The 106,646-nt window shown below is 39.1% G+C and overlaps 3 protein-coding genes across 8 annotated transcripts; all 3 read left to right on the forward strand.

Moving 5' to 3' along the window:
• The first annotated feature begins 13,024 nt into the window (after nucleotides 1-13,024).
• LOC147233451 (histone deacetylase 4-like) lies at nucleotides 13,025-80,852 on the forward strand. 6 transcript variants are annotated; one of them, XM_086148288.1, is made up of 27 exons: nucleotides 13,025-13,145; nucleotides 13,388-13,445; nucleotides 31,400-31,468; nucleotides 44,622-44,938; nucleotides 49,401-49,551; nucleotides 52,053-52,176; nucleotides 53,566-53,684; nucleotides 59,558-59,686; nucleotides 59,839-59,948; nucleotides 60,539-60,673; nucleotides 60,765-60,957; nucleotides 64,966-65,189; nucleotides 69,337-69,555; nucleotides 70,595-70,793; nucleotides 72,950-73,083; nucleotides 73,225-73,327; nucleotides 73,411-73,457; nucleotides 74,042-74,149; nucleotides 74,984-75,039; nucleotides 75,305-75,392; nucleotides 75,528-75,647; nucleotides 76,197-76,294; nucleotides 77,735-77,853; nucleotides 78,092-78,225; nucleotides 78,355-78,439; nucleotides 78,699-78,843; nucleotides 79,664-80,852. In XM_086148288.1, the coding sequence occupies exons 2-27, from the start codon at nucleotides 13,424-13,426 to the stop codon at nucleotides 79,701-79,703; spliced, it is 3,288 nt and encodes a 1,095-aa protein (XP_086004414.1). In that variant the 5' UTR covers nucleotides 13,025-13,145; nucleotides 13,388-13,423; the 3' UTR covers nucleotides 79,704-80,852. The 6 variants fall into 6 exon arrangements, with proteins under 6 accessions (XP_086004414.1, XP_086004416.1, XP_086004413.1 ...); XM_086148290.1 differs by lacking the exon at nucleotides 13,388-13,445 and having other exon boundaries at nucleotides 13,081-13,145; XM_086148287.1 differs by lacking the exon at nucleotides 13,025-13,145 and having other exon boundaries at nucleotides 13,190-13,445.
• A 4,047-nt stretch (nucleotides 80,853-84,899) lies between these two features.
• On the forward strand, nucleotides 84,900-95,579 carry LOC147233452 (ribose-phosphate pyrophosphokinase 2-like). Its single transcript, XM_086148292.1, has 7 exons — nucleotides 84,900-85,161; nucleotides 89,435-89,618; nucleotides 90,836-90,934; nucleotides 91,473-91,597; nucleotides 92,861-93,034; nucleotides 94,001-94,160; nucleotides 94,485-95,579. The coding sequence occupies exons 1-7, from the start codon at nucleotides 85,040-85,042 to the stop codon at nucleotides 94,575-94,577; spliced, it is 957 nt and encodes a 318-aa protein (XP_086004418.1). The 5' UTR covers nucleotides 84,900-85,039; the 3' UTR covers nucleotides 94,578-95,579.
• Nucleotides 95,580-97,078: 1,499 nt separating this feature from the next.
• On the forward strand, nucleotides 97,079-99,458 carry LOC147233453 (thymosin beta-12-like). Its single transcript, XM_086148293.1, has 3 exons — nucleotides 97,079-97,234; nucleotides 98,250-98,360; nucleotides 98,532-99,458. Exons 1-3 carry the CDS (start codon nucleotides 97,123-97,125, stop codon nucleotides 98,558-98,560), a joined length of 252 nt encoding a protein of 83 aa, XP_086004419.1. The 5' UTR covers nucleotides 97,079-97,122; the 3' UTR covers nucleotides 98,561-99,458.
• The last annotated feature ends 7,188 nt before the right edge of the window (nucleotides 99,459-106,646 follow it).

Below are 106,646 nucleotides of genomic sequence, written 5' to 3' on the forward strand. Positions count from 1 at the left end.
GCGCCATATATACACACATTGTGTGTGTGTATATACACATATATATCTATGTCTGGTAGTATCGCTGTGCTGTACCCCTGGTTTGTTGCTTTCAGTTGTATCCCTAGTTTCTGTTGCATTCTTTGTTGTGCCATGGCATGTAAAAGTCAGGTCTGTAGATGTTTGATTCCAATGTATTGTGACTATTTCCTTGTTGAGAGATTTCCTTTGGCCTTTTATTTAATCCTCTTGAGATATACAGCAGCCCTGAAATGTGTGTGTGGGTTCTATTCTTCCTGTTTACATTGTGACACATTTGTCAATGCCTGGATTTTATTCATTTATTCATTACATATAATTTGCCTTAATATGGGAAAATACCACAAATAAAGAGGTTTGAAATATAAATGAACTAAAACTGTGGAATAAAACTACTCTTGTATACACTAATTTCATATGTTAACTCTACCAAATTGTTTTCTATGCCTATAAATTTATCTAAATGCCATCTTTTGAAGTCAGAAACATCCTTCAAGATATCAGTTTTTGTCTAAGTTGTCAACTCTGGCTTTGATATAATTTGATATGGCAAAATCTGACTAAACTGTGATTGTCTTCAAATTTTTCTGAAATGTCATTGTTCCTACAGCAATATTCCTGCTGTATTTTTATGTCACTGTCAAAAGCAGCTTCCCACGTATCTGCCTGCTCATGTGTATTTTAATCTTTCTCGAGAAGCAACAGGAAGCAAAAGTCTTTGCGTATGCACATTTTTACTGAAATGTCACTGTAACAATGACCATATGTGTTCCTTACTGTGTGAATGTAATGCTGTCTCAATCCAAGCTCTCTCCTCCCTCACGACATGAAATTTGTTCTCATTTTAACAGAACTTGTCGAGGCATCCGTTATTCACTTATTCAGCCTTTGGTGTAAATCCTCAATGTTTGCTGAAAAAGGTAAATGAGAGGCAGATACATATAAATCTGCATCATTCAACTTCATCCCTGACTCATGAACAGTCTGAAAACAGTATACTCTTTAACATACTCAAGCATTCAATGGTAGCATAAATAAGTCAGAGAATAGCAGCCATTTTCAGTTTCTGTCTCTCATCAGAACAGGTTATTAAGCGATCCGTTCGGCCCTTGACCTTTTTTGAAAAAGTCTTTTAATAATATAAAATTATGCTTAGACTCTTACTTTTAATTTATGGAGAAAATCAGGTTTGTAAATTCACAGTGATTCTAACCTACAACCTTAAATCACAAAATACTTTTTTTGATCCCTGTGCCAGATTATAGGAAATTCCATGTATATATTCTGGAGCTAACAGGTTCCCACAATGCATAGACAGGCTTATATTGCAAACACCGTGCTTCTAGCTCCAGAGGCAAAAAGAAGATAAACAGGTGGCGTTCTGATCAAGATGACCTTTTTTCCAATGTCTTTTATCTAACCTTTGTGGCTACATATTTCCCAACCAGAGGCAACTAAAATAAGCCACAAACCAGGAAATCAGAGCAGAGTCTGTCAAAAATTACAGTTTTTTGTTGTTGTTGTTGCTTCTATAATAGAATGCCAGAATGATGCATGTGAGGAGTTTGATGTTCAATTAATATTTCATCATGTCATTGACTCATTTTATTAGCGAGGCGTATTAGAAGTATTCGCAATAACACAAATACTTGAATATTAGCTTGAAATGGGCTGGAACACATCAGCATTTCTGACAGACTTTTGTGACTGAACAAAGTGGTGAACACATCGGAACTCAACTTTGACTTTAACACTTTGACTCATGACTTCAAATGGTTGACTTATTTACAATAAATCCATTGACTGCTGGTTTATGAGGATAAGATCTTACGTAATTTTTTTTTAAATTCTCCAAGGAGCTGTGTCTACTTCCTTTGATCCCTCTTAACTATTAAGGATCAGGGAGCAGCAACGCCGCAAGGCACCTCATGGCAGTAGCAAGAATGTACAGTCAACATGTTTTTTTCTGTTTTTCAATAAGCAACGTTCGATATGACATTTGTAAAACAAAGTCTCTTTGAGGACTCAAAACTGATCATTTGGCAGTTTTTCAATTTCATTTGGCTTACAACTTTATTAGATGTACTTAGATGTGTAAATTTAGACTCAACTCAGGACTTGTTGAGACGCATTTTGTAATAACGGTGCATTTTGTTATAAACATTCAAAATGTTATAACTTTTTCATTGCATTTTGTAATAAATTTTGTCGCATTATGTTATACGTTATTACATATTAAGAAGATTATTACAAAATGCACTGGCAACTTTTTTATTCTCTAGGAAATGTAATAACATGGTGCATTATGTAATAACAATTCAAAAGCATAGCTTATTTGTTTGTTTATTGTATTTTATTTTACTTTAAAGTATTTGTAAAAGCTACGCCTATTATTAGTATCACTGTATTACCCTAGTAGCAGTACTTAGCAATTATTATCATTACACTATTCAAAGGTTGCATTAACAGAGAATATTCTATAAATTCCATGTTATTACATTTCCTAGAGAATAAAAAAGTTGCAAGTGCATGTGCATCTTCTCAATATGCAATAACTTATTACATAATGCGGCAAAATTTATTAAAAAATACGCTAGGGCAGTTTATGGCAAAATGCGGCTTTATTACAAAATTAAATGAAAAAGTTATTACATTTTGGACGTTTATAGCAAAATGCACTGTTATTACAAAATGCGGCTCAACAGGACTGCAATGTAAAAACTTGATTTTGGTTTATACTTTGCAATCTTGATTATGCCAATTTTTAATGATAATGTTATAGATATGTTACAAGGCCTGAATAAAACCCCATCAGATCTAATCAGCATTTATTGTAAAATCCCAAGACTGCATTATTGTAGTTGTTATCCCAACAGTGAAATCCCTTCAAATGGGGTTCATTTGTCAACAAAGAAATAAATCTAATAACAAATACATGAAATGAATGTCTGTCACTCAAATCCTGATCTCTGACTTCCCTGCGTAAGAGGTGTAAGTTGATAATCCTCTGCTTCTTTGCTGCAAACAGGAGCCGAAACAGTTGGATATCCAGACCTAACCATAGAGGTAGAGTCCCTGTTTCTTCCTGGATCTCTCCATCGAAAGTTCCCCAGCTTGAGGTATTTTATGAACACTTAACACAGTTTGTCTACTTCGGGTCTTTTGGTGGGTTTTTATGTCTCTAGCTATATGCTGCTGGCAGGGCTCACAGACTGCATGCCCAAGTAGGTTTTACTGGCTGCAGTGGCCCTCCATTTCAAACCTTCCCTGGAAAAATACAACCATCTCATGATGTGGTGAGATGTGGAAACTTCAGGGTGCATGTTATTTAGACGTTTTAAATCTGCAGTGAGTGAGAGATTTATAAACTCCCTGTACAGTTATGAGCAATGCTGGAAGAGGCTGTTGAACCTACACGCTGGAAAGTTAGATGACATTAGTGATGACGCTGCTTACAGCCACTTTATTCCATCAATCTGTTTCTGCTGGTCATCATTTTTCTTGCCGCCTGTCAGGACAGCCAGCGACTCTTGCTGCCGTTGTTCACATAACATTCAAGCCTTAAACAACGATGAATTAACTGGGGAATATTTTTCATGCTTGAAGGCATTTTAGTACAGCTGGTCACTCTTGCTTTTGAAGGATGATGCGAAGAGCTAATGTTTTGCCTTGTAATTAGATTTTCATACCAAAACATTGTACAGAGTCACTGTTTCCCAGAAAATCCCTTGAAACAGCAGTTAGAACATCATGAGACACTCAGACTCTGCTGAATCCCAGACTTAAGGAATTCTTTAGGGCTTAGCAGCTCCTTAAGGCAGCGTTGTTAAAAAATAAATGTCTGAAAATACCCAAAAGAATGAGACTATCAATTAACCAGTCACATCAAAGATTGAAACATGATGGATTGAAATAGGTTTAATCCTTGTCAGGAGTAACAGGAAAAGTCATAAATGCAGCAGAGATCATGAGCTGACCCCAGAAAACATGTGATTTTGTTGCCGGAGCACCAGGAACATCCCATAAAAACATCAATCAAGAGATGAAAGGAAGTTATTCTACTAATTTTGCTTCTTTATTTATCTTTGCTGAGAAGTACATTCTAATAAATGCGATGAATTCAGCGGTAATTGGTAAGTGACGGTTTGCAAGTCTGAATGATAGGATAAAATGAGTGGGTGTACTGGACATGTTTTATTCCGTCACACACACAGTACATACATTTTTCCTTGCCCAGATAGTCTCTCCCACACATTCATACATTTCAAAAAAACAAATTCATGGATTTCATTTCTGTTTTACTTCATTTCAGTGTATTGTTAAACAAAATGACCAGTTTTGGCCATGTACTTATGGATAGTGATTAGAACTTAACATACATAAATGTCATTGTCAAAAAAAGTTCTACTTGTATGTTTTGTGAGTTATTAGAGAATTCAAATTCAGACCTACATGCATGAATTTTTCAACAACTTAAATATCAGAGGCTCGAAAAAATTTGTCCATTTGTTCACAAAAAAAGCAAAGATATGTTTTTGTAAAGACTGCACACACCAAGGATAAATGTCATACTTCTGCAAAGATGTCCTATAGAAACTGTTCTTATTGGAGATTAAACAACTAAATGTATTAATAATATAGTCAATGAAAAAGACCCATGAATTAAAAAATATAAATAATCATACAATAGAACAACAAATATAAAAATATGTCAAGCTGTGTGTGAATCTTTTGTCTGGCGGCCTTTTTATGAGTTTTGACCTTGGGAATTCTGCTGTATATAAATGTTTTCAGACTATTCACAGTTTAATCACCCCCACCATAAAACACATCATTAGGATCAATGTAATGATGCAAAGAGAACCACTCACTAGGTCACTTCCCTCAAGTCAAGTATTATTTCATTTGTTATTCAAAGTAAGTGTAAATTCGAGGGAGGGCTGTTCCATCTCGCTGCTCTGCAATTGTTAAGGATGAGGTTTGCGGGCTCAGGAAATGTTTTTTATCTACTTTTAATGTTGACAGGAATAATGCCTTAAGGTGCTCCAAGAGGGTGAGGATTGTGGAGCTCTCACTGAGGTTTTGTCCTTTTGGTTGTGTTTCCTAAATTTGGCCTATTTTTACCCAGACACTCTGGAGCGACGCATTGGGTGGGCTTCTCTCTGCCGTCATCAGGACAGCAGAGACCAGGAGCAACCCGTCATAACATTTCTTGGTTAATTGCACCAGCAAGCTGTTTTATGTCTGAAAAGCAGGACACTTGGCTGTGCTGTTACGTTTAAGGCACGAAAACACGCACCCTGCCTGACCTGAAGCGCGTACGTGTGTGTGTGTGTGTGTGTGTGTGTGTGTGTGTGTGTGTGTGTGTGTGTGTGTGTGTGTGTGTGTGTGTGTGTGTGTGTGTGTGTGTGTGTTTTAACATGCACCTATGCATTTGCAGGCCTCCACAAACACAATATCAGTAATAAGGCCTGGAAGCTGCTGCTGTGTTCGAAGTAATTACTCCATGCAGCTCTCAGATGCTTTGATGGAAAGTTTTAGACTCACTGTCTCGACTGTAAGAAGCATTGACTCTGCTTTTTTTCTTTTCTCTTTTTTAACAAGAACTCTTTATGGCTCCTTTTTCTCCAGTTTCATGGTATCCTGGAAAGATTTTATGTCTCATTTGGCACTGCTACATCCACAATGAAAGCACAATTCTTTTAATATCATCATCGTATATTAAAAGTGGCCATTACAGAGTCCCATCACATGATGTCAAAAAATATTTTCTTTTTTGCTGGCCAAGCAAAGTTTCTGTTTGACAGTGAGGCTGACCTGCTTTGTCTGCACACTACTTCTGACTCATGTGGTATCGTGTTGGGTGAGACGGCAGCTTCCCTTCTCAAACCACTAACAGTCAGTTGTGTGTGTATGGCAAGTGGTCTGGTCCACAGCCTGTGTGTGATGTGTCTACTGTGGTAGCAGAGAGGTAGTTTGCACGCGCTTGTTGACTTTCTAGCCTGATTGCTGCTCTTCTTCCAGCCGCTGGCCAAAAACATGGTGTATTTTTGGAACGTCATTACTCACAAGGATCTGTGTTATGTTTTGAGCCAGAGCCATGTAAGGTACTTTGGTGCAGATGCTTAGAAAGGCATCATGTTCTAAAGAACAGAACTTGAAATGACCCACACTTGGTATAAACATCAAGTGAAAGGAGTTGGTGGGTTTTTCTCCTGGACACATAAAAGTCAAATGAACATAATCAGTGATTTGGCAATGCGAATGGGATGTTCAGTGAATTGCAAATGTGCTGCTCTGGGCAAAATAAGCCAATCTAATCCCTGCTTTGACATCAGTGCTGTGGGCACACACACAGAGACACACTAGTGTGGTTTTATGTGTTTGCATCATTAAAAGTTCATTGGAAATACAATACCGATGTACCTGTCTAAAACTCTGAAAAGATGTTTAAGCCACGACTTTTACAGAGATGAAGAGTCCGGATGAATTACATTTAAATATGATCTCTCCTATTTCTATCACCTCAGTTAGCTTGAATATAACAAACATTGGAAATAATGTGCTTGTCCCCTATTTTGATGACTTTTAGGCAAACAGTCACAAAATTACTTCCAGAACGACTTATAAATAAATTGAATAATTGATGATTTATCACCTTCTTGTTTGGCATGTTCAGCAAAGGAAAAATTCCATTTGTTAGAGTCTTTCCTGTCCCGGAGCCCTGGCACTCCTCTACATGCTAAATCTTGTTTTGAAACACTGAATAAAGAACATCCATAGGAAATTATTATTATTATTACAAACAAATATAGTACACTCACAATACACTATGTAAGTTGAGATGAGTGAATGCTGTCAAATGAAGCTGCATTAGATCTGTTGACTTTTACTTTGAAGACTTACTGGGATTAATGCATCGGTGTTACTCATATTTTATTCTTTATGTCTTAATTTGTCCTTTTCGTTTGTTTTCAGCTTAGGTTTTGTAGTTTACAGATCATGTCTAGTTTGAGAGGCCTTGTGTTTTCAGGGATAGAGTATGTGATGTAGTAAACAGTTTTAAAATCTGGAAACAAGTTGCAGATGAAGATTTGCAGCTTTGAGGTTTTAAAAACACAACAACATTATAGATGTCTCCAAGACTGACAGCCTTACATAACTGATCCTCCGTAACTCATCCACAGAAATTATAATCTTCTGTTGCCATGGTTATAGCTGTCCCAACAGACCTCTCTTGTACTCCAAAAGAGGAACGTCCTTGATTAATAAAAGCAAGCAGTAGCAGAGCAGCAAAAAGCCAGGACTAAGCTAAAAATAATAGGGGTGTTTGATAGCAACAATGGGGGAGATAGTGGAGGGAAGGTGCAACTTCATTGGAGTGGCCTTGAGCAAGATGATGAACTACCTATGGCTGCACTTAGTTGCGTCCTGACCTCCCTGTGGAGGAAGCAGGTGGACTAAAACTACATTAATATTTGAATGATGTTATATTGATAATAGTATATGAAAAAGAGACACTATTTGTACTTACTTTTTGATTTATAAATTCAGCATGATCCCTCATGCACTTCAATAAAAACTGGTGAGATTTTTATATTTCAAAGCTATATCGGTCAAAATATGTTGCTGGCAAAGAATACCTAATTTCTTCTTTTTGTCAGAAACAACTGAGGTTTAAAGTATTCAAGGGATAGAAGATATAGCATTTGCATGTAACACTAGAGAAGGAGGGCTCCCAGCGTGCTCTCCCTTTGGTACTGGGCTGCTAATACAGGCCTGTTTGCGGTGTATATTGTGTATCTCTATACTAATTTCCATCTTCTCCTACCACCTTCTTTGCTTGAACGCAGTTGCTTGAACGCAGACAACACTGGAATAGACTGCAGGCCTTTGCTATTTACTTTAATTTTTGTCAGAATAAATTGGAAATGGCCTGCAAAAATATCCTAGCCAAGGCTTTTCCATTAAAACACAAGGCAAGACTGAACAAGTCAGACTCCGTTGTGTTTGTACACCTCAAATATTGAATTGCCTCGTTGTTTTCCAAAACTTTTCACATTGATCATAAGCAAAATTGTTAAGTTTATGTCGTTTGAATTTCTTGAAATATAATTTCAGTGTCACAAGTTTTCTCAAGTCATCGTCATGATAATAATCTCTGATTGATTATAATGTTGATGGGTTTAAAACCTTTGCATTATTTTGTGTTACTTTGCAATGTTGTCAGTCATTATTATCTTTTTTCATATTTCATATTGCTCTATCTATCTATCACTCTATCTTAACTTATAATTTGCCTAAATCAAAAGGATGATGGTGCCAAGATGGCGAGGTGGTTAGCGCTTTTGCTGCCTTAAGCACGAAGGACCCTGGTTCAATTACGAAAAGACGACCTTTCTGTGTGGAGTTTGCATGTTCTCCCCATGTCTCTGTGAGTTTCCTCCAGGTTCTCCAGTTTCCTCCCACTGTTGACAACATGCAGTTTAGTTGGAAAAAAAATTGAGAAAATTAACCCGAATGAGTGAGTGACTGACTGACTGTTAGTATTTGTGGCCCTGTGATTGACTGGCGACCAGTGCAGGGTGTACCGTGCCTCTCACCCAATGGCAGCTGGGATAGGCTCCAGCATCCCCCACGTCCTTGAATGCAGGATAAGCGGCAGACGATGGATGGATGGATGAACAGATTATTTATCCTTGTCAACAGGCTTTGGTCAGTTAAAATGTTCTTTTAAAGTTTACCATGAACAGTTTTATTATAAACGCTCAAACATAGTTGTGTTTTTAGGGGGAGAGATGACCTGCTTCTATTTCATGGGCCTGCTGTGATTTCCTGTTGAAATGTACCTTAAGAGAGCTAAGGAGGGAGTGTGGGGCCAGAAAAAGGAGGGCCTTCTAATCCTCCTGCCTGGTGAGTGATAACACTACCTCCGCACGTATCCTGGTCCATGTAGAAACTGGTTAGCATATTAAGGCAATCATGCCAGCTCAACCAGACAGCATTGCTGCATTTGTGCCTGTGGGTGGCTGTTGAGATGCAAAATCAAATAGAAAGTAATGGAAATGAAAGCATATTCGATTAGAGCAGGGTGTGGGGAAGGCTTTTCATGTTGCAATGAGTGAGAATTCAATAAAAACTCTTGTTTCATTTTGCCACTGCTGGTTACATGAAGTGCTGAATGGTCTATTGAAGGCAAGGGATCTTGCAAAAGTACTGTGTGAAAACACTCTTATTATTAGAAATCAGGGTACTATTTTGGATGTGCATTATTACAGTAATTCTATGCAATTAGTCTTATTTACGCTTGTGAATTTCTACATATGCAGAATATGGTCATTTGTCAAAAATTAACATTATGTAATAAGAGAATTTAATAAAAATGTCTCTGAGTGGATGCTATCCAATCCTTCATATGCATAAGCTGAAGAAATGTTTTGCTTGTCTAGGACGCTGCAGATAAAACCGAAGATTAGAAAATGTAGTCCTGCATTTGCCTCAGAGGTGAAAAAAATGCGTATTCAATATTCAGATTACTTATCTGCTAACTGAACTGCTAAACAGGATGAACATGTTATACTTTTCTCATAGGTTATTCTGATAATAAATTAGGATTAAGAGGTGACATATCTGAGATGCATTGTTCAATTAATCAGTAAAACATTTGCTCTGATATTTAACACTGACATTTATGCTTTGAAAATGTAAAAAGGCTTGTCATTTTCAAATTAAGCACTGACTTCAAGTTAATACACATATCTAACCACAACAAAGATTTTTTGTAAGAGCTTTGGTGTTTCCAGAGAATCCTTCCATTCTTGATAAAAGCTCTATGCGCTAACCATAACAAATAAGCACACATTAACATAAAACACGTGATTTTTTTTATTTTTTTTGCCACAGAGACACAATATGACTGCTCAACAATTTAATATGAAACAAACAATTAGGATACAAACAATAAAAACAGCATATCTTTGAAAAGGCCATTACAAACTCATTGCAACAGGCACCTTGGCACCTTTATGCATATCATAAAGCTGCAGTGAGAGATATTAAATCATCGCAAAGTGGGATAAAGTTAATAAAACTCCGAGTGCAGGAGACACTCGGAGACTCCATTATTGCACCGGTCGGCCTCAGAATGCGGGGCGCTCCCAGACACTTATTACTTATTGATGGCACGCGCACGCGCACGCGCGCGCACACAGAGGCCGTTCAGATTGCGCTCCTCCGGCGGGCTGACCCCGCCTCTGCTCCGCGCAGGGGCGCTCCATGTGACGCTTGGGCTGGAACAAAAATCCAGTATGGCGGAATCTGTCAGGAGATAAATTTCTCACTCCCCCCTCCCCTCCCCTCCGCCTTCTCCTCCTCCTCCTCCTTCTGAGTTGGGAGAAGAAAAAAAAAATACCCGAGTGGTAACATGGGCGAGAAATAAAAGCCGTGGCGGGACGCAAGCCGGGACGCCTGGCCGCCTGTGGGCCCGCGGAGCAGAGCCGTCGGGGTGAGTCGGGGGTCCGGTCGGGATGGACGAGCCGCGCCGCGCCGCTTTGATGCTGATAGGGATGCGATGCACCGACGGGTCTTCACCAAAACAGTGTGCGGAGGGAAGTTCCCGCTCTCTGTTTTCGCGGAAGCTGGTACTACAACCCCGGACTGTCTCCCCGCTTCTGCCCCGGAGTGTTTTCGCATCTCCGGCGGCAGTTAGCTCAACATTTCCATGCGCTTTATTGCACTGTAGCGAGCGGGAAGTGTGTAGGCAGTGAGGAGGAGGTGGGAGTCGGAGGGAGGCAGGCAGGGAGGGAGGGAGGGAGGGAGGGAGGCAGGGGAGGGGAGTCCGACTGGCGATGTTTATTATGCCGATTGTTGCTGAGCTATTTTTAGTGCACGACCGAGCCCCGGGCTTTGCTGCAATCTACGCGGCTCTAGTGCGTCTCTTTCGGGTTGGACCAGCGACCGCGGCTAGGGAGACATGCCGTGAACGAAGGTACGGGCCTGCGGGAGTGTGTGTGTGTGTGTGTGTGTCTGTGTGTGTGTGTGTTTGTCTGAATGGTTTGGGATGGGCGGTGGTAATTCTCTGCATGCGTCAATCTTTTTTTTTGTGAATGGGGGCGTTGAAGCTGTTTAAGCACTATCAGAGCTGCATCTTATGTTTTAAACTCTCTAAGCGGAGGAAAATAGACCCCCCCGACCCCCAGCTCGGAGTTTGCAGTGTGAAATGCAGGTTCGGTGTGTTGGTACAGTTTGGGTGCATGGCTGAGCAACCCAGACCCTCTGACAGCAACTAGTGTTGTTATTGATGCAACTTCTTGCTACGATGAGTTTGTGATGCCCCCCTCCGGATTCCACTAAATCTTTTTTTTTTTCCAAGTTTTACTATTTTAAATAATCCCACCATGCTGTAACCCATTTCCAACCCTGTTTATCATTTCACTGTGGGCTTCAGGGCTCGTCTCCCTAGATCTGTCACCCTGCATCAAGCTAGCTCTTTTTAGGGGACAATGGCCGAGGAAACGCACACACACACACACACACACACACACACACACACACACACACACACACACACACACACACACACACACACACACACACACACACATACATACATGAATAACCCTCACGAGACGGATGAGTTGCCCCAGGAGAATGGTGTTATACGAAGCCCCCCTGGAGTGGCCATTGCTGCCCCGACACACACGTTTGCTCCTCCTTCCCCCTTTGCTTTCTTTTCACAAAGCACAAGTGCACTGTGCAGTGACCGATTTTTTTTTTAGGGGGCAATTTGTCCTGTGGCTGTACTGGCTGTCTAGCCCTCTTGTCTTGAGACCCCCCCCCACACACACACTCACAAGCGTCTATCCAGCTTCAGACAACCATTGGCAACACACACAAGGGCGTGGACATGCATGCCACCCCCATGCCGCCACTGCCCTTGGGCAGTTTTACCCCTTTCTATTTGTGGTGGGAAAGTTGACCCTGTGATTTGGGCCTGAGCCTTGATTACATTTGACACTCCTGCTCCAGGCGCTAAGATTTCAGGCAACTCTTAAGAAAGAAAGAAAAGAACAATCATTTATTTCCACAAACAGCAAAAAGGCCAATCGATAATTTGCTGAAATAAAGAAATTATGTTTTGTTTTCCCCCGAAATGAGCCTTTTCCCCAAATTGAATGAAAGATCGTAGTTTCTGCCAAAGTGACACATTCATGAGACTGAATCATTCAGCCCTGGTTAAGAGAAATTGGACCAGCAGTTTATTGGCTGATTGGTTTACCTCCTCTTGAGTAAGAGCGCTCAGTCGGCTATGAGGTTGCCCTGAGCTTTCAGCATTAAGATCTTTTTAGAAGCATTTGACTTTGAAACCGGTTGTGAATTCCAAGAAGATAAATTTCATTCAACTTTTCAGGTTGCTAAAACAGGTGCATCCGACAACTGATGTATTTGGTCCCATTTCATACTGTTACTAAAAAGTACTTTGCTGCTTCAAAGTTTTGAGACTTCCATTACTCTGTACTTCAAGGGATCCTGAAAGTAAAACAAAGCATTGCACGGATGCCTTCTTTATCTATTTGATTAGGACCTGGGAAGTATGGAGCCCCCCCCAGATCAGTATTTTATATGTAATAAATCTGATCTTCTCTTTTTTACAGTAGACACTCTGCTGTACATTATTATTATTTTCAAGGTTGTGCCCATTTCTCTACTAATTTGTTCACCTGACTTTTGAAAATTATTTACCCCTGTGACGTTTACCTAATATGATAATATAGTATATTGTGATAAATTGTAAACACCGTCAACAAATAAAATCAGTGTTTTTTACATAGTATTTCTTTGTCTTGTCTTGAAGTGTCAGTTAGATTTTTGCAGTGCATTCAGGATAAAGATAAGACTTTCTTTTTACAAAACCTTTGAATTTGCTTTTGTAGAGGTGCAATGGTGACATGTTTGTTTTTCATCCTCTTTGATAGGCTGGGACCAGTGCTTAACAGCGAGCTGTTGCTCTGATTGGACTTGCTGAACACAAAAGGCTGATGAGGATTGGCTGCTGATGCTGCGGGACATCTGCTCCCTTTTTCCAGCTTTGAGAGATTCTTAAGGGGCCGTCCAGGACTGCGTGCTGGGTCAGCCTGAACACACATTTAAACACACACACACACACACACACACACACACACACACACACACACACACACACACACACACACACACACACACCACACTCCCAGACTTTCCCCATTTTGGCAGGATAGAGGTCTCCTGATTTGCCACTCTGTAAATCACATCTGTTCACACACACATTTATCTTTTCTGCACATACACACGGACACACACACACCAAACCAATCTGGGTGCTTACCTACAGTGCTGCGTGGACACCCACCTGATAAACATATCAGCGATGACATCACATAGTCACCAAGGTAAGATCTTCGTCATTAGTTTTTTTGGTGTCCTTGTCAGCATTTACCGTTGTTAAAAGAGAAATAATTACACTTCTAGAACTAATGCTAAGAAACAAAACATACCAGCAAAGGCGACAAATTGTATCCAGATATCTTTTGAACTATCAGACACAATTGTTTCACATTTATTTTACTGGCTTTAGTTCTTATTTTGTATGTTTACACATATACTTACGCATACCCACATATATACATGCATGCATATACTGTATACAGTACATAGATGATTAATCAGGTACATTGTAAATATTAATATACATGTTAATATACATAATATACATGTTAATATTACTGAATATTTTATATATGGTCAGTACAATATATGAACCAATATTATCTAGAAATTGTATGTTAAAAATGAATGTTAAATCACATGTTATATAATCATGTCAGTGTTCATTACATTGGTAATCCAGCAAGATGATAACATTTGAAAAAAATCCAATTACAATATTTCAACATTATTAAGTCAATAAATTGCCTCATTATTCGTCTTCCTAAAATTACCATCTACAACGGGCGTGTCAAACATGCGGCCCTAATGGGTTTAATCCAGCCAGTGAGACTATTTTGCAAAACATAAAAATGAGCTGCAATTTTTTGATGAACGAAACCAGCGTTATTATACCATGTTTTTACCTATTTGGTCCACTTGATACTAAATTTTCCTCCTTTTGGCCCCTGAGCTAAAATGAATTTGACACCTCAGGTCTACTCTTTCAATGTATTTGAAGAGAATAACTACTGTACAGGAAGGGCAGACACAAATACACAGTAAACAAAAATGAAGCCATTAGATAAAGTTCTCTTAACAAATGCAATATTTAGGTTAGCCAGAGATGTTGAAATTTTTAGGCGCCTGTTTCAATGCTTACCTTTTACATATCGACAGTGTGTGAAGTTTTATGACACTGGAACTTCAAAAATTACTTATGAGGCAAGCCAAACATAGCAATTTAACATGATATTATTAGAAAATTTTCAAAATCTAAATTAAGTCAAAATCTAATAAAACCACACAACTGTGTTTTTTATTTTATTTTTTATAGTAGTCAACATTTAAAAGCCAGTCTTAATTTGCTCCCATACTAAAACATTTTGTTATAAATTCTGTAAATGCTTTGTTTGCTTTTTATCCCCAAAGGGCAATTGGGGGGCACATGGGATAGCAGCATCAAAGTTGTAAACATGTGAACATCAAGAGTAAAGTTAAAAAATATTGAAAAGAAAAAAAGAGAGAAAAAAAGAGAATTTTATCTATTTATATATATATGTATATGGCTTGGCGATGAGGGGTTTTCAGGGTTGCTGGGCATTGACGAGGACAGCTCTGGGGACGAGGGTTTTGCAGGCGGGCAGTGAAGTCTGCGATCAGAGGGGAGCCAGATAGAGAGATTTTTTTTTTTTTTGACAGCAGATATTTTTAGTGATAAGCATTTTGGTTGTGGAATCTGCTTTTATATTGACACCAGTTTGCTCCATTAATTTGCACATCAATTAAATAATTATAATAATTACAATAATAATAATAATAATTATAATAATAATGAACCTTATTGAATCAGGAAAATTGAGATCCATCTCTCATCTATGATCACTTCTAGGGCCAGAAGCAACAATGAAAACATACATGTATACAAATATGGCTATCAAATATGCATGTATAAAGTGTAAAATTGCAATATGCACAGTGTACAGAGTGCGATTCATATGGGTCTGGCCATTTACCTTGTGGTTAATAAAATGCCACTTGCATAGGATCGGTTGCTTTTCCCCATGATGTTCTGTGCGTCCTTGGCAATTTGGTCACGGACCCTTTTTGCAGGTACTTCAATATTATTTAATTACTAATTTAATTGATATCTTTATTCGAGTCTTGATGATTTTCAGTAACTAAGAATGTGTTTCACATATTAGTTGCTATATATAGTTGGCATTTTTTGAAAACTATGGCTCAATATGTAACTATGCAGCAATTGTATTTTGATTCTCAGAAGGCTCCCAGTTGGACACTAAATTTTGATGTTCGTTGTGACGCCAGAGTTAGGATGTCTAATGCAACTTTTTAAATTAAGATAGTGATGACAGCTGAGTTGTTGTCTTGAGTGAAGACTCGTTGATTAACTGCAATCAAACATCTCTCAATTGACCAAATTCCATCACTTGGCATGGCATTTCATGATTTTTTTTTCATTCTTCATTTTATTGGTCAACAAATAAGGTTTTGTGTTTGCCACATCATGTGATGAAAGTCTCTGTTCTGGAAAAAAGACTTATCAATGTTGAAATATTTTTGTGTTTCAATTTTGCCATTGGACTTAAAAAGACTGGCTCTAATAAACAGGAAAAAAGGACGGAGAATGACATCTAGAAAGTTCCATGGATGGAATGACATGTTAGTTACATTGTTGATGTGTCTCGACTATCACATCACGGTGCGTATAAACATTAACTCTTGGATACTTGGGTTTATTGTTGTTTGGTCCATGATAATGGAGTTACCTAATTCAGTACTTCATCAGGCTGTGTTGTCAGGATGAATGCGGACTTTGATTGTACATTTGGAAAATCAAAGCAACTCAAGATCATAAGCATCTTTATTGTCAGCATGTTGGGAATGTGCACTGAATGTTCTGTCACGTCACTGAAAATACATTTGGAGTGAAAGTGGCACGTGGAATAATGAGATACCATGCACAATGAAGAGAAAAACCCTTCTTGGCCGCACCTACCACACTGATATGTCAAACAGATTGATGCACATTAGAACATGATAAAACATTTTCATCTGGTGTTATGAGTGTTAATTGGCTTTATTGAAAATGAAAGTGACTTATATGGAGACTTTCCACTTTGATGGAGAAAAATCTCAGTTAAGTTAACTCTAGCTTTTGTTTTTGTGAGCTGATAAATAATTTGGGTACCAACTCGTAGATGAAATGTTAATTTTCTGACCCAGTTGATGCGATACCTGACGGTGTCAACTGTGTTTATTTTGTACACTTGGGAGTGTGTGCACTATAAATACCTCAGCGGTGGTAGGCACGGAGCCCCCAAGGACTATGAACGAACTGCAGCTTCAGCGGGCTGACACCTCTGTTACATGCCCATCACACAGGACATTGCTGGCGAACGTGCGTGTTTGCCTGTGCAGTCTGATTCACCAAGGCTGCACACATCCACTGCCCACAGAGTGCTGCAGACGTCGCACTCGTAAGTTTGTGCCAAGCGTGTTATATCGTTAGATCGACCTCAGATTAGTGTGGCTCAACAGTTATCATTAGACAGTGCATTCTAATTCCTCAACAGTTTCACTTGTCTCATTTGAAACCAGTCGTGATTAATGCAGTGCTAATCTGAAGAGCTATGTCTGACACTTACTGAAATATTAAACCATCTGAGGTGCATTCATTACCTTCAAGTGGATGGTTATACATAATTAAGTACAAGGAAATATTCAAATAGTCTTTATCTGAGTGTATTCCAACTACTTTATTTGAATTTATATTATCAGTGGCCAAAAAAGCTCTAAAACTTACAAAACCTAAAACATTTTTTAAACAATGATTCAAATTGAATGCCATCCTTTTTTGACGCTACTGATATTTAATGCAATATTCCTCAGAATCTCTTGCTTTTGCTTGTTTTCAAAGCAAAGAAACAATTTAGATGCAAAATTCTGTACTTCTTTGTCAGAGAAGCTAAAAATGTGGTATGAAGTGACAAGTGTAATTACTGCGTCAATAGTTTTGATTAATTTGAAGAATTCTGAGTTTTACTAAACAAATCTGATCTTGAAATTTTTACACCTTATTAAAAACACTCTAATTTCAACATTTTTTAACTGCTTCTGTGAAAATATCTCATGCAAACAAGCTATATTATAGAAAAAGTCCAATACGCCTATGCCGTTTTGTATATTTCCAATTGTAACATAAGTATTTATCGTGTATTCTCAATTTTGGTAGAATAAATAAAACTTTTTTCTTATGATTTATGAAAAGAAAGCTATCCTGTATTGCGGAAAAGACAAAATTGAGTTCTACACACTTGCTTCCATAGAGGAGCAAGCGATAGAAATGAGCCTATTGTGAATAAAAGTACGACAGGTGCGCAGAACCACTTACATTTGAAAAATCTTTTAAGTAAAACTACCATATCTGATTGAAAGACTGCACATGTCTTCTACAAAATACAGTGCTGATAAAATGTTATGATCCTTTAATGCCGTAAATGTGCAGATACTACTGTGAAAATACTGCAAAAGTTAAAATACTTAGTGAGTGAGGTGAAAGGGTCACTTCAGTTTTTTATGGCTTTTTTGGATAAGTTTATTCCATTTGTGTATGTGTTAAAGGCTGGGGTATACTTTGTATAGCATACACTATGCATACACCCTGTAGGACTATGATGACATAGTGAGATCTTGTTCTTACGTCTGACAATTTGTTTTGCACCCTAATCCATTTTCAAGTAGTCACTTTATTCAAGAAGTGAAAAAAATATCAACCCTGTGAAGGAACAGTTCGTTATAAACATTTAAATTCAAAACACTTGGGGGTCAGTGGTTTTCTGTGGGCATGGAGGGAAGGAAAACTGTAATCTGAAAAGCACAGCTGCCAGACAAATGTAGTGGAGTAGAAATGACATTTTTCCCTCCTGGAATGTAGTGCATTCGAAGTTTAATTTAAAATCAAATAAGCCTGCATCACTAGACCAAGTCACCCAAGACCGAGCAGACCAAACACTGCTGCAGATGCGAAAGACCGATACCAACAGTAAATCAGAGATGGCATAACAACCAATGAAAATACTTAGGCACTGAGCTATGACTGTAAAACGAAGACCTGCTGATGCTAAAGTCTTTTGCAAGTTAGGAAAACAAAGCAAAAGATTTAAGTGTGATTTTGCCCATCATTTAAATTGAATAAACAGTTCAGGTCCAAGAATTCGCTTTGGTTGTGTCAGCCATCCTGTGTTTACAGAAATACCACCTTTGGTATTTGCAAGTTTTCTCCCATAAAACATGCCCTTAAATAAGTGATTTTTATAGGCTGGGTCTTGCATGTACCATGGGGAAATCACAGTCATGGGAGGTCCTGCAGATTACTCTGCCTGACAGTCCTGCATAGTGGAAATCCACATATAAGCTACAACCACCTACCTTTGTTATTTAGTGCAGTACTTAAGAAAATATACTGTCCAGGTGACTTGATTGACACCCCCCCCAATTCTTTTTTGCATGTCAGTGCATCCGATAAAATAAAAACAAGAATACACTTGAAAACACGCCTGCATACAAAGTGACTTCTGAAAGAAATGATTTGACATTTTCTGAAACGATGCCTCCGTTGTCATTTCATTACAAAAAAATTCTTGTGGAAGAAGACAAACAGCAGTGTTGAATGTATGCCCAGCTCTGAACACAGCCAAAGAAACTTCACTCTGTCCTGGCCACAGGCTACAGCAGCTGATAGAGCAGATAAACTAACCAGCTCCTGTCAAAATATAATAAGATTTAGCCCTTTTTAATTCCTCACCCAAGCTCCCATCTCTGCACAGTTCGGTAGCCAAGCGGGGCTACCCACAATCCCCCTGTCACCTGGTGTTCTATCAACCTTCAAAACGAAAAAAAAAAAAGCTAGATTTTTGTGTCTCTTTCCAAGAGAGCAAACTTCTCCCCTGCAGCTGCCGTTTCTCACTGTCTTGTTTAGCACTAAAAATCCCTCAGAAAAGACGATCTGGGTCCTTGGAGTGAAGCCGAGTTTGGGCCTGCAACAATCTCAAATGTTGTCTTTCTGATTTGAATGGCAGCTCGTAGACACACTTGTTGGATTTCGGCTCCAAGAGAGTGTAGACTACCAAGTTACAATGAGGCATCTGAAGACATGAGGAGAATCCATCCGGTCTCACTTTTTAGTGCATGCCATGTTTTTTTTTTTGATTAACAAAGATAGCGTTGGGCTATGCATTGAGATAGTTCACAGTGATATCATGAAATCGGTTGATGTGCAGTTTATGGTTTAAAATTTTTTCTTTAATTTAAAAATATCCTAAAGCCATCAAAGAAAGATTTTAATATTACAAAAATATCGTAGAAACATCACCTCAAACATACAATATTTTTTGAAAAAGTATTTACTAAAAATGCTATAAAAAAAACAATTCCTCATTCTTTTTCTTTTGGCTGCTCCTTTTAGTGGTCACCACAGCGAATCAACTTCCTCCATCTATCAAATAGTTCCTCATTATGCCCTTTGATAAACTCTGGATTGGAATTCCTTTTTGAAGATCTTGGTTTTTGATTAAGATCTGTTAAAGGTGATTGAACTTTCCTTTATCATGATCAATCTCAGTAAATAAACTTTGATGTTTTTTTTTAATTATGGGGCAAAACATGGCATTGGTACATTGCTAATTTGTCCCCTTAAAAATATTTCCCAAAATGTTTCAAGAAAATGACCAAAGAAAGTGGCAAATCTTCATTAATCTGACATAAAGCCCAATATTATTTTTTTTGTATTTTAGATTTTAAATCTACTTTACTGCCTAGCATGCTTTATAATTGTTCTTTTAAGGAATATGTGCAGGGAAATTGATTGCAGTGGTCTGCTATTTGCTGCTGTTCAATAATTCTGTTTGTTGTATATTTAGTGGAATTAAGCAGCATTGGGTCTGTTCTTGGGGTAAACAGTGACTCCATGGCTTTGTTGTAGTCTTGTATTTGCAGTGTGATCCAAAGCCACCAACTTTTTCTGAACTCTTATTTCCAATCAGCTACCAGCCCTCTTAAGTAAAGCCTCATGTGTGTGCATGTGTGTGTGTGGTCGTGTGTGTGTGTGCGTGCATACATGTGCTCACCCTTGTGCAGCTTTGGCGGCTGTTTGCGAGTGTGTGTGCGTGCCAGCCCGCTTGTATGCCATTTTTGTAATATGTAAATGAGCTTATGAGCATGCACGTTTTTGATCCGTGACTTACTCATTTTCTTTATTACAGCAGTGGTGGGATTTTTAGATTGAATATCATTTACCATAAATCTCTTCCTAGAAAAGTAAAATGGAATATGCTTTGTAGGGTTTATTTTTTACAGAACAAATGCAGGTCAGGCTGATAAGGCCCTTCCATCAGTCTTTTTTCTTTTTTATGGGGATATCAGCAAGGCTGGAGTATTTGCACAGGAGTGATTACTCTATGTACTGCGGGCTTTAGTACATTACCTGCTGACATTTGTTTTACACTTATGCCTAGCGATGAGTTAACATGTTCACTGTGTTGTACTGAATGGGGCAGTTTCTACAAATGCCATTTATAGGATGAGCTACTCTTGGTCACAGCAACAAGCTAGTAAGACATTGGCATTCTGGAGCACATGCACACACACAAGTACGGGCACACAGACAAACACCTGAGACACGCATACACACAAGTAACTTCAAAAACATTTAGCTGGAATAATTAGTTTCTGGCGCACACTCATTTGATAAACTTCAAATAATAATTTATTTCCTCGTTTTCTACCCCTCATTTTGAAAGCCGATATCAATGCATGCGATTTTTTTCAGTGTTTCCATGGTTACAGTCCAACTTTTCTTGCTGAAAGAGTATAAATGCCTACTTTTGTGTCAATTAAAAGCACTTCATATGTAAATCACCCGAGAACATTATATTTTGGTTGTGTTGTTTTTAACTGTAAGCAGGATTATGCTGTAACTGGTTGACTGATTTTTATTGAAACTGTAAGAATGGTTGAACAGTCTCCAGGGACTTTCTAATTACTGAGAAAGTATTTTTACGGTTTCATTTGAGAATTCTGCCACTCACAACTTTTCATTTGTAGGTATTTTGTATCCTTTTAGGAATGTATGGTGAGTTGGTCTGTTGTGGTAATGCATGCAAAAGATTTTCTAAATATACTAACTGTTAAAGCGGACCAATAATTATGAATCAGCACACATTCATAGATATATCAGGTGTTTTGTTTATTTATTTTTTGTTAAAATAGAGGATCCATGTGCAAAACGCAAGGCATGAGAATTTACACATTATCACCTCATCTGACAGCTGCTCTGCTGTCAGAGTAAAAACAAAAACACACCAAACGAGGGCTTGGTGAGATATCAATATATTTATAGAATATAGTTCAACTGTGATATTATTATTATGTTGTGGATCCTGAAAAGAGTTATCTGTATCTGCCAGACACAGGCTTTGGTCAAAATATTCGGAAATCGGCAATTGCTCATCCTTAAAACGTAACCCCAAGAATTGTTAAGAAACTTACCAAAATGTTCAAAACAAAAATCTTTATATTTATAAAAATTGAGCAAATTAACCAGTCACAAATAGTGAATCGCGTCTTTCCCCTTTCTCAGGTGGGATTGGCCTCACAACACCCACACCCAGAATAAATTTTATTTTTGTATATCCCAATATCTTATAATTTGTGTGTAAGTCATAAGTGAATCATCAGTCTCTAAATTTGAAGTATAAACTTGCTGATAGATAGAAATTGATTTAAGCATGAAATAAGTTTATAGCTATACATAATGTATGCCATAAAAGACATTGTAACATTCTCTTGCTGGGTTTTGACCACTTCTTCTTTTTGAATAACATCTTTCTGGTTCTTCAGTAAACAATAATCGACAGTTTCAAAAGCAAACAGGCTGTCACAAATGTCAAAGCATACTAAAATGACAATGTATTGCTTTAAATGTGTTGTCTGAAAATATATTTTTTTCTGATAAGGCACACCAAGTCACATATCGGATCTGCAAGACAAAATTAGTTGTGCGAATATGACCTTGCCTGTTTTGATGTCACCTTTACCAGTCCTTTTCACACAGAGAGCTAATTGTTTTAGAATTTAATTTCGATATATTTCTTTTAGATATGGACTTGATGCTCTTTAAATCAATATCTAGCTGGTTTTCCAAGATAAGTAATAACCAGTCCACTTTTGGGGTTTATAATGATTTTGATACCAAATGTGAATGTGTGTCATCTAAACAGCAAGTTCAAACAATTTCTCAGAACAAACAAACAAATAAATGTGAAAGTGTTACTGATAGTTTTGGCTATCAAGTCCATTACTCTAAGCAAAAATTCAAGGGAAAATGAATACAAATGTGATCATGATTATCCAAATGTGAAAATTTACATACTATAAATATGAATCTACATTTCCTTCAGTTTGAAGAGGGACTTTTAGGGCAACATGATATCATACTTCTGGGAAAATTTTGTGATAAGTTTTCAACCTTTCCCTGCTGTCCAAAAAACATGTATCAAATTAATCTAAGACTGTAAATTGTCTGTATTTGTGAAGGAGAGTTTGATAAGTTGGATGTCTTTATATCTGTCCCTGTGATTAACTGGCGACCTGTCCAGCAGTTCTACCCGGCACCTGTTTGCAGAATAATGAATATGAAAGAAAATAAATTAATCATTTTGAAGATCTCTTGGAAAAAAATCATCCTCAGTCTTCAATTGCAACAGCTTTGTTTTGAAACTGGTTCAGAAAATGTAGACTCAAGTTTCTAAAGAGTCACTGGTGACCTCCTTTCTCTCCTTTTGTATTCAACGGGGATGTTGATGCCGCAGTCTGGCACTTATTTATTTGTCTTGTTCACATATTTTGCACAGGCTTTTGAGGAAATTCTGCAGTGTTAATCATTGGAGCAAGTAGTGGGTTTGCACATTAGTCCCACACATACCAGTTGAGGCCCTCAAGTGGGTACCAAGTAAGTGCCATCAGCCAAAATAAGACACTCAATGAAGGGAAAAAAGAAAAATCCACGAACCGTATTAGTGGCACATCTTTAGTAGGACATCAGCTGCTTTCAGAATAGATTTTTACTGCTTTATTTTGTAGTGTCTGTGTAGGCGTGAACACCTTTTATGACCCTAAACCGGTGAACTTGCTGCTTTCCTCGAAGGCTCAGTGGTATCTAGGTTACAAGAGCAACAGTTCTAGATTTATGCAGTCTTGAAAGACAGAAACGTCAGATCGTTTTATAGAATACTGTTATTTTAATTGGACCCAAAATCTTGTCTTTGTTTTAAAAAAAGATGATCTGCTGAAGCACAGTGAAAGTGAAGGTACAATAGGATTTAAACATGCAAGTGCAAGCTTACAGAAATAAGTAGTTGTTGTAAATTATGGATAGAGGTTAGCACACAGTAAAACAAAAATAAATTTAAAAGAATATAAGGTGAGGCATGCTTCTCAGAAGCATGCAGGCTTTTACCTACCTTACAACTAAACTTAGGTAAGTATGACACGGTCATAAACTAATCATTACAACCGTGTGTAATATTTTAAAAAGTTTAATTTTATATGTGTGTGTGTGTGTGTGTGTGTGTGTGTGTGTGTGTGTGAAAGTATATGTTTACATATATAAATTAATATAACTATGTTATTTTAGAACCAAAGTTTTGCCTTGGTATTGAAACTTTAGTAATTCTTGCCGCAAAGACACGGCAATCTCTTTTGCAGACATTGGCCTGCTTATTTGAAAAGACTAAGACAACACTATGTCAGCTGTTGATATGCACAAGTGTGTTATTATCCCTTAATCCGGTTCTGAAACACGTAGACCCTAGGAACTTGAAAAAACATTTATGCCATATTAGACATGAATGTAAAACTATTACATCAAACTCATGATTCTTATCATAATTTATTTGTCTTAAGAACACTTTTAAAACAGATTTCTGCCAAAAATTAAATAGTTGATTTGCTATTTTAGCATGAATTGTAGCAGTGAAGCTGTTTGTTCTGCTGGCAATATGGTTAGGTGGGGAATGCTGGGTATAAATACTATTGCACAATGTGGCAAAATGTACAACATAACGCACATGTAAATACCCGGGAGTAGCGTGCTTGCTTTCTGATCTATGATACCTTGATATCTGGCAAAGTTCAAACCTGCAAAACACACTGTACAGCTGCGTTTGCGTGTAAACGTAAATAGGCACGCTTACACCTTGTTCCAACCAGCATTTCTGGTGAAGGAACTACCGCTGAAGTTTATCTGCTCATGCCTCTTGAGATTGCAACCTCTTGGATTGAAGTTTGTGGTTCTACTATTTTCCCAGGCTGTGCTCACGGTCTAATTTTATGTGTTGATAAAAATCATGGAGGCTGTGTCCTACCCTCTCCCTTTGGCTCCCCGTGCTTTCAAGGTAATTGTTGTCGTGACTAGAAACTAATCTTGTAGATTTATTAGGGCACACTCAAATAATACACATGCTTCTGCACTATCACACTGCTCCTGTAAGACTTTTATTCCCCCTCTATCACAAATAATGGAGTTTGAGCAATTATTATCACCAAGGATGTGATTTTTTTTTTCTTCAATGTTTTGATACATTAAAGTACTATTATATTTCTAATTTATAGTAACTGAAGAATTATTTTGCATCACACAATGGAGATGAGTACTATGACTGATCTTTCAATAAGTCTATAAGTAATTAGATATCAAGAAACAAAAATAAGTTGGTCGCTTAGAGTGTTCCTTTACATCTTCTGGTCAAGGTGTCTTCACCATTGCCTTTACCCAAGTGGTTATCTGTTTGACCTTCGATAGTATCACAATTGCCTCATGTTACAGTCATGATCACACTAGATTTTTAAAGTCCTTTATTACAGTCTGCAAAACAAAGATTAGCTTCTTAATAATTTTTTTTTTTAATTCTAAAGAAACTGATTTCTTCATGTAAAAGATTCAAATGATATTGAAGGTTCCAGTGAGTCCCCCAGTATCAATAAGATTAATAAGATAAAAAAAGACAGTAAAACTAATTTCTGCCAACAGAAACTCAGAAATCCAACATCTCTGTTGGGTTTGCAAACACATCCTGGCTCCACATGTTTGAACAAATGCTTTGTGTAGTGGATGCTCGTGAATCCCAGGCTAGAAACAAGATGGTGAATCACCACTAAACTCATTTAAACCAATAACGCTTCTTGACCACAATTCCAGCAAGAAGTCAGATTCACAGTTGTCTTTATTTTACAATGGCAACACTTTCCTCATTAGTCCCCATGCAGATTGTTATTTTTGAAGGGGTCATTTGTTGGAAAAATGTTGTCAACATTAAAGAACCCAAAATTGTATTTATTATTTGTACTGCATATCTTGTCAAGGTCACGGGGGGGGGGTGAAGCCTGCTCAAGCTGTCACTGGGTGAGTGACAGGGTTCACCCGTGACCGGTCGCCCAGATGATCAGAGGGCCGCATCTAGAGACATAGAACAATTTACTCTGTCTTTCACACGTCTGGGCAACATAAGGCGTCCACTTAACCTACTGCACTTAACCTACTGCGTGTTTTTGGACTGTGAGAGGAAACTGGAGAACCTTGGGGACACCTGAGCAGACGTGGCAAGAGCATGCAAACTCCACACAGAAAGGCCTGTTTGAATCAAACAAGGAAACTTCTTGCTGTGAGGCAACACAGATTTTATTCATCTGGATCAAAGCCACAAATGAAAGCTTGCATCAGTAGGTTACAAAGCACTGTATGTACCACATTTGACATTTTTGTCACTTTGGAAAGAAGATGTACAAAAAATGCAATTTCAGCTTGGTCCCTATATTATTCTTAGTCCAATGAGATTACAAATTAGATGAGTTTTAAAGTCAGTTGTGCGTTGTTTTCGGTGCAATCTCAAACCAATTTGCAAACATTGGAATCATATATAGGCTGTTCGAAAGAAAGGGTGCTGGGTCATAAATAAGATAATATCATGAATCTCAAACATCTTGTAATCTGATATAGCCAATCAAGGACAATCAATGCAAGCAGTATGAGAGCTCTTATTCAAGATTCAAAGTGTTTATCCCTGCACCCAAAGCTATTTCCCTGTAACATGAAATTTTCATATGGCTTTCCACAGGGATAGTTTGCAAAAGAACAAACAAAAAAATAAAACAAATGCAAAGAAATGTAAACAATATCTCACTGATATGTCGTCTTTACAGTATTTCATCTAGATTTTGTTTTATCAACGTATAAATGTAATACATAAAACAACAACATGATCAGATCGAGTTTCTGTTACACCTTATCCCAGCTAGACTGCTTGACCACTGTGATTGCAGTTATATTATGGATTCTCTTTTTAGTGCCAATTACTTTCTCATGATGTGAGGCAGAAATGGCAGTATCAAGGCCCAGGAAGAGATATGCCTTGAGTCCTTTCAGACTTAGAAAAGGTAAAAGTGAATGAGAAGCATTTTGCTTTCTCAAGTGCTAGAAGTTTAGTAAACCTAGGTAATTTTTAGAAAGAAGCATAAAATCAGAGTGGTATAATAAAGCTGTTCATTGGTTCAGTGAGGCCTTGTAGACACTTCAGAGTATTAAGTCTTGGGGAGTTGAGTGGAATCGCAGTTGCACAAAGTTTTAAAGTGAAATAGAAGTATGAAGTATGAGTGCCTTCGGAGATACATTAAAGGCCAAAGATTCCTGCTTTAAATTTACATTTCTCTCATCCTGGTTTCCATTTTAGACCCATTCAATGACCCCTTTTCATCCTCTTCTCCAAATGTATGCAATTACACATCGCACTGCTTAAATCTAGGGGTGAAGGGGTTAAAAGCTTTCACTGCAATAAAGAGGGCTTATCCCTCAGTCTATTTTTAGAAACACACACACCAGATATGTGAATGTGCACGGTGCTCAAACAATCAGTGTTTTTTTTTTTTTCTTTGTTGAGAATTCACGTTAGGACAGTTTGTTACCATGTGTTGTGCGGCCTAAAAAAGGAGCATGGGACATGGGCGTGCATGACACAACCATAGCCTCTTTTGTGCAGCAGCCATTGTGATGCAAGCATGAGCCTCATTAAGTGGAATTTCAAGCGTGATTTTCCCATTTGTTTGGCATCCACTTGTGCCGACATGCTGTTTTTATCCTGAAAGATGAAATTACAAAATGATGGCAGACTGCAAAGACTGTTTTTCAGAGGCGTGTTCCCACTTTGTGTCACGTTGTCTGTCTTGCTAGAGTCAAGGGTATAAAAAGGAGGTTCCTGCCTGTTAGCCAGCTCATCAGTTTTGTCTAAGCAACATGATTTGACATCACGAGCAGTTTGTCCCAAAATAAAACCAGGAGAACTGAACCCCTACGTGCTTAAGCTTCACTTTGTCCCCATGCACGTCCAATCATGGCCACCCCTCTTACATAAACAAACACCTCATTTTGGACTTTATGCTGGGTAGATGTCCTGAAACATTAGAAAAGCTCTGTTTATAATTGGTATTAGGACAGGGGGAGCATGAGCTAATGAATGGAACAGGACACGTCTTTTGTCCCTGTGTCTTTTGTCTCATCCCAGCAGAGAAATGGGATACAGTGTGTTATGCCAGCTAGCTGTCAACGGTAATTAGGGTTTACACTGCCGCCTCAGATCCCTGTCCTTGTGCCTTTTGACATGGTGCTCCACACTGGTTGACATGACGCTTCACAGTGCTTGACATGACATGACTTAGGCTTTAAGAAAATTATCCAACTCAAGAAAAGTATTTAGTTTCTGAAGAAATTTTTTTAAATATTATAAAAAACATATGAATATATCTCCCAATATATATATCCCAACAGGTTGGAGACTGATTTGCATACGAAAACTTTATTTTTACATTTCAAATCCGGAAACCTTGTGTGGCACTATTATTCACATGTATTGAGAAATTTCAGAAATAATTTCTGAAGGAGATTATGTACCTGACATTAGTAAATAATGACCATTCACATCCAAAACTGTACTTGATAGAAATTTAGCTAGAAATGCATTTTTAAACTTTTCTGTTTGGTTTCCCATAGTTTTCAAAACATGTTTTATATTTTTTACCAAATCAACTAAACCAAGAGGACCAATTGCTCAGTGTTTAACTTTCACTCAATCTGTAATATTTCTGTGTTGTCGAAGAAGTCTAAGTCAACTTTATCCAGCTGTCTGTTCAGATAGTGCTGTGAATATCTTATTTTTTGTAGGCCATGGTTTTTGACTGAGTTTTCCACCCTTGCTGTTTTTAAAATACTAATAATGACACTCTAGATCAATGGTCCATTTGACCATTGATTACACTGGACCTGACTAAAACTGCTGTGGCTTTTTAACTCCGCATACATGAGGTTGGTATAGAATGGTTATGTTGGACATAAACCTGGTCACTGTTCACATAGGGGTCACCCCTTCCATATTATCTGTTACCATGACGTCAGCTGGTGCCCTGAGGAAACAAATTCGCGACCCAAAGGAAAATGCTCCTCAAGGAGAGACATGTTTGATTAATAGTATTGTTCCTGTCTGGTTCACCTTGCTCACTGGAGTCACCCTGGATGAAGCAGCCAGAATGGAAGTGCAGTGAATGTAATGAGGTTGTCTCTCTCTCATACTCTCTTATTGTAAATGCCACAGCAGCACACACAGACATGTCATTTCTCCCACATCACAAAGGCCTCTGTCAACATAAAGTATGCAGTGCACGCTAAGACCCCATCAGGCTTGCCTGACTTTCCACATGGTAACAAAACTACATTTAGCGTCACTACAGACAAAGCTCTCCAGGATCTCATTAAGCTTGCATCCTTCACAGTTTACTCTGACGATCATTACATTACAAATTACATGTTTTTGATGAGTGGGAGATGCATTAGCTTGAGTTGACTGACTCTGCGCCTGAGGCAAGTTGAGGCTATTTATAGCCTCCCATCTCTTGATGCTCGTCCATCGAGACCAAGCAAAGAGGAGGGTGAAGAAAAAGAGAGAAAGAAAGAGAATGAAGGAGGGAGATAGAGGATGGAGGTAGCTTGAGGGAGGAGAGGGCTGCTGGGTAACAAGGCTACATTCAAAATTCTTGGACCTTATTGCCAAGGTATAGGACCCTTCTTTGCAAGTGTGGTGGTTTGATGCTTCATTGCATTACTCCCGCTTGTTGCAGACTCAGTCTTAGGGATGTTTATACACACTTGTACTTGTCCCCCATGCATCTCAGGTGTCAACTATGTGGTTTGTACTGAAAGCTCATATTCTTTTTCAAACTAACCACAGATAAAAACATACATCCCCCAATTTCCGACATCTAAGCCATGAATGTAAAGCTTATACCCGCAGTCTGTGCAAAACTGGCATAGCATTACTCGGAGCCACAGGTGTCATTTCATGCAGATCTGCCTCGTTTGCATTGCAAAATCTTGCTGTGTGTTTGTGATTTGAATGGGCATGTCAGGTGATATCAACTACCCCCGATGGGATCTGTTAGTTTTGGAGAGGCTGTGTTGCCACCTGTTTGTTCTCTCAACCTTTCCTCACCTTTTATATAAGTATGACACCAATACAGGGGAAGACAGCAATCTTCAAAAAGTTATTTGAATGAAAACTCTGATGAGGTTGTTTTTTTTGCCGAAACACCCCAGTGACAAATAATTGAAAGTCGGTTGTGACCTATCTAATGCGCTAGGATTATTTTGGAAAGGACAGAGCATAATGCTCCTGTCCAAACCCAAAGCGGCACAGGTATTGGTGCATCACAGGTACAACCATTCTTTCAAAATAGAGTGAGCTGAATATACTCATACATTATCAGTGAATCCTCTAGATCCATGATAATTAAGTGTATGTGCCAGTCTGGTCTACAGAGAATTCAAGAAATAGATCATGCACAGTGAGACGCTTGCCTGTTTTCCTCTTGTATTCCTCCAAAGGGATTTTACATGGGTTTTCATCTTCCTTCCAAAGGAATAATTACGTGTTTTTTTGCTTCAGAGATCTTTAAGCCTTTTACTTAAAATAAATACGGTGCATATGATTAAAGCTAAAAATACACACACACACACACACACACACACACACACACACACACACACACGACACACACACACACATGAGATTGCATATGCACACACACACACACACACACATAAGATTGCATATGCACACACACACACACACATACATACACACATGCGTACACACGTGCGTGCATGAATGTGTGCGCACACACAAGTTTCAATAGTGACATCTTTTTTGCAATTGCAATCCTTGTCAATTCCACTCTCCTCTCCCATTGAGCTGTTGTTATTTTTCCTCCATCTTTCCATCCTCCTTGCCTTGCTCCCCTCTCTCCCCTCCTTAACTCTGTCTTCCCCCTTCCCCTTTGCATCCTCCTCATCTACCCACCCCTCTCTGTCGCTCTGCTTTTTATAGCCATGTCTTCCCAGAGCTCGGCAGCTACAAAAGCCTTTACATGTTGCCACTATAATTACAGCCTACACACTTGTGTGCGCGCACACACACACACACACACACATAGAGGCACAGACACACAAACACACACACGCATACATATGAAGGCACACGTACATATACATACACATTTATACGCACTAGAGAGGAGTGCATCAGCAGCACTGTGTCTTTGTGTCTGCATGTGTGTGCGATTTTGTGTGCGTGCTCTGCATGTGCTGTTATACACAAAAGGGTGAGCTATTTTTACCTCTCTCCCTCCCTCTCCTCTGCTTTGCTACACCCCCTACCCCCCACCCCTCTCTGCTGCTGCTGCCAGCCACATTTGCTATGCTGAGCACAAGCAGTATCAGTCGAGCCCCAACATCCCTCCGTTCGCACACTGAGCTCACACACACGCTGATGAAGACTGCTCCCTTACTGTCCCTCACACTGAAACGTATTTTGGGGCATCTCTGCAGACTCTGGGTCACTTAGCTCTAATGTCTCAGTCTGGCACTCAGGTGCCAAGGGCCAGGCTCCCTGCTGAGCAGATGACCTGAAGCCCGCTTTGTTTGGACTGTGGTCTTAACTGCCAGATTAGCAGGTTTTTTGCTAGAAGTGCGTCTCAATGTTGCGGACCATATTTGAAGCGGAGTGTTCTCTCTCTCCCACAGAGGGGATCCTGGGGAAGGAGCAGCCACTAGAGGTTCTGAAGACATCAGCGCTCAACCACATCCCAACAGGTTGGACACTGTCATGTTTGTTTGTTTGTTTGCACTTTTGTTGGTGTGTGTGCTTTGGCTTGTGTGTATGTTTGCATCCATCTACGTGATTTCACTATTAAATGCGATCGGTGTGTCTTTGAATATGGATTTTTTTTTCCTTATTATTTGAAAGTTAAGCCATATGTGTTTTTACCTTTGATAATAATTCAATAATAATGATGTAGTCTCATGGATCGTTGCCTTTTTTCTGGAAGAGAATTGTTTTTTCACCAACTGCGGCACATGGGGCTTGTGCAGTTACCACAGTGTCATTTTATTGAATGAAAATGGAGTGTGTGGATGGAGGCGTGCCGTTTACAAGATTATGCAAACTCCCTTTTGAATTTCTCTGGAGGAAAGCCGCCCCAAAATGAAGCGCAAAACAAGCAATTGTGCATCCTAGTGATGCATTTGCTGCAAGCTGCTGAGACAGCTTGGTAGTCCAGAGACAGATCAGGTTTTTGAGCTGTATCTTATGTACAGGTGGGATTGAACCTATTCAGAAATAATGAATCACCTTCTGCTGCAGCTGCTTTCTCTGTGCTTTTCTGTGAGTGGTTTGCCTTGTTTACAATTACTTTCTCCTGCTCCAATAAAAAGAGAAGATACAAATCTCAGAAGTAAGGAAGAGGACAGCGCAGAGAGGGAGAGTACAGAAATGAAAGGGGCACAGATGGAGATGAGGTAATCTGAAGGAGAAACGTGTCTGAGGCAATATATGCATAATGCATTATCTAATTCCATAATGAGCACACTTAAAGTGCACTCTCCATTTTATTTTTCACCACCAAGTGCAATTTTGATTTGCCACTTTAAAATTACAAAAATAGTCGAAATGCTGTCCATAGTCCCCAACCTTCTTCCAGCTCTTTAGCTTTCTATAATCACAGAGCTCAACAATGATCTGGTGGGTGATGATGCTTTTCATGAAGCCTGTTGCTTCTCAGAACAAATAAGCAACCAGCTTTCATCTGCACTTCAAGACAAAATATCTCAATCTTGACCCAAGCAATATTGGGCCTCTTTTGTTTTCTCATTCCCACGTGCCTTTGGGTAGGCTGATAAAATATTGAAATTCACTGGAGTGAGTTCATCAGAAATTCTTGAAATCTGTTGTCTTGGATACAGACCCGTGCCTTCCTCCTTGTTATTGAGTGACCGGGGACCCCTGCTCACAGTGACACCCGCCAAAGAGGGGTTTTCCTCATAATTTAGTAACCCCTCTCATTGAAAGTGTTATCAAATTTGTTGTACTGATAATTTGGTTCCTGGATATTTTATACAACTTAAGTCCTTTCTTTTGAAATGTAGGCAAACCCTCACAATTTCATAACCCAACTCATAATTAAAATGCATGGCTGGTAATAAGAAACCAATAAAACATTCTGACCTTTAACTTATCAGTTAAATAGGAAATAAAAACAATTATTTGAGTACAATTTTGAACTCATTAGCAATTGCAGGAATCATTTGATGTTTTGCTCTCCTGAACTGGAAAACACAAAAACTTTTTGAACATTTTCAACATGCGTTTGGCCATGTACATGAATGACCAATTAAATATTCTATATTACAAAGCAATCCTCAAATGGGTGCCAGGACAATCCGGTCATTATGTGAAAGAAAAGGGAATTTCTCTGAAAAAAAACAAACAAAATAACAATTAGAATTGACAAGAGGCAGAAAAGCAACAAATAGATAAAATAAATAAAGTATCCCTGCATGTAGAAGGAAAAAAAATAAACTGAAGGGCTCATTATTCATTTTTTTTTTTTTTTTTCCATCAACCATTGTTCTTTTATAACTATTCTTCAAATTGAAACAGTATCCAATAGATGAATTCTGCCCGGAGTTTTTTATTTTAATTTAACTCTTCATCAAAAAAGGCATCATCTTGTCTTCCAGTCTGACGTTTAGCTGTTACTGATGGCAAAGAAAAGCTCTGACTCTGCAGTGTTTACTTTTTTTCTGGTGCGTACAGTGAATGAAAAAATCCTCTCAAAGATCCCCAGCCATTTCTAAAGTGTCACTGAGTTAGTCTGAGCTCATTTAAAAAGACTTAAAAGCTATTAAAGCACATTTTTGCTCCTATGTGTGAGCGAGAATAAGGGTGTGATTGTGAAAACATTATCCAGGTAGGGTTATCAGCATAACGACAGATTCGTTTAAAATGACATTTTGACAGTCAGTCTTTACCAAATACCGGGCCTCCAGTGATATGAAAAGTTGTAACAGGCCAAATTGCAGTTTCGATAAAATTTTGATTAATTGCTCGTCCTCAGTTGCTAATTAATGTAAATCCCATTACTACCTTGGGTGCAAGCCAAGACGGAACAGTTTGTGTTTGTGTTGGTCACGGCCAATTATTATTTGTAATGCAAGAAGTACTGATTATTTGTGAGTACTGATGCTCCGATCAGGAATTCTTGCAGCTGATCACTCATTTCCAGAGGCTTGTCTGCTCATAAAGCTCACAATTCACAGGTTCCACCAGAGCCACTCAATTTCTTGTTGCATTATTGGTTTGTTTCACTGTTAACATTTTATACTAAGAGACAGCACCAGGATAATATAGATGTTAATTAATTAGCCACTTAAACCCGTGCAGCCTACACTCTTAAGCAGCTTACAGGTCAACAAAAGGCTTTTGTGTGGAAAATAAAATTTATATCATAGTCAAACGTGCTTTGTCACAATGGAATTAAGGAGTTGTGTTTACCCAGGAGGCATTTCTCCACAATGAATCCCCCCTTCTTGGAGGATTTTATGATTTCATTCAAGTGTTGCTGATTTATTTTGTTAATGTCATAATTAACTAAAACGATTGAAAAAAATGATTTTCTCCCCCTTCAAAACAAGATAGTTCTCCAGTATACAACTTTTTAAAAATCTTTATATATATATACACACACATATATGTATTTAGTTTTTTTTTTCTTCTTTTTTTCTTCTTTTTTTTTCCTTCATATATTTATTTGGCGATTTCTGGCAGAAGTCAGCTAACTTACTTTCCTACTCAAGGCAATTAATCTCAGTTTATTTAGGTAATTTAGTGGTTGTTTGCTTTTGGGCAATTTCCTCTGGTTATCGAGATCATTTTTATCTAAGTTTTAAGTATTTTGTCTCCGATTTGTGCAGCCTTACTTTTTTGCAATTAGGCAGTTTTCTTATACCATGCCCATTTTGTTTAAAAATCCAATTTCCCATTTGACCAAAACATCCTATCCTTCTTTATGTTTTTAACCTAACCCACTTATTCATCGTGTTTTTTTCAGAATATCATACCTCAAGTGTATAATCTAAATGCATTGAATCACATATTGTAACTTGTGATGCTGCGAATTGTTTGCATTGTACCAAACTTTATCACCTATCACCTGGAACACGTAGTCACCAGAGCTGAGGGCCGACTTGATTTGACAATAAAGCAGAATAGGACACACATCAATCCTAAAAGGCTAAAAAATTGAAATCTGATCGCGGTGAGAGGAGCACGGAGGCTTGAAGTTCTACTTCTGTATCAGTTCGTCAATATTGGAATACTGTCTTCCTGACCACTTAATTGAAGTCTGTTCAATCCTAATATTGATGACAGTCAATCATTATTTCAGACTATTGCAATTGAAGGATGACTCAGCATATGCTGCCTGTAATAAAAGAGGATAGGTTAAAGAAATTGATATCAGCTCATGAACGAATGATTTGATTCGCTTGATATCAATTCGGATATGATATGGGAAAAAGAAACTCAGCTGTCACATACTTAGCAGAAATAAATTAATCCTCTGCAGAGCATACTGCCGGGTTAATTTTCATTGTATTTTCATACCTGTTATTGTAAGTGAGCTGTTAATTATCTAATGTGAGTGTATTCATTGAGAAATGATCTGAATGATTGGAGGATTTTTGGCCATTATCATTGCCAATTCCTTCAAGACTTTTTGAAAGTTGGGGATACATTTACGATGGTAATAAATTGCATTTTATTCAATTTCCTGACAATTTCCAGGTAATGGTTTGATGACTTCTAAACTTGACAAATTTTACTTGCACACATTGCATTTTTCTACGGTTTTTAAAGGACAGAATGGATTATGAGAGGAAAAAGGTCAGGTTTTTTAGGACAATAATATATTCATTTAATAGATACAGCCACTGGTGTACATTATCAATTCCCAAAAAATCATAAGTTTTTCTCAGCTTTCTTTTTTTCCCTTTGAACTTGAAACCTGATATTTTTTCTCGCTCAAACAAATGATTTTGACTGAAAAATTATGCCAGTGCCATTGTGTAAATTCTAGTCTAATATTTCTGCCATGTTTCACTGTAATAGTCAATAATCAAACGTAATCAGTGTATTTGTTTTAACCAGTCATTCAAGCATGTTGACATGCGTGTCTTGTGAAGACATGTCAGCAGTCAACACCTGTTATCTTGTCAGCGGCTGTTATGTAAAGTATCATAATGGCTTAGATATGCTTCGATGCCAAATATTCAAGGACGTGCACCCTACAGAATAATGTGTTACATGCCAGACCAGAGAACGGGGCCAAATGTTCAAAAAGACTCCTGGATTGCAATCTCAGATGTTGTGTCTGAGCCTTTCACTTGCCCATCATCTTCCTCCAAGTTGACGAGCTAGATACTGTTGTAAAATGTCACTGACACGGCGACAAGTCCTAGCTTGCTTTTTTGGCAGAAGAAGACTTGGTGCAGCTCAACACGTCCCTTCTTTCACACCCTTCCCTGTTTTCCACCAATCTCCTCCATTCTGCCTTGTCTTTTAAGAGGTTGCAATGACTATGATCGGAAAGATCATTGCTAAAAGTTGCTTTACAGGAAGGCTTAACTCTCACCTCCCATGAGAAAGAAAACAACAGTTCAATTATGGGGGTTTATAGATGAATACATATCACAGTGATTAAAAATTAGTTTTTGATTTTGATTAGTTTCGCAGAAGATTTATAAGGCACAAATAAATTGAAGAGCAATTTCATTTCAGTTTCACTTTCATTTGTCAGCTGCCTTTAGAAGACATTAGAAGGTTCCTAAAATGAATTTGTTTAGTCATTCTTAACTTGACTCTGTATAAATGTATGAGTGCATGTATGTATGTATGTACACACACATATGCAACATACTGTATATGTTTGTGTATATATATATGTATACAAACATATAAATCAGTATTTATATATATGTGTTTAAAACACACACATCTTGTACATCATCTGTAATACTTTTTTGTGACACTTATCTATTTGCGACTGATTTTTTGGGGGTAATTCAAATACATTTTAAAATGTTTGCTAAGTGAGAATACATGACTAAGACGGCGGTAGGAGGTGCCATAAGCTCAAGTTGATCCAGCACACCCTCAGAGACCATCAGCAAGCCGACTGCTGTCACTGTCAACAGATGCACTACCTGTTGCCTCTCATCTCGCCATGCTGCTAAATTCACAGTGAAACCTAGCGAAGAATATCTCTTCCTTTCGTCCTTTCAGCATTGTGAGGGGAAAAAATCTCACCGCTGCCGCCCTAAACAGCTCTGCTCAGCTCAGCTTGACATCTATTAAGCCTAACGAGTGTGGAGCTCAGGCAGGCAGACTTTGGGATACACACTTGCCCGACCAAATCTCAAATCAGAGACACCAGTCCTTTGCATTGTCTGGTATAAATAGATCTGCAATTGGAGCCAGAAGGGTTGTGGAGTTTGCCCGAGGGGTTGTAAACAAATTGTGATTTGCGGGGAGATGGGGGCGAAGAAAGGTGGGAAATGCTAAGCTTGGCTTGAGAATAGCACATGGAGAATAGAGGCCATTGAGGAGATGGACCTGCAAAGGAGGGCGAAAATATTAGGAGCTGAAAAAAAAAGTCAGCGAAATGTGTGGAATAACATGTATTATTGAATTTAATTGCACAGGGTTATGTAAAACACAATCACAGTTAATACAACTGTAGTGGATATACCCGTCATCCCTTAGAAAATGTTCCATATGGTTTCCATGGCATGAAATAAAGAGAATTGGGAGGGAAGCAAGAGGGTTGGACAGTATGAAAAGAAAAGAAAAATATTTAAAGAACCAATTTTTTATCTTGATGTGTAAAGTGATATGAGGAGAATCTCATGTCAGACACAAAATACAAATGAATGGAGTTTATTGGAATACATAGGAAAAGATGTGCGGATGAGAGAGTAGATAGTTGTTTGTCTATATGTGGCACTGCAATCAACTGGCGACCGTTCTGGGGGGGGGGTACCCCGCCTCTCGCCCAGTGACAGCTGAGATAGGCTCCAGCATCCCTGCGACCTTGACTGCAGGCTAAGCGGTTGATAATGGATGGATGGATGGATGGATGGATGGATAAGAAGTTTAAATCCACTTGCATTTAGATGCTCAAAACTGCAGCTGATTAATAAGTATTTTATAACCATCTACACTGCATAAATCATCAGCGACCAAACATTTAAAATTTTTAGCAGTAAAAAATGTTTCCTATTTTAGGAACTTGCCTCTTGTCTGACATGAACAGTGCGAAACACCGTTATGCTGGTATCCATCAGTATATTTCAAATGTCCAGTGTTTATTGACGCCCACAAAACCAAACACTGCAGTGGACACAATGGGCCGGACAAACTACCAATCAGATTTAGAACGCTTGACAGAAAAACCATTCAATGTCAGAGGGTAGTGATTTCACAGAATTGCGCTTGATGTCCAGGAAACATGTTTCATGTCAGTCAAAGATTTGTATGTGTTCATCCTCAAAAAAAACCCGCCCAAGTCAGTCAGTTGGTTTCGGCTGCATTGGCAGCCATCTTGCATTTAGAAAAGACTCTAGACTTTCCTACTCAGCAGTGGATGTTGCAGATTATTGAGATAGAATATGTTTGTATATATCACAATGCACAATGCATTGAAGATTTGTTTACTACTTATATTCACTACCTTGTTTTTGTTTTGTTTGTGTCAAGGTCTCTGTAGAAACAAATTCTCCGAGAGAACATTATTTCGACACGTAATCACACAGAAGGGCTTGCTCTCGTCAAAATAGCTCCTCTGCCCCTGAGATGTTTGTCTGTGTTTTGGATTTCTGAAAGTGCCCCCATATTGTCTTCTATCTGGCGCATATCAGTAAACTGAAGTACGTGTTTGACGTCAAGGCTTGTACACAAAGATGTTCTGATATCGGAGTTTGTCTTGCAGCAGCCAGGTTTTTGTAATTGTCCTCTCGTTGGCCGTGCATGATGTTAACAGTAACCTGTGTCAAAGTAGGGAGTTTGTCTTTCAGTTTGACCTAACATCATCATTCTCCTTTTGATTAATTTATGTGATTAATACATTTTTTGGATTTTATAGAATTAAGGATGATATCACACCCACTAGATGAAGAAAATGTACTTAATTTGACGCTTTTGTTTTTTTTTTATTGAATTGTCCAAACAGTTAGCACGCGCTGGGAATGACTCCTGTCAAAGCTCCAATTAACATCTTCCTTCCTTCTTACTGGAAGCCCTGTTTGTTATTTTCCTAAAGTTAGTCAGCACCAAAAGCAGAAATAACAATGGCCACTCCGGTTCCTCAGCAGCGATTGCGGAGTCCTTGAATTTATCCTGCCCCTCTGAGCTTGCTGAGACTGGCTCATTATATGTGAATCTAGTTAGAAAGTTGAATAGGTTCAGTGAGCGGCAGAAAAATCTGTGTGATATAACAGTTGAGTCCCTTAAACTCATTGGATTTGTAGCCTGATTGTATCCTTGAAACCCCAAAAAAAGGGATAAACTTGACCAGTTCATATTCATGAAAAATTTGAGGAAGAGCTACATTATATCAACAACCCTTTAAATGTTCTCCAGCCACAGCTCACAAAAGTAAGTCACTGTGTCTTCCAGGTGAGCAACCTAAAATATAATAAGATACAGTAGATAACCAAACAAATATAGGAAAATCAAGAATTGATTACTTTAAAAGTAGAAGCAAAACATATTTGTCTCAGTACTCGTATTTTAACAGCTGGGTCCTGTTGAAATGTCACAAAAAAATAGTTAAAAAAGATCTCTAGAAAAGAACGGAAACCCAAAGAAGGCATTATTTCCAATCCTGACAATGGACTTCACTTTTATTGTGCTATTTTTGAAAATATTTAGCTTTCCTGGAATCTTCATCATGAATGATATGTAAACAGAATATTGAAAAATTTTCAATGTTTCATTAGTTCCATTTAAAAACCTTAATGATGCTTAGCATATCAGTATGTATACACACATAGTACAACACATTTGCTATTTTTTTGTGAATCATTCACAGTTGTAGGGAACAGTAGGCACAAAATCTGGAGTGATAGTGAATCATTCTGTTAAAAAGCAACTATCTGTTCCTGGACTTTATTATGATCCTCCAGCGTTCAAGTGTCTTGGGAGACTCCCTGCAGAGAAAGTCCTTACTCGGGTTCACCTGAAACCATTTTGCGGGTTTATTTATTTGGGAAATGCAGGCAAATTCCTGGCCAGGAATTTGAGCACACAGTATTAAACCACACAAGGGAGAGAAGGAGACTGAGAGAGAAAGAGAGAGAGAGAGCATGAGAGAAAGTGAGAGGGTTGGTATTGTAAAGGGGGGGTGTAGCTAAATGGGACGTATGCGAGTGAGTGGGATATTTGATGTACTACAACATGTATGCAGGGTTTTCCTCTGCCTTAGATTTAAGGCAAGCAGGTCGAGCAGGGAAAAGTGAGGTTGGGGGGAAGACAGAGAAAGAGACAGAGTGAGAGTGCGTGCGTGTGTGTGTGTGTGTGTGTGTGTGTGTGTGTGACGTTGGTTCCTGGAAAAGCAGAGGGCTGCAGAATAAACAGGCTGCATGCCTGAGACTGCCCTGTGATGTCACCACTGTGCAAACGAGGGAGGAGGGAGAAAGAGAGACAGAGAGAGAGAGGGAGCGAAAGAGCCGCCCATTAGGTTTAAACAGGAGTGGGGATGAATGCTGAGCAAGAAAAGGTGGTGAGTGAGACAGATGAACAGGAAAGGGAGCGAACATTCCCTGTAGCAGAGCGCAGGAAACCGGGAAGAGAGGCAGCAGCGGCAAGGTGACGAGGAGAAAAGTGAAGGGAGGAGGCCTAACAGAGGAGGAGCGCAGCACTGATGGGTATGTTTAAATCAATGAATTCTGCATCTTTTGAACGGAAGGGAAATACAAACAGGTGAGGTGTGTTTCTGCATCACTGAGTGTTACTGCGTTTTTATCAAAGGCTTAATACTTATGAAGGAACATTTTGTACGGTGTGTGTTTGTATTTGCGTGGGGTCAGTTTTGGCCATCGTCGCATCACACCTGTTGTTGTTTCTTTTCTGTTCTGACAAAAGATAACTGAAACATAAAGAGGAAGAAGGAAAATAAAGCCTTTTAATCTACCGTTGTTTTAAGTCTTTATACATTTCCAAATTATTGATACTCAATCAGATTCCCGTAATTAAAAATGACACAAAACATGTCATTAATGCAATGCTACTTGGTTGCTTCAAAAGTAGAGATTAACGTAGAGCTTCAACATCTAATCTTCTACTTCTAGACTTTCATAAAGTCTTCAATCATTTTGAGTCAAATCCTTAAGAGTCCAAATCAAAATTCTCTTGCAGCTGATCAGATATATTTATCATCTGTTTTCTTGCTCTGTCTATGACTGACAGAAGGGTATCTCTAGATTGTGGAAATGTTAAGATGTTACTATGGGCTAGGAAGTATAGCTTGTCATCTTTTCCCCCCTCTGGCTTTTCATTTTTTTTTGACTCGCTGGCAAAGCAGTGAATTGATCTTGAGAATTGCTGTTAGCTGCTGTTCTATTGCTCATTCCAAACTCGGTGACATTAAGTAAGATATTAACCCGTCATCTAAAAGTAAAACACTGACTTGTGCAAATCCAGTTAGAATTGTGTCCAGAGAAGATAGCTGCAGCAGAATAACTGCATATCAACTTCACCCCATGACCAAAAGCCAGGGCCCCTTGGTCTCAAGAGAAGATTGTGATTGAGAAAATGTCAAAGACTTGCATGTTGCAGCTTGTTTGGATGTAACACATGTAACATGTCCTTACCTTGCGAACTCTGTGCAGATACTTCCACTTGTGTATTGTGTCCTCCCAGACCTAGTGTAATTGTTATTGTATTCTCTTAAGTAATGAATGGCACTGAGTGTGGGTGTGTTCCATCTGCTGCACAAAAACAGAAAAGGAGGAAGCATTGTTTAGAGAGGTATTATACGACTCTAGGTACAGTAAACCCATTTGTCTGCATGGAGGAAGACAGAGAAGAAAAGCATCTCCTAAGTTGTCCTTATGTGAGGAGACTGCAATCCATTTAGAAAGATTTTCTAAGAGTGCTTAATGGTTTTATTTTCTAAATGTGGCACACCCCAACCAATCTTGCACCGTAGATCAAACCTGCTGACTGTCATAGGTGGTGCCTAACACGCGGGATATTTTATTCAGAGATTTAAAATTAAACAGTATGATCAAGGTTCCAATATTGTCAGAGTGGCTGTGTGACAGCTACATATATGCGTGATTGATAACTTCCTTCCGAACTTCATTTCATACATGTATTTATTGCAGCTTGCACACTAAGGATGAGCAAATTCATCTTTGTGCTAAAATCTGTCAAAGTTACTGCCTGCATTTTATTTTATGCGTAAGTACTTGTATAAGCGTATGTGTTTTGCTTTGGTGTGGCTGGTATTAAATGTAACATTCCAGGCAAGTGTCTCTGGCTCTCACCAGGCTTAGTCTTAGTAAACATGTAAGTAAATAATCAGCAATCGACTCCTATTTATTCAGATGTAATGGCGAGGATGTGACGTGGTTGGGAGGTTTCCTAGTCGGTGACTTGTGTAAGACTGGCTCATGCCACATTTCACCTCATGTGATGGTGAAAGCTTTGTCAGGTGTCAAGCTTCATCCATCACGGACAAATTGGGGTTTCTGCCGTATGTTTTTTTTTTAATCCAATAACCTGAAGAGATGATGGAAAAAGAGTGTAATTTTTAAATACAACAAATGTGACCATGTAATGTGATGCTTTTTGGACTTCCCTTAGAAGATTGACTAGCTTTTACAGGGAGGTCAAAGGTTAGGTTCTGGTACTTAACAGCACTACCTTTTGTATTATATGTGGGAAAATAATCACCAGGTTAATACTTGGGTGATGTGAACATAAATTGAATTATATTCATGAGCCTATTTTTGAATATATCATGATATGTGCCCTGTTATGGAAAAATGTCAGACACAAAGCACAGCATAATAGAGCTGTTATTTCTACTATCGTCTAAAGGCCTTTCATTAGTTTCTTGCAGATTTTAGCTAAAATGAGTCTAATTTCTTGCATAATTTTCAGCTTTACCTGTAATTTAGCTAATTTTATATAATTACTTGTCAAGCTGTGTATTCTTTTCCTCATGATACGATAAATTTGTCCTTGTATCTTCAAATTGCAGTAAATATTATGTTCATTTTTCAATCTCACTTATATTTTTACTCAACACAATTTACAGGAAATTCTCAAAGGCAATAACACTTCATAATAAAAATTCACAAAACTAGTTAGAATGTCTAACAACTCACAGAAATTGATTTTATAAACACAACCAACAATCTGCAGAATATTGACAGGTGTTTTGAAATAGACTACGAATTCCTGCATCACAATTTTCATTCATATTCTCCCCAATACAAATCAAAATGAGAGGATACTAGATATAAGTGTATACGCTGGCCAGTAAACATCCCATAACGCATAGCATCATAGTATTGTAACACAAGGAACATGTGATACCAGGAATATTCATATATTTGAAAGGCTCTGGATCATGTTGCTGTAATAGCTGAAAACAACTGTATAACTCAGCCAATGCATTTTGGAAAATGGGTGTTTTTTTGGAGCTTGGGCTGCTCTGGAAAAGCATTATCTTTTATGGGTAATTTAAATTACACAACTATTTTTTTTGTATTAAGTAACACAGCTTGTCTTCATCTAGTTAAGTATACTAATGTAAATTTATACCTGGGTTTTTAATGTTCTTGTTTACATAGTGTTTTCAGAGACTGTGTGTTCAATCAATGGTTTACAGAACTTATGTTCCAAATTCAGACTCTGATGTCTTTTCTCAACAAAGCCTGTCATCAACAACAGAAAATGACAGAACTTAAATCACAAATACCATTTGATGCAGGTACTGATGCCACTTATCCCCGCTGGGGGAGACATTTGATGTAGACATCTTTTTTCTAGTGCTCAGCTGTGCATCCCTGAGCAGGAAGATGCATTAAATAACATTTCAAAGAGCACCGATTTAATCTCATTCAGGTGCATATTGTCTCGTCTTGCTCTCGCAGTAACAAACACAAAGTGGTTGAGGATCAGTGTAACGCTGCAGGACGTGTTTCTTTTAAAAGCATTTTCTTTTCTTCATTTCAACAGATCTTGCACCCATTTCCTTTCTGTTCGTGTGACTTCGCATCAAATGTGAATCAGCATCTTATCTACCAGTATTGTTTCCAATTGACATTGCTCGTGATGAATCCAATTGATGGTATTTTTTCAGTTGCTTGGTAAATTCAAGGTATGCAGTACATTATATGAGGACTCTATATTACCTGGTTGTGGGACTGAGAGCGCGAATGGTTGAATGCATCCTTCTGTGATCGACTTGTGATACACAAGTGTGAACCCCTGCCACTCACCCAATGACAGTTGTTGGCTCCGGCCCAACTCCATCCCTGAGTGAAGGATAAACAGTATAGATAATGAGTGAGAGAATGAATGAATGACTTCATTATTTTACATATTTTTTTGCTAGTTGCCCATTGTTTTTTTTTTAAACTCTATGTTAGCATCAAGAAATTATTTAATGATGAGGAAGAAATTGTAAAAGAATGAAAAACTGAACCCCCCCCCCCCTCCCAAGAAACAAGAAATAACCCAAAATAATGAAAAGATATATCGTACCTACATTATAAAGATAAAGTAACAAGGATATCAAAAGTGTCCGGAGTCTGTTTACCTTTAGAACCCTTTAACAAAAGGCCTCTGTGTTCCACCTCTGTCCCAGCATATTTGTCTTTCTGTGTTTCGCTGCAGTGGACATCAACTCAGCGCTGCCCCTGCGTCTCCCCCCAGCTGCCATCCCCATGGACCTGCGTGTGGATCATCAGCAGCCGCAGCAGGTGTCCTCTCTCTCCCCGCCGGGTCAGCAGTCCACAGGCTCATTGGGAGGAACGAGTCAAGCCGGGGGCGTGGTCGTCTCGGCCCCCCTCCGGGAACAGCAGCTTCAGCAGGAGTTGCTGAATCTGAAGCAGAAACAGCAGATCCAGAGGCAGATCCTGATTGCTGAGTTCCAGCGGCAGCACGAGCAGCTGTCTCGCCAGCATGAAGCCCAGCTCCAGGAGCACGTCAAGGTACTTGTCTCTCAAGGGTTTGCTTTACTGATATGAATGAATGATTCGCTCCAGCACATTGCAAACTAATACAGTTAAAGACGAACGCTCTACTACTACATTTTGCCATTTTTTCCCCAACATTCAAAGAGATAGATTCAGATAGCTAATTCAGCACAACTCAAAATCCCTCTCAAATCTCTACTCTATTTTGATCATCAGTACAACAATCATTTTGTATTCTTCTGAGCAATTACACAAACTGACCCTTTAAATCTTGAGATAACACAATGTCCATTTGAAAACAGACTTTTCACAGTTTCCATAAATCAGGTATGTCATGCTTTTTTTTACAAAACATACATAAAACTGAAAAGCAGTGACCCAAAATACACAAAATCACATTTTCACCATAAAGCTAACAGGATATTTTTTAAAGACATGTGCGTGGGAAGTTTTATTCAAGTTTTCCATAATGCCTGTTTTTCTTATGTATTGTTCCTGTTTACATCCCACTTCCCACATGTGTAGACACTTAAAGACATATGTAGGTGCTCATTGTTCAGCTTGGATATGTCGGACTTAATCGTTTTCAACAGGGAAAAAGGAGCCTTTAAACTTGTAGCCACGTTTCACATGCACCATATTGCTGTTGTTTTCCACCATGGTCTCAAACCAGAGACAAAGTGGTTTTGAAAGGCCCCATGGCAAGACTGAACATGAATGTGGCTCTTCATTAACCGTTGTGTTTCCAATGTGTAATTTCCACTTTATAAAATCAGGATATGAGAAATTACTTTTCTGCGATTCACGTCCGTCCAAGATGTCATGGAAAGTCGCAGATTTGATTGGCTTTCTGGCATCACATGAGCTGATTTGAGACAAATAGAACTGGCGAGGGATTTTAGCAGTTGCTGGATTGGATTGGGATAGAACGGTGTCTGAGCCAGGAACTGGGAGCAAATGACTTTACTTCCTATGATACACATCCCTGCAGAAATCAGACCATAATCTTTTACATTTTTAAATGGGAATTGATGAACATGGCAATGGAATTGATGCACATTGGTATTTCAGTTGGAAATCAAGCTTCCCGATTAAAATTACTTGATGATGGAAATGACCATCAGCTGCAACCTTTCCTTTAGCCAAATCAAAATTTTCACTTTTTAAACTCGAGTTGCCCTTACAGCAACTTACGGCAATGTTTCATGGTATTCTTTCTTGATATTATTTTTTGGGGGCAACCTGAACAATATTATACAACATCACTTACCTGACTAACATTTAGTCCATAAAGGCTATGGGAGGTTATGTAATTGATAAGCAAAAGTTTGGTCCATTCATTCATCTCGACGGCGTATCTGGAGTCGCGTCGTGGCGGCAGGAGCTGAAGCAGAGAGGCCCAGACTTCCCTCTCCCTGCCTACTTGGTCCAGCTCTTCAGTGGGGATCCTAACCTATTCCATCCTCACTTATGACCATCGGTGAAGGCACACCAAATGTGCCTGTCGATCTCCCTCTCCATCCTTCTCTCACTCGACCCAAAGATAAGCAAAAAGGTGGCCTTTTGATGCCATTTATTCATGGAATACTGTGTTTGCATTTGATATCAGGTATTAGCGTGTTTGTATTTAAGTACACATGGCTTTTAATTTCAAGGAAAAATAGCATCATTAATCCATTGCAAAGTCCAAGAGCTTCCAAAGTTGTATACAGTATAAACAAATTTAATCAATACTGCAAAAGAACAGGAGTACATTTTCATTACACTCCTCCGAAAAGGCCAACAGCATCAAATCAACCCAGCAGGCTTGAGCCTTTAAAGCAATTTAAAACTTTAGAAAACAAAGAAAAGACAGCCCTGAATTTATCCTCCTCTGGTTATTTCATTTACACACTACCTCTCTAAACAGGAGTTACACTCCCAACCTCTAATCACTTTGCTGTACAAGGAGAAAACAAAAAAGCACAGAGTCTTCGCCTCGTCGTTGAAAAACACAAATATAATTGAAAAGAAGCCAGGATGAACAGATTAATATGAACAGGGAGCGGTAGTTATTTTTCCAGAAACAATTACTGAATGGCACTTGTTCGACTTGTTAAATACCACAAGTCAAATAGCAGACCGAGCTGGGATCCAGTATGGAGCTCCCAGGACTACTTTGCCTGTAGTGACCTGGAAAAAGAAAGTGAATCTAGAGCAGCACACCCACACAGAAGCCCTAATGCATCAGGGCTCCTGAGAGCTGCACACCAGATGAGATTTCATGTAAAAATATTCCTGTGTTTGTTCATTTTTAGACTATTACTGTAATACATGCAGATACAGCTGAACCATTTATCTTTTCAAGACTTGGAATAAAATATCTACAAATGGATCATGGGGGCGGGAGATCAGACTGCAATTTGCAGGATTTTATGAGTGGGAATACAAGATTTTTCGTCTTTCCCTTTTTTATTCCTTTTTATTTCTTTTTCACTTGTTTCAGCTCTTCCTTCTGCTTTCTCCCTCCTATTTCATTGCCTCTTTCTTCATTTACCTGTCCTCATTCCTCTCCCTGTATTATGATTTTTCTTACACATCTTTACCAGAGGGCCCCTCTTTTGCTTATTTTGGCACTACCAAACATCTCTTTTCATTATCTTCCACTTTTTCCAACTCTGGTTCCCCCTACCTTCCACTCTTCTATTCTGTCCTGTCTTGTGCTTTTTCTGTCATTCCAGTTACCTTTTCCCCTTCATAATTTGTCCCCTTTGCTAACTCTTCTTGAATCACTCAAAGCAATTGTATACTGTCAGAATATGCACAATCATCCTATTCATGCTGCATTCAGGGTGTCTTTCCTCTTGTAAGATTCCTGCTTCTCATGTTGGGTTCTACTGTGATACTGAGGGATGAGTGATGCTGTCTGAAGGCTCGTCTGGCCTGTGGTAGGGCTGCAGGACCACTCAGGTGGAAGCCAGTGACGCACAGCCTGGCCAGGGAGGCCCAGCTTCAATCAGCCCCATTCACAGCCCCTGTGTACACACACACACACTTACACACACACGCATGCAAACACGCACGCACACCCACACACACACACACACATATGCATAGAGGCATTAAAACATACATATCCTCTAAAATACCAGCAAATACATGGACACATGCATGCCCAGTTCTGAGCATTCAGACGCCCACAAGTGCCTGCAAAAACACTCGTTTCTATTCCGGCAAGAGGGAATACTGATAAAGTGAGAGATATACTGAAGCTGGAGTGTAATATTTAAAAGAGAAATAAGGCAAGTCTGCTTGCATATCTGTGGCCACAGGATTTTGGTTTGTGTGTGTGTGTCGATGAGAGAGCTACTTTGAGTCTTCCCACCCACTCAATCCCCTATCACCAACCCTGATTGGGAAGCCAAAGAAACAAGGACAGAGGCCTCAGCTGGAAGTGAGCCAGCCAGAGTGCTGATGTGCTCATGTGAGCTTCAGATTTTCCTCACGAGCCCTCCCTCACCTTCATCTCACCTCCAGCAACTCAGTTATTCACAGACCTGCTTCAAACCTTTTGATCCCCCCCCCCCCAGTAAACACATGTGCATGCCCCAGCTACAGTGTGTCTGTTTGCCCTTTAAAAAATGGTTGATTACATGCTGTTACAGTAAACCAATCAAATATTGTCATTTGGTGGGCTGCGTGTTGATTTCTTGACAGCTAAAACAGAGGTCATTATGTGGATTGCAGTCACTTTTGAGCATGTATTATACACATTAAATAGTGGTTAGAGGTTGCAGCATTATGCTGTCTAAATACATGAAGGACACAGCGATGACAATCATAGTTTTTTACAGCTTCACAGTGTATATTTCGTGCATTTGATGGATGCTCTTATCCACAGTGACTCACAACAAGATCTAAGTCATATTCAAGGACACTTATATGGGACAAAGTGGTTTTTGTCACCATTTTTGGGCTCCCCCTGCCTGTTAGCTAAGCACAATGAATAGAAGCATTTGGGATGTTGTAGCCTCTTTTCGAAAGTCATTAAATATGCACTTCCACCACAAAAAACGCATCTATTACCATGTTGAGACTTTTGCTTCCACCATATTATGTGATAATCATATAGAATAACAATACATTTTAATATTTAAAGCAAATGCATGAACTACTCTCCTGACAAAACTGTCTTTGTGCTGTGCTCAGGGCTTTAATCCAAGGAGGATTTGCTTATCCGAAATATCAACTTAATGACATTTATAACTTGAGTGTGATGCACAGTAACAGAAGCTGGGTAATTTGATATGAAAAATGGTAGAATAGAGTTGTTTTTGATATTCTTTCCATACAGAAACTGTTTGTGTGGGAATCAGATTTGTTCTTTACATTCTGGAATGTGCAACTACCGCATCTCTCCAAACAAATCACCGTATGGTGCATTCCATTCTTGGGATTTTTACTGATGGATGGATTTTTCTGAATTGTTGCCCTGCAGCAGCAACAAGAGCTGCTGGCTTTGAAGCACCAGCAAGAGCTGCTGGAGCACCAGAGGAAGATGGAGAATCACCGTCTGGAGCAGGAACTGGAGAAACAGCAGCGGGAGCAGAAGCTGCAGCTGCTGAAGAATAAGGAGAGAGGACAAGAGAGTAAGTTCCAAATACAACAAATCCAGTGCAAAGTTTAGCTGCTGGAATACATCAAACATGTTGTTTTGCAAGGGATAAAGCAATTTGAAATTTTACAGTTTTGTAACCATAATAGCTGAATCATGAGTGCCTCTCTCCTCACTCTCTAAAAAACAACAATGTGGCATATTCGTTTTCTATGAAAAATATTAGGGCATAAACTGCAAAGTCGCTGAGTTCACTGATTACTTTGATTCAATTTTTGTTTTCTGGTGTCCTTCAGACTTTCCTATTCAACATCTCCCTCCAATTGAATAAGTAAAATGAACTGACCTTAATGGATGCCTTGCTGATAATCAACAAGCAAACATGACAAACAACAAAAGTTGAATGGACACTGTAACTACTGGGATAGCTTCATCTCTTTGATTCCAAAGAGAATCTTATGTAAAGACAAACAATTATCAAAGGAAGTAATTGGATTAACATGACATGTGATGTTAAATTCAAGGAAGTTATTTAGACTTCTTTAAAATTAATTAGAAAACAGAAAAAGACAAGACCCCCGACTAACACTTACAAACACAAAGTCAATATAACATTTTATATTGCAGTAAAACTACCTTCAGTGTGTTGTCTTCTATGGTCATGATTCCTCTGACATTTCATATAAAGCACAGTGAGGCAAGGAAACATAAAGTGAAGAAATTGCTGGACGGTTAAAGTTTCCCACCTCTAACAAGAAATTGCACTGGTTAAATGGACAGAGTGAGAAACATCAAGCAACAAGCATTCAATCCTTTACTAATTTTGATTCTGAATGAATTTGTTTTTGGGATCCCGCCCACCACTGCCGTCTGTCTGGACAGTCGGGCTGTTTGGTAGCATCTGCCAGGAGTCTGAACCACTTAGCTTGAACTCTCATTCAAACCCCACCAAGGCTGAAAGGACTGTTGAGATCGGTATTCACGGTGTGTGTCTCCATGTTTTTTGTGTGCACGCAAGTGTTTGCATGTTAGTGTATTTCCATTTTACTTGGAGAACCTGTGTATTTACTGTGGTAAATGAGCTGTATTAGCTGGTGGCCTTGGCAGGAGCTGAGCCCAGTTATTACTGCTGCCTGTTGGATGTCTCTCAACAGTTCATTGAAAGTGAGTGGACAGGAGTCCTTGAGAGCAGTTTACACTCTATGGAGAGAGGATAGAAATGGAGGCTTCATCCCCGCGTGTTGTAACTGTGTGAGATGGACAGGAGGCGATGGATTGCAGACTGGTTTTCTCTCACATATACCACTGCTTGTGCGGTCTCAGCGCTTAGTTTTTATTATATATTCCACATGTTAACTAATGAAGGGCTAGCATTTACCAAGACGTTGTTGTGTGTCCACCTTTGTGTTGATGTGCTTCTCTTCTGTTCTCTTGGACTTTTCATGCACCAATTAGAGTGTTTTGGTAACTGATAGACTTGTGTGGCTAGGTTTATCAATTATAATTATTTTCTTTTATTTTGCAGTTGTTTGATTTACTGATTGGTATTTCTGACATTTGGGTGCTGTCGTCAAACCACTTTTTAATTCCACCTTTTTACATGAGCCTTTTGTTGCTTGTGCTGAATATCTTCTTGCTGGTGGATTTCTTGCCTTGTGTCTTTAGTTGTCATGTTAAAGAGATGTAATTCCAATGAATCGGTCTGGTGCACTTTGAAAAGTGACTGAAAGCCGATATTGATCTCAATTCCCACTTCATCTTTTTTAACATCCCTTGGTAAAAGTCGGACTGAATGACAAAACGAAAATCTAGTATTCACACTTCCAAAAAATCCTCCTTAGACTGTGTCTACAGCAAAATATAGAGTTTGGGCAAGTTATATACTGAAACTAGTCAAATAGTAAAGATGCAGCCCTCCAATACTCGCTGTTGTCTCTTGTATGAAAATAGATTTGTGAGACTACCAAAACTCTTTTAGACACTCCTTGAGGAAATGACTAATCTATTTATCCCTTGATACATAATTCTGTTCGGACTTCCTTTAGTAGCTGACTGAAACAACTTCATTAATCTAGGATTACGAGGCCCTGAACTTTATCTTCTGCAATAGCAATGAACTGTCCAAAAACTGACTCCTAGAATGTGATGTTTATCATCTGATGTTAAAAAAGTAATTTGAAAAATTAGATTTACAAAAACCCCTGAGCTAAACAAAAATAAATAAATAAAAATAAATAAATGTAGTTCGTCAATTTTCTTGTTATTTTTAAAAACCAGCTCAGATTTTTACGTCATCATTACTGTGTCCAGTTTGACATTTTACCGACAGACAGTTTTGGATTCATGTTAAATTCTACAAATGTGTATCAGGTGATTTATTGACTCAAATGAAATCCTGTGTCCTGCTTATTATTAGACTGTATCGCAGAAATCTGATTAAGTTGTGTTTGGACTGTTTTAAGATTTAAAGTTGCTTTTGTGTATTGGTGGTCAGCGGCTGCTCTGGTTCATTGTGGTTTGCATCTTCCCCCTCAGGTGCCGTGGCCAGTACAGAGGTCAAGATGCGTCTCCAGGAATTTGTTCTAAACAAAAAAAAGGCCCTCGCCCAGCGGAGCCTCAACCAGGGAGGCCCACCGAATGATGCACCCTACTGGTACCGGTGAGAGACTGTTAATGTTTGATTCAATAACATAAATTCACTGAGGAGGAATGTTTATGGAATATTAGCTTCTGCAGCTCCTGATAAATCAACCAGAACGTCGTTGAAAAGGAAAGAAAAGATATAATTTCATGTTTGGACATCATCCGGCTTTGGTGAACTCATCAGTATCCCTCCTGTTCTTTTTTTACATCCGTGCAATAATCAATAATAGAACCTAATTTCAAATAATTAGAAGTTGAGATGGCAGTCCTCTGACTAGTGGTGAGTAGTGTATTTTTGTGTCTATTTGTCAGTGAGTGTCACTTCATCCTCATGTGCCACAGTGTATAAGCCCAGTTGAGAGATGGATCGAGCACGGTTATTAAACTAAGAAGGGAATTAACACATGTACACAGAGACACAAATACATGAGAGCAGGTTATTGGAACCTGATGATAAGGGCTCTCAGTTGAAAGCTCTGCCTTGACTGTTTTTATCGTACCTCTGGAGCCTTTTGAAGGTATCTGTAGTTAGTGATTCATCTTTGTTTATTTTTCTAACCACCAATAACATGGTCATAAACATGGTCATAAAGAATGTGATTGATTATGCAAATGAATATATCATACACATTGAGTTAACACTGGTTGTTGGATGCAAAAAATTAGATTGAAATTCAGATCTGTTATAGATTGTCTTCAGAATATCTCATCTTGACAGATGTATTTGCTTGAAAATTCTGAGCATTTGATACCAAAAAAAATCTACGTTACAGAAAGAAAAACATAAAGAAACAGTATTCCTTCTCCACCACCTTTTAGTTTTTAAAGACATTTTCAAAGTAATTTTTCTACAACATTTTTGCTTTGAAATTAAACAAATAACCCCACTTCCACAAGCTGCTCTCCATCATGATTATCGGTTTTATTTGTGCTCATATAATGAGCTTAAATAATACAAATCAAATACATAACCAAATAAATTATGTAACAACCTCAGCATGTGTCCTAATGAAACACCTCCAAGCTTTTACTTCCAACTGAGGAAGCTATGCTTCCTCTACGCATTGGACAAACCTTACTTTGAGTTTTCAAAAGTAAAGCATGAACACCCACTTCTTTGGGAACATGCATTTGGAACAAACCAACTCAGCTTAACTTTGCCTTCAAACACCACCTTATTCTGTAAGCAGTGAACAGATGGCATCACATGCCTTCCTCCTCGCCAGGAGATTTGCATGATGGTTTAATCGTACAGATCTATTATAGACCATGAAGCTAGTTACTTTCTCAGGATTACTCATCAGTCCCGTGTCCACAGTGTTATAGCTATTGCTATTTGGCTGTAACACACACTGGAAATTGTGATGCTGTTGGCAACTTTAACTGTGTCTGATTTCTTTGACAGAAAAACGCAGCACAGCTCATTGGACCAGAGCTCACCTCCACAGACCGGTGTGTCCACCTACAACCACCCCGTCCTGGGAGTCTACAACCCCAGAGATGACTTCCCCCTCCGAAAGACTGGTAAATCCAACAACCACACACATAAATCCCTTTTTGCTTCACCTATGTCTTAAGAACTCTTGTGTCTTCAAAAAGTAGCAGATACATGAAACAGAGGGTTCTTGGTGTACTTACAACTAGCATAGATCCAAGATCTGCACTATTAAAGTCAACCAAATCAGAGGCCTGTCAAGGTCTCCCAGCATTAACTACTAGAATGGTGTAAATGTAGCTGGTTCAATAATTTAGTGATTGGGATTGTTTTCCCTATCTATATGATTTGATCTATACTAAAATCTTTTGTTACCCTTCATAAAGAACCTGATTGTGAAGGTCACTGTTTTAATACTTATCGTAAATAGTTATTCTCCCTTTAGCCAAAACTTTAAAGAAGGGTTGTTTATACTTTGCTCTGATTGTTTCAGATTTAAGGTCAGTGACATCCAGCAAAATCCATGTTGCCAGCTGTTATTATATATTTGTGATGCTGGGCTTTTTTGTTGCATTTGATTTGTATTACAACATGATATTAGAGCAAAATTAGGAAGCAGCTTAAGCTGAAATTCAACGTTTGTACCGAAAATGCTCTGATAGCAACACAAACCTTTAGGGATCCCTTGAGGCTCCTTTTATGACCCACTGTTGTTCTTGATTTACAAATCTGCTTTGTGTTAAGCAATACGGAGCAACATTTCTATTTACGCCTACACAAATAAGATTGACTGAGTGTTTATCATTGCCACTTAGGTTTTCTGTTCAGAAGTCATTACATAAATTTTCAAATTCCACTATAAATTTAATAGGAATTTAATTATGAATAAATATAATTTGCAGGTGGTAAAACTTTACACAGGAAGCTGCAGGTCAGAAAGCTAGACTTCAATCTTCTTTAACAACATAAACCCTGTGTATCAACTGTTAATTTTACACAGTATGTAATTTTACACTTTCATACATTTTTGCATCAATACCTATTTTGTTCTTTAAAGCCCTTGGTTTATTGAAAATGGACTTGTTTAATAAAATACTATTAAATTAGTTCATTTAAATCTTGTTAACATGCACCTTTTTTTCTATGTGACAGATGTTGCCATAACAGCTATACAGTATTACGCTTGATAAGACCTTTTTTTTTCTGGTGTAAAATTTGACATTTTCCAACTAAATGCTTAACACACAAACATTTTTACAGAGTAAAGTGAGCTCTGGGCTGTGTATTTTAATCAGGTGTGTGTGTGTGTGCGTGTGTGTGTGTGTGTGTGTGTGTGTGTGTGTGTGTGTGTGTGTGTGCGTGTGTGTGTGTGTGTGCATGTGTGTGCGCGCATGGGTTCATGCTTTTATGGCTGTGAAGTCTAAGCGGTGTTTGCAGCGGCGTAGTGAAGCAGTGGTTGTCTTACAGTGCAATTATTCACTTTGGGCGGCGTCAGGCAGCTACAGCCAACGCTCAAGCCTTGTTGACTCTGAGCCTACAGGCTCCTGGCCACGACAGCAGATAGATCACAGTTGATACTGGCCCACACAGCCACATTCCACCCTGCAAGAGCAGGAATAGAGAGAAGGAAGGGGGACAAGCAAAAGATTAAAAAGGAGAGAAAGAGACATTAAAGAAAGATGCTTCATAGTCGCAATTGAAGGTAGTGGCATCAAGATACCTTTTTTATGTGACCAACAGTGTTTGATTTAAAGCTGAAGAATGTCTTTTTCTTTTAAAAAAAACAGTCCAATAAACACAAGACCACAGGTCATTTAGATTTTGTTTAAAATCACACATGGTACAATGATTCCACATTCCTTGAAATGTTTCTAGTTTTTAAAACAAAAACAAGAAAAAAAGATATGAGATTTAGTGGAGAGAAGAAAGTCATCTCTGGAGTGTCACCTCATCCCTTGATTTATATGAGACCAGGGATTGTGCTCAACAGTTGAGAGCAGAGACCATGTGCCACTGTGATATTTGCCCACAGTGATGACGTGCTTTGCAGGGTTTACTTATGGTAATGCCAGCTTGGGAGAGGTTAGAGGCTCTTTTATATCACCGCCTGGCCATAAAGCAGAGGATTGGCACCCAGGTCTACCAGCAACTGTCAAGGGAAACAACAGCAACCTCTTGTCTATCTCCCACTTCTCCTTTTCACCGTTAAGAAATTGTTAATGGCTAATTGTCTTACCAACACACAATTCAAACTGTGCATCAACAGAATGACATAAAAATCAGTTATTACAAATTTGAAAGGAGATTGAGGTATTTTTGTGGATCCCTAACATTAACAGGAATTTGTCTTCATATATGTTCTGCTTTGCGATAGCTGGGGAAATTTGCAAGCGTTCACCTAAATTGAGCAGCTCTATCTTACTAAGATCTAGCTACTCAACTAAGACCTTTTTTTTTTTTCAACAGTTGTTATCGCTTATCTCAGTGAAAAATAATTTTACTTCTGACTATTTTTTTCAATTTAAGGCAAATAATTGGAAAGATGTAATTTTTAAAACATTGTTGGGCAAAGTATTGGCAATGTGTAATGGCCCTCTGATAGAATACAACCTAATTCATGTGTCACAACGCATCGCAATACCATTTATAATTCGTAATAATTATAACTTTTTGAAGTGTTTTCTGTGAAACTTGGTAGGTCTTATTTGTCAGAACATTATGTAAAACAGGTATATTTGATCTAAGAAATAGTTACTGTGATAAACATTTATAAAAACCATGAACAAAAGTTTCACCAAAGGTTGTCCTGTCCCTGGGATATTCTTGAATGAACAGGGCACATTTCTGGGTGAGAATTAACACATAGTGCACCATATACAGATTATGTACTTAAAAACACTTGAAAGCTACAGAAGGCTGTTGACTGGGTGGGAAAGTTTGAGGTCCTGCAACTCTCTGTGCTCTTTGATAGAAGAGCAAGGCATAGTGTTCCTGTCTTTTCACTGATGAACAAACATGTTTTTTTGGAGCCTAACTGGGGCAGCTCGTGCTTCACATGGGTACAATAGCACATAGGCTCACTGGCCCTGTACTGTACATGGCATTGGTTAATAACCAGACAGTAAACCCTCACCCATGACCTCCAAGTGGCATCTTTCTAAATACAGGATGTCACCCATAGAATACGTAGCCTTTCACCTCAGTCATGAGGCCCCTTTTAAATGGTTGACAATGCACCATTTGTGCTTACATATCATGGGCATTTGTGTTTGTTCATGTCACCCAAAGGTTTGATTTTCCATTGTGTTGTTTAAAAAAGCAACAGGAATCGGGCCATGCTGGTGCTTTTTATGCTGTCTGATGTTAGGCTAAAGCTATGCAACCAAGACATGGCAACTTTCTTGAAATTAGTAAATGAATCCATAGAAGCTAAAATAATTAAGTTACTTTCAATTGTACTAGGTAAGAAAATTAGAGAACCCCAATCATCCAGGATACACATACAGCTAGATTTTTTACAGGGAGCACCACTACGTATCCTTTAAACACACTATTATAATATTTCCTCAAACTAGAAATGATTAAGGGATAATATGACAAGCTAATTGAAGCTAGTTATTGCCTCAAACTATGAAATACACAACAAATAAAAAAAATCAAATCAAATAAAGACAAGAATTAGTTATTAGCCAAAAGTCTTATAAACATTGCTATTGGTATTTTCCCACAATATGATCATCCCATTTTATGTTTTACAATTCTGTTCTATTTCAACATCATTATTCTGAGTTACTCTAGTATCTGGAGAGCGCTTTAAGGGAACATTGTGAAGTGAAGAGTCACAAATCAAGTTGGGTCAAATCAGATGACAATTTTCATGAAAAAATTAAGTCTGAACACGGGATGTTCCAAGTGCAAAGCATTTGTTATCAGCATAGAAGTTATTTTAAGCCTTTTACCTATCCTTCTGAAGAACAGAGTAAAAGGGCTCCCCAGAGCCGTCCATAAATGTGTGTGATCGTCGAGAGGGAAATCATCTTTTGGCTCAGATTACCTCACCCCTGCACTTTAGATCCCAAATGGCATCATGATATAAATGTGGTAGTGTGGTAGGTTTAAACAAACAAACAAACAAATAAATTAGAAAAAAGATTGTGCTGCAACATTCTCCCCCAGTAACTAAAATTAGTACTTTAGTGTATCTTTTTTAGCTAATGATTTTTGTGATAATAAATAAATTCTCCTGTGTGTAATTTGCCTTTCCTTATAACCTAGAATACATAAAAACTCAACTTGCATCAAACAGCTAAAAAATCCTGATCAGTAGTACATTAGTTTCTCAACCTTCCATCAAAATTTGTTATGACACCATCTGGACCGAGCTGTTCCTCCCACTTTGTGATACTGTACATTCACACTTCAGTTATCACCCCCTTGGTTCCTCACATGTATTTTTATCTGTCACAAAGAATGTGAAAATACTCTTTTCTGATGATTTTTTCCAAAAAAGAATTTATCTGTGATGTTTGAACTTCTACTGAAGCTCAATATTTTGACCCACACTTCAGGTTTAAAGAGAAATAAGGTATGAAGCTTAATAGGGCTAAATGCTTTGCAATTCCTATCAGCACCCATTTCATGAGCGAAGTATGGATAATGAATAGTGACATTATTAAGGCTGTTTATTGGCAGGACAAAGTAAACAGAGCATTAGTCTCTATGACTCATGCCAAGGTGACATGCCGTTCCCTTCTCCCTGTCTCCATTCACAAGTCTGTGACAGCACACACAAAAGCCCCAAAGGCCCTCAGACATGGCTCCCAAATTTGAGCTAATTGCTTCTCAGCTGCGCTGTCTTTGGGAAAATGGATCAAAATTTGGCTTGTTCAGAAAGGATCTAAGTAGGAGGGATTGTGCATTAATGGATAGCTGCATGTAAGTTTGTCAACCAAACAGGCTTCATAACACTGCAGAACTGGGGACGGTGATCCATCACAAATCAATGTGTCCTGCTCCTAGTTAAGGCACAACACCTGTGAGACTTTAGCTCAGGTAACTCACATCCTGTTGAATTGATTCCTCCCAAGACTGCAGAGCAGTTTTAACTTTAATGACTGGGTAGCTGGTGTCTCGCATCAAGACTTAAAAGAAGTTATGTGTTTTCGCAGAATAAAAAAAGCTCAAGAGTCTCACCATAACAGTGAACTGTTGGCATGCATTTTTGCATGTCCAAATGCATGCATTTTGACGTCCTGAATTTTTATTTGTATTTGAGGGTCACTTTTGACAATCACACTTATATCCACTAAATTCTGGACTGTAATTATTGCATTGCTTACTAATGTGCAACGGAAATAAGCTTTGATAAGGAATTCTTGAGTCATGGAAAAGGTGCATCTTCTTTTCTAAAATGGAAGAGAAAACAAAAACTTTAATAGTGTTTCTCCTGCAATCCGAAAATACATTGAAATTAATCGAAACTAAATTGCCCAAAGGTGTGAATGATATAGTGAGCGGCTGGATGTCTATATGTGGCTCTGTGATTGACAGACATCTGGTCTGGTGTGGTCTCGCTCAATGATAGCTTTGATTGGTTCCAGCATCACCACGACCCTGAGAGCTGGAAAGTAGTTTAGACATTGACTGAATGAACTTTAATGAAATAGACATTAGAATCACCAAAAAATAATTCAGTTCAGCTATCTGACTGCTGAGAATAATTTTTCAACAAACTGATCAGATCTGTAAATCTGATCTGTTTTACATCCAATATAATAATCTATGATAGTTTAATGATACCAAACATTAGTTATATGATATATCTGTTACAGGCAGATGTCGGCCTTGGTCTGGCTGATATCATAGTGCGCTATAATATGTTAAGCCAGCGGTTTAGGGCTGTTAGAATGATTGAATCAGTAAGCTTCAGTGTTTGGTTTGTGTCTTTCGATCCTCCTCTCAGCCTCTGAGCCCAACTTGAAGCTGCGTTCCAGGCTTAAGCAGAAAGTAAGTGAGCGGAGGAGCAGTCCGCTGCTGCGTCGCAGAGATAGTCCCATCACCTCTGCAAAGAAACGCTCACTTGACATGGCAGGTAACAGCTTTCTAGAGTTTGCTGAAAGTTTTATTTTCATCTGTCTTGCATTTTATGACTGGGAGCATTTGATTTGTGTGTGTGTGTGTGTGTGTGTGTGTGTGCGTGCGTGCGTGCGTGCGTGCGTGCGTGCGTGCGTGCGTTTGTTCCAGACTCTGCTTGTAGCAGTGCCCCTGGCTCTGGTCCAAGCTCCCCGAATAACAGCTCTAACAACATCCCCAACGAGAATGGCATCACTGTCTCTGTCTCTAACAGCACGGAGGTAACACACACATGCATGACACATGCATGCACACACACATGCATAGCACAAACACATCTACTGCTGCCTTGGACAAGCTGATGACTTCAACAGATATCTATCTCAGTTTCCTGAGTTATGAAAAATATATACAAATCTACTTCAACTTAAATTTCTTTTTGTAATGTATACATATTTTTGAAGTCTTTTTGTCATTGGTCAGTATAGAGTATAATATCGCAGTCACGTAGTAGGTTAAAATACCCATCGATGTCACCTATTTGTTTGTTGTTTTGATTATATTGACATTCAAATTGTCAAGTTTATCATATGCTGTCAGAGAAGCATCTATGTTGTTCGCTAGGTGTTCAAAAGTTTGCATTCTATAGTATGCAAAAAGGGCAGTGATACTCAGATGGTGGGTTTGCAGAGGAGGAGGACTGCTGAGGAGCCAGAAGATGCTATTTGTGGGAGTCATTAGGGGCACTCCAGCAGTGTGTAGGAGGCCTGTGGCCATGCCGATTTTTATGTGACTACAGTGTTTGTCCCTGAGCTGGCATATCTTTTTTCAGGATGCTAACACAGATAAATCATTTCAATGTGCTTGCCAGGCATCTGTGACCCAGAGGCTGTGCAGTGGTGCTGAGCGGGGTTCCGTTAACCAGCTGTCCCTATACACCTCGCCATCCTTACCTAATATTACACTGGGGTTGCCTGCTACCGCCACTGCCACTGCTGCTTCTAATGTAAGGAGGATGCTGAAACCAGACTGACTTAATATATTTTAAATTTTAGAATTTACACAAGCAGCACAGTCACTCCCTCCTTCTTTTCCAGGTGACCTCAGCCCAGCAGGATGTAGGTCTGCAGCCAGCTCTCTCTCTCAGCCCGCCTTTCCTCTCTGGTGGCCATTTGACCCCCTACCTGGCAGAGGTGGGGGCAGGGACAGGCGGACACAGTGGGCACAGTCCGCTCCTCCAACACATGGTGCTAATGGACCAGAGTCCAGCACAAAGCCCCCTGGTGACAGGTAGGAATAGTCATGGAAGCATCACTGAGGTCTAATGACAGTCAGGTTTGATTTCAAAAAGACCGCATATAAAAAACACCTGAAAACCACTCAGTTCACAGTTTAATGGATTTGATAGATGTGTGAGTTTAGATGAGTGGCAGAATGACTCAGGGTGTAAAATGAAACCCAAGCCAATTGAACTCAGGTGGGTAGAGTCGCAAATATTCACATTCATTCATGCGTACCCAAGGAGCCTGAATGTTATGTGAAAACTCATAATTGGACTATGAAGAGGTAAGTCAAAAAAAAGAACACAAACTGATAGGATAGTTTTTCTGGGAAGAAAAACCACTGAACTTAATGCTACATCATCTGGAATGCTTGAAAACTAAGTTTCTTTTTTTGAGTTTGCTTTGTGCTTGTGAGTCAGTACTATGTCAGCAGACATCTATGCCCAACCTGGCACCCTCCCTATTTTTTTACCTGGGTCTTGAAATGAGAAAAAAACGTGTGTGTGTCTATGTATTCTAAATTCCATATATATTCCATGCATGTATTTACATATACACACCTACATGTGTGTATATATATATGTGTATATATATATATATATATATGTGTGTGTGTGTGTGTGTGTGTGTGTGTGTGTGTGTGTGTGTAAAAATTGCATTTCTTCCTTGTATCTTTCACATACCAGAGGAGACACCAATGATGTATCTTTATTGAAGCTAACATACTAATTGAATGAGGCATGACATTTTTACGAAGTTGAATGCCTGCATCCCCAATGTGGCTGTTACAGGAACTGTCTCTAAATTTATTCAGAAAAGAACTTTTTTATATTTTTACATGCAATCCTATACTATTTGAAGCTGTCAGAGTGAAAAATGCAGTAGTGGTTGCTTACTCTTACTCTTGCTTACTCTTCCTATCAGCACATATCCAAATGCGCTTTGGAATTTCACTGTACAGGGAAACACGTTTCTACATTGTACATGTGACAATAAATGCTCTGAATCTTGAATCTTGCTTCTGTCAGTGGATTTGGTTTGATATTCAATTGAGTAGTAATTGTTCTGCCTGGTTGCTTGATATATCTTTAGCCTTTACATTTTCATTCAATGTAATTACTGATTTTATTTGATAAGGTGAATAACCCCCCCCCAACCAAGTGTGTTTTTGGGCCTTTCTGTAGGCTTTTGTGGGGCAAGAGAAACTGCTGCTGCTTTTAATGCAGAAAATCGCGTGTCAGAAACAGAAGCAATGTGTTACACAGTGCTTTGGCATAGATACATTCTGGCGACTAAAAGAAAAACTCCTACACACAAAGAAAAAAAAACATTTCCACATTCAGAGAGATGATGTTCACAATACACTGTGTGCCCCTTCACACTGACAGACGACCATTCATTATCTCAAACTAATGAGCTCCTTTCATTTGTTGGAATATGCTAGGGGAGTGTGACATGGATGCATTGTGCACCCTTTCCCATCAGTTCTCTCATTGACTACCACATTGCTGCTATTTTCAGATATTAGCAGTGAATGGGCAGTGACGCACATAAAGACGCATGTATCTGGGTGTCCAGAGTTTAGACAGAGATGCGGGTGTATGTGCGCCCACACACAGGCCGGGGGCAAAGAGTGAATTTTAAAGGGCAAATCGCTTAATGAATTACTTCTCAGTTCAGACTCAAAAAGAGATTAATAGTGTCAATATCAATAAAAAGTAAAGGATCTTGTTTTTTTCCATATAGAAAGGTATTGATCTCTTTACGTCTAGGCACCATTGACACTTGATGACATTGTAAAATTGAAGAAAAAATAGCCAACAAGCCCTTGTGCTGTCTTGAGATGATTTTCCCTCTCTTTTTTGGAAGAGTCAATAGTCCAATGACATAAAGTCTTAAGTATCTACCTAGCAAAAATAAGTCATGAGAATTATTTACACAAACTGTTTCTGAACCAGGACTTGTTTTCTCTTTGTATGCAGTTTGCATGCACACGTACTAACAACACCGAAATTCCCTTTAATTCACTTTACATTACATTTCTGTCATTTGGCAGATGCTTTAACCAAAGCGGCTTACAAGAAAGTTGCTTTACAAATTCACATGTTGTGACTTGTGCATTTGACACCTACCTGTGAAAAAATGTTGTGTTAACAGGAATTTGAAGCTTTGAAACTATTTGATGGATGAACATAATACAGAAATAATTAATTTTCAAATTTGTTTTCTGAGTTGAAACCTAGAAGGATGTGACTTTTTTTCCTCGTGCAAGAAAACAGAGAAGGGCGTTTATCTTTCACCATGAGTTATGCTCTTTCCAGATCTACTTTGTGTTATACGTGCAAAACGACCTTGTTCCCACAGTTTGAAAAGACTGTTAAATGAGTAATGTTCCCAACTGCTTAACAAGGGAGCATCTCAGATCATTCCCAGGTTTGTTTAACTTTGTTTTCTTTCTTTTCTCACCCAGATAATACACTGCTAAATCACTAAGCTCTTCACTTTTTTTGGCTCATATCATCAAAGTAGAAAAGTCACAGTATGGCAGCACAGATGGTAGTTTATATTTGGTTCACAAATACATCTGTTAATGAATCTTGAGTCCTGCTCCATTAAAAAATGTATTAAGAATATAATGCAGGTTCATTTTTTTAGTACGTGTGTGTCTAAAATCATGAGGACAGATCTGTTGCTCTGCGATTGATCATTGCGGAGTTACTTGAACTGTCTTATTATTTTCAAGCCAATAAGACAGAAAAGCTTTTCTGCCTGTAAAACTTTTTAAACAGAACTATCATTTGAACTAGTATGTGATTTTTGACATTTCTTCCAAGGTGTCGAAATGAATCGCTTGGAGAGTTTCCTTCAACACTGTGATATGGCTTTGTCTTATCTGATTCTCTCACAAGATTTAGTCAAAACATTGCAGACGACCGTATAGAACAAATCAATACCAAAATATTTAGACGCCCTTCGATATTGATATCACTCTTGACATCTGCTTAGTTATGGACAGGCAGATATCAGATAAACCAGTAAATCACATCACATATCCCATGATAGTAAGACGTGTGATAAAATCAATGAAACTGTAGTTTTTGCTATCACATTTCAAACATTCCAGGGATTATTATTTCAAAAATGATGTACATTTGTTCGCTGTGTTTGGACAGGAAAATGATCTGAACTCTACACGTGGAAAACAATATCGTGATGCAGTATAACCATTAGATTTATATTCAGTGTAATATTTATTAGCAGCAGATATTCTAAATCCTGACTTATCCGCGAAAGAAAACTGCGTAATTGCAACTGCAGCTGGATTCAGATCTGCAGTAATCTTGAGTGGCGTTCAGTGAATACTGTATATATCACTTATATTGTAATGATATGGAGGCAGCAAAGTCTCTCTGTAATTTAGAACCCCATCAATATATCAGTCTGTTGGCATGGGGATGTGATCAGTTTATTGTATATATTTACCGTCCAATATCAACCTCCTAATTAAAAATACTGTATTATGCATAAATTGTTTTTATGCTTTTATCTAACCAAATCCAACCTCTTCCAAATGCCCATGCATCTCTTTTGCGATTTTTACATCAGTCGGATTTGAATTCCAACATAAAATGAAGCATGTCTGACATCTGACTGACACAAAAAGAATGTCTGACATTACATTTTACGAGCACTTGAGTCATGAATATTGTATTCAGTTTCATGATATTGTGAGCAGCTGAAAGATATATATCAGTTTATACTGCAGTATCAGCACCAAAAATTGATTCAATGAATGTTGAAGTTTTTAAGGTTGAATTCTAAATAGTTTAAGGCAAAGCTGAAATCAGTCTGTTGTGGAATCATTAAAATGTTGAATGGAAACAACATATCCTATTTTCATGTGCAGCGTCCAACAGGAAAGAAAGCTCTCCTGAGGTACATGAGGATCCATCATGGCGTCTTGGATTTCATATCTCCTCTTTTCGCTAATGCTTCCCTCTCCCCTGTGCTTCAGGAGTGAGTGGTTTGACCATGACATCGGCATCTTCCATGGCCAAGCTGCAGAGGCAGCATCGGCCACTAGGGCGGACCCAGTCTGCCCCACTTCCCCAGGGGACCGCTGCCCAGGCCCATGCCCAGGCCCTGGCCCTGCAGCAGCTCGTCGTCCAGCAGCAGCACCAACAGTTCCTGGAGAAGCACAAGCAACAGTTCCAGCAGCAGCAACTCCACCTCAACAAGGTGAGACAGAAGCAGAGATACTGGGTGTCAACATATATATGCGTGTGTGTGTGTGTGTGTGTGTGGGTGTGTGTGTGTGTATATATATTTATGTATGTATTTGTGTCCATATCATACATATCTGAGATGCTCCCTTGTTAAGCAGTTGGGAACAATACTCATTTAGCAGTCTTCTGGCTTCACCACAGCAAATAGTCTTCTACCCTCTCCTCTGCATCATCTTCATTCTCATTCAAGGCCTCCTGTCTTACTTATCCAATGCCAGTTTCCTTCAAGCCTGCAAACTACTCATTTTAAACATTTTCATATACTTTTTCATATACTTTTATACTCCAATGACCTTTAAAAGACAGAACAGCCTTTTAATGTTCCTGAAGCATCTGAATAAATTGTCTGTATAAAAATTACTATCGTTAGAAGATGTACTAGTAGAAATAGCTATCAAAGAATTACCTAAAACGCGGTCCAAAATTACTAAAGATATCTGCAAGAAACTGACAAAAAACAAGAATATTACCAAGAAGAAAGTTTGAAAACAAAAAGATTTCGAAAAATATTTTGATTAAAATATAATAGCTTTGATCAGTGGTCCCCAACATTTTTAGTATCATTGACTGGTCAACACTTGACAATTTTACCACAGACTGGGTGTGTGTGTGGGTGTTTACATGTAGATTGTTTATATTGCGAATATAATAAACATGATCCACTGTGTACTCATATGCAACTTTATTAGCAGCTTCCTCGTGACATTGCGCCAACAACATAACATGAGTATATAGAAGGCTTCTTTGCCTCATTCGTGAGTTGGTTGCTGCATATTATGCAGAGCGGGCTTGGTCTGTGGGAACCACCTGTTGCGATAGATTCATATTTCAAGTAGAACTCCTGGTATTGTCTGTTAAAAGCTTTCATTTTCTTGGAAGTTGTAGGCTCTTATTCTGTCTCTTCCCCTCAGAAAAGAAACTTTCCAAAGATGTCTGTTTTATACTCATTTTGATAGCTTGTGGGTTAGATTTTTGGCACTCAAGATGTAACCGAGAGAATCCTATAATTTTTCAAAATGAAAGATTTTTCAAAATAAAGATTGACTCAGACACAGATAATAAATCCAATGGAAATAATCAATTATTTCTTGGGCTGCCTGGCACCAATTGATCCCCGGATCGGTACAGCTGTGTCTGATACTTCTCATGGTGGATACGTACTCAGTTACTTCACGATGTCCCATTTCTTCTGAGATAATTTGAAAAATATTGATTTTTGCAAATGTGCCTTTGTTTCCAATTTGAAGCCTTAACTCTGCTTATTATCATTCTTTTTTTGAATGCAAAATAAGATTTGAAAGACAAAAGAATGTAATTTTTCCAAAATTGAATTTAAAAAAACAAATAACTTAAAACATATTTTACAATTTGTCACTAACCAAATTATAAAGGCATTTGATGGGGTCAGGTGCAGATGCCAGTTAAGTTTGTAATGAACTGATCATTAATTAGGGCTATAAGCCACAGTCAGCCATAAACGTGCCATTGTGGACTTGTTTGTGTGGGTGGCAACATAGCCTGTGAGTGAAGTCTTCTGCCATTTCCATTCTACCGTATGCTTCTCCCTCTGTAGTATTTTTCTCCTGGAGTAGGCGGAGGCAGGTATGGGTTATCATGAAAAAGCAGAGTGTGCATTTGCCTTGCAATGTTTGCATCCAAGTATGTGTGTGACTGCGGCCGAAACAGTTGCCATGGGCTTTGAGGTAACTGTATGCTGCCATGGCAACTGAGCGGAAACCCTTGCCTTAAATGGTCACGGTGGAGGCAAGCAGCCACTGCTCTGGGTGGCTTTACCTATTCGAGTGGAGGACTTGCTGGAGGAGAGGTGGGTGGACGAACGAGGGATTTCCTCCCCTCCGCCTCCTCCGCTCTACGCATCCTCACTCCTTTCGTATGTTTCAGACCTCTCGAGTGGTTGCTTTTCACACAAACATCTCAATAACAGCCTGTGGCAGTCCAAGGACCGATTTTGACAAGAGAAAATAAAGGTTTTAATTCAAAACAGAATTTCTTTATTCAATCAGAATAAATCAAAGTAAAGGTTTAAATTTTGCGGCATTGTTGCAGAAAATAAATCAACATTTGACTTCAATCAGGTCATTTGCTACTTATGTATTGCATTTTATTTGGTTCCAACCAAATTTGATTTGGTTGTGGAGGTCGCCAGTCAGCTCATCAGGAGCAATTTGGACTTAAATGCCTTGCTTGAGGGCCAGTAGTCTTACCAGTAATACCATTTTCAAATTCAGACACAGATGCTCTCATACAGATAGATGCACACACTGACACTGCACATTCGAAACACATTGCACGCTTCTCTCTTGCCAAATGTATTTGAACAGACCCCAAAATAGTTCCACACTTGAATAATATTAACCAAGCCAAGTTTGACATCATGAAGCAAATTTAAAAAGTTGCAGACATAGTGTTAGCTCGGAGTCTCCTAACAATTACCAATTTTCCCCCCAAATATTTTCGTCCCCAAAAGTATTTTCTAATAATCTTGTATTTGAGGTATAGTCTGTCGTTCCTTTTGTTGATGAATCTTACTCCATGCCCATGACAGGAATGTGTTGACTTCGTGAAAAGAAATTGAGGGGCTGTTCTGTGCTCTCAGTTAAACATATGGCTCCATAGAGGTTTTGTGGGACACAATCACTCATGTGAAGGGCAGGGACAGCTCATCTGTCATGAATAGATTTATTAATGAATTAAACATATATACATATTTTTGTATTTATGTTGCTCTACTTGAAGGGCGTGGACAGACTGAGGTTAAAATATCTTCTTCAGACTTTGACTAAAGACTTCGAAAGTCCAGCGTATTAATATTGACATTAAGACTGACAGCAGCTGATTTCTCTTTGACTTCAACTTTAAGAATTAGAAAAAACAACTGATTCTCTGCTGTAGAGATCAATTATTCTTGACTTGAGCTGCCGTTGAAGGAGAAAACTAAATCATATTTATTATAAACTTAACTTCAACAATGTAGTCAAGGTTTCTGCCAATTCTAAATTCTAAAAATTCTTACCATTGCATTATCGAGAAGGCATCAGGGCTTCTAGACCAACATTCTTTTTTTTTTTTTTTTACAGAAGTCATGTAGACATAATCAATAAGGGAGACACGCAGTCATTTTAATACTGTAATCTGGATGAATTTCAGGCTGAAATGAAATTTCTAAAAATCGCTTTTTAAAAGTTTACCCTAACCGCAAAGCTTTTTTATTCATCCAGAGCTTACAAATTGGCAGTGTGTGATACAGTTGTTATAAGATGAGAATATATGGCTTTGAATACTTATACTATCTTTTATTTTAGCTCCTAGCAGTCCTGAAAAAAACATAGAAAGTAGAAAAGAGAATGGGTGGAAGTTTTAAGGGGTTTAAAAGGTAAGAGAAGGAAGCTTTTTCTTTTGGATGTAAAGGAAATAACATTGGGGAGTGAGGTGAGGGGTGAAGAGTAGTGAGCTAGTGAATGCAAGTGAATGCAATGCCATCCTCTGGCTCAGAGCCACGGAACCCAGAGGCTCACAGCTAGGGAAAACACACCCAAACCTTCACAAACACACACTCATATACCTATAACTGGAACCCATTCTTGAGTATTCAGTCTGTTGCTGCTTGTCGTCATTTCATAAAAAAAAACACAACAAAGTTGAGCTTTTCCCACAGCCCTCAATGTCACTTTCAATGGTTCATGTCAGCGGTAGTGAATAATTAGACGAGTGAATCACTATTAAACAGCAGGCCCAGAGTGAGTCAATGAAGAGCAGCGCAACAGGGAGTGTTTGACGAGACACGGTGCTCAGGAGTACAGCCGGTGGAGCGGCCACTCATATTCAATTACAACGGATAGATTTGATACGAGCAAGACACCAGTCTGACTGCATAATCCAAATTAAGCTTGTTAAAAGGAGAATGCTTCAGAGAAAAGAGTGATTTACTGAGAATTTGATTCAACACAGAGCATGCCTGCTTGTCTGCTGCCACTCTGAATCCAGTGACACACGTTTGAGAGGATTTGTCACATCCTGCTGTTTCATTGTGAGACAAATTTCACATAGAAGCAATGTTACCCTCCCTCTGTGTTGTACAGATGATGGCTAAGCCCAGTGAGTCGCCTGTGAGTCGCCAGCACCAGAGCCACCCAGAGGAGACTGAGGAGGAGCTGAGGGAGCACCAGGATGGTGGCAGTCTGCCGCCTGGGGTCACTATCAAGCAGGAACCTCCTGATCCTCAGGAGCTCCAGGAGGAGGCTCTGCAGCAGCACAGGGAGCGAGAGAGGCAGGCTGAGCAGGAGCTTCTCTTCAGACAGGTAAAGCATGGGGAAAGTTTATAACGCTGAAATAGCTTCTCAGACACGGCATTCAAGAATACCCTTGATGAAATCATTAAAGTACTACATAGTCGATAGTGGTCTGAACCACATGCAGACACACTCTTATAAAAGAAAGTGTACGAAAGCACATCATGAAACTTCTGAACGCAATTTGACCAATATTAGTATCACAGAAACTAGCTGGAAATTGAGAAAAAGCACTGGAAAATTATGAAAATATTCTCTTAATTTCAATTGAGAACTTCACAAAAGCATACCATTCGATGTATATAATGAATCAAGGTCTGAACTATGATGTTAGTTTGGGGAAATTAGGATTAAAATTGTAGTAAAAAAATGTTTAAAAAAGGAACAACATGTTCATCAAGATATTGATGTTATTGTCGCCTTTTTTTTCCTCTTTTCTTTTGTAAATCACAATCATGACACTTAAATTGCAGCTTTGATGACTGTTGATTGTTACCATACCATATGGTTTGCTACACAACAGCATTAGGTGAGCAGTTTTAAAAAATAGTGATTCTGTCACCATTCAATTCTACTGGTACTCAGGGGTAGGGCAAAATTATCTTTCCAGTTATTCAGTGCTAAAGAATCTAAACTCTCTGCCAAACTCCTCAGAAGTTGCCACCCGTGTTTAACATTTTAAAGTGAGGCTGTTTGGCTGAAGCACTTTTAGTGCAGTATAAAAATGAATAAATCAAAGCCTAGAAGATGGATTGTCCTTTGAACCTGGATCTCATGAATCCGGCAGCATTGAAAGGCTCATTACGTGACGACTCATGGAATAACTGGTGAAATCAAAAGATTGAAAGAATACTCAATCCATCCGTTGCTGCTCAGATGCAGACAGGTAATTGAAGGTTGATCATTTCCTTTGACTATCATGTTTAAGCCATGCATTTTGGCTCAGGGTAGCTACATCAGAAGCAACTTTTGAAATACGTTTTGAGGTATTAATGTTAATAATTGATTTGTGTGTTTGTGGTTGCGTGTGTGTGCGCGCACGCAAAAGCAGCAGGCTCTGTTATTGGAGCAGCAGCGGATTCACCAGCTGAGAAATTATCAGGCCTCCATGGAGGCTGCCGGCTTGTCGATCCCCTTTCCTGGACACCGCCCTCTGTCCCGGGCCCAGTCATCTCCAGCTTCAGCCTCCTCCTTCCCTATCAGTGTGCCGGCACCTGACCCGCCCGTCAAGCCTCGTTTCACCACAGGTCAAACCTCCGCATCCTCTTTAACTGTCATTTCTCCCCGTACTTGTTTTCAGCAGTGCTTTGGAAATCCTCTTTGAGATTTAAATTTAATTTCTGAGAGAAAAGATTTTGCCTTTTTTAATACTCTATCCCAGGGATTCCCAAACTGTTCCGCCTGTGACCCCAAAAATAACAGTGACAAACAGTAACAACCCCCACTATCCACAGAGGTGACTGGAACATAAGGGACCCACAATTTGGGAATCTCTCTTTCCATTGAGTGGGAGCAGTCTGCAAAGGAATTAGCAATGTAAGGAGGAAAGCATAGAATGCTTAAAAGTGGGATTACTATAGGAAGGACTTGAAGAGGTCAAAGGGCAGCTCAAAGAAGGTCATAAAATATTGGAGAATGTTAGAGACCAAAGACCAAAATACTGACTTGCAGCCAAAGGTGAGAACAACCAACAGTATGGTCAGTGTAATAACATGATGGAGACAAAGATATTTCCATAACTACAGAAAGTTTACTCATGCTGTTGTAATGCTGGGCGGCATGGTGGCACAATGACAGCTGGCTCCAGCATCCCCCGTGACCCTGAGTGCTGGAGGAAGATGGATGGATGAATGTTGTGATCGATGTTGTCATCTTAAATATGTGACCAAGGTCTCACTGGCCGTTATCAAGCTTTTTGTGGCTTGTGGAATAAATATTGAGAATTTTAAAGGTTAAAAGTGTGTTTGGGGGTGGTGTGGCGCAGGAGGTAGAGCAATCATCTTTGGAACTGAACAGTCCCGGTTCAATTTCCAGCTCCTCCCAGTGTGTTGAAGTGTTGTTGAGCAAGACACTGATCCCATCCATGATGGGTTAATTGCAGAGAACGAATTTCTCAATGAGGGATTAATAAAAGATAAATAATTATTAAACCCCAGTGCTGTATAATACTTCTTTTAATATCAAATTCCTGCAGGAAAATAATATCACAATTTTCTGTAGCAAAGAGCCCACTGGCATGAGATGCAAAACATCTTAAATAAAGTCCAGTAGCTACAACAGGATGTTAAACCTTTTTCTATGTCCATATACATAACAGCTTCTTTAAGTACAAACAATCACAAGCCAGATATAGAACCCGAACATGGCACCTGGAGGACCAAGTACCTCCACTTTTATTAACAATAGCCAGCAAAGACAGTGAAATCTGTACCTCAAGTTTCTGTACTGGAATATATTCTTGATACTGCATGATTTTATTATGTAATCTTTATGCTCATATTCATTTGAACCCTACTTGTTGTATCTATATTTTTGATGATGCTGTATGTACATATTTACAGTGTGTAGAATGCTTATTGGAATCTTTGTTTTTCTTTCTTTGAGAAAACAGAAAAAAAATGGATATTATTTCTTTTTTAACTTTAAGCTAAAATTCCATCCCAGTAGAAGGCCAACTGGCCAAAAATTAGTGTTGTGTTCTCAGCTAACCTGCATTTTAAAGTTTTCCAGAACTTGTTTTCTACTAATCTTCATCTTTTTTCAGATATCAAATTCAGAACAAAGATGAAAAAACAAAAAACAGGGATTAAATTGCTCTTCTTAGGGTAATAGATTCGGATTTTCTTTTACTTCAGTGTTGATTGGTGTATTGTATGTCCACTATGATTTACATGTGTTACATGCACTGTATCTATTGCTATTTTTAAAGTTTGGCTCACTTCATTCCCACCCACTTCCAAAAGCGGAGAGAAAGCCAAGTTTTCACCAGGGTGTTCATGTCAGAGCTTCAAGTTTTTTTTTTTATACATAGCACTTATTGCTTCAAGTGTTCAAACTCAAACCTGAGATAAGCAACCAACCTGCTTGCTGAGATAGTTGTCTATTTGGCGGGTAAAAATCTTCACTTTTTAAGAAGCATAGCTATCATTGATCATAATCTGCCAAGAAACTCAGAGGGCACATCTGTCAAGGATTTTTAGTCAGCAGTTGTGTCCGGTTGGGGGTTTATTAAAAACACAACCAATCAGATCTTTACACCCTGGCCATTGATCCATAAACATGTAGCATCCAATAAATATTCTGTTGCCATTATATCCGTCAGAGAACATAAAACTAGTCAATTAAGGGATCTATTTAATACCTTAACTTTTTTTTAAATTATTATTGCATTTTCTCTTCTCAGGCCTTGTGTACGATTCTCTAATGCAAAAGCACCAGTGTATGTGCGGTAACACCAACAGTCATCCAGAGCATGCAGGACGGATCCAGAGCATTTGGTCCCGGCTGCAGGAGACAGGGCTCAGGGCACAGTGTGAGGTACTGTGGAAATTATATTTCCATTCTGCTCATGACTCCATGTAGTAAAGGCTTATAAGGTTTGACTTCCGTTGTGTGTGTGTGTGTGTGTGTATGTGTGTGTGTATGTGTGTGTGCGTGTGTTTGTGCGTGTGCGTGCAGTGCATCCGTGGGAGGAAGGCCACCCTGGAAGAATTGCAGACAGTTCACTCTGAAGCCCACGTCCTGTTGTATGGAACCAATCCTCTCCGACAGAAACTTGATTGTAAGTTTGCACATGAAGCAGCAGCAGCATTATTCATCTACTGTTAACGCCTGTGCTTTATGTATTGACATGTTCTCAAACAGGTTCCATCACACCCATGTTTGTACGACTGCCTTGTGGAGGGGTAGGGGTAAGTAACACTCAAACAACGGCAAAGTGATATAGCACTTAAATTTGATTTATTCATCCTTATAGTGGAGCTTGGCACTAAATTAAAGTGGATGGGATATCATCTCACTGTGATATTGCATCATATTCTTGTTCCTATTTTGAACATTTTAATGAATATCTTTATGTCTTCATCTAGCTATTGCCCAGTAATGTTATTTTTTGTCTTTCCCAAGGTTTCAAGAAATCAAACACTGTATCTCAAGATGAGAAAGAAATGTCATTCAATTCTGCACAGGAAGAACTTAAATTTAAAAAAAATGTACAAGAAAAGTACAAATTAAATTGATCAGAAAATGAACAGGAAACCATGAAGTACTCAAAACAAGTATAAATAAGTAGAGTGATAAATAATAAAATGTATATACTGTTATGATTGCAATGTCACATTGCATTTATTTAAATGCTTTGAAATTGCTTTTCATTTCAACAGTGAATGGGTTTGAACTAATCCTCATTATGCTGGAAACACATTTAATACAAAAAACATACAGAAAGAGAAGAATAGCACATAACTGTTCCTTTCCATTTTTCACTTTTCTGCAGGTGGACAGTGACACCATTTGGAATGAGGTCCACTCCTCCAGTGCGGCTCGTCTTGCCGTCGGCTCCGTCGTGGAGCTGGTCTTCAAAGTGGCGACGGGGGAACTGAAGGTGATGACAGGATGATACATACCTTTCCATTATCTCTTTATTACATCACCACATCGCGCAGCTGAACAGTACACGTTTTATATTGTTTCATCATTTTTTATTATCACTCTGTGGTTATTTCTGCCTTATACTATTTTTGACATTTATGTTATTGTTGAATCTTTTCTAATATTTTCATAATTTTTTATTGACAAAGGGATTATTGTCAAGAAATGGCCTCTCCTCAAACTCAAATATACAAATATATAAATAGTGTCCTTGTGCAAATGATTCTGTCCATAATAAGTTTAGTGAAGCAGTTTCCGATTTGTATGCCCATCAGTGTGTTGAATTAAATTAAAAGTTGTATAATCAAAGTAATTCTTGATAGTTTGGCTGTAATCAGGATTTATCTATTTTGAGATGAAGTGAAAAAGTAAAGAAGGAATTACCTTAAACAGGTGTAAAGGTTTGTGAAAAAATTTCGACATTTGCTAAAAAAATTAACTTACTTAAAAAAAAAGCAAAAAGTTAATGCAAATTTCTAAGACAGAATTTCTGAGAAACATAGCAAAATATCAAATTACTGATATAAATCACTCAAATATCAGATCATATTTTATTGTTTTATAGAACCTTTCAGGGGGTTGAATTCCCTGTTATCAGGCTGGTCTTCATTCTTAGAAGTATTTTAAGGGTCACAGACATCCTTATTTATGTTGACCGTGTTTATCTAACTGGTCTTATTTTCAGTTGTGCTTTTCTAGAACTTAGTAAAAACACTGTAATCACTGACAGTTGATCAGCTCGTCCCTGGCTGACATGGCAGACATGCTTCTTGTCTTTCCCCTCCAGAATGGTTTTGCTGTGGTCCGCCCTCCTGGACATCACGCCGAAGAAAGCACTCCCATGTAAGGCCACGACCATCACCGCACTGTATTGGAGACATTTAATCTGGAAATACCAGAGCTGAAAGGGACAAGAGTGGGATAAACCATTTGGTGTATTTGCAAATTAAGCAGAGTTCTTTTATTATGCCAGAAGTCTCAGGAATGGGCTTTAATTATTTTTCATATCCCTTAACAATACATTATAAAAGCATGAAAATGGAGGAGGAAAGTTCTTTGGCACTGTTAAACTTCATAACAAGCAGCAGTTCCTCTACCGCTGTTCCAGGGGCTTCTGCTACTTCAACTCTGTGGCCATCGCAGCCAAACTGCTGCAGCAGAGACTCAACGTCAACAAGATCCTCATTGTGGACTGGGTCTGTCTCCCGAACAATGTCTGTCTGTCTTGTGACATCACACAGTCCGTCCCATTTCATATTCACTGTGGATTTTTCTGTGTTTTGCATAGCAAGATTTGTGATTTATTATCTTGTGCACTACCTGCTCTTTAGGATGTTCACCATGGCAATGGAACTCAACAAGCATTTTATGACGACCCCAATGTTCTGTATCTGTCTATTCATCGCTATGACGATGGCAATTTCTTCCCTGGCAGTGGTGCGCCTGACGAGGTAAGGGGTATATGGTACTCTGCAACAACCAGCTTACAGATCAGAGATGGACCTAAAAAGATTTTGATATCAGCTTGACGTATAAAGCAGGGATTTCTGCTGAAAAAAAATTGACAATCTGATATACCGATCATTTACCACTCTATCCAGACGCTTTGTGCTTATTTTTGTCAAACCATTGCAAATGTAAACATGAGCACTGATAAAACCCCAATTGTAGATGGTCAACAGTGACCAAACACCAGTTATTTTGTTGAAATTTCCTGCAAGGAGTTAGCTTTACAAATCGAATTGTATATAATATCTAAACATAGACACAGATACATTTTGTGAAAAATATTGTGGGTTTTTTTTTGTAAATAATGGGATATTCATGCTCTAACTCTTCAAACAGTGACAAGATTTTGTGTTATCGGTTTATCTCAGTTGGTCTGTGGCCAAAGACTACCTCTATCAGATACAATAATAAAAGAAAGTTTTTCTTACAGCAAAAAGCACTGTTATTTTGAAGATTTTATATGTTTTATGTGAATTTGCTTCCCTCTGCAGGTGGGCAGTGGTCCTGGAGTTGGGTTCAATGTCAATGTTGCCTTTGCTGGAGGCTTGGATCCCCCTATGGGGGATGCAGAGTATCTGGCTGCCTTCAGGTACCTTTCCAGCAATGGGTAACAATAATCTGTTGCATCCGTTGCGTTTATCTACTTTTTTGACCTCCAGCTTTAATCTAAAACAAACTCAGACCAGATAGAGATACCAAGCCAATGTTTTTAGAAGCGTCTCTACCAGTTTGCAAATTTCAGGGACAATTTTTTAAAGACAGAGAGTCTCGTAAAATGCAGCAATGTTTATATTTGTTTTGTGCCACCTGCACCCACAGAAATAGTCCATTCCATTGAATGAAAAACATATTGATATAAGCCCTTTTTAAATTTTATTTACTTAAATATAGTACTGAGGTCTTCAAAACATTCTGTTAATTTCTGTTTTTTTCTGGTGATATATTCCAAGGAAAACATCTGTAACCATGCAGTGTCAATACAAACTAAATCACAGGCATGTTTTAGTCTTTACAGTTTCAAATGTTTTTTTTATGTAACAGAAAAAAATCTCGTAAAGGGCCAACAGCAGCATCTGCTGCACAAAGTGGAACTTTAAGTTGCTCGTGACTCGATTATCATAATGGAGTAGTTCTTTCACAAATGTTAACAAGCCTAGTTTTGCTTTCAGTTTGATGCATTATTTTCATTCAAGACATTTCTAGCCTTATCTGTGATTAATGATTCAATGTTCTGACAAAAAGATTAAGTCACCCATTGGACCGGCCATTATGGAATAAATTGAACACAGAATACTCTTCATTCACATGAGCTATTCAGTCACTGAAGTGTGAATTATGTAACTTGTAATTTCAGTATTTCAACATCATTGAAAACTATACTCCAAATTAACTTTCATGTAATTTCTTGGTCATTCTGGATTCATTCTAACTGTTTTTCCATTTCAAGATGATTATGACAGTCATTTTGCTCATTTGCAAAGTTTATTTATCCCTTTAGTATTACTCCTGGCAATATCCATGTGCTTTTAATGTGCACTGATAATTGTCTGACTTCAAGAATTTTTTGATATTTTTAATAAGAGCAAATAAAAAATCAAATGATTATATAGTTACGGTAGTCATAGTTAGTTAGATATTCGGTATATAACAATATTTTATTCAGCCCTCACCATCACCATGTATTTTTTCTGACCAACAACTTCAAATGAAATTACATATATTTAAGTTACCACACAAATGCACTTTCTCACCAGGACATACAAAAGTGAAAAAAAAATACCAACATAATCGATAGAGTATCATTTATTCTTTAATTATTTAGCCCTTGTCCTGATCTGTAATAAACAGGAAACTACCAAAATTGAACACGAATCAAGGCTAATTTATCTGTCGTTCAGAATTCATTAAGACAGTTTGCCTCAAAAAGCTATGCCATCTTTACAAAATACAACAACCTTGCACCATTGGCAACTGTAGGCTGTCTCAGTGTCTCCAATTTCACAATATGAGCCCTCCCTCACTCTTCCAGGTCAGTGGTGATGCCCATTGCCAATGAGTTTGCTCCAGACATTGTGCTGGTCTCGTCTGGCTTTGACGCCGTGGAAGGACATCCTCCGCCACTTGGTGGCTACACCTTAACATCAAAATGTAGGTTATAGTTTAACTAAAATGTATTTCTTATCTCCGTTGAATAACCAGGCACGGCTAAAAATGTTTTTAACTGCTCGAATTGGTCTTACCAGCCACGAAACACTGTAAATGCTCTCATTTGATTCACCAACTTTTAACTTCAATTACAATTATCAGTCATTTTATAAATACTCGTACAAGAACCACATGAAAATCCAGTCGATGGACAAGTAAGAGACATCTTAACTCTCTTCAGGCTTTGGCTATCTAACCAGGCAGCTGATGACCCTCGCTGGGGGGCGGGTGGTCCTGGCTCTCGAAGGAGGTCACGACCTGACAGCCATCTGTGACGCCTCAGAGGCCTGTGTGGCCGCTCTGCTTGGCCAGGAGGTACGGGGGTCGCTCTGCCGACATGTTTTGGCAGGACCCAAACTAACTTCTTGAACTTAAGAACTGTTTGATTTTAAATTTTGGGTCTGTGTGGGTGTGCGTGTGTGTGTGTGTGTGTGTGGTGTGCAGCTTGACCCATTGCCCAAGGCTGTGCTTGAGCAGAGACCCAACCCCAATGCTGTTCATTCCTTGGAGAAAGTTTTAGAAACCCACAGTGAGTTACACAACCTGCTTTCATTAATTCACTCAAGTCCCACAGCAAAAAGTCATCAAAAGCTTTTTTTGATGAAGTACTCATTGACCTTTAGTAAATTAGCAAAAACCAAACCAACACCCAGTTAATACAAATTTTTGAAAGAGGAAGTAGATATTGAGTTGTTTGTTTTTTTTCTTCCTGTTGGGCTCTTCTTCTCTGTGTTGCATCTTTTAATCTTCTGAACTTCTCCAACTTCCTTTGCCTCACATCCCCTCAGGTAAGTACTGGCGCGCGGTGCATCGGTACTCACCCCGGCTGGGTCTCTCTCTGCTGGAGGCCAAGCGAGGAGACTCCGAGGAAGCCGAGGCTGTCAGTGCCATGGCCTCCCTGTCTGTGGCCAACACCAACACCATGGATCACAGGTATCTAGGTTTGGATGATGCACACAGTTGAGCCGTCAATCCCATTTCCAACCCTGTCTGATACAAACAGATAACAGAGAAATACCCCGTCAAAGCCTTGTTTCACATATCATTGGGGAAGTGTGGGACTGTTGATCATCGATCATCACCTTTTTTGGTAGAAATGTATTAGTAAATGGCCTTTTTATATATGTCCTGTAATGTAATCTGTTGAATGTCATAGAAGCAGAATTTTACCCAAATGATAGTTCCTATTTGTGCATGTTGTGAATGACACTCTTGGTTAAAAAGTGTAAAGTTGAGTGTAAGAGATATACATATTGTACAGATATAATCACAAAACTGTCTCGCCCAAACAGTGGAACGAGCAATGTTTAAAAACAAGACAGCAGAAATTATCATCATTGATGCAAAGGAAGGAAGAAGTTTATGCAACAAACAATTCACCTGTCATTTTTCAATGACATTTTGTCTAATCTCCAGTTTTTTTTCCCCACACTTTGAAAAAAGAATTTGTATTTATGCTTTGTGTCAGTGTTTATAATGACATCATTGCTTTATGATACACGAAAAGTCAGTCTAGATGAGAAGTAAAGTAACAAGTTTCCTGTCCAATTCTAAAATCTATATTATTCTGTATGAATGGGCAAAACAGTAGTGTTTCTGTGTCAAGGTGACTGTGCTTTAACCACAGCTTTCATACGAGTCCCAAGTCCATAGTTCATGAACTTATCTGTATGTGAACCAATGCTGCAGTGCAGTGTGTCAGCAGTCCAACTCAGGTCGTTTATGTGTGTGTCTGTGTGTGTGTGGGTATAAGACCGCAGGAGGAACCAATGGAAGAGGAGGAGCCACTGTAATGGAGGGAAAAATGAGCGTGCCACACTGTTACTATCGACCTCTCCAGAGAACGTCTCTTTGACCTGCGAAGAGTCTCGACTGATCCCTTCATTTAGTCCCCCGAACCCCACTCACTACGTCAGTCACCTTGATTAGCGGCCCCTCGGCCGAAACAAGGGAGAGGGGGATGGGCTCAGCCTCAGAGTAGGGGGCCAATCAGGAGACAGAGGATTGTATTGGAAAAAAATTAAACATAACAGAGTTGCTTTGTGGCGCTCGTGCAGAGACACCATTTTTTTCTCTGTCTTCGCAACCCCATGTTCGCCCCACAGTGGCCGACCAGGTTATCGAGGCAGTGGGTTTTTGGAGCGAGGGCGAGATCAGGTCTCATCACTGAAAGGTGAGAAACACTTTCGGTGCTTTACACAGCTGCCCTCGGACCACGCTCAATGTGGACACCAGGACAGCACATCTCCCAACTGTACCGCACACCTTGGGATTCTCTATTCTCCAACATTTCTCCTTGCAAAAGAAGGGCATCGCAGCAACTGACAGACTATTTCACATGATATGTTCACTGTGGACTCTGGTCAGCCGAAGTTGAGGTGAGCTTTTACAAAGACTTCTCATGGTAAGACTGTCACTGCGCTGGGCCAGCCTGCCGTCGAAGGTTAATGAGAGGAGTGCCTTGGTGAGGGTCCGCTGGATTTCAGGAAAAGATTGCCTTAAGTAAAAAAAAAATCTTGCGATGGAAACCAGCGCGAGGGAGGGAAACGGAGTGTTTCCAGTCCTGTAAAGGATGAGAATGATTGAAATAAAGCAAACAATCTTTCAGCATGTTTACTTGGAATGTGACAACATTGATGTCTGTCACAGCCCCTCTTGAAGAGTTACTTTACTTTTGGATGGATCTATTTTTCTGTAAAAAAATTGAGAAAAAAGAGGAAAACGCTTTGTAAAGGTAGTTGCCAGCTTCTGTTGAAAAAGGTGCAAACATGGAGACATTAATAAAAAGAAATTAGATTGAAAACTGTCAAAAGGTTTAGCCTTTTATGTAGCCTCCCTTTAACCGAAGTCAGTGCTTTGTAAAACTTACGAAGCATGTATTCAGCTAAGAGAAGAGACTTTTTTTTTTCCCGCGAGATATTGAATGTTATCCAAAAGAAAAAGCAAGACAAGAAAAAGCCAAAGCATGAGTTTGCATTCACAGTAGTACTATGACTCCACTTAGCAGGCAAATATTTCCAATGTCGGGCCTTTCAGACAAAGCTTCCCAGTTTACTGTTTACTAATTTAATTCCTTACAGATCCAGATGAAATTTCTTCTCATGAGCTGATCAACCTCTCATGCTTTGCTGGTTGGCAACTACCTTGGTTACTACTAGTGTGAGCTCAACATTAGTCATGTATGTTGAATTGAATATATTTTGACAGGCAGTATCGCCAGTTTGTATCTACATGTATAATTTCCACATCAAGTTGTCAATTTAAAATATCAGAGTGTGTTTTTGGTAAATGTGTCCACTTTTATTTTTATTGTTGAAGATCATTTTTCTAACTTTTTTCATCCATAGATTTTGTTATGTGTTTTTTATCCGTTTTCTGGATAGTTATAGGGCTGCCATCCACATACTTACTAGTATTGTCATGATTCTTGTTTTCTTTCTTGTATTGATCAAATTAAGAAGGAATTCTTCCTTTCTTTGTACGGCTCTCTAGGCCTTTTGGCATTTTCATCAATTGTGTATTTATAACGTACTGTTTATAGGAGATTTGTATATGGAAAAATTTATAAATGTACTCTAACTAATGACAGCTATGATATTGTGAACGAAAAAGAGTATGGGTATGATATTACTCCATGAACTAAAAGAAGAGCAGCATATTTAACTTGTCATCAACTGCACTGTTTTGGGTCACCCTGGAGTGAAACATCAAATCATCACACGGCACTGAGATTGACTTCTGTTAAATCACTGTCGCCTAATTGATGCATTTTCCTCTTGTGCATGGGTGACATGCACTTACCTTTCGACTGTGACGACATCACACAATAAGAGGTGAAGAGGCCATTTTATGTAGCTAGCCGAGTTTTCTACAGCAGGGAAAGAAAAGGAGGGGACACGAATGTCAAACCAGATTTAGAGATTATTTCTGGGGCTGGGGGGCGTTTATTGTGAAGAGAGGCAGAAAATGAATGGGAAGAGATTTGGTGATTAGAATATTTACATGCGGTGCCAACCACTTGGCTATCAAGTAAAGCGTTACCAATATTGCATTGTTGGAACTCATGTTCGTTGGTACAAAGAACACCATATCGAGCTGACATTTTGGCTGTATAGAAATACTGTAATAGTTAAGCTAATTTTTATACATTACACCGTCGAATTTTAACAACCAGTCGCAGCAGATGATTTTGCTTGGAAAGGATTATTTGATTTCTGAAAAAAAAAGTGTTGGTCTTGAAACCAACAAAACATTGAAAGACATTCAGCTTCACTTTGTGTGTGTATCATCATTGGTTGCACCACAACACAAAACCGCTAAATACCATTGTAAGCCAGCATTGGTATCTAAATCAAATGGCTGGCATTAGATGTCCTGGTGTCTAGGATTGAAATAAGACTGGATGTCAATATCTAGGGACAATTAACAAACTAATGGAATGTGTAACACCTAAAACACATAATGTTTTCAAATCCACCAGTTCATGTGCCAACGCTGATATATTTGTAAAAGACACATATCTGTTGATAATATTGATTGATCAGTTTATCAGTTGGGCTCCACTATCCATTCACATGTAAAAGAAAAAACAAAAGAGAAACTCCGATTTGGCTGTTAAAACATCAGTGTCTCCTTCTCCTCTGTTCCTGCTTCAATTCACCTGATCTGACACTACCAGTCAACATTCATCTGTTTACTGCTTTGTTTAACCCGATTATTGACGACTCTCCTGTTTTTTTCTTTCTTTCTCTCTTTTTTTCAAGTTGTAAGTCATTTTATTAACTTGTAAAATTGACGTTAATTTAATATTTGTTTCACGTTTAACAAAAACATTCCACTTTTCAATTGTTTATTTGGGCTTAACATTTTTAAGAGTTTTTTTTTCCAATGTAGAAACTTAAATACCATAAGTCATTCTTGCCGTCCGCTCGCGCCAACTTTAACTCTTTGCATGGTTTGTGAGTCAGCATGCCTGCTTGTCTATGTAACAAAATGTATTTGCACAATAGAAGAAGAACACTGGAGGGCTTTTAAAGAAAAAAACAAATAAACAAACAAAAAGAAACTCCCCAGTGACTCCAACTTCCGGCCGGGATGGTTTTCTTCCTCTCTGGTGTGCAAACAATTCAAAAGACTTTGTCCAAATGACTCCATTGAGAAACATTTGATATTGTTCTTATTGAATATTGTTTCCAATAAGTGATTTTAACATGATTCAGCACTTAAGACATGTATGGACTGTGTTTGAGAGAAACATGCTCTGCCAAACCTTCGCTACATTCATACCTTAAAAAGACTCTCCCAAAGAATGTTCCTCTTTCAAAGATGTTTAAACAGGCACTATGGCGGTAGGGAAACAATAGTTTTTGGTTGAGAAAAGGTTTGGAAAAAGGGCATTTACTTGTCATACCCACCTCGGCCAGTTCTATATATAACCACTGTGGCTCAAGAGCAATTCTTGGTTTACATGTAAATGGGAAAAAAATATTTTTTGTTTGTTGTTTGTCTCTCTATTGATGATAAATGTTATCTTTCTTTGGGACCTATGCTTTGGACATTTCATCTCTGACATCATCTATAAAATATATTTCTGAAAAACACAAGTAGCTGTGGTTTTCTTGTATGGTTTTGAGTGAAATCATTGCAGGTTAATAGTTTTCAGGGAATTCTTTTCCTTCGTAAGAAGCGTACGTTTTTTTGTTTGTTTGTTTTTGATGAGCTGTCTGAACAAAATCAATCGACCAGATATGGTCACAGTTCTCTGGATGTGTAATCACTGACTTGATATCTTCATTCATTAGGTCAAAGCTGATCATAAAAAGTCCATGTAAGCAAATTCAGTGTGTAAATAACCAATAGTATGCATTTAAGCAGGATGTCTTAAATTTTTTTAGTGAACTGAGGCAACTGTCTTATCAGGAAACTCTGATGATTGTATAGCTTGCTCGGAAACCTGCAAAACCTACCATGAATGTTTTGACCAAGTATGACACGTGGTAAAAGAAATAAGAAAGAGACAGACAGAATAGCCTACACTTGGTCCTAGAATATGATTGCCAACTGTAATTTAAACTATGTAACTGTGTTAATAATTACCTAAAAATTACCTAAATTACGTAAAAATCATGAAGCAGTCATCCATCACATCAACAGTATCTAACATTAGCTGGACTGTTTCTGAACCTTGTTCAGACAGTTGCCATGTGCTGAGGCTGATTAGCTGCCCAGCACATGACAGCAATGATCTCAGACAGTAGAATGGCTGGTTTTTGGGATGTATACGAGGGGAATAAAGCCTCAGCTGACTCGTCTTTGAGTGGAAAATCAAATTGTAGAGATCCAGTATCACAAGTGTGAAAACAAGCAACATCTGTCAGATGACTTCCTTTTAAAACTGAAAACTACATATGTAGTACAATGTCCTGCAATACATTCAGCAGCAGGACAGCAAGGGCTTTCATCATTAATAGTTAAAAGTTTATACTATTCTATTTTCTCAATTAGATCTTTGTTGGGAATGTATGCATGGTAAAAAAAAATCCAAATCCAGCTGAATACTGAAAAAAACCATAGAAACTGCAACAATAAAATGATTTTTTTTTTTCAGATAGACTGCGTTGAGAAATCTCATGTGAGAAGCTGAAAATCAATTCGAAAATGACTGAACGACTGTTCGGTCGTTGCGATGTCACAGATTGAAGTGGAAATCAATAAAATAACACAAGCATCACGTGTAGGAGCTCACAAGATGATAATCTGATTACATTAATATTAAAAATAATTCATAGACTGAAATGACTCTAAATTAATAGGTGTATTATACGCAGAGCTAAATGAGTTATTGGAAAAAATTTGTTTAAATAGTCAGATGAGTCAAGTAAACATAGTTGTTTCTTAGGACTCCCCGACTGTCCAATGAGAAGAGGCCACTTCCTCCTACTCCACCAACACTGATGTTAAATTTCCTCTCTGCCGTCGCCCTCCCTACTCCGCAAGTGCCATGTCCACGCTGCAACTTTAACCAACCCATTCTTCCTTTCTCGGAACCATTTAGTCAGGAGGCCAGCCTCGGCATTCACCTCCGTCTTTTTTTCTTTTCCTTTTTGAACTTTCACATTTTTTCCCGGACATGCCGAACATAGTGCTCTTTAGCGGGAGCTCTCACCACGACCTGTCCCAGAAAGTGGCGGATCGGTTGGGGCTGGAGCTGGGAAAAGTCATAACCAAGAAATTTAGCAACCAGGAGACATGGCAAGTACAGTTCCCGAGTGTATCTCGACGCTTGTACACTTTGCCTCCTTCAGTGTGGCTGCTCACTGGTAAATGGATTGCGGTTCGTGTTGGCTCAGTCTCGGCGTCCCATGTGGGTTAGGCTAGCACGAAGCTAACAATGGTTTACTATTCGGTCCACACGTGACAAGCTAGCCACATGTAAACACACCAGGTTAGCAAGCTAAATTTAGTGTGTCCATTGTCGGACAAAGCTGCGACGTACTTGCAGAATTTTCAGATTTTTCTCGCACCAGTTTCAGATTTACGTGAATTGCAAGCTAGTGAACGAGACCAAAACTGTATGGTTGTTGAGCATGTTACGTAATTTCACAGGCCATTTTGTTGCTTGCGTTTGACGCGTTAGCTGTTTCTCCCGGGTTAGCAACGAGACCACGGGCCGGGTGTATTACGTGTCGTTCAGTGTTTGCATCGTCGCATTCGCTTCCTTGATTGGAAACGTGCACGTCCTACAACTCGACGCTCGCTTAAAAAAAACAATGATTAGGTTCCACAGAGTAATAATGTTGCTGCTGCTATTTCGGGGTCTAATTGATACGGCTAAATAAAAATTGCCGAGACGCATTCAAGCGCCCGTTGGATGGACTCCTGCTAGCATTCAGTTGCGTCCCGAGCGCCGGGTAGGAACGAGGCAGTAGTTTGTTACAACTTCAGCCGCACGTGATCTGCAGCAGCGGTTCCCGTTTTGACATCGTTGTTTTCATCAAGCTAATAGCAACAAGCCTCTAAACTTAGACAAATAAACTGTTAGGTTTGACGGCTGTCGTATTTTTAATGTTTTCAAAATTTATCTGACATACTCCGTGACTTGCTGCTTTTATTAGATCTCCCGATGGGCGAGTGACAAATGACGCGGTGTAGCCAGTACTTTTCTCGTTTTAAAGCCTTCTGGAAAAGACCAAGCACCAGATCTGAAAAGTGTGCATAATTCTTTGCATCTCCCCTAAAAAGTAAAACTACATGAAGCTATACATAGCTGCCAGTACTTTGATATTTTGAATTAATTTTGCTCCTGTGCTTAGATCACATGCACTTAATTTGTGTTAGTTTGTCAGACATCCAAGCTGAATTAGTTGAATCAGTCACTGTCTTGCAGTGGGACTGTAGAAATGTAATTAGCAGTGAATATTTCCTTATTTTTTTCCTTTTGCTGCAGCCTGTCTTTGACCAGGGTTAGTTAAGGACGTGCATGCTGTTTGACAACCAGCAGACCCTTTTGGCGTCGTGTAGACCTGTGTGGCCTGAACTGTTCAAATGTTCCAGTGGCTGGGGTTTGTTATTTGAATTATGTTTCAAGGCATCTCATCGGTTTCTGTACCATGAGATCCAATACTATGTTTCTAAATCATGGTGGCCAATCAGGTAAACAAATGTCAAATGTTTTTTTCCAAAATCCCGCGGCTCTAATATTTTAGCATTAATATTGCCGGTGTTGGATTTAAAACCCCCAGGGTCACTCTGTACAATAATGCACTCTGGATAAAAGCACAAATGGCATAAGATGTTTTGTAACCATCTGAAAGACAGTGTGCAACAATGAAGGCTCCAGACCTATACAGTCCTCTGTTCCACCAAGATGTGCTGACCCCTTTCTCCATTAGTAAGAATGTTTTCATGTGCAATGTTTCCAAGCACAAAAATAAAACCCAATTAAAATCTGCTAATCTGTGATGGTGCAGTTTGGATGGCACAATGTACAAAGCAAACCATTTTCTCATGCCATAGTGCTAACAATAGGTGGGGACTGCACCTCTTGTCACTGCATGTGACTAAGTAAGGTTAAAATAATAGAGGGATTCCTGGAAATTAAAGCCTTGTAAGATTTTATTGACTCCGACTTGCTTTAAGATCACCATTTCACATTTTCGAGTTCTAAAAGGGCCATATAAACACATAAAATTGCATTGTTGGGAGAACTTGATATTAAACAGGGCAGGATATTAAACAGGGTTTTTACACCATTTTCCTTTTTTGATTCCTTGCACAAAAAGTTAAAACGGTTCAGCGGTTGTTTGCATCAATAAAAGTGTTTGAATGGAAAACTAACAGAAATTTAGGATATAACTGGTGTGTATTAGTATGACTGTTGACTAACTTCATACCCCTATTAGATATATTTCTGCTAGAACTTGTCCATGATAATATTTTAGGCATTTTTAAATGTTTTCAGCTTATTTCTTCACGAGACATTATAATAGTCTCTTAAGAACCAGCTACACCACATGTCAGTCAACTGTCAAAAAGACATTAGACTTTTTACATTTCATATATGAAAATCAGAATCAGGTTGGACACTTTGAACGGAAGATTTAATTTATTAATCCACAATCTGTTTTCTTTTTCTTTTTTCTCAACCTTTAAAAATGCCTGCAAGTTATTACCTCGGGGATTATTCGGTTCCTCTCTTTGATTGCATTGTATAACTTTAGTTACCATGGACTCAAGCTTACCATCAGTAGTTCAAAAACATACGTTTGAAGTATGGACAACTTCAGGCTAATGAAGCAAAATGTAATGATAACCTGATTGTCCTGCTTGTATTGTCAGTGTAAAGCAAAAAATTAAGGCCTCGGCAAAACTGTATTCGTCTTAAGAGTGATTCAGTTCAAGACTGAGGTTTCAGCCGCAAAGCAGTCCTTCTGAACATTTCAAAAAGGAAGTAATGAATGTCTCAGCTCCTGTACATCAGTGATTTTTTTTTTTTTTTGAAGTACTAAACCTTGGCAGACTACGATTGTCAGGTGTGCCATGGGAAATTTTCTGATTTAACATAAGTGGTCCCAAGAAAATTATCATTGAGCGACTTTAAATGATTTGTCAATGTTATGTGTCTGTGTCTGCTATGTAATGACAGACAGAGCAATAAAATACTCTTCCACTCTGCTGGATTGCAGCTGTATTACGCCAGAGTGTAATTTTCTAACATTTATGTTTGGTGGTGTGCCGTGGTATTTTTTCCAGCTGAAAAACATGCCATGTCTCAAAATAGGTTGAAAAACACTGCTCCAATGCCATTCTCTTCAGGGATGAGAGGATTTTGGCACTCAGTGTGATACTGTTGTATTGCAGTATATCGTTATATCCCAGATATGGCTATTATTGGACAATTTGCTCAAAAAAGATGGCTAACATGTGTTAATCTATTTACATTGATAGGGTTTGAGCAAAGCAGCAATGGTGCATTCAATAGCTATGTCTGATAAGCTTATATCTTTTCCTGTGTGTGCTGCCTCGGCCAGCTAAGCTAGCTGGGCCTCACAGCTCACAACAGTGTCTTGTCAGACTCCGCTTTACTTGTCTTTTAACCAATTAGCAATGGGACTCATTATGCTTTGTTAGGTCATAACTACACAGTTAGCAGACTTTAGTAGCAAAAAAGAAATACAAAAAATGTATAGGAATCCCCCCCCCCCTCAACTTAACAAGCCATATTCATGGCCAACGGAACTGCATTATCTTCACCCAACAGCTGAAATTGAGTGGCGTGGACCCATAATCAGGCATAAAATAATTACATCTATAGGCCCATATTTCTGAATGTTATCACCATTTTGAAATTAAACACGACAGTTTAAAAAAAAAAATCCTAATACTTAATATCTCTGTCAAAAGCACAGAGACAAGGACAAGAATCAGTCGCATAGAATGAAATATTGATATAGAATACATCAAAGACATAATTTTTTTCTTAATGTCAGCAACAACAGTGTTCACAAAAATGTCACAACATTTTTCAAGTTAGGCCACTATAGTCTTTATTTCTTCAAGGTAGTTTCGAACTGCTGTCGTGAAATTACTTAATAAACCTTGTGACTCTCAGCCCGGGATCTCAGTTTTAAATGTCTAATAGGAGATCACATGTTGAGGGCTAGTAGGCCATGTCCCTCACAAGAATGTTTCACACACGTGCTGCCCATTCTGGCTTCAACATAGCTGGCATGGTAACAATGAGTGCCTGCTGTTACCCTTTTCGCCTCTAAAATGCCGTTTCAAACACCCTCCGAGGAGTCGACGGGTTTGGCCCAAACTTGTTCCTCATCATTGTCAAGCATACCTTGTGTAGGTTTTGTCTTGGTATGTGCTGAGCAGGTGAACATTCACTGCTCACAAATGTATAAAGATAGGTTATGTCATTATTATTATAATCAAAATGTTTATATGTAGTTCCCTCAGACGTATTAATGTATCACTACAAGGTCATTTGCTCAGTCATTTCCCCTTCCTGTTTCAACAGTGTTGAAATTGGCGAAAGTGTACGTGGAGAGGATGTGTACATTGTACAGAGTGGCTGTGGTGAGATCAATGACAACCTCATGGAGCTTCTAATCATGATCAATGCCTGCAAGATCGCCTCCTCATCCCGCGTCACTGCAGTCATTCCCTGTTTCCCCTACGCCCGCCAGGATAAGAAGGACAAGGTAAATACTCACTATCATGATTAAATACTAACTACTATATGTACTAATATATTTGTCATATATTTGACCTGTCTTTTGTATATTTTATTTACTCATACGTTACCCATGGTGCCGAAGCAGGTTCTCACTTGAAATAGCTCAACAACTAATATTAAGATGTTTTTGAGCTCTCTATATATTTGTGCCCTCCTGTTTAATGCATCGATTAATCCTATACAATAACGATTTTCCATTGTTTCCAGTGATCTCTACAGCCCATGTTTAAAGAACGACACTACATTAGTAACTTTTATGCTTTCATGCAGTTACCAAACCACCAAGCCAAATGGTGTAAAAACCACCAAATATCTGACAGCCAGAGTACCAAATTTCACAAGATGGAATTGTATTCCCAATGATGATTATTACATGAAATATCATTTGAACAAAACTACCTTGTTGGAAACCTAAGTGTCTTCACATGAGCTGTTATTCCTTGCTTTACCAAGTATTGCCCTTCGAGAGAACGTTCCATTAAAATTTTGGATCCCCTCATCCACATATCATTGACTTAAAAGTTACAGTGCAGATTTGTCAAGATACAGAGTTTCCTTGTGGCATGAAATCACCTGCTTAACAATTGCAGTTTTGAGTCTGATTTGCTTCTAATATAAGATCCATCCGGATTGAATTTCAGTAGGTTAACGTATCAAAAAGGTTGCATGATGACTTTGATTAAGCTGCGCAGTGTTCATCATTCAACACGTGTTTAGAAGGGTGACACTTTGATTCAAAATGCTGTTTATCTTTGGGCAATGAGTGTCAGGGTCTTAATGTGCTCCCACTAACTAAGCTCAGCCATCATCCTGAGTTAAGTGTTTTGTCAATAAATCCCGATGCCATATTGCCTGATGTGTGCAGGCTTATCTCAAATGAACCCATTACAGAACAAGCTTGAGGCAACAGTAGGGCTGGAATTTTACAAGAGTGACAGGTAATGCGCAGCAGAGCATTCATAGTAGACGTTATTGAATAAGATCGCCACATGCCCGAAGTCTGTTTTTCCCTCCCTCAGTTGGAAATAGTAAAACAACTCTTGTCGTGTTTTCATCAAACAATAACCAAACCTTTAAAAATGAAATCGGAAGAAGCAGTGGCTCTGTCTGCATGTGCTGATTTGGGAAAACACCCCCCATACATCTTAAACTCAAAGGACTGTATGTTAATACTTGCTCTAGAGTCGAGCGCCGATATCTGCAAAGCTGGTGGCAAACATGTTGTCAGTGGCCGGAGCCGACCACATCATCACCATGGATCTCCATGCCTCACAGATCCAGGTGAATACACAGGTCTTTGCAGGGTAAACAGCTTGCGAATGAAGAGGTTTGATACAAATGCATGCTATTTTGCAATAAAGTTAATAAATAGAAATTAACATTTCAAAGTGGAAAACTTTTGGCTCTCACAAACTCCAGGAGCAGCAGATGACTACGGGTATATTAATTTCAAGAGATGTTGAAGTGGTGCTAATAGATCAAGTGATAAAATGTAATAGTGTAGCTGATTGACTTGAGTTTTACAAAGTGGTATAAAGCTAAAATGGGATTTTTTTTTCCTCTTTTTACCTAACATTTATGTCCACATCATAAATCACAATAATGTGAATTATTTAGTTTACTGTGTGTGCTAACAGGCAGCAAATACCGGAAGTTTTCATGTTTTTGGATTAGTTGTGCGTATTATCTGTGGTACTAATTTTCTTTATTAAAGCCCAATATCTACCCCAACTAAGTTGCATTTCTTAGAAATATCAAACCACACCTAATAGTTGCCCACTGCTTAAAACAAGAATCTTAACTCTGCCTTTTCTCCAAGGGCTTTTTCGACATCGCCGTAGACAACCTGTATGCAGAGCCTGCTGTTCTCCAGTGGATCAGAGAAAACATCCCAGAGTGGAAAAACTGCATTATTGTTTCTCCAGATGCTGGCGGTGCCAAACGGTAGGGCGGATTACCACAGTGGCTCAATTAGCCCATTAAATCCGAAAGATTTTGAGTTTTACTTAAAAAAAACTTTTCCATGACTGCATAATATATGGTCATTACATTTCATTATTTAAAAATGTAATACTTTGTCTAGCATATTTGGGCTACTCGTAACTGTTTCACACTGGTTTTGAGTTGGTTTTTGTTTTTTTAATGGATAACCAAATTGGCAGGGGTTTGTATCACAGATTGTCTGTTTGCCGATTCAGTGAATTATTTGGCGGGAGTTACTTAAGGCCTTTTCTATGTTGATTGTGCACACATTTTGCTTAATGTGCAATCGTTGCAGTCTTTTTACACTGGCCAAAGGGGAATAATTCTGAAATTTTGCCTGTCACTCACTAGATTACCATTGTGTTTCAGACTGGTTAGTGATTCACCTATCACCCTAGCCAGAAATCTAAATATTGCACAAACAAATAAATTGGTCGACCCTTCTACAGGCACAACCTGGACTTTGTCCTTAGGTGGAATTGATGCAGTCTGTATTTTTTCCATGGGTAAAATTGGGCAGAGACAAAGCTTGGGGGTGAGCTGAGCTCAAAGGTACATGAGTGGGTAATTCCTTAAGAGTTCATTCAAAGGCTGAATGCTCTCATCTGACAAGCTGATAAGTTACTATACATTTTAAACAGATTGTATTGTTGTGAGTGCAGTCATATTGTTAACTTTACATGTTATCCGATGCCAGTTTAATCCTGTGTTGGTTTTTTTTCTGTAACCCCAACATTTTCTCCTTCATTGATTCCCTTTTATCTTTTTTGCAATGGGTCAGTTGAGCCCAGTTTAAGTTTTGAGTAAACCCCTTTTTAATATAGAGCCGCTTATCCCTCCAGATCAGTTTAATGGGGGTTCATCATCTGAGATTTTGGTCACAGAAATGTATTTGTGTTCTTTTGAAAAAAACAACTGGACCAAATAGTTTCTCTTTTAGCAAGGCCATAAGAAATAGGGCATATGGTTATACCGTCCTTTTTTGATATTCCATTTAAAAGTAGCGATTCTGTAATGTCTAACTGAAGCAGCTTAAAAACACAGTAGGTAATGCCTTAATGGTTGTTGAATAATTGTTGTCCTTAAATTGTCTCATTGTTAAGTCAAAAGACAATGGTAGAAATGAGCAGCATTTGAAAACAAGAACAAAAAGTAAAATACTGTAATGAGCTTGCTTTGATGACAGTGCTCCATGTTCAATGGTAACTCCTCTTGTCTGTTCAGCGTGACGTCTATTGCAGACCGCCTGAATGTGGACTTTGCACTCATCCATAAAGAGAGAAAAAAGGCCAATGAAGTTGACCGCATGGTACTGGTGGGTGACGTGAAGGACCGCGTGGCTATCCTGGTAGATGACATGGCTGACACCTGCGGCACCATCTGCCACGCTGCTGACAAGTCAGTACCATTCAAGTCATTACCACAGTCACTGAAGTGTGATTAGGGTTCCCATGTGTCCTCGAAACCATTAAAATTGACCATTTTTCCAGTCATGGATAGAATAGACAAAATTAGGTAAAATGAAAATTGTCCTGGAAAAGTACTGAAACTCCCTCCTTTTTTTCTTTACGAATTGTAATCTGATAACAGGATAGTTTAAGTAACCATTGATACACTGCTTTTTTGGGCCATCTTGGACCAGATGTATCGAGAATATCTGTAAAAAGGCCTGCACAATGATTTTCATTAGTTTGAGTTCATCGTTTGGGATAAAAGATGTAATTTTCAAGAAAAGTACCTTTGATTAATCAAGAGATGTAGAAATATGCTCTGGAAGGGAGAGGGATGAAGGTCAGTAACAGCAAGACAGAATATATGTGTGTGACTGAGAGGGACCCAAGTGGAACGATGAGGCCACAGGGAGTGGAGATCCAGACAGTGGAGGATTGTAAGTAGTTAGGGTCAACAGGTCAGAGCAATGGAGAGGGTAGAAAATAGGTGAGGAAAAGGGTTCAAGCAGGTTAGAACGGATGGAGAAAAGTCTCAGGGTGTACTGTGTGATAAAAGAATATCTGCCAGAATGAAAGGAGAGTTATACAAGACAGTTGTGAGACCAGCGATGCTGAAGACCGTGGCATTGAAGAACAGACGAGCGGAACCGGAAGTAGCAGAAATCACGATTTTGAGGTTCTTTTTGGGAACTGACGAGGATGGATAGGATCAGGAATGAGTCTATCAGAGGGACAGCACATGCTAGATGTTTTGGAGAGAAGGTCAGAGAAGCCAGACTGACATGTTTTTTTACCAGCAAAATGGTGGGAACCCTGAAGACAGGAAAATCTTGAACTATTGATGTGCATGTTTGGGAAAAGGTAGAATCAGTTCATTGTTACTTCATGATTTGACTGTCTGACTCCTCTGTAGGCTGATCGACGCAGGAGCTGTTAAAGTGTATGCCATCCTCACACATGGAATTTTCTCTGGCCCGGCCATCTCCCGCATCAACAACGCGCCGTTTGAGGCCGTGGTGGTCACTAACACCATCCCACAGGAGGAGAAGATGAAGGCATGCCCCAAAATACAGGTGCACTTTGCCACTTTTAAACTCGTAAAAATCTTGCTCCTGTTATGATGTTGACATCAGACATCATGAAGTTGCCTTAGTTTTCTGTTGTTTTGAATTCCATTTGATTCCATATGTCAAACAAACAGCTGTCTCACATCCAAACCCGCAGCTTGTGCAGCTGATAATAGGGACAATAGTGACATCAAGTGGTTTGATTCCTAATTGTCACAGAATGGGGCTTTATGTGAAAGTTACTTCAAATGTATTCTGTTGTTGTTGTTTTTCCAGGAGATTTCTGGAGTTTTTTACATTAGTTTTTTTTTTCCTTTTTTTATCTTTCAGGTCATTGACATCTCCATGATCCTGGCAGAGGCAATCAGGAGAACCCACAATGGGGAGTCGGTCTCCTATCTTTTCAGCCACGTCCCCTTATAAAGAACAAACTAGGGGTCATCCCTCTGTCAGGCTACCCATGTGCTGCCACATCTGGCCTCATATCCTCCTGAAATGCTCAAAAAGTGCCAGGTGGTTTTGGCCAGACCACTTGTTACTTTTTAAAAGTCATTTTGACATTTTCACCCAGGAAAAAAGGCTGAACTCATCAATTCCCTTTCTTAAGACCAAGTTTGTATTTATAAGGCTCTTTTTTTTCTGTCTCTTTTTTTTTTTTCCCCTGTGTTTCAGTATCTGTTTTGCTACCTTTGAAACCAAGAGGCACCACCTTGACTTAAACCAAAGGGTTGATCATGTACATTTTTTGTATTATTTTTACCTCACTTTAATGACACAATCCACAATTTTGCCCTACTGAGAATTTTTTTGGCCATCTTAGCCATGAAATGTGAAGTGATTATTTGAAAACATGTTCCCATCCCCTGCCCTTTCTCCTCCTTGCTTAAACAGCTGCTGAAAGTATTAGTATAAGTAGCCTAACCCTTACTAGCTAATGCTGTTTGATTATTATAAGTCTATGCTTTGTGCTATTATTAGGTCCCAGACATAAAAAGTACACCACAAATCTCAATATATCATTTTAATGAGGTTAGGTTGAACACGCTGAATCCCTCACTACACCCAGGCATTGATGCATCATTTATTCCTCATAAAATAAAGTGCCGGCTCCCACTTATGACACATTTCTGTGACGAGTTTCTCCCTTTGTAGCTCCAGTTGAAATATAATGCCATTTATTGAAGTACTTCCCGTTTGGCTGGCTTGGCATTGATTGGGCACTGAAGTGGGCACTTTTCCCAGAGTCCAAAAGGTCATGAAAATCAATTGAGCTTAAAGCTTGGTTATAGTGTTAATATACAGTAATCGTCATGGCTGTAGATCACCACTTTTTGTCTCAATGAGGCAGGTGTCACAGTTTGCCTGTAGGTGTTTTTTATATGTAATATTTCAAGCGGTTTCCTTGACAATAAAGCTTTGGCTTACAGACACATCTGTCACCTATTATTATTATTAATCTGTGTTCATTGGGCATTTTTACTCATTTAAACCCCTGATTCAAGCACAGAACTTTGCATTCTATACTTGTGTGAAAATAGAAAACCTAAAATAACATACTTATTAGTGTTGTTGATTGACATAAACTTTACAATTGAATTCTTGTACAAAGTGTTGATAATTTAAACTTAATTTTGTCAACCGTCAATTCAATGAAAAAATTCTGACTGAAGTGCTCAAGTTCTTAATGAATTAAGGACGCTCCTCTGTGTGGTGCAGGAAGACATGAAGGTAGTTGGAAGGAGTGAAGAGGATGCAGAGGATGCAGGGTTAGGGTGAGGTAAGTGATTCACTGTGGCAACCCTTGAAGGGACTAACCCAAAGGAAATGTGCTCAGAGAAGTAAAGTTATTCACTCTGAAACCATTGTACTTTGGCTTTTGACATATTTTATTATCAAACTTTATTATCAAAATCAATCCTGTGAGCTCATTGTGCTGACAGAAGGGTTGTCTTGTCTTCAGTGATCATACTTGCTGCCATTCCAAAACAAGCACTGGCTATATTAGTACCGTTACTTGTTTATTACAGCTCAGGTGTGACACCATTATACAACAATCTATTAAATCTTAAGAAGTTCTTGTGCATGAACCCTATATTAAAAATAAATGTATGAATCACTGGATTCTACATCTCGGGAGAAGCCTTTTTTTTTTCCTTTACACAATATGTTTTCAAACTAAACTTGTTCACCATTTCAGGATTTTATCCATATATTAATTTTTATTAATGTACACATCAAAACATAAATCTCCTCTCGGCTTTTCACTTCAGGGGTCGCCACAGCGAATCATTCTTCTCCATCTCACCCTATTCTCTGTATCCTCCTCTCTCACACTGACTACCTTCATATCCTCTCTCAACGTCCATAAATCTTCTTGGTCTTCCTTGAGACCTCCTGCCTGGCAGCTCCAATCTCACACATCAAAACTTAAATATGGGATATATTTTAAATTTTTTCTTAGGCCTATGAGCATTTTTCTAGACACTGCACAAATGAGCATGCGCGTGTGAGTGTGTGTGCGCGCTGTATAATCCATTCATTTCTGGGGAGACGAGCATCAAATTCAAAATTGATAATGCTGACTAATCCATATTAACGGCCACCAGGGGGCGCTCTTCTTACATGAATAGGCGGGGAGTCTTACATTGAGATCAACCATGTGTTGTTTGCGCCGTGGGTCATTTTCAAACCTTAAAATTCCGAATTGCATTAATATGTCTGTGTTTAGGGGGGGAAATAGCTTCAGTCTTGATAAACAAAAGAGTGTAAAAAAGACAGATAATAGTAAAAGGCATAGGGGGGTGGGTTTCAAAGTCGAATACCGAACAACAAATAAACACAAGTAACTTCCACGCGGAATGCAACCATGCAGCTTTTCCAGCCCCCCCTCCTCCCACCACCGCTTTTCCACAGAAGGTGTAGGGGCTGAGATTGTCCAGCAGGGGGAAACGGAGGCCGGCAGCCGGTGATGTCAGATGTCATTAGCATATTTCTGACTATATCTAATGCTTGCGCAAAAACGCGCCACTTCTGCTGCACCGCGCCGACCAGAGACCATCTACTTCACGGACGACACCCGGGTAAGTTCCACCCGGGGCGCGCCGCTCCTTTGTCCCGTGGCCGGAAGACGGTTGCAGCCGCTGGACTTACACGAGGGATGGATGGATGGAGGAATGTCGAAACCTTATACATGATAAAAAAAAATACTATACAACCGCTCGGAAGTGGAGGGGCGAAGACTTCTCATTGTTATTGTGATGAAGGGTCCGGAGATGCGTCAGCGCGGCCGGCGCGTCTTTGTCCAGACGCGCACCAGCATCAGCACATTCCCCTTTTGTTTGCGCTCCGAACACCCGCCGCCCGCTTCTTTTCAACCAAACAATTAGAAAACCGACAGTTCGCCGGTGTGGCGCCCGTTTGCGAAGAATTGGCGACATTTCGCGTGGACGTGGGCGAGTGACGAGTGACTGAGCAAATTCTGGGCGGTGGTTCCTTACAGATTGCGCCCCACAGAGTGTGTGTGTGTGGGGGGGGGGGGGGGGGAGTGAATGTGCGCATGTTGATAATCGCTGCACTTTTATTATTCATTTAGTCACCCGCATATATAAATATATGTCATTTATTTCATCTTTTTTATTTTATTTTATTTTTTCATTTTATTAATTTATTTTTGTTAAATATCGTCGGATTTGCCTCCGTCGGCATGCGGGCGACTGCTTCGACGTAAATGTCGACTCTGTGCGCCTTGGACGTGGCTGCATTGTGTGCATCATCCCAGCGTCGGATAACGGGACGGGTGCCAGTCAAATGACGGAGCCGAGGCGAACAAAAGGCGGACGTGCACAGAGAAGGGAGAATCGCGGTCTGGGCTTCTCATGTTGTAGTTTAATGATTTTTTTTTTTTTTTTTTTTTGGCATCTAGAATTAGGCAACGCCCTGCTGTTGGACTCAAGGTTAACCACCACCGTGGTCTTAGACACCCCCCCCCCACACACACAGGAAACAGGAAACAAGACACGTGTTTTGTATGGATGTGTACTTCATTTAAGTATTTGACTCTTTGATTTTTCTAAAAAAAAATTTTTCCACTTTCAGACTCTGCAATAATGTCTGACAAGCCCGACGTTTCGGAGGTGGCCAACTTCGACAAGAGCAAGCTCAAGAAGACAGAAACGCAGGAGAAGAATCCCCTGCCCACTAAAGAAAGTAAGGTTCACATTCCTGCAGATGAGTGTGTTTGTGAGTGTGTGTGCGCGGGCGTGCATGCGCGCCTGGGTAAGGGTGAGGCTACATCGCCTCACATTTATCTCCTATCGTCACTGCAGACTTCGTGCCATTGTTAACCTGTTTTTTTTATCTTCTTTCTTCCCCCTACAGCCATTGAACAGGAGAAGGCGGCGTCATGAAGCCCCACGCCAAGCACTGTACACCCCCCTCCTCCTGCATTGCCTTGTTTTCAGTCACTTCTTTTAGCTGTTTAACTCTGTAACCGAAATTATGAAACGACAACAATAACCACGCTGCATAGTCTCCGGACGGATGATGCCTTCATCAGGGCGGGTTGGCTCCGTCCTCTCGACAAACACCACCTTTGTGCGACCTCTTTCTTGGTTTGGGAGATGAGGAAGATGTGGAGGGAGGGTAGGGGTAACCCGCAGGAGACAGTCGCAGAGGTGCCGGCCTTCTCCCAAGCACTACCTGAAGTACCAACATGGCCGTGCAGCAGGGTGGCCTGAGGGACGGGGTGTGGCCTGCGTCCCAGGAAGCTCATCACCGTCTCACCAAACCCCCAACTTCCTGTGTGGCTGCTTTCACGCCAAAGCTGAGGCGTCAAGCTTTTTTGTTTTTATTGTTATTTCGTCTTATAATTTTCGGAAATGCACAACTTTGTTCGTATGCAGGCCAAAATGTAAATGCTCCCCACGCCCTCAAAAAAAAACAAAAAACAAATGGATTTTGTTGTCTGTCACAACAGTTTTTTTCTTTTGTATGTTCACGAGGATTTTAAAAAATAACGATGTAACGGATCACATCTAGACCTGGGATCAAATGGACCTCATTTACGGTTAAATTATAACATACATGGCCCTTTTTGTCCGAATGGTTCGGGATAGCTTTTGTGTCTCAATCTGTGTCGTCACAAGAAGAAAGGAAATATCGGCAATTGATTACATGTGTTTGCTTTTAGATCAAAATTCTTGGGAATTTTGTAAAATCCCAGCAGTCATGTTACTCTGCCACAAATCATTACCAGAAATGGAAAACCGTGAAATGTTGTAATAAAAAAGAATTTGTTACTAAGAAGGTTTGCTACAGAGTGTTTTTTCTCGTAACATCGTGCAGACCCCGGGCTGTCCATCTTATTCTACCAAGTATTTGCTTTATTTCACAACAGTATGTTATCACAGCCTAATTGACCAGTCAGAAACTGCCTACGTAAACCACTTTTCAAAGTTTACATCTTACAGAGTTCGACTGCCAAGCAGCCTCTCAGCATTACTTAACGGATGAGGCTGTGAACCGTTGGAAGACTTAAGAAGTTGCACAGGGATTTACAAGTTCATGGGGATGAATTTTGTACTCGTGTGTGTCGCCAGAGAGAGAGAAATGAAAGAATCTTGTTCCTGTTATGAACAAGTTGCGTGCCTGGCTGCAAAAAGAAAAAAAGGCGAGCGATTATTTCAGAAAACACCGGGGCTACGTGAACAAAGTGGCCCTGACATCAAACAGGAAGTAGGTTCTGCTTCCTGTAAAATGAAGCAGGACTTTGATCACTGAAGGTATTACTGGGCGAAACTACAAGTCTCAATGACTCATTTATTGGGGTATTAATGCGTAATGTTAATCCCCGGGAACATTTGTTTTTATAGAGACGCTAATTAATCGTCTGGGTTTTGTCAACTATGGCTGCGTGTATCTAGCTGAGATCTTTAGGAGCAGTGGCTTATGGGACAGCCTGACCCAGAGTACACTGTGTGACCTCAGCAGGAGATTTATCCTAAATCCTGAATTAGCCACCGCCTACAAAGCCTTAATGTCATTAACATGACATTGTTGGCTTTTTCTGGAAAACAGCATGCATTTACAGTAACGGAGCTTTTCTCTAAATTGCATAGAGGATCAAATTTGCGTCGAGTCACCACGGTGGTAATGGTGGTCTCTTTAAGTATGATCTCACGTGTGCCCATCTGCGTTTTCAAGCCGTCAGATGCATCTCCGTTACTTGGCGGTTGTAGGTGTGTCTGGGATGCCGCTTCTCCCACAGTGGATCCGTGTCCAGCAGTCTTACAGCGGGTCTGATGCTGCGATCGATCCAGGCCACACAACAGACCAGCAGTCTTACATGTTAGTGTAAGTGGATTGGTGTTAAGTCAGTTTCTCTTAATAAGCCATTAATCTGCATTTGGGAGGAGGGGTAGATGCGGCGGTTAGTGGGCTAGTGAGAGGAGGCTGGATCTAAGCTTTGTCCATATCCTTGCTCAGATGGGATTAACTCCTCCCATCTGCGTCTATCTGGATGCATACCGTATCTCCTGTTTCTCGAGAATGTAATGTAAGATTTAGGGTGGAGCAGCAGGGAACAGAATCACTGCCTTAGGAAGGGGGTGGGGAGGTGTGGCAGTGTGTCTCTTGGGATGCTATGGATGTTCTGCCTGGTAACCCATGGCAACAGCTGCTGCTGAGTCACATTTTGGGGTTGGCTAGTCAAATGCCTGTTATCCTCAAGCAAGCCGCATTTCCTTGGCAAGCGTTAAGTCATCCAGCCGGTCCTGCTGGCGAGTCAGAGAAGTCAGATTATGAACTCGGTTTTCCCTACGTAAATATATCTGGCCATCTGTATCTCACAGCTTTTAGCATGTCTGAGGCCGGCCTCATTCACGGAGATTGATTGATTGATTGATTAATCGTTGCTATATGTTTAAGCTCCAGTTGCTGTTACTCTCTGGTTATGGATCAGTCCTGCTGGGTGATAAATAGAAGTTACTCACATTGTCTTTCCTCACATTAGCCTTGTGGCAGCTGTATGAGTTTTCCTTTGAGATTCACATTTTCAAAGGTGCTATCATGTTTCTTTTTTTTTGGGGGGGGGGGCATATGTGACTCAATTTTGTCACAGACTACACTTCACTTCGAACCCAACATTTGGCAGCACATTGATGGAATAAATCTATCTTGATCATCAGAAAGAAAATCAAACATTCAATTAGCAGCCATTTACACCATCTGTTCTGCAATTAGCCAGCTTTATATAGTGACTGGAGGTGATTAAAACTCTGTATGCATGCTGTGCAATAGATTGTTCCAATGTTTATTTTTATTTTACTGGAAATTTCTGTTTAAAGCTGCATACTTTCACATTAAAGATGGGAGCTCATTTACAAAAAGCTGTTTCTTCTTCATTTTCATTGTTTTTAATTAATCAGGGGTTAGAGGTTGAAGATATGCTAGCAAGCAGATTGGGCAGGGAGACAATTTAAGGATATCACAGACCCGGTGGAGTCGAGCAGCGGAACAGCTTCCCAGAGGTGGGAAGGAAGTGCCACATAAGTATAACTCACCGATCCTGTTCACATTTACTCCAGTATGTTATTATCTGCACGTACGGGTTGCTTTTCCACAGACCTGAGACCATTATCTTCCAGCACCATTGTGGATTTCCATGGCAACTACACACCCAGAAGCAACATTTGATGCTGCTAGTGCAGTGAGGTGTGCCCACTGAAAAATGATCATTACCTTCAATGATCACACTTTTTTTACACCATTGCTATACAGCTGCAGAAATATAAATAGAGCTGAACTAAACAGGACACATAAAACATGTGTTTTGTAATATCCAACCATATCTTGCCAGATTGTTTGTGCTCTCATTACTGCCTAGTGACACCAAAAGAAAGCTTCATGTACATGAAAACATTTCCTTTTTTCCCTTGAAAACACATGAGCTTTGCAGAGGAACAAATGTAAACATATCAGCCGCCATCTATCACATTATGAGGGTGTATGTGTATGTGTGTGCATGCACCTGCACATGTTTATCAGCTCAAAGGAAATGACTTCAGAGTTTTGTTTTACACAGCAATCAAAATGCACAGTGATACGGATGAACCTATTGTGCTCAAGATTATTTTTGGGCTTTAAGGCATGGTGGTGATCTTAAAGGTAGCAGAGAATGCAGCTGATGGCATTCAGGAATCCATTTTTTTCAAGTGGTTTATTGTAGCTTAATAATGGAAAAACAAATAATGTACAAATATAGAGGCTTTGTCCATTGTGAGCTACTTATCCCATTTTAACTACAAGGCCCCTGATTCTTATTTCAGCTATATTTTTTGAAACATTTAATAGGATTACATGAATGGGGCAGAATAACTCATTTTATAGGAAATGAAGTGCTTATGTGGAGTGACAAAAGCTTCAATGTCATTTTTTCCACCCTACATTTCCTCCTTTCTCACTGTGCACAGAAAAGAGTATAAATGCACGGGAAGCCAGACCAGAAAAGAAGGAGCAAACTCTTTTTAGACAAAGTCTTGTGAAATAAGGAAGGTAGATACAAACACAGGGGAATTTAGGATAAAACAGGATGACGCATTTTTGGATATAGGAAACATAGAAACTTCGAAGGTATGCTTTCTGCTTAGACTGTGAATGTTAATATGCTTGTTGAATAAATGCTCATCACATCAGAATCCGTTAAAAGGTAAGGGGCTGTTAGATGGAGCTGAGATTAGATGGGCGGGGCCCTCTGTCACAGACAGAGCTCTCTCAGCAACTGCTTTTTGGAAATTTCCCTTGGGTTGATTATTCCAAAGATGCTTTGTTACTCCAGCCCCTGGTAGTGCCCCGATCAATGGTATCTAAATGGTGTTGATGTTTCCCATCACTTACAAATGCATTAGCCAAAGCACTGCACAGAATCAATGCATCTGCGTGGACAACACAGCATCAGATGAATGCGCTGTGACTTGATGCTGTCGTGCTGCAAATATCAAAAAGAGTGCGTAGCTTCTTCAAGAATGTTTACGTGCAGGCATGTAAGCGCGATCCCAGGAGGAGATGCACCAGTCCCCGAGAGTGTGAGACAGAGCTAAGTGCATCCTGGAGGCGCGAATGCGGGAGTTCTCAGTGAATGCCCTCCTGAGGGCTTATACCGAGCGACAGGCCTGACATTTTCCCCGAGCATAAAAGTTGCAGCCGCTGCACTGAGATGCATCCACCCGTACAACAGACACAGATCTGGGTCACTCTCTGCATTTCCTCTCTTTCCACACAAGAGATGGTGTGACTGAAGCAGACACCTGCCACTTTTGGTTTCCCTGACAAAACAGAGGACAAAGAAAACATATCCTTTCAGCTTCATGGGATTTTACACTTGATTGTTTCGCAACTGTTCCATTCTCTCTCCATTCTCTGTTGTTGTTTGATTGTACAAATTGGCATCAGGAACGCTGTATATTTATGCACCAAACTAATGTGAAAGAGACTCATTACTTTTTTCAGAAATGATATTCACGTTTGAAAATTGCTTTGTTCTACTCTGAAGGTGAAGAAGTGAAATTAAGACGTGTTTGTGGGTCTCGAGACAATTGTGCTGCGGTTCAAATCAAATCAAGCTGACATATCAGGTATATCGGGTGTTACTTTGTTAAAAACTCACTCTGAACAACAGAGAGGATTTGAACAACAGACAGCAGTTTTGGCAGTGCAGTCTGAGGGTCAGGTTTTTCAAGATCCTTTTTTCACAAAATGTGGCCTTTTGTTACCACCCATTTCCGCATGCTGTACTGGATGAAACAGGAAGCAATGGAAATGAAACAAGCTCCTGGACATGTATTCTGAAAGATTGTGCTCCTTCATAAAGTCATGGCACTGCAGGATTCATTTGTGCAGATGATAATATTTTCTTGTCCTTCCTGAATACTAATGTTGCCTGAGATTTGCTGAGAAAATGCTAAGTAGCATCTGTTTCTATGTAGCATTACTTAACATTGGTCCAGGAACTACACTCCGAAAACAATAGCTCTGCAAATTTCCATTATTTGCCCAAGAGTGTTTGTATGTTTTATTTTTATAGGTCCAATTTCTGATGTGCGAATTGAAATTCCCCTATTGTGAGATGATTAAAGGTACATCTAATTCTATAGCATACACAGTATTTTTTTGCTTGAAAAATTGTTCAAGTATTTATTAATAAAAGGGATTGTTTTGACTGAAAAATACAGAATATATTTGATAGCCAACAAGGTATATTACAGGCAAAACATGAAAAGCGTTGTTTCTTTTACTGCATACACACCCTTGATTATTATTTCTGCACACTCTACCTGTCATCACGTTAATTATGTCAATTGTCTGCACCTCATTAGTCCCTTGAGTGTTTCCACCTGTCGCTCATCAAGGTGTTAATATGTGTTGCAAAGCCACCGCAACCGGATTCCATGTCTGCTTGGATACCTGGTGTTTCCCCTGATGGTGTTACCGGTTTGTATACCTAGTTTATTTTCAATTATTCAAAGTCACATTCAAAGTCCAAGTCAGCTTTATTGTCAATTTCTCCCTGTGAACTAGACATACAGAGAACTAAAGAAAGCATTTCTCACAATCCCTCTGTGACATGGAATTAACAAAATAATAATATTAGAGTGCAATTAAATAGTAAAGTGCACTATTACATTAAACTGTAAGCTATAAAGTGAATGCAGATATGTAGATAAAACTACTGCTAAGGTGAAAAGATGACAGTTTTTTGATGGCATGAAGATTAAAATATATGTAATTTATAGAGAGCAGCAGTAGAGGTTTTTTTTTGTACAGTTTAGTGCAGAAGGTCAGTAAGTTATACCATAATGGTGTATGGAACAATAGCTGCATGATGGTTTTTCTTGTGACAGTGCACAAGTCAGATCTGTTGACATGGTCTGCTGTGCATTTAGACTTTATCCTCTTTTTGAGAGACTTCTCTTTTTTTTCTTGAATAAAACCTGTTGAAGTTAGCTTAGCCTTGATGCTACCGAAGTCTAAATATCCAGCACTGACATACATTGTGTAAAGACACTGATAAGCTGTAACTTTATGGGGTCTCAGAACGAACTTCTGTCTCCGTTTAATATAAAAGCTTTGGTGCAGATGAGAGAAAAATGGGATCTTTGACAGGGATCTCTTTTCAGTTCGATCAGAGTCAAGCTGGCAATGGTGAATGTACAACCTATGTTATATAAGTTGCTGACCCTCAGAGACTCCCACTGAATAAAGTTGCTCCCTGGATAATGTTGATCTGGAGCATTAATTACTCCTGAGGTCCCAGATGAACAAAGCCTAATTACAGAACCTTTTGTTAATAACAAGATTAACACTGTCATGTCCTCAATTGACTTTTTAAATATCAGCACAAGGACAGTGAAGACCACAAGGTTATGGCAAACTTCAGCCAGAGATTCAGTCTTAAATTTGCAACCATCACCCTGTACGCATCCTGAGCAAACCGTTGTATGGGCTTGACCTCTGACCTTTGATGGAGAGCCAAATGAGGATTTCATTACGGTTTGTCAATAAGCTCTGATCACGGAGGATGGGCGGATCCTTGCGGTTGCTCGATCATGCCCTCAGCAGGTTGTAGACAGATTTTTTTTCGCGGTTGACATGAGGGTGATAGTTAAGAAGCGAACACCTGTTAAAACTTGGTCGATCTCCCATCTGTCATCTATGAGCCATCTATGTCTCCTCCGGGAATTTAAACATTCTTGCAAAGTCTTTCCTTTAGAAAGTGCTTTGGGCTCAACATAGTGGCATTTTATATTTGTACTGAAATTGTCTAATTTTGTTGCGGTCCTATCAACCTTTGACAAACGCCCTTATAGCAGATTATGACCGGACGATATAGAAATGGTGCATTTAAACTTCCCTTAGTAATGTCATTTTAAAGGAAGTCCAATTTTTCTCACATTAATTACAGTCACAGTTGCAATTACAGCCATGATTGGTCATTTCAGGCCAAGAAGACCATGTAAATCTCAGTAGTTAGGTTGAGGGTAATTAAACCTACTGATGTCAGTCTGTTGTCACCGATTTATTTGCTGCTGAAATGCCCTGGGACGTTCCATACTTTTCAGAGTGGAGTTGCTATTCACCACAATGACTAGATGCCATTTGGCTGTCAGCGGTGGAGCAAATATTAATAGATATGTAATAAAAGACTTAATTATATCTGTCTGTCACTGTGTCTATCCGACTTTAATTACCTAGCACTTCCTTTCTTTAAATAGCCAGGAGGAATACTTGTTATGATGTATATGCTTTTGCCATCAATCAGTTCACATGTTGAGGCCTGCAGGTTTGTGACATACGGACGCTCTGCTGCTCTAAAACCATACAAGACTGCAGGAACAACTCCTCCTCACTTAATATCTTGCTTTAAGGCATCAATAAAGGCTTCTTCATGGTGTTACATCATCTGGAGTCTGTAGCATTAAGCTGTTGCTCAAACAAGGT

Source organism: Fistularia commersonii, chromosome 6 (genome assembly GCF_037954325.1).
Source record: "Fistularia commersonii isolate RoL2024-O1a breed Wild chromosome 6, RoL_Fcom_v1.0, whole genome shotgun sequence".
Lineage (NCBI taxonomy): Eukaryota > Metazoa > Chordata > Actinopteri > Syngnathiformes > Fistulariidae > Fistularia > Fistularia commersonii.

Coding starts and splice junctions, on each gene's coding strand:
- LOC147233451 (XM_086148285.1), top strand. CDS start 31,354: ATGTTGCGGACCATATTTGAAGCGGAGTGTTCTCTCTCTCCCACAGAG. Junction 60,674..60,764: donor CTGCCACTGCTGCTTCTAAT/GTAAGGAGGATG, acceptor CTTCTTTTCCAG/GTGACCTCAGCCCAGCAGGA. Junction 76,295..77,734: donor GAGTATCTGGCTGCCTTCAG/GTACCTTTCCAG, acceptor TCACTCTTCCAG/GTCAGTGGTGATGCCCATTG.
- LOC147233453 (XM_086148293.1), top strand. CDS start 97,123: ATGTCAGATGTCATTAGCATATTTCTGACTATATCTAATGCTTGCGCA. Junction 97,235..98,249: donor ACTTCACGGACGACACCCGG/GTAAGTTCCACC, acceptor TTCCACTTTCAG/ACTCTGCAATAATGTCTGAC. Junction 98,361..98,531: donor TCCCCTGCCCACTAAAGAAA/GTAAGGTTCACA, acceptor TTCCCCCTACAG/CCATTGAACAGGAGAAGGCG.
- LOC147233452 (XM_086148292.1), top strand. CDS start 85,040: ATGCCGAACATAGTGCTCTTTAGCGGGAGCTCTCACCACGACCTGTCC. Junction 90,935..91,472: donor TCCATGCCTCACAGATCCAG/GTGAATACACAG, acceptor CTTTTCTCCAAG/GGCTTTTTCGACATCGCCGT. Junction 94,161..94,484: donor AGGCATGCCCCAAAATACAG/GTGCACTTTGCC, acceptor TTTATCTTTCAG/GTCATTGACATCTCCATGAT.